Below are 144179 nucleotides of genomic sequence, written 5' to 3' on the forward strand. Positions count from 1 at the left end.
TTCAGATAGTTACAGGTGGGGAGGGTAGCAAGCAAGGATGGTGGACGGAGGTAGTCAACTGAGAGCAGATACATTTTGGGGGGATCCTAAGGCGGGAATGGGAAAGAGTGAATTTCAACGGAAAAGGAAAATAGGGAAGGAGGAAGAAAGTTGGAAGGGTAGAACTAGGACGAATAGCAGGTAGAGAGTTGGGGGGAGGGGTGGTTTAGCTATGATGGGAAGAGGAAATTAGAGTGAGAATCTGAAGGGGTTAGAGTAAAATAACCTGGAAGGGTTTCTAATTCCATCTGTATTAGGGTGATCATTTTACACAGTGAGGCAATTTCAGCCGAACTGACCCATTTGGAAACCGATACAATTATGTTACTCTCTGTTAATGTTGCCGTGGTTGTAAAATTTGCATTGGGCCTGATCCTTTTTTTTTGGAAGCTGGAGTTTTCTTCCCTGTGAGCTGAATTAATCTGTCGAGATATCAGAAATATGCATTGATGGTACTGTTGTAACTCAATCCCTTGAAAAGGTTGCAGCTATACGTGATGGTCAGAAGGTTGTTAATGATGCATTTACACATTTTATGATAAATTGAGTAGATTACTATTGAGTTCCTGTGATTCGCTTCACCTAATAAGGGTTCAAATGCTTGATTGCAATATAAGCTATTTGATAAATCGGTTTGCCTACGTATTCCTGGAGGTTTCATCATGTAATCTCCCGTTTTCAAATACCAGCACAGACAACTAAAGTTCCCCTTCTCCACTATTTTCACAATTAATCAATAAAATTAAATCCTATTTTTCAAAGCAGCTGTGATTTTATGCCCAGTAGTAGAACTGTTCAGGAGATTAATGTTTCATTCTAGTGATTGGCAATGCATCTGGTGAGCAATTTGGGTTTGAATATCTGATGGTTGGAATAAGACAAAAGCTGACTTTTCTGAGTCCAAATTAGTTTGAAGGTGAACACATCTGGTAATAAAATACTGGAATCAAGTCATACTTTTTAATCCTTAAATCAGAGAGAATTGTAGTACTCCAGTGAAGTGCTGTAAGCCCCAGTAATCTGTAGTTTTAACTGGTCAAATTTGAGCAGATCACCTGAAGGATCACTTGAGATTCTGTCAGCTTTGGACAATACAGTATTGAGTATAAATAGTACTTATCATGGGCATTCTCCTAAAATACCCTGATGTTGTGTATCATCCCCTACTAGGAAAGCCCCCAGAATATCCCATGAAAATAATCCCTTTAAAAATCCTTTGTATCAACAACTTCTGTGTGACATGTGACAAAACATAATTTTGGCTCAACTCTCAGAAGGTAGATGTTATGAAGTTTGACAACACTAATGTCAGAGGCAGAGATATAAAAGGAAGGACAGAATGAAAGACATTGAGAGACAGGGAGAAACTGAATGCAAAATAGAGATGAGAGACAATAAGAAATAGAGAGGCTGTGACAAGAAAACAGAAAAGAACAAACTCAGAAAGAACAAACAGAATGAGAGATAGGCAGTGAAATACAGAGTGACAGAAAGTGAGATAGAAAAGACAAAACGAAGGAGAAAAGAAACAAAAGTAAAGAAAAAACAGTAGTTAAGAAATTTTTTTTTTCTTGGATGAGAGCCAGCATCCGTTGCCCATCCTAATTGCCCTTGAGATAGACAGAATGATAATTGTGGTCTCAAAGGGCATGGACCTAACGAGGGAGTCACAGAGGGAATGGACTTTGCAGAATGCAGATAGGGCTGAGGAGGGAAACATATCTCTGGTGGTGGGGTCTGATTGTAGGTGGCGGAAATGGTGGAGGTAAATGCTCTGTATCTGGAGATTAGTTGGGTGGAAGGTGAGGACCGTGTTGGGGGGGGGGGTTCTACCCTTGTAGCGATTGGAGGGGTGGGGTTCAAGGGCAGAGGTGCAGGAAGTGGAGGAGAGACGCTGGAGGGTGTGGTTGATCACATGGGAGGTGAAATTCCAGTCCTTGAAATTAGAGGCCATCTAGGATGTCCTGGTATGGAATTGCTCCTCCTGGGAGCAGATACAGCAGAGGCGGAGGAATTGAAAGTAAGGGATCATGTTTTTACAGGAGGGGTATGGGAAGAAGTGTAGTCATGGTAGCTGTAGGAGTTGGTGGGTTTGAAATAGATGTCCATGTCAAATCAGTTGCTGGAAATAAAGACGGAGAGGTCCAGGATGGAGAAGATGTCAGAGATAGTCCATGTGAACTTAAGGTCAGGGTGAAAGGTGTTTTGAAGTTGATGAACTGTTCGACCTTTATTGACATTGGGAAATATTTAGCAAATGTCGATCTGTACTGTCCCACAGAAAAGTGCAAGTACTGAATCCAATCACTTAGGCCAAATGTGTTCTGTCTGTTCTTGGAATATTCTTACCTATTCAACCTGACACCTTAATCGATTTAAAACACTTTGAGCCAATCTTAACTCCATAAATCTGTTTCTCGAACTGTTAAATACAACTGTATTGAAAAGTGGATCCAAAAGTGCCTCGCAGCCTTCAGTAACCTGTCACAATTTTCCTGGGAATGTTTTCCTCTCCCATTCTAATGGTGGTGTAGGAGAAAAATACATCATTTGATTCATATCTTTGCTTCAATTCTAATCTTGGTGACCTTGTTTGAGAACCTCTCCATTGATTGACTGTGCTCACCAAATCTTCGTATTAGATCACAGGAAAATGGCTATAAATGGTTATACAAACTGTAGACAGACTCTTTGCTGAAGATAACTGCTGCTTATTTCATTGTCTTGAACACAGGCTGAGAGCAAGGAGGGTCAGCCGGTTCGATCCTTCATTCCCATGAAATGATTTAGGAAGAGGCAAAAATCAGGCTTAAATATGTGTAATCTCAGAATGAATTTCCAAAAGGTAGCAAGATTTCACCAATATGCATTTCTTCTCTGCAGCCTGTATCACAGAAAGGGATGAGAGAAGCAATGTTGTAGAAATATTACCAGTTCGCACATGATGCTGACTTAACAGAAAAAAGGAACAAGAAGAGGCCATATAACCCTTTGAGCCTGCTCTATCATTCAACCTAATAATGACTGGTCCTCTGTCCTAATGTCATATTCTTGTATTCCCCCCATAAGTATCTTGTTATTATATCCTTAATAGTAGAATCCAGTATTTTCCCTGCTTCCTCACTTCTTTTTTAAGTGGAGTTATATTTGCCATTCACAAATCTGTCAAGACTGTTGCAAAATCTACTGAATTTTGGAATATGACAACCAGTGCATCCACTATTTCCATGACCACCTCCTTGTTGATTATCACACGCCAAGGATTTATCAGCTTTCAGTCCCACTCATTTCTCAAGCCCTTTCAGTTCTTATTTCCAAACAGACCCTTGCTTTCCTATGCAGTTCTAGAAAATTATGTGTGTCTTTTGTGAAGACAGAATTCAAGTAGTTCATCAATTGCTCTGCCATTTCTCATAATTTGGAAACATATCATCATGTCTTCATTGGCATTATTTCAACGGCTTGGAATTCCCTATCTTAAAGGATTGTCAAAGCATGTTTACCAGACAACTTGCAGGGATAAGGAGAATTGCTACCTCTTCAGGGCAATTATAGGTGAGCCTTGCCAGGATTGTCCACACCTTAAAAAATAAAAACAAGTTTTCCCTGTGTTATCCTTATACACAAACGATGAGTGATACCAGTTCGACTGGGACAATACATCCATCCTGGGACAGGCTAAACAAAGGCACGCACGGGAAATCTTCGAGCCCTGGCATTCAAACTGAAACATCGGAGCATCGGAGGCTGAGGGGTGACCTTACTGAGATTTATAAAATCATGAGGGGCATGAGTAGGATAAATAGACAAGGTATTTTCCCTGAGGTGGGGGAGTCCAGAACTAAAGGGCATGGGTTTAAGGTTGGGGAGGGGAGATATAAAAGGGACCTAAGGGGCAACTTTTTCATGCAAAGGGTGTTGCGTGTATGGAATGAGCTGCCAGAGGTGGAGGCATTTAAAAGGCATCTGGGTGGGTATATGAAGAGGAAAGGTTTAGAGGATATGGGCCAAGTGCTGACAAATGGGGCTAGATTAGGTTTGGATATCTGGTCGGTGTGGATGCGTTGGACTGAAGGGTCTGTTTCTGTGCTGTACATCTGTATGACTATGTCTATGACTCTTACGTTCATCTGTATTTATTGGTGCTGGTTAAGAGAGGAACGTTGACCAAGATACTGGGAGAATATTTATTCAAGAAGACTGTGAGATCTAATATCCACCTAAACCATTAATGCATGCACATAACGTTACTTCTAATATTGTGGTACATTCAGGTTGTAAGTTTGCTCACTGAGATGGAAGATTTGTTCTCAGATGTTTCATCACCGTGCTAGGTAACATCATCCGTGAGGCTCTGTTGAAGCACTGGTGTTCTGTCCCACTTTCTATTTATGTGTCTTGGTCTGTTAAGGTGGGAATGATCACTTCCTGTCATTTTTCTGAGAGGATGGTAAATAGGTGAAGGGGTAAATGTAGGGGAATGGGTCTGGGTGGGTTGCACTTCGGCGGGTTGGTGCGGACTTGTTGGGTCGAAGGACCTGTTTCCACACTGTAAGTAATCTAGGTGTAAGTAATCTAGGGATCTAAATCAATATGTTTGTTCATAGAGTTCCAGTTTGAATGCCAGGGCTCGAAGATTTCCCATGCGTGCCTTTGTTTAGCCTGTCTCAGGATGGATGTATTGTCCCAGTCGAACTGGTATCACTCATCGTTTGTGTATAAGGATAACACACATGTCTTGCTCATGTCTTTTGGTGGCTAGTTGGTGCTTATGTATCCTGATCACTAGTCTCCTGCCAGTCTGTCCGACGTAATGTTTATTGCAGTCTTTGCAGGGTATTTCTATATGACGTTCATTCTGCTGGTTTGTTGGTACAGGGTCCTTTAGATTCATCAAGAGCTGTTTAAGTGTGATGGTAGGTTGGTGGGCTATCATGATGCCAAGGGGCCAGAATAGTCTGGTCGCCATCTCTGATATGTCTTTAATCGATGGCAAGATGGCTAGAGTCTCTGGGTGTGTTGTGTGTTCTTGTTTACGTTTGTTGTGTAAGAATTGGCGGACTGAGCTTATTGGGTACCCGTTATTCTTGAAGATGTGTAGGTGTTTTTCCTTGACATCTCGTAGTGCTGCAGTTTGTTGTGACTTGTTTAAATAATGTGCTGATGCAGCTCTGTTTGTGGGTGTTGCGATGCTTGCTCCTATAGTTGAGTATCTGGTCTGTGTGTGTCACTTTCCTGTAGACACTGGTCTGCAGCTCTCCGTTGTTTTTTCATTCTACTGTGACATCTAGGAAGGGGAGTCTGTTATTGTTCTCTTCCTCTTTTGTGAACTTTAGACCAGTAGTGATGTTGTTTATGTGTTTGTTTCTTCGGTTCCGTTTCGTGTCATCCACATAGCGGATCCAAAGTTTGGGCTGGATCATGGGGAGGCCTGCCATTCCAACCTCTGCATAACTGCTTCTGCCAAGAATCCTGATATTGGTGATCCCATACAAGAAAGCGACACACACAGACAAGATACTCAACTGCAGGAGCAACCATCCCAACACCCACAAATGAAGCTGCATCAGGACACTATTTAAATAAGGTGCAACACACTGCTGCCCCCAGGAACTACAAGATGCCGAAGAAAAACACCTATACAACATATTCAAGACCAATGGTACCTGATGAGCACAGTCTGCTGATCCTTACACAACAAACTTAAGCAAGAAGACACAATGCACCCATTGACTCTAGCCACCTTGCCATAGATTAAAGACATCTCGGAGATGACGACCAGACTATTCCAGCCCCTTGACATGATGGTAGCCCACAAACTTACCAACACACTGAAACAGCACTTGATGAATCTAAAGGACCCTGTACCAACAACCAACAGAATGAATGTCATATAGAAAATACCAGTAAACATTACATTGGACAAGTTGGTAGGAAACTAGCCACCAGAATTCACAAGCACCAACTAGTCACTAAAAGACATGACCAACTATCATGGTATCCTTACACACAAACGACAAGGGACATTAGTTTGACTGGGACTATACATCCATCCTGGGACAGTCTAAACAAAGACACACATGGGAATTCCTAGAGCCCTGGCATTCAAACCAGAACTCCACCACAAACACATCGATTTGAACCCCATTTACCAACCTCTCAGAAAAAGAACCGGAACTGATATTACTCACCACAACAAACTAAGACACACAAATAGAAAGTGGGACAGAACACCAGCACTTCAATGGAAGCTCACTGATGCTACCTAGCATGGTGATGAAATGTCTGAGAACAAATCTTCCAGCTCAGCGAGCAAACTTACAACCTGAACCACAACCTGAGCTAAAAATGTTCACAAAAATCACAAACTGTGGTACATTGCAATGCCAACCTAGAATGTGTGTTAAAGCTCTGAAGCAGGTCTTGAATCCACAACCCTACTGACGCAGACATGAGCTGACTGCAGCTGGTCCGGAGCAGATGTACATAAACGACTATTAATAGATTGTCTTTCAGATTGTGGGATGTTTACCTGATTATTGACATTACTCTCATTTTTGCTGCCTGAGGCATTCTCATCCACATCGATTAAAATTAGAAATTTTGGATAGGTGGTTCTCACTTTCTCAATTAATGGTCACAACACCATTGGCAGCTGAAGTCTAGATTTGCAAAATGAACTTCAGGTTGATGAGGATCTATCCTAATGGGGACTGATGGAGGGAACGGAGTTGTGGGGAGTGGAATCTGCAAATTGACAAAATGCAATCTGAATGTCATAAATTCTAAGTTGGAATAATTGATTGTTGTACTGTCTGCTTTCTTTTTAACCATTTGTCTGAATTAGATGCAAGTACACAATTTATTTCTGATTACTCAAATTTTTCCCCATTAGCCATTCCCATTCCAGCCCGTATACAACAATTGGATGCATGAATAATTTCCTGATTAATCTCCACATCCATCCCTGCGAATGTGAGCACATCTAAAGTTCTGTTGCCCATATACAATAGCAAAATAATGCAGGTGCTGGGAATCTGAAACGAGAATAGATAAAACTGGAAATACTCAGTAGGCGCCAACTGTGGAGAGAAAAACAATGTTAATATTGCCAATTAAGTCAACTTTTCATCAGAACTGCTTTTATTTTCTGTTGAAATGTCATCAGGACCTGAAATGTTAACTCTTCATTGATGCTGCCTGCCCCGCAGAATATAGCCAGCAATTTATTAATTAATTCTTCATATAAGTTAAATTATATCCTTATATCCTAGCTTGCACCAATTTTGTTCAACCATTTTTTCTATGCTCGCCATTCTACATTATGGCCTCATTATCCCTGATTTCTGAAACATCGCCTAGTAGTATGACATTAAATGTTGTTCTCTTACATATTGCTGATTTTCTTTGCCCTGTCAATAGTAGTCCTGCCATCAGCTGCCTAACTGCTAAGCTCTCCTTCCCTTAATCTGGACACCACCTATCTTCTAAGACAGTCCTTAAGAAGCTTTTAACTATCAGCCTTAGTATATCCTCCTTTGGTGTTTTTTGACCACAAATGTGCCCTTGAAGCATTGCAGACATTTTTACTATGTTAAAGGCACTACATAAATATAAATTGTTGTTGGTCTACCTATGAATCATCTCCCTCCTAAATGCAGTAGCTCATGCATCTCTATTGTACTTTGTTCATTTGTGATATGAATTTTATGACAGTTACATTACTGGCAATAGATTAATCACCATGTTCTTCCAACCATAAAATATAATCACCAGAGGAAAAAGTGAATGGATTTTATGTGCGGCTACAGATGATAGCCTTTCTTAATCAGGAACCCATAAGGGCCTTGCTCATAGAATCTTCCAAATTGAAGCACAGAAGAGACTAATGGGCCCAAGTGTGAGTTCAAATACACAAATATAAAGGGCAATGATTACTATGTTAGCAGCAAAAAAACTTGTCTTTTCAAAAAGATGATTACATTTCGGAAAAATCCTAAAATACATTGGGAAAAAAATTAACTGAATCTTCCAAGGAATCCTCAGCTCTGCACTAAGTGTGAGGTTAACAGTGACCAAAAGGGAATATCATCTCTGTGTTGTATTTTCATCATTTCTTTTCTTAAAAGTCAGGAGTAACTCATCCTGGGAGTACCACATCAATTTATCCATTCCAAAGGTTAATCGTCAAGGGTTTTGCCCTGGTTCAAGTCCTGTCTACTCCAGGGGTGTGTAATAACATTTTTGAACAGGTTGGTTAGAGAACAACGACAAAGAGTAGATTGAGGCAGAAAAGGAAAAGGCAAGATAAAGCAAGAAATATAGATTTTAAGGCTGTCATGGTACAGTGACAGTATCCCGACTTCTGGGCCAGGAGGCCTGGGATTAAGTCCCATCTGCTCTAGAGATACATCATAACACCTTTGAACAGGCTGATTGGCAAATATTTAGAACTATTTGGGTTCTATTGCCAAAATATTTCCTGATTGATTTTGGACTTATACAGTGAATGGTTTGTCAAACAAACCTGCAACTAAATCAATGGATTTGGGTCTTGACATAAACCAGGTGGACATTGAACACACACCAGACTATGAGCCTGAAAATAGCAGAAAGAACAGCTGTCACGGTATTGTGGTAAACTGAGGGCATCCTATACTTTATTAAGGGTGTGTCAGGAATATACCTTAGTAGCATTGTTTGTAGGGTTCCAAGGACCTAGAGGGAACATTGGGAAAATATGGATGTGAGAGAAACACAACCATGCAAGTTGCATGCTTGCACATCACTTAGTTTCACTAGACTCTAGTCTCCAGGTCATTCTGCTGCTCCATATGGTTTCCAGGATTGGTATTCAGCTTAAGCCCCCTTCTGTCAGTTTGGCCATATCTAGGCTTCATTTCCTGACTCTGATTGGGGGCTACAGGTCTGTCACTTATGATCAGCATCTTTAATGGATTTTGAAGGATACAGTTTCGAAGTCCTTCACTCTTGTTTGAACTTCAAAGAATATTAGGGCATATATGGCAGGTAACCCCTCTTGCAGGAATAGGTAATGAGATTCCCATTCTATCACTATTAAATAATATCAGCAAATTAAAGAGAGAGTCTTACCTGCATTTTCTTCTGTATGGCAAGGAATGTATTTGTTCTGTTAACTAATCTGCCTGTTCCTATCTCTAATTCTCTCAGCAGACACATCCTACTTCATCTTTACAACCTATTCCAGTCCTATTTCTCTCCAAACATACCACAACTCTGATTTGTTTTGATACTGGCTCTTGAGCATCCATAAATCCCTTTCATCCCAGTATTGACAACAATGCTTCAATCACATAGGCCTAACTCTGCAGGGACCCTTCCCCGAGGCATCAGCACTGTCCTTTCTAAAAAACTTTCCTGAAGTGGATGAACTTAATTGGGTAGTGTCCCTATTACAGAGGTTGTATGTAGCGAGTGGAATAAGACAGCCGAAAAGACTGGAAGATTCTATTTTGCTTCTTGTTTCTTGGCTTCTTAAAATACTGCCGTCCGTAGGAATAATATTTGTATGGCAGAATTTTGTTTCCACAAGACATGCTACAAAATTCTGCCGTACCTCAGAAAGAGGTAAATCTGAAATTCAAAAGGAAACAGATAAGATTCACTTATCTATTCATCTGTCCCTCCATATTTATGCATTCTGGCCATCCTTGAAACAATATCATAAAAACAAATTATCTAGCCATTAATGTATTGTTGCTTGTAGGATATTGGTTTGCAAATTTGCTTTCACTTTTTTCACATAATAATTGTGTCTGCATTAAAGTACCTGATTGGCTGTAAAAGCTATTTGGGATACTTTAGGTTGTGACAAATGGTATACAAATACAAGCATTTTTGTCATCAATTTCAACCATTTAAAAAAAAACTTTTCAGCAATGAGGTGAATGATCAATTTGTGTTTTGGGGTTGTTGGGCAACTGGAAGAATGTTGCACAGGACCTTTTCTTACTTTCATTCAATAAATGGGGAATGGGCAGCAGCACATAAAACCCATTCACTGTTTCCTCTGGTGATTATATTTTATGGTTGGGAGAACATGGTGATTAATCTATTGCCAGTAATGTAACTGTCATAAAATTCATATTACAAATGAACAAAGTTCAATCAAGGTGACCGAACTACTGCCTTTAGAATGGAATTGCTCATTCCTCCTTGTCCTTGGGGAAATGGTGGCAGTTTTCTGGAACTGCTGCAGTCCATGTGGTGTAGGTACACTCACAGCACTATTAGGGAGATACAGGACTTTTGAAGCAGCAACAGTGAAAGAGGGCAATTAAGTTCCATGTCAAAATGGTGTGTGGCTTGGAGGGGAATCTTCTGCCCTCGTCCCTCTAGATAGTACACATTGTGGGTTAGAAGATGCTATTAAAGGAGCCTTAGTGAGTTAATACAAGTGGACTTTGTAGATGGTATGCACTGCTGCCACATGTACATCTAATGTGGATGGAGTGAATATTTAAGGTAGTGAATGGGGTGCCAATCACATAAGATGTTTTGTCCTAGATGGTGTTGAACTTCTGGGAGTGTTCTTTGAACAGCACCCACCCACCTTCATACAGATTCAGCTGTCCAAAACAACTATCTTTCACTTGTGAAAACCTGTAAACCTATAATATAAATAGTCACTTGATTTGTTTATAGCTAATTCTCTTATTTAAACTTAAAAATATCAGCTTAGAATATATGATCTTGAAAGAGACTTTCCAGGGCTGTTGGAAAATGGAAGGGCTGTGGGACTATTTAGAAGGGCTAGTATAGATATAATAGGCCAAGTGGCCAACACTAGTGCTGTATGAGATTGTAGAGAAAAGCCATTAAATCCATAGAGGTTCTCTTCTTCCAATAAATGGTATTAGATTCACCTACCAATCCTTGAACTGTTAAAAACAATCTTTAAAACAGGACATTTTCAAAACATGATATTATCATAGAATCCCTACAGTTCAGGTGGAGGCCATTTACCCATCGAGTCGGCACCTACTCTCCAAACAGCATCCCACCCAGACCCAGTCCCTACCCTATTTCCATAATCCCATGTTTATCATGGCAAATCCATCAAACCTGCACATCCCTGAATCCTGTAGGACAGTTTAGAAGGTGATCCACCTAACCTACACTTCTCTGGACTGTGGGAGGAAACCAGAACACCTGGAGGGAAGACTATGCAGACACTGAGAGTATGTGCAAACTCTACACAGTCACCCATAGTTGTAATCAAACCCAGATCCCTGCCACTGTGAGGCAGCAGTGTTAATCACTGTGCCACCATGCTGCCGCAGTACACAGGTGATATTGATAATATGAACAATTTTAAATAGAACAGTTGCAATGACTTTGTACATAAGAAATTTGACTTTGCCTTTCGATCTGTACTCAAATTACCAAATATCTTTTGTTGAAGATGTTGTTCCTTTACTAACTGCTTGGAATGCAGAATTGCTCTTTAAAAGGGAAATGAGGTATAGAGCACTAAAACTCTCGGAAATGCCTCCAGGTCTTGTGCTAACCATAAATGGAAATTGTTTGGGATTATACAAACATAAAATCCTCAAATTCTCATTTTGTTTGTATATACGGAAGCTGCCAGCCCAGAAAGCTGTCCTAACAGCTAAGCCAAATGTGAAAAGTATCCTGCATCAGCATCTGGCTCTTTGACAATAATTCAAGTCAGGGCTAGTTTGCAAAACTTATTTATTAGCCCTCATCCAGTTTTAATTCTTCTCTCCTTCAGAAGACATTATTCCTATTTGGGGTACTGTTCCACTAGCATTAGTCACCCTATAATACTTAAGTTATTTACGATATGAGTCTACTCACTGTGTGGCATCATGGCATTGCTCTACAGGGAATATCACAACGTATGTCTGCATTTTATCAAGAAACCATCAAGCCAACATTCCCATCATAACTGAAACTCTGACTTCACCAATATAGACTCTTACCACCACTGCTCAGAGCAGTGGGGATCAGACAGAGGAACATATGAACAGGAGGAGACCATTCAACCCTGCAAGCCAATTCTGCTATTCAACTATAGTTGATCTGTAACTTTACTGCATTTAAATAAATAAATGGTCCTGTATCCCATAGAACCCTTCCACATCAAAAGTCTGTTTTACAATTTCCAATTTAAAATAACACAGCTTAGAAACAAGCCCTTTGGCCCACCATATCTATTCTGAGCAACAAACTTCAAATCTATTCACCTAATCCCACTTACCTGCAGTAGATCCACAGCCTCTAAAACCTTGGTATTTTAAGTACTCATCCAGATGCTTCTTAAATGCTGCGAGTGGAACTGCATTTACCACCTTTTCAAGCAGAACAATCCAGATTTCTACCACCCTCTGGGTGGAAAAAGAGTTCTCCACTCGAATCCAACTATTACAGCCCTTAAATTATGCCCTCTGGTCTTGGACATGGATGCCATGGGGTATACATTCTCACAATCTACTCTGTCTATGCTTCTCATTATTTTGCATACCCCTCAGTCTGTTCTGCTTCAAGGACAACAAATCCAGTCTATCCAGACTCTCCTCATAATGGAGATGTTTCATCCTAGGCAACATTCTGGTGAATCTCTTCTCCAGTGTAATCATGTCCCTCCAATTGTCTGGCAACCAGAACTGCACACACTATTCCATCTGTGGCCAAACCAAAGTTGCAACACTTTCTTTGCTCCTATATTCTACACCCGGCTAATGAAGGTAAGCATTCCATATGGATCTTCACCATCCTGTCTACCTGTGCTGACACCTTCTGGTATCTATGAATTTGTACACCAAGGTCCCTTTGTTCCTCATGTTATGAAGTTGAAGGTGTATTCTTGAAGAGTGAGTGAATACTGTTCTGAACTGAGAGATTACAAGTACCTGTGTGTATGACTAGATGGCAGTCCCAAAGTGTACTGGAAAATTGAAAATTGAAAATATGTAACATTTGGTTGTGAAATGGATACCTGAGTTGGTTGCTGTTTTGACAACAATTTGAATTTAGCCAAGCATTTTAAATTATGCCCCAGGATACCAAAACCCAATCGAGTTTGAATTTATTGTTTTGCCAACATCAAACCAATGAGATGATCCAATGCTGGAGGCATAAAAATGCAGGCATTTTGAAAATTGGAGAGAGAGCAACTGTCATCAAGAGAGATGTAAGAAATTAGGAAACACTCTCTATAAAAGGTACCTTTTCATATGAAACACATTTGCAGTAAAAAGAAAGACGATTACCCAGGAAAATCTTCTGCCAGAAGAAGACAGACACCAAAGACCACAGCAGCTGTATGGTTTTGAAATTAAGTTGATGTAATTTTAATAAGTGTCCAATTGGAACAGCATATTGTTATAGAGTTGGAGGCAAATTAGAAACAGTGTAGAGAAAGGGGGGCTTAGAATTGTGAATTGTTGTTGTTTAATGTTCACTTTTAGAATTAAAAAATAAATTGATATTATTTTCTTTAAATAGTGGAATCTGGGAGTTTTCTGTCACTCATATTTTAACAGATTTCGAGGCAAGGTGAGCTTTTCTGGGTATTTGGTTTAAGTAACACAGGGATTCACCTCCGTGTCGTAATAGTTTGAGGGCTCATCAGAGATTTGGATGGATTTGGACAGGTTTAGTCAGATCCAGTCTGAGGTTTGGATAGATTTGGGGTACAAAAAGTCCCAGCAGATTTAAACACTTCCTGATTAGCTTCCTAGATCTTCAAAAAAACTAGGTGAAAAAAAATCTGTTTCGTTTTGTTTACTTGTGGTTGGCTAAATTAAAAGTGAGGGAACTGGCTCTTAAGATTGCTGAAGATGTTCTGGGGTTTGAAGATGCTTCCCTAATTTGCCAAGGAAGTTTAGAAAGACAGAGGAAGAGCATACATTTAGAATTAGCAAATACATTAGAATTGGGTTTAACCAGGACCAAAGGAAAGCTGAACTTGTAATGGAGTTGATCAAGCACTTAGGTGTATCAGAGAAACAGACAAGTGCAGTAGAGTTAGAAAAACTTAAATTACAATGGAGGCAAATGGAGTTAGAAAATGAAGAAGAGGAAAGAGAAGGTTCTTAGCTGAGCAGAAAGAGAAAGAAGGAGAAAAGGAGAGAGAATTTGAACTTCAGAAGTTGCAAATTAGTTAGCAAAGTCAACAGGATAGAGATAAAGAGTGAAGCTAGTGATGTACACAAATATGTTAAAACATTGCCACATTTTGATGAGAAAATGTTGAAGCCTTCCTTATTTCATTTGAAAAATTGGCGAGGCAGATGGAGTGGTCAGAGAATTTGTGGGTAATGCTAGTTCAGACTAAGCGATAGGCAGAGCTAGTGAGATATTTTGCAGTGCTGTCAGATGAGGAGGTCAAAAGATTATGCAGATGTCAAACAGGCGATTTTGAGTGTTTATGAATTGGTACCAGAAGCGTATATATAGCTGTTCAGAGACAAAGAAGGAACCAGGTCAAACTTATGTTGAGTTCGAAAGAATTAAACATAGTAATTTTGATAGCTGGGTGTGGGGTCTTAAAAATAAATAAGATCTAAGAGGCTCTAAGGCACATTATTCTGCTGGAGGAGTTTAAAAACTCACTTCTAGAGATTATAGGAATTCAAGTGGATGAACAGAAAGTTCAAGAAATGAGAAGAGCAGCAGAGATGGCAGATGAATATGCATTGGTGCAGAAGACAACATTTAGCTTCCGGCAAGAATTTTCATCCTGTTAGGGATAGAAATTGGGAGAAGGGGAGATCCTACACTACAAAACAAAGAGTAGGATACACTGGGAATAGTTTACCACAGATGGAAAAGGAAGCCCAAGAGAGTAGAAAGGTGGTGTAAGGCCTCAGGTATTTTCACTGTAATGGAGTGGGACACATAAAATTACAGTGCCGATGGTTTAAGAAGGGCTCTGCCAGAAGGTGGGACACATAGGATCACAGTGCTGGTCACTGAAGAAAGGCAGTGTGGGAAAAGATATGGTAAAAGAGGCTAAGCCAATGGCATTAGTGAAAGGAGTAAAGGAAACCCCAAGAAAAGTTGAGGAGCTGTGCAGGAGAGTGCACAACCTAGGCAAGGGCTGGGTATTAAGTTAGTACCTCATCTGTATAAAGACTTGCCTCTGTGGGTAAAGTTTACTCAGGAAGAACAGGGGGAGAAGGGAAAGAAGTTACAATTTTGAGAGATATGGGATCTAATTAGTCTCTAATAGTCTGAGATGAACGTATTTGCACTCTTTCTGACATGTTACCCGAGAGAGTGATAATTTGTGGAACAGATGGACAGAAATTTAGCGTTCCCGTTGTAAGACCAGGTTGGAGAGCCAAATCAAGACTGGGGAAGTAACATAGGGAGTGATTGACAGTGCCACTTTCAGGAATACAGTTTGTTCTTGGGAACAATTTTGCAGGATCCAAGATGGGAGTCACGCCTCTTGTTGTGGAGAAGCCAAAGAAAGACCAGGGAACTGAGGAGTTTAAAGAAAAATATCCTGGAATTTTTCCCAACTGTGTAATAACAAAATCCCACTGTCATAAGTCACAGCAGAAGCAAAAACTAAAGAGAAAGACAAAGGAGTTGAGGTTCAGTTGGCAGACACCCTGTTTGATGTAATGGTGCAGGAAAAACCTGAACACGCAGAAGTGTTTAGTCTTGAAAGGCTAATGGACTTACAACAGAAAGACAAGACAATAAAAGATACACATATTGATGCATACTCAGAAATGAATCATAATATATATGCCTGAGGGTTATTATCTTAAATGTAGAATCCTAAGATGAAAATGGAGACCATGGCAGGTTAGTGCAGATGAGAAGTGGGCAGAAGTGCACCAGATTGTGTTGCCGGTAGCATACAGACAGGAAGTGTTATGGATAGCACATGGATTACCAGTAGGAGGTCATCTGGGTGTGAGGAAGACTCAGGCTAAGGTATAAAAGCACTTCTATTGGCCTGGACTGCACAAGGATGTGGTTAAATTTTGCTGAACATGTCATACATGCCAGATGGTAGGTAAGCCACAGGCTGTAATAAAACCAGCACCTTTCTTGCCAATTCAAAGAATCTTTCACGTGGGTTATGATTGATTGTTTAGGTCCCCTCCCTAAATCCAAAAGTGGGAACCAGTACTTGTTAACCACAATGGACGTGTCTACCAGATTTCCAGAAGCAATTCCATTACAGAGTATTAAGACAAAAAGGATGGTAGAGGAGTTAGTGTCTTTCTTCATGAGGTATGCGCTACCCAGTGAGATTCAGTCACACCAAGGGTCTAATTTTACTGCTAGGCTGTTTAAGAAAGTCACGGATAACTTAGTTATACAGCACTTTAAATCAGGTGTGTGCCATCTTGAATCCCAGGGAGCTTTGGAAAAGTGGCATCGGACCCTGAAGACCATGTTAAGAGTGTACTGTCAGGATTATCCGAATGACTGGGGTAATGGTATCCAATTTGTATTGTTTGCCATGAGAGATACCTCAAATGAATCTTATTATAGATTTTTCTAAATATAAATATGCAACATTTGACTATGAAATGGTTACCTGAGTTGGTTGCTGTTTTGACAACAATTCGAATTTAACCAATCATTTTAAATTATGCCCCAGGAAACTAAAACCCAATCGAGTTTTAATTTAAAATTTTGCCAACATTAAACCAATGAGACGATCCGATGTCGGGGATATAAAAATGCAGGAATTTTGAAAATTGGAAAGAGAGCAACTGCCATTGAAGGATACCCAAGAAGTTAGGGAACATTCTCTATCAAAGGTACCTTTTCATATGAAACACATTCGCAGTAAAAAGAAAGAAGATGACCCAGGGAAATCTTCAGCTGGAAGAATACAGACACCAAAGACCACAGCAGCTGTGTGATTTTGAAATTAAGTTGATGCAACTTTAACAAGTGCCTTATTGGAACAGCATATTGTTACAGAGTTGTAGGCAAATACGAAGCAGTGTACAGAAAGGGGAGCTTATAGTTGTGAATAGTTGTTGTTTAATGTTCACTTTCAGAGATTTAAAAAATTGATAATATTTTCTTTAAATAGCGGAATTTGGGAGTTCTCTGTCACTCATATTTTAACAGATTTTGAGGCAAATTGAGCTTTTCTGGGTGTTTGGTTTAAGTAGCAGAGGGGTTCACGTCTGTGTCAATACACTCAATACTCCTTAGGGACTCCTTATTCAGTATAAATATCCTTCCCTTATTAGACCTCTCAAAATACATCACCTCACACTTATCAGAACTAAATCCCATCTGCCATTGCTTTGTCCAATTTGCTAGCTGTTCATTATCAGACTGTGGGCTGAGACCATCTTCATATCAACAACACCACCAATTTTCATGTTAACTGCAAGCTTACAAATCAAACCCTCTACATTCACATCCAAATTGTTAATGTACATAACATACAGCAAGGGTCCCAACACTGATCCCAGTGGTGCGCTGCTAGTGACAGGCTTCCAATTACAAAACCAATCCTCCACCATCAACTTTTAGCCTACTATTTGCAAGACAAGTTTGGATCCAGTTTGTCAATGTACCTTGGATCTATTGAGTTGTTACCTATTGGATCAACCTTCACAGGTGACCTTGTCAAAGGCTTTACTGGAGTCCACGTAAACCACATCAACTGCACTACCATCACCAATATATTTAGCCACATTTTCAAAAAATATATAATTAAATTAGAAATGATCTTCCTCTAACAAATCTGCATTGACAATCCCTGCCTAAGTGTTGATTAGTCCTATCCCTGATAAAGTTTTCCAATAATGTCCATACCACTGACATCAGGCTAACTGGTCAATAATTACCTGGCCTTTACCTGCTGCTGTTCTTGAATAAAAGAACCACAATAGTTATCCTCTCTTCATCTGCCACATCACCTGTGACCAGTGAAGTATATCTGGCTGGGTCGAGCAATCTCCTCCCTTATCTCTCATAGCAGCCGAGGATACATCTCATCAGGCGCTGTGGATTTATGCACTTGTATGCACATTAAAACTTCTAATACCTCCTCCCTATTAATCTTAATGCGTTCTAGAAACTCACCAGCCCAGCTGATATCCCTGGCTACAATGCCTTTGTTCACTGTGAATACAGATGAGAAGTATTCATTTAAGACCTGACCCATCTGAATATCCAAGCACCATTCATTTGCTCAGCCACTTAATGGAGAATATCCATTTCATTAAAGTACTGTAGGAGACTTACAATCATGGACCTGTCCTGCAGATAACTCAGCACCTTTACAACAGAAGTGAAACCTAGGAGATTAAAAGTCTATTTAGTGCTGATTTACTTTCCGAGAACTCTCAGATATGCTAGCCTCCAGTCTACTGCTACTTAATTTGTCAACTACTTTAGAATAATTGGATTCCTCTTCTCATTGTTACCCTCCTGTACTGAAGGAGATGAAAGAGAGTTTATTACTTCTCTAATGTGACTTCAGGTTATAGCTCAGTCAGATTTTGAAGCATTGTAATGGTATTTGATACCACAAAGCCAAGGGGTTGTCACTCTTTAGTATCCAAAGTTGCATCAATGCATAGTTAAAATTCATCTGTCAAATCATTTTGAAAAGCTGTTACAGAAGTCACTGATGTCATTTACCAGAAATCTTCAGACTCCTGCTAACTTCTGCTTGCATTTCTGGACAGAGAAAAACAGAATCCAATAAACTATGATCATCAAGGCAAAGTAAAACCTCACCAAGGTTAGAGTGCAGGATAAAGGGAGAGAGAAGGTAATGTGAGTCAGTCTGTGATCCAGGACCATCTGAGATGGGTACAGCTGAGAACAGAAGTGAGTCAAACAGTCAGGGCAGGCGGGGACAAGGTAGGACTAATAAATTAAACTGCATTTATTTCAATGCAAGGACCCTAACAGGGAAGGCAGATGAACTCAGGGCATGGTTAAGAACATGGGATGAGCAGGACTGGCAGCTTAATGTTCCAGGATACAAATGCTACAGGAAGGATAGAAAGGGAGGCAAGAAAGGAGGGAGAGTGGCGTTTTTGATAGGGGATAGCATTTCAGCTGTGCTGAGGGAGGATATTCCTGGAAATACATCAGGGAAGTTATTTGGGTGGAAATGAGAAATAAGAAAGGGATGATCACCTTATTGGGATTGTATTATAGACCCCCTAATAGTCAAAGGGAAATTGAGAAACAAACCTGCAAGGAGATCTCAGCTATCTGTAAGAATAATAGGGTAGTTATGGTAGGGGATTTTAACTTTCCAAACATCGACTGGGACTCCATAATGTTAAAGGTTTAGATGGAGAGGAATTTTTTAAGTGTGTACAAGACAATTTTCTGATTCAGTATGTGGATGTACCTACTAGAGAAAGTGCAAAACCTGACCTACTCTTGGGAAATAAGGCTGGGCAGGTGACTGAGGTGTCAGTGGGGGAGCACTTTGGGGCCAGCGACCATAATTCTATTCGTTTTAAAATAGTGATGAAAAAGGATAGACCAGATCTAAAAGTTGAAGTTCTAAATTGGAGAAAGGCCAATTTTGATGTTATTAGGCAAGAACTTTCGAAAGCTGATTGGAGGCAGATGTTCGCAAGTAAAGGGACGGCTGGAAAATGGGAAGCCTTCAGAAATGAGATAACAAGAATCCAGAGAAAGTATATTCCTGTCAGGGTGAAAGGGAAAGCTGGTAACTATAGGGAATGCTGGATGACTAAAGAAATTGAGCGTTTGGTTAAGAAAAAGAAGGAAGCATATGTCAGGTATAGACAGGATAGATCGAGTGAATCCTTAGAAGAGTATAAATAAAGTAGGAGTATACTTAAGAGGGAAATCAGGAGGGCAAAACGGGGACATGAGATAGCTTTGGCAAATAGAATTAAGGAGAATCCAAAGGGTTTTTACAAAATATTAAGGACAAAAGGGTAACTAGGGAGAGAATAGGGCCCCTCAAAGATCAGCAAGGCGGCCTTTGTGTAGAGCCACAGAAAATGGGGGAGATATTAAATGAATATTTTGCATCAGTATTTACTGTGGAAAAGGATATGGAAGATATAGACTGTGGGGACATAGATGGTGACATCTTGCAAAATGTCGAGATTACAGAGGAGGAAATGCTGGATGTCTTGAAACGGTTAAAGGTGGATAAATCCCCAGGACCCGATCAGGTGTTCCCGAGAACTCTGTGGGGAGCTAGAGAAGTGATTGCTGGGCCTCTTGCTGAGATATTTGTATCATCGATAGTCACAGGTGAGGTGTCGGCAGACTGGAGGTTGGCAAACGTGGTGCCACTGTTTAAGAAGGGCAGTGAGGACAAGCCAGGGAACTATAGACCAGTGAGCCTGACCTCAGTGGTGGGCAAATTGTTGGAGGGAATCCTGAAAGACAGGATGTACATGTATTTAGAAAGGCAAGGACTGATTCAGGATAGTCAATATGGCTTCGTGCATGGGAAATCACGTCTCACAAACTTGATTGAGTTTTCTGAAGAGGTAACAAAGAGGATTGATGAGGGCAGAGCAGATGATGTGATCTATATGGACATCAGTAAGGCGTTCGACAAGGTTCCCCATGGGAGACTGATTAGCAAGCTTAGATATCATGGAATACAGGGAGAACTAGCCTTTTGGATACAGAACTGGCTCAGAGGTAGAAGACAGAGGGTGGTGGTGGAGGGTTGTTTTTCAGACTGGAGGCCTGTGACCAGTGGAGTGCCACAAGGATCGGTGCTGGGCCCTCTACTTTTTGTCATTTACATAAATGATTTGGGTGCGAGCATAAGAGGTACAGTTAGTAAATTTGCTGATGACACCAAAATTGGAGATGTAGTGGACAGCGAAGAGGGTTACCTCAGATTACAACAGGATCTGGACCAGATGGGCCAATGAGCTGAGAAGTGGCAGATGGAGTTTAATTCCGATAAATGCGAAGTGCTGCATTTTGGGAAAGCAAATCTTAGCAGGACTTATACACTTAATGGTAAGGTCCTAGGGAGTATTGCTGAACAAAGAGACCTTGGAATGCAGGTTCATAGCTCCTTGAAAGTGGAGTCGCAGGTAGATAGAATAGTGAAGGTGTTTGGTATGCTTTCCTTTATTGGTCAGAGTATTGAGTACAGGAGTTGAGAGGTCCTGTTGCAGCTCTCCAGGACATTGGTTAGGCCACTGTTGGAATATTGCATGCAGTTCTGGTCTCCTTCCTATCGGAAAGATGTTGTGAAACTTGAAAGGGTTCAGAAAAGATTTACAAGGATGTTGCCAGCGTTGGAGGATATGAGCTACAGGGAGAGGCTGAACAGGCTGGGGCTGTTCTTCCTGGAGCGTCGGAAGCTGAGGGGTGACCTTATAGAGGTTTACAAAATTATGAGGGACATGGCTAGGATAAATAGACAAAGTCTTTTCCCTGGGGTTGGGGAGTCCAGAACTAGAGGGCATAGGTTTAGGATGAGAGGAGAAAGATAAAAAAAGAGACCGAAGGGGCAACTTTTTCACGAGGGTGGTACGTGTATGGAATGAGCTGCCAGAGGATGTGGTGGAGGCTGGTACAATTGCAACATTTAAGAGGCATCTGGGTGGATATATGAATAGGAAGGGTTTGGAGGGATATGGGCCAGGTACTGGCAGGTGGGACTAGATTGGGTTGGGATATCTGGTCGGCATGGACAGGCTGGACTGAAGGGTCTGTTTCCATGCTGTACATCTCTATGACTCTATCTGTTACTCCTACCACAGAAGATGTCCCATGTTTCCACAATATTTTCCAGCTGCTATGTTGTTGCTTACTTTTGGATCCCTACAGGATACATTTTGACCCAGTTGTGCATCATCCACAAATTTGGAAATATTACATTTCGTTGCCACATCCAAATCATTGACAAATGTATCTATTGAGAGCAGCTCAGGCCAAGTACTTGTGATACTCTTCAAGTTACAGTCCACCAATGCAAGAATGACCTGTTTATTCCTACTTTCTGTCAGTACCCACTTAATCAGTATAATAGCCTCCACTCAATGTGTTTTAATTTTGCTGATCAACATCATGTAGGAGGCTTCAACAAAAGCCTGAAAATCCACCAACACCCCTTTATCAATTCCATTAATGATATCCTCACAAACTTCAATATGTTCATCAAACCCAATTTCCCATTCATAAATCCCTGATGACGATTCCCATTTGGATCATTGTTATCCAAGCGTCCATTTATCACATCCTTTGTGATGGATTCTAGCATTTTTCCTACTATTGATGTAAGGTTAATAGGTCTGTAGTTCCCGGATTGCTCGCTTGTCCGTTCTTAAAATAGTGAGGTGACGTATGCTATCTTCAAATCTGCAGGCATCAGTCCATGAAAGTTTTGAAGACAATCATCACTGCATCCACTCACTCCATACCTACTTCTTACCACATTGTAGAATGTAAAATATTAAGGCCCAGGGACTAATCAATCTTTTGTCCTCTTGATATCTCAAACATAACCTTCTCACTAATTTCCTTCAATTCCTCATTCTCCTTACTTCCTTAGATCTCTAATTCTAGATGATATCTCTCTCAGGGCATGGTTGGATGGGACCACGGGATATCATAGCAATTACAGAAGCATGGCTCAGGCATGGACAGGACTGGGAGTTTAATGTTCCAGGGTATAGATGCTGTAAGAAGAATAGAAAGGGGGTTTGGGTGGGGGGGGGGGGGGCGGGAGGTGGAGAGAAGGAGGAAGAGAGTGGTGTTTCTGATTAGGGATAACATTACAGCTGTACGCATGGAGGAAATTGCTGGGAATTCATCCATGGAGATTATCTGGGTGGAACTGAGAAATAAGAAAGGGATGATCACCTTATTGGGATTGCACTATAGGCCCCCAATCGTCAGATGGAAACAGAGAAGCAAATTTGTAAGGAGATCTCAGTTATCTGTAAGAATAATAGGGTAGTTATGGTAGGGGATTTAACTTTCCAAGCAGACTGAGACTGCCATAATGTTAAGGGATTGGATGGAGAGGAATTTGTTGTGTGTATCCAAGGAAAATTTTCTGATTCAATATGTGGATGTACCTCCTAGAGAAGGTGCAAAACTTGACCTACTTTTGGGAAATAAGGTAGGGTAGGTGACGGAGGTGTCAGTGTGGGAGCACTTTGCAGTTAGTAATCATAATTCTAATTGTTTCAAAATAGTGAAGGAAAAAGGATAGGCTGGATTGAAAGGTTAAAGTTCTAAATTGGAGGAAGGCTAATTTTGATGGTAGTAGGCAAGGTTTTTCAAAAATTGACTGGGTGTGGATATTCACTGGTAAAGGAAAGGCTGGGCAGTGGGAAAGCTTCAAAAATTAGATAACCAGTGTCAAGAGATTTATGTTCCTGTTAGGATGAAAGGAAAGCCTGGAAGGTGTAGGGAATGCTGAATGATTAGATTGGGGTTTTGGTCAATAAAAAGAAGGAAGCATGTGTCGTGTAGACAAAAATGATCGAATGAATCCCTACAAGAGTATAAAGGCAGTAGCAGTATACTTAAGAGAGAAATCAGGAGGGCAAAAAGGGGAGAGGATAGTTTTGACAAATAGAGTTAAGGAGAATCCAGATGGATTCAACAAATACATTAAGGACAAAAGGGTAACTAGGAAGAGAATAGGGTCCCTTAAAGATCAGCAAGGCCACCTACGTATGAAACCGCGGCAGATGGAGGAGATACTGAGTATTTTACATCAGTGTTTACAGTGGAGAAGGATATGGAAGATAGAGAACTTGGGAAAATACTGTAAATAGCAACATCTTGCTATTGGACTTCAGTGAGTTGTTTGACAAGGCTCCGCATTTTAGATTGGTTAGCAAGGTTAGATTACATGGGATATAGGGAGACCTAGCCATTTGGATACAGAACTAGCTTGAAAGTTTAAGAGAGAAGGTGGTGGTGGAGCGTTGCTTTTCAGCCTGGATAGACAAGCAGGATGCTGGAAAATCACAGCAAGCCAGGCAGCATCAGAAGGTGGAGAAGTTGACATTTCGGGTGTAACCCCTCTTCAGGGCTGGGGCTGGGTGTAGGGGGAGCTGCAGATAAAGGGGGTGGGGGCGCAGGGTGGTGAGGTGGGGAATAGGTGAAGACATGGAGAGGGTACGACCTAGTTGGTCGATGGTAGGTATGATTTCAGTAGGTGGCTGAGAGGAATAGAAGGCAGGGGGAGAGGCTGGGGAGGTTATTTGAAATTGGAGAACTCAATGTTGAGTCCTCCAGGCTGTAGGCTGCCCAAGCAGAAGAGGAGGTGTTGTTCCTCCAATTTGTGGTTTGATTCATTATGGCAATGGAGGACTGCAGGCCTATGACCAGCAGTGTGCCACAATGACCAGTGCTAGTTCCATGGCTTTTCATCATTTATATAAATGATTTGGATGTGAACATTGGAGGTATGGTTACTAAGTTTGCAGATGACACCAAAATTGGTGGTGTAGTGGACAGCTAAAGTCGTTACCTCAGAGTATAATAAGACCTTGATCAGATGGACTGCGGAGTGGTAGATGGAGTCTAATTTAGATAAATGTAAGGTGCTGCATTTTGGAAAGGTAAATCAGGGCAAAACTTACACACTTATTGGTAAGTTCCTGGGGAACCTTGGAGTGCAGATTCACAGTTCTTTGAAAGTAGAATCGCAGGTAGATAGGATAGTGAAGAAAGCAATTGGTACACTTGCCTTTATTGGTCAGTACAGAGTATAGGAGTTGGAGTCATGTTGAGGCTGTACAGGACATTCCTGTACAGGAATTAAAACAGAATACTGAATTTAATTCTGTTATAGGAAGGATGTTGTGAGACTTGAGAGGGTTCAGAAAAGATTTACAAGAGGTTGCCAAGGTTGGAGGGTTTGAGCTACAGGGAGAGGCTGGTGCAATCTTTCCCTGGAGCACCAAGAGATGACCTTATATAGAAGTTCATAAAATCACAAGGGACATAGATAGGGTGGATAGCCAAGGTCTTTTTCCCAGGGTAGCAGGGTCCAAAACTAGACAGCGTAAGTTTAAGGTGGGGAAGATTTAAAAGGCACCTAAGGGCCAACATTTTCACGCTGAGGGCAGTGCGTGTATGGAATGATCTGCCAGAGGAAGTGATGGAGGCTGGTACAGTTACAACATTTAAAAGGCATCTGGATGGGTATATGAATAGGAAGGGTTTCTATGGATATTAACCAAGTGCTGGCAAATGGGACAAGATTAATTTGGGATATATGATCAGCATGGGTGGGTTAGACTGAACATGTTTCCATGTTGTACAGCTCTATGACTCTACCTCAATGAAGACTAAGTAATTATTTAGATATTCTGCTATTTTGGGCCTATGATCAGAACATATTAGTTTAAGATGAGGAGTAAGTGGTTTAGATGGGATCTGAGAAAAAATGTTTTCACCTAGAGAGCGGTAGAAATGCAATGTACTGCTTGAGCGTGTGGCGAAGGCAAGTAATCTCATAATATTGAGGAAGCATCTGGATGAGTAGTTAAAATGCCAGTAGGCTATGGACCAAATGCAGATAAATGGGATTAGTGTAGTTTGGTGTTTGTAGGTTGACATAGATGTGGTGGACCAAAGAGCCTGTTTCAATGACATATGGTTCTATGACACATTTGTTTCGGTCTGATTTTTTTTTCATGTACCTGTAGAAGCTTTTATGGTCCCTTTTTGCTTTTTCTTGATAGTTTACATTAACATTTTCCCATTTCTTTAATTGTTCTTTCATTCACTTTTACTGAACTCTAAAATCCTTATTTTCAGTTTTATTTCTATTTGTGTAAATTTTATAAGTTCTTCCTTTTAATCTTACACAATCAAAAACGCCCTTTCTTAGCCACACTTGACTGACATTTTAGGGTTTTACTTCCTTGAAGGAATAGATAGTTGTTGTAAACTATAATAATTCTTTAAAGACTATTCATAGCTATATACTGTCACACATATCATCGTTCCAAAGCTCTTCAACTCCTCCCTTTCAGCTCAGTCACCCATGGTACCACAGACTTTGGTCTGGAACAATTCCGATGAGTCACTGCCTCACCAATATCCACCATGCAAAACATGTCTACACTGCAGGCCAGTTCTCTTAAACAATGTGGCAGTCACCCATTCCCCCTCTGCCTGTATGCTCTTAAACTATGATGTGACCAAAACATGCTTTCCTTGTAGCTCTCTGCCTATCGATGTACTCCCGTTACTGCACAAGTTCTGAAACACAGAGCTCAAAGTTGTGCAGTTTGTAACACTTCCTACAAATAGGACACATGCATCTGTTACTTTCCACATACTGTATGTTCCACTTAGCTGAGCTGATCTACCATAGCATATATTAAAAATCTATGTTGGAATTTTAATATACAGAATAGCAAATCAGCTTTTTCACCTGTCCCAAAATAAGAATCAACTACTGGAGGTTGAAAAAGAAAGGAGCACCTCTTTCTTGTCACCACCAAAACTCCCACATTACCCAAATCAGGATTCACTGAAGTTCAAAGCAGTCCTATGGAGGCCTCTTATGATGCTTCATAAAAGAAAACAATTTAATTCAAGCTTTGGAAACTAGTTTTAACCTCTCACCTCAAACAGCTGCACATGCCCTCAATTTGTACATTCTTGTTTTCAGGTTCAAATGAAAAGAATTAATTTAATAGTTAATAAAATTCACTGATTAAGTTAAGGAAAAGCTGGACTTTAGTTAAGCATTAACCCATAAAACTCTCATTCTCACCTGCTCGCAGAGCTGACCAAAACAGGGAAATTTAAGTTCAACAGAAAATGGTTCTAATAATCCCTGAGAAGTTTAAGGGTCATCTTAGCCTCAGCGTTGAGACATATTAACACATGCCTCCACTGCTAACGTACATGGGGAAGGAAAGAGATAACAAGCAAACTCAATTGGAATAATACCCAAGTTGTTTAATTAAAACAAAATTAGTATTAGCAAATACATTTAAAACATTTTTCATAACCCAGTGATATCAAAGTGCTTCGCAGCCAAATAATTACTTTAAAAGTGCAATTACTATAGGAAATGAAGAGAAAAAGTTTAGTAAAAAATATTTTTTTGTATATCTTCATAACTGTTACAGATGGTTTCAAAATATTATTGATGTTTCCAAACAAAAGCGTATTTTCTAACATAACTCAGGAGCTTCATAGTATGACCTAAAACAAGAATTCTATAGGTACCAAAAGTTCAGGGACAAGAACTGAAGGCATTCCAAGGGGACATGACTTACCCTTCAAATAAGTGGAAGGTATCAAGTAGTAAACAAACAGTTTGATTTGGACAATATGCTGCAGGCTGGAAATAAGAATGACTAAAGTAGATGAAACTGGGCAGTTTTGAGACCAGGTGATATTTAATTCAAGCTTCGCCTGCATCTGTTGAGAAAGGAAATTGAAGGCTAAAGTGATATTAATGACACTTGTTTGTTTTTAAATTGCTGCAGGAAGTCTCTAAAGGAAATCAACATTTTAAAATGTGGGGACTTTGACACAATGTGGGACAGAGATTCTTGATGGTCCAATTAGATGTGGACTCTGGATGGAATAAATTTAAAGGACTGAATGGCCTTTATTCATTCAGTATTTTTGTTGTATAATCTGATAAATAGGAAGGTGATGTTGACAATCCAGTGGGATCTCTAAAACCAAGTGAAAAGAATAGATTTACAGATCTGAACCAAAACATTCAAGTGGAGGATCTGTGAACTAAACCAGGCAAAATGTCTACTGCAGTAAAAAGTTCAAATATCAAGAGACTCAATTAAAATGTTACAGAGCCCAATTCATGAAGATAGACTCTCCAATCATAGAGAAGCCTAGACAAACCTGTGTTCATTCAGTATTGATGAAACAAATAAAGGAATTGATAGAAATTAGTTCAAGAGGAAATGGATATATCTTGGAAAGTTAAAATCACAGAATATGGTGAAATTAATCAAACAGTAAATCGACATTTGACCTCATTCCTGAAAGTGCTAGTATTTTTAAAGTGACACATTCTTCACGTAAGTGATTTTTGCTGAAAAACTTCCTTTTGTTTGCAGATGGACTACAGAATGATATCACTCATTTCATCAAACGCTTCACACAGTAAACATTTCCTCCACCCTCCCAAAGCAACAAGTTGATCCTCTAAATAAAGATAATGCCCCAGTAACAATAGCAGTAACAATTGTACGTAAAACCAAGTGGTCCTGACTAGTGCACCTATCATGTAACCATGTTATTTATCCTTGTGGGATCACCAATACAGGATCTGTCCTGCAAACCACAGTATACAATGAGCATGGCCTAGAGGCAAACAGTCTATCCTTTTGTATACCTCAAGGCTTCAAAATTTGACAAGCATGTGCGTATTACATTAACAAAGCATGTTATATAACAGAATTTACTTTATGAATGCTAAGTAGTTATATTTTCAGTGCATGATATATATAAAATGTAAAAGGGTTCTTTATGGTTTGATTTTGTATCAGGTGACTTGCTGGTCAGTACTGACCCCACATCCAGTTATTCTAAATAATTCGGCTGAAACAGCAGCATGAGAGACAGAAGCCAGCAGCTTCAAACTTTTTGATTCCATTTGCAAGAGATAAAACAAGAGAGGGAGATGCTTGCCTCCATTAAATGGAGGTGATGGTGGTGGTGGTGGTGGTGGTGTGTCACTTCTTCAGCTTCTTGCTCACTTGGTCGATTGCTTCTTTGATTCTGTTCAAAGACAAAGTGATTACAACAGCTCATTGACCAAGACAAAACACAGAAGAGATATCTAAAAGTAATATTTATTCTGCAGAAAATGCTGGACTTGCTTAGCAAATCTGGCAGCATCTGTGGAGAAGAGATTCAGAGTTAATGCTTCAGATTGATGAACTTTCAGAGTTTTTTTTAGATTAGACTTAGTGTGGAAACAGGCCCTTCAGCCCAACAAGTCCACACCGACCCGAAGAAGCGCAACCCACCCATACCCCTACATTTACCCCTTACCTAACACTATGGGCAATTTAGCTTGGCCAATTCACCTGACCCGCACATCTTTGGACTGTGGGAGGAAACCGGAGCACCCGGAGGAAACCCACGCAGACACGGGGAGAACGTGCAAACTCCACACAGTCAGTCGCCTGAGTCGAGAATTGAACCCGGGTCTACAGGCGCTGTGAGGCAGCAGTGCTAACCACTGTGCCACCGTGCCGCCCTTTAGTTCTGACTAAAGATTATTGAACTGAAATATTTACTCAGTTTCTCTCTCTACAGACGCTGCTTTAACTGCTACTCTAGTACTTGCTCTTTTATTTCAGGTTTCTGTGTAATTTGGCTTTTGGTTTATTCTGTAAGTGGGTGTACCACTGAAGTCCAGATAGGGATGAACTTTGACAACAAATCAGATAATTTGATGGACCTGGTACTTTGAGACAAATGATTCAGTGAGCCACCAATTTTCAAAAAGCTTTATCAGATTCAAGCTGATAACTTCTGCACTTCTCAATGCCTTAAATTTGTTGTGCAAATCCTATACAGCATTTTGTAGTGACATCTGGTAATATTTCAACAATTAATACACTGACAGGATTTGCAATTTGGCCAGCCAGAATCAACAACTAAAAAGAGGTGTTAACTTTGGGGACAACTGGCCATGCTTAGGTTTCCCTGCTTGACGGCCAAGTTTGTCATTTGTTATACTCAAAGTTGATAGCTTGTTTCCCAGTTTCTGGGTAAGTAAATAATTTTGCAATAACTGAGGTAATAGATTTTCATTCAACAGGGATATTATTGTCAGAATTGGAAATATCTGCACTTAGCACTTGTCACGATTACACCTTCTCGGCATTTATACAATTGAATTTACCCCATTTATTTTAGGAGAAAAGCTTCAGGACAATTTAATTGTATAAACTTTATATGGAATACACTGCACAGCAACAGGCATTTCACTAATCTATATGTAAATCTGAGATAAATACAGAAAATACTGGAGTAGCCGATAGTGTGTCATCTGTGGTGACAGAATCTAGTCAATGTATCAGAGTCAATGCACCTTCATCAGGACCCTGAAAGGTCATTAATCTGAAGGGTTAGCTCTGAATCTCTCTTCACAGATGTTTATTATCTACATGAGTCTCCTTTCATTTCTCTTGAAAACAAGAAGCTGCCTTAGTTTTTCAGCTTTGCCTTTGGTTCCTTTTGCTCTCATGTGATCCTCAGTTTGTTTTTGAAAGTACCTAAGTTATTTGCCTCAACCACAGTTGTCTTAAGAAAATTAGCATTCCAATCACTGACTGAAGTTTCTAATTTTTCAATTGGATTCATTAGTAACCATCAAGTGATTGTTACATTTATCCTTCTAGTCTATTCATAATTTTAGAAAACATGATCAAGTCTCCTCTTTTCTTAGGAAAAAAGCTCAAACCTGTTATCTTTGTCACAGTTATGATCATTTAGTTCTGGTGCCACTCTTGTACATCTTTTTATCATAAGGAAACCAGGAAAATTAAAGTACCCAAAGTGTGGCCCAACCAGGGTCTGATACAAATTTAGCATAACTTCACTATTTCATTCATCCATCTCAGACACTGAAACAGTCCTTATTTTTGTTTTTAAGAAAGAATTTAACATCACCTCTTAGCATTCAATGACATTACCATTTCTGAATCTCCCAGTATCAACATACTGGGAATTACAATTGACCAGAAACTGAGTTAGACTGGCAATATAAATACGACTAACCATATAAACATATGAATCCCACACAACTAACTTGGCTTCTGACTCCTATTCACCAATAACAAGGCATAAATCAGGAGTGTGATGGAATACTGACCACTTTCCTGGATAAGAGCAGCTCCAACAACATTCAAGAAGCTTGACATGATCCATTATAAAGCAGCCCACTTGATTGGCACCACATCCACAAATATAGGATTAAAGACAGGATTCTTGGCAGTGTGGAGGAACAGAGGGATCTGGGTGTGCAAGTACATAGATCCCTCAAAGTTGCTACCCAAGTAGATAGGGTTGTTAAGAAAGCATATGGTGTTTTGGCTTTCATTAATAGGGGGACTGAGTTTAAGAGCCACGAGGTTTTGCTGCAACTCTACAAGTCCCTGGTGAGACCACACTTGGAATATTGTGTACAGTTCTGGTCGCCCTACTACAGGAAAGATAGAGGCTTTGGAGAGGGTGCAAAGAAGGTTTGCCAGGATGCTGCCTGGATTGGAGGGCTTGCCTTATGAAGAAAGGTTGAATAAGCTCAGACTTTTCTCTCTGGACAGGAGGAGGAAGAGAGGAGACCTGATCGAGGTGTACAACATAATGAGAGGAATAGACAGAGTCAACAACCAGAGACTTTTCCCCAGGGCAAGATGGACTGGTACGAGAAGTCATAGTTTGAAGATATTAGGAGGAAGGTATAAAGGAGATGTCAGAGGTAGGTTCTTTATGCAGAGAGTTGTGAATGCATGGAATGCGTTGCCAGCTGTGGTGGTGGAAGCAGAGTCACTGGGGACATTTAAGTGACTGCCGGACATGGATAGCAGTGAGTTGAGGGGTGTGTATGTTAAGTTACTAAATTTTACATTAGGATTAAATCTTGGCACAACATCGTGGGCCAAAGGGTTTGTTCTGTGCTGTACTTTTCTATGTTTTAAACATTCTCCTCCTCCACCTCAGATGCTCAGTCTCACACTGTGTACAATCTACATGATGAACTACAGAAATACTCCATGGCTCCTTAGATATCATCTTCCAAACACACAAATCTACCATCTAGGAGGGCAAGGGCAATAGGTACATGGGGCCATCACCACCTGCAAGGTCCCCTCTAAGTTACAATCATCCAGACTTAGAAATATATAGTCATTCCTTCAGTGATACTTGGAAACCACACACCACCCCACTGGTATTACAGGTCTACCTACTGCAAATTAACTGCTGTAGTTCAAGAACACAGCTCACTATCATCTTCTGAAAGGTGACCTTATAGAGGGCTATAAAATCATAAGAGGCATGGACAGGCCCAAGGTCTTTGTTCTAGGGTCGGAGGTCCAAAACTAGAGATCATGGGTTTAAAGTGAGTCGGGAAAGATTTAAAAATGACCTCTTGGGGATCATCTTCATGCAGAGGATGGTAGTGTATGGAACAAACTGCCAGAGGAAATGATGGAGGTGGGTACAATTACAGCATTCAAAAGGCATCTGGATGAGTATACGAATAGGAAGGGTTTAGAGGGATACAGGGCGAATGCTGGCAAATAGGACTTGGTCAGATTGGGATATCCGGTCGGCGTGAATGAGTTGGACTGAAGGATCTGTTTCTGTGCTGTATGACTATGATTCTATGGCAAATAGGACAGTGATAAAACAATGGCTCATCCAGCAATGGCTCCACATCCCACTAATGAATTTTTAAAAATCTCTGAAGGTATATTTGAGTTTTGTTGACATTTTAATTGTTTTGCTGACCTGCGATGCTGCTTTAATCATTTATTTACATTTATCCATTGATCTTTTTGCTTTTCTACATCTTTTTCTATATCTTGCTTTGTATTTTATGAGGTGTAATTTATATTTCTCTTTGCCAACTAAAATATTACCTTATTTATGTTTAAATTTATTTGTCACTAATCGTCCACTCTATTTTCACCCTTCTTTTTGTATTATGTTGCATTGTTTCTCAATATTTCTTAACATCAGATCTTTCACTAGACATGGTGGGCGGCACGGTGGCACAGTGGTTAGCACTGCTGCCTCACAGCGCCTGAAGACCCGGGTTCAATTCCCGACTCAGGCAACTGACTGTGTGGAGTTTGCATGTTCTCCCCGTGTCTGCGTGGGTTTCCTCCGGGTGCTCCGGTTTCCTCCCACAGTCCAAAGATGTGTGGGTCAGGTGAATTGGCCATGCTAAATTGCCCGTAGTGTTAGGTAAGGGGTAATGTAGGGGTATGGGTGGGTTTCGCTTCGGCGGGTCGGTGTGGACTTGTTGGGCCGAAGGGCCTGTTTCCACACTGTAAGTCTAATCTAATCTAAGTCTAATCTAATCTTAACTTAATATCCAAGTATGCAGTTGTTGAGTAATACTGTACCGTGTCAGTGGGACCCGCTCTTCGCATAAATTGACAAAGGCACTCAGCTGGTGACGAGCATATTCATACTGCAACAACAGAACCACAGATAAACAATTCTACATGGTATCAACATTAGTTACAATAATGAGATGCTCTAAAATGATAAAGGAATTGAATACAAAAACAGAAATTGCTGCAAAAACTCAACAGGACTGGCAGCATCTGTGGGAAGAAAGCAGAGTTAATGTTTTGAGTCTGGTGACTCTTCATCAGAACTGTTAGCAGCTAGGAAAGGTGGTACTTATGCTGAAATTAAAGTTGGGGGGCCAAGAGAAGAGGCCAAGCAATACATCTTATTTTACGCTTGAAAACCCTGCAGCCTCTAGGACTCAACATTGAGTTCAATAAGTTGAGAGATTGATTCCATCCTTCCATATTTTCTTTTACTTACTCCACACCTGATCCTGTTATAACATGGGTTGCTTTTAGCACAGTCACCTATTCACATTTACTCCTAGGCCCATTATCACATTATATGGGTTGTATTCAGTACAGCTTACATAGTATCTCCTACTTTTAGTTCTTATTATCGCTTATCTTTTCTTCTATCTTGGCCTGCTATCCATAATCTCCTGGTTAACCTATCCCTTTCATATCTCTCTCTGGACTCCAACCCTCCATATCCCCCACCCAACTTCAGTATCAATGCCACTTTTTCCTAGCCGTCATCAGTTCTGATGAAGAGTCACCAGACTGGAAACATTAAGTCTGCCTTCTTCCCACAGATGCTGAGAGACCTGCTGAGTTTCACCAGCAATGTGTTTTTGTTTCAGATCTCCAACATTTACAGTTCTTTGTTTTACTTTAATGAATTGAGTAAATGGTAAACTTTGTACTTTTTTTGCTAACTATTTCCATTTACAAAACCCTTGTAAACAAAAAAAAAAATTTTCCAAACCAAATTGGAATGATAAACATAGATGCACCAACAGGCAAAAAGGAGAGAAACTGGAAGGCTGTTTATAGGATTCCATGGAGATCAGCATTCAATTCTTTGTCTTTCGTGGAATGCATCGATGATTTGGACTTAAATGTGATGGAATGACGAAGAGGTTTGCATGATACAAACTTTAGCCCTGTGATTGATAGTGATTCTGTTGACTGTATGGAGAGATCAATAGATTGATCATTTGGGAAGAAAAGTGATAAATTTAAATCAGTCTTGAGAAGAATTAAGTAATACATTTGAAGACAGCAAGACACAGGATAGGATTTCGGACAGAAATGCAGACTCATTGATCCCTTAGAAAAGCAGAAAAGATAAGTAATATGATTAAGGCAACATACAATTGACTTGCATTTTGTCTTTGTTGATAAAGGGAAAGTTATGCTTTGGATGGTATGAAACACAAGGTAAATAACGTGGAACTCAGTACTGACCAGAATAGTCTGCATTTAATGCCATACTTTATTAAGCTAACTGATCTCAGAGGGTTAGAGAAAGAAAAAATTCGATTTGAGTGCACTCTCCTACTCTTGGTCCAGTGACCCTGATTTAAAAGTGAATTTGAAGAAAAGGGGGACCAGAGAGGCAAGCAACAAAATTAACTAAAAAGAAAATCATACAAAAATACAGATCCCAACAACTGGCAAAAACAGAAGGAACAAAGGGTGAAAAAAAATAGTAAGAAAGAGCTACAAAAAGATAGTACAAAGAAATTAAGAGATTCAAAAATCTCAATATTTTAATAATTCAATGGATAACAATAAGGAAATAGCACACTGTTCAATAATTACTTTGTGTCAATGTTTACAGGAGAGGAATTAGTCAGCTGGCCAAATTAATTGTTAATGAGTAAGGGACAGGGACTCAACAAAATTGACCTAAAAAGAAAATAATGGCAGGAAATGGTAACAAATCCTCACGGCCAAATGGCTTCTCTCTCAGGTGTTATGATTAGAACACACAGAAGGTTATTAATCTGAAAACTTAACCCCATTTTTCTCTCCCCTCAGATGGTTCCTGTTGAGTTTTTCCAGCATTGTCAATATTTTGCTTTTAAATAATCCCTCAAAGTGCTACTGATTTAGGAGACACACCTACAGACTGGAAACTGCACATGATACTCCAAAGAGTATCCACAGTCCAGATAGACAGCTCATTAAAATGTCAACAGCAGAAAATAATCAAGTAGGCTAGACTACTTGTCCTTCTGTATCGAGGAATGAAATACAAAAAAAGGAGATGCCATGCTTCAGCTATACAAAAACCTGGTTAGAAGACACTGGTAGTTCAGTGAGCAGTTCTGGCTACCATACCTTATTAGGATACAGTAGCCTTGGAAGAAGTGGAATGTAGATTTACCAGAATGATTCTAAAATGGTGGACTGAGAGTAGCAGATGCTCAAGGAAGAAAACAGCACAGGAACAGGCCATTTGACCCTCCAAGCTCGCATTGGCACACCCTGTCCTTCCATTCTAAAGATATCTTCATTTACAGGATCAGCATCCCTCTATTCCCTTCCTATTCGTGAATTTGCCAAGACGTTTCCGGAATGCTGCTATTGTGTCTGCTTCCACCACCTGCTCTGGCAGCGTGTTCCAAACACTCACCATTCTTTGTGGGAAAACTTGCTTTGCACATCTTTTTTAACACCCCCCCAGCACCTCCCCCCAACCCCCAAGCCCACACTCTGGTCCTGTGTCCCTACTAATTGACCCTTGCACTCTGGGAAAAAGCCTCATACTTTCCACTTTATCCATGCTATTAACAATCTTATCAACTTCTTTCAGGTCACCCCTCAGATCCTTCTGTGTTCCAGTGAAAACAAACCCAGTCTATCCAACCTTTCTTCATAGCTAAAATTTCCCATGCCAGGCAACATCCAGATAAACTGTTTCTGTATCATCTCCAAAGCATCCACATCCTTCTGGTAGTGTGGTGACCAGAAATGTGTGCAATATTCCAAGTGTGGCCTAACTAAAGTTCCATAAAGTTGCAGCATAACTTGCTTATCCTTACATACAATGCCATTTCCAATGAAGGCAAGCATGCCATAGGCCTTTTTGTGACCTTACTGCCACCTTCAGTGATCTGTGGACCAGCACATCCAGATCCCTCTACATATCAACACTCCCAAGGGTTCTGCCATTCACTGCATAATTTCCATCTGTACCTGACATTCCAAAATGCATCATCTCACATTTGTTTGGATTAAACTCCAACTGCGATTTTTCTGCCCATGTCTCCAATTGATCCATATCCTGCTGTATCCTCTGACAATTCTCCTCACTGTTTGCAACTCCATCAATCTTTGTATCATCCATAAACATACTAATTAGACCAGTCACATTTTCCCAAATCATTTATGTAGGCTATGAACAGCAGAGGTCCCAGCACTGATCCCTATGGAACACCAGTAGTCGCAACTCTCCATTCTGGAAAGCATGCTTCCACTGCTACCCTCTGTCTCCTTTGATGAAACCTGTTCTGTATCAATCTTACCAGCTCACCTAATGCCATGTTACTTTACCTTTTGTACCAGTCTGCTACGAGGGACATTGTCAAAGTCTTTACCGAAATCCATGCAGACAACATCAATCTCTTTTCCCTCAATCATTTTCATTACCACCTCAAAAAAAAACTCAATCAAGTTAGTGAGACGTGACCTCGTCCAAACAAAACCTTGCCGTCCCTTGCTAATAAATCCATTTGCTTCTAAATGCGCCTAGGTCTTGTCCCTGAGAATCTTTTCCAATAATTTCCCTGCCACTGACATGAGGCTCACAATCCTGTAATTTCCTGGATTATCCCTGCTACCCTTCTTAAACAATAGGATAACATTGGCTATTCTCCAGTCCTGTGGGACCTCACCTGTGGCTAAAGAGGATATAAAGGTGTCTGTCAACGCTTCAGCAATGTGTTCTCTTGCCTCCCTCAATATTCTGGGATAGATCCCATCGGGACCCAGGAACTTATCTTGAATCATAGAAATCCGACAGTGTGGAAACAGATCACTTGGCCCAACAAATCCACACCGACCCTCCAAAGAGTAACCCACCCAAACCCATTCCCCTATCCTATTGCTCAAGATTTACTCCTGATTAATGGTCCTATCTTATACATCCCTGAACACGGTGGGCAATTTAGCATGGCCAATTCACCTCAACTGCACATCTTTGCATTATGGGAGGAAACTGGAGCACCCAGAGGAAACCCACGCTGACCCAGGGAGAATGTGCAAATTCTACACAGACTGTCGTCCAATGCTGGAATCGAATCCAGGTCAGAGGCAGCTGTGTTAACCACTGAACTACATTAATATTTTTTAAGACACACAACACTTTCTTTTTAAAAGAAACTTGATGCTCCTGAGATTCAGACTTATTTCTAGATTTAGAACATTAAACACAGAACGTTACAGCGCAGTACAGGCCCTTCAGTCCTTGATGTTGCGCCGACCTTAGAAATTAATCTGATGCCCATCTAACCTACACCATTCAATTATTACCCGCATATCTGTCCAATGCCCATTTAAATACTCTTAACGTCGGCAAGTCTACTACTGTTGCATGTAGGCCATTCCACACCCCTACTATTTTGAGTAAACAAACTACCCCTAATATCTGTCCTAAATCTATCACCCCTCAATTTAAAGCTATGTCCCCTTATGTTAGCCTTCACCATCCAAGGAAAAAGGCTCTCACTGTCCACTCTATCTAACCCCCTGATTACCTTTATGTCTCGATTAAGTCACCTCTCAACCACCTTCTCTCCAATGAAAACTGCCTCAGTGCCCTTATAAGACCTTCTTTCCATACCAGGCAACATCCTAGTAAATCTCCTCTGAATCCTTTCCAAAGCTTCCACATCGTCCCTATAATGCGGTGACCAGAACTGTCCATAATATTTCAGGAGCAGCCTTACCAGTGTCTTGTACAGCTGAATTATGACCTTGTGGCTCCGAAACTCAATCCCCCTACCAATAAACGGCAATGTGCCTTCTTAACGATCCTATCAACCTGGGTGGCAACTTTGAGGGATTTATGCACCTGGACACAGATCTCTGTTCATCTACACTGCCAAGACTTTTACCATTAGCCCAGTACTTTGCATTCCTGTTACTTCATCCGAAGTGAACTACCTCCATTTGCCACCTCTCAGCCCAGCTCTGCATCTATGTCCCTCTGTAACCCACAATATCCTTTGGCACTATCCACAACTCTTCCTACCATCTTCTACGTCCACCTCCAGATCAATTATAAAAATGAGTAACAGCAGTAGCCCCAAACAAATCCTTGCAGCATACCACTGGTAACTGAGCTCCAGGCTGAACGTTTCCCATCAACCACTGTCTTCTTTCATCTAGCCAATTTCTGATTCAAACTGCTAAATCACCTTCAATCCCAAAACTTCAGTTTGTGCAATAGCCTACCATGTGGAACCTTATCAAGTACCTTACTGAAGTCCACGTACATCATATCAACCACCCGAACTTCATCCACCTATTTTGTCACCTTCTCGAAGAACTCAGTAAGGTTAGCGAGGCATGACCTAACCGTCATTTATCTCTAATCAAATTATTCCTTTCCAGATGATTATAAATCCTCTCTTATTACCGTTGCCAACATTTGTAACATCGATAGTCACAGGTGAGGTGCCGGAAGACTGGAGGTTGGCTGATGTGGTGCCACTGTTTAAAAAAGGTGGTAATCACAAGCCAGAGAACTACAGACCGGTGAGCCTGACTTCGGTGGTGGACAAGTTGTTGGAGGGAATCCTGAAGGACTGGATGTACATGTATTTGGAAAGACAAGGACTGATTAGAGATAGTCAACATGGCTGTATGGGTAGGAAATCATATCTCACAAACTTGATTGAGTTTTTTGAAGGAGTAACAAAGAGGATTGATGAGGGCAGAGTGGTGGATGTGATCTATATGAACTTCAGTAAGGCATTCGACAACTTTCCTCATGGGAGACTGGTTAGCAAGGTTAGATCTCATGAAATACAGGGAGAACTAGCCATTTGGATATAGAACTGGCTCAAAGGTAGAAGACAAGAGGGTGGTGGTGGAGGGTTGTTTTTCAGACTGGAGCCCTGTGACCAGTAGAGTGCCACAAGGACCAATGCTGGGTCCTCTACTTTTCATGATTTATATAAATGATTTGGACGTGAGCATAAGAGGTATAGTTAGTAGGTTTGAGATGACACCAAAATTGGAGGTGCAGCAGACAGCGAAGGAGGTTGCCTCAGAATACAACGGGATCTTGATCAGATGGGCCAATGGGCTGAGAAGTGGCAGATGGAGTTTAATTTAGATAAACGTGAGGTGCTGCACTTTGGGAAAGCAAATCTTAGCAGGACTTATACACTTAATGGTAAGGTCCTGGGGAGTGTTGCTGAACAAAGAGACTTTGGAGTGCAGATTCATAGCTCCTTGAAAGTGGAGTCGCAGGTAGATAGGATAGTGAAGGTGGTGTTTGGTATATTTTTCTTTATTGGTCAGAGTATTGAGTACAGGAGTCGGGAGGTCATGTTGCAGCTGTATAGGACATTGGTTAGGGCACTGTTGGAATATTAAGTGCAATTCTGGTTTTCTTCCTATCGGAAAGATGTTGTGAAACTTGAAAGGTTCAGAAAAGACTGTCAAGGACATTGCCAGGGTACCAACTCATACTGCAAGTTCACCCATCTTACTCTGGATGCTCCTGGCATTGAAGTACACACATTTTAAACCAACTTGATTGCCGGTGCTCTCTCCCGATCTTGTAAATCTATCCCTGATCTCACTACCCTGAACCTCCTGTACATTGTAACTACAATTCAGGTTCCCATCCCCTTGCTGCATTAGTTTAAAGACATTTCTTTTAGATTTCTTACAGGTTTTAAAAGAAATGTTTACAGGGATATGGACCAAGCACAGGCAGGTAGCACTAGTTTAGGATTATGGTTGGCATGGACTGGTTAAACCAAAATGAGGCAAAATTATTTCTGCTCATTGGGGAACATAGGACCATGGAGCAAGGTCAAAAAAGAAAAGCCAACTTTTACAGGTGTGAAATTAAGACATACATCTACACTCAAAATATGGTAGAACTTTGGAACTGGTAATTGCTGAGTCAATTGTTGATTTTAAATTTGTTCAGGGATATGGAGCAATGGTGGTCAAATGGAGTTAAGCCACAGATCAGTCTAGATCTTACTAAGTGACTGAACAGACTTGAGGGACTCATGACTGTGTTCTATTCGCAGGTTGGTTTTCTTCTGGTCAGTCACTAAATTCCAGTGACACCGCATACCTCCTGCTTGTGCCAGTCAAAGCACTCAACTCGGAAATATTCCACTGCAGCATGATAGTTTTCCTTCTCCGTGAGGTGCTGTTTAGTTGCAAGGATACGTTCAGCTTGTTCCTCAGAGTCTGCAGCCAGTTTAACGATCTCCTGTACTGTCTGGCGGATCAATTCCCTTGTCTGTAATGTAATAAATTTGTTAGTTACACCTCAACCACCTCAGAAGGGATTGACTGTGACTAAATCTACCATTTTACTCTCCTTTCAACCAAAACAACCATGTAAACTGCTGAGGGCTCAGGGGATTGTCTGGTGTTAGCAACTTCATACTGCAAAGTAGGTCGGCATCAACAACCCACAGCCAGGTAGTTCCCAGTTCTATCACTACCCAATCCGTCACCAAATAATAATATTCAGTCACTTGTTGCAAAGAGAGTAAATGAGTACCAGAAGGGGAAGATCCCACTTGTTCAGTTACCTCAAGGAGCTTGTCCAATTCTTTCTGAAGCTTCGCTGTCTCCTCAGGGTTCTTGGCAGCTTTGATCCGATTCTGAAGGATAGCAACAGGCACATCACACTGTGCCAAAGCCTCCATTCTGGCAATTGACACACTGGATATCCACCAGAACCTGTGGGACAATCAATCAATCACTAGATGACCCTCAACTTCCACAAGATGATATAGGGCTCACCAATCCAAGAGGAAAGCCCAAGGAGTCTCAACAATTATCCAGCCGGCTTTTGAACATGATGGTAATTAAGACAAGATACTCAATGCAAAGACCCTAATCAGAACTGGGTCAAAGGGTAGCAGAGATTAACTTGTAACCTTTTGTAATTTTCAATGTCTATAGTAGAATTTTGTCATATTAAATAGTTTTTTTAAAGAAAAAGATTGTGAATACATTGAATATAACTTGGAACCAGGCTTAGTCACTGGCTCCCACACTGTGCACACAGGCTAGTGAGAACATTGACAATGCTTAAAGAAAGGGGTGGATTTATGCAGAATCTCCCTCAACCTCAGTATATTTCAAAGTATTTTAGAATTCAGTAAGTATTTTTTGAAGTGTAGTTTTTGTTGTGGGAAACAGCAGGCAATTTGCACACAGATAATCAACAGCAAACTCTTTTGGTGATGATGATTTACGGATAAATATTAATGGGGACACAAGATGCCACTGGTAAGGCTGGAAAGCACCACTTCAAACAGATACTAATGCACAGATGTTGAACTGATTAAGTGAAATATTCTGACACTTTGGGATCTGGCTGGTGACCAGAGAAAAAAGCAAAATTGAAGGCTGAACATTTACAGATTGTAACTACAGATCACCAAAGAAAATATTTAAAATTATGACAATGTGTGACAATCATGCAATGGGCAGCACAGTGGTTAGCACTGCTGCCTCACAGCACCAGTTCCCACCTCAGGCAACTGCCTGTGTGGAGATTGCACATTCTCCCCGTGTCTGCGTGGGTTTCCTCCAGGTGCTCCGGTTTCCTCCCACAGTCCAAAAATGTGCAGGTCAAGTGAAGAGGTAAGTGTAGGGGAATGGTTGCGCTTCAGCAGTTCGGTGTGGACTTGTTGGGCTGAAGAGCTTGTTTCCACACTAAGTAATCTAATCTAATCTCATATGTCTAAACACAAAATAACAGTAAGGTCACAGGCATAATGTTACTATCTCTAAAGGGAGAATTCAAACCACGATCCCTCTGAGGATGAGTCACTGGACTTAAAACAATTCTGATTTCTTTCCATAGATGCTGCCACACCTGTTGAGCTTTTCCAGCAACTTCTGTTTTTCTTGTCCTTGATCCCTTTGTCTCTGTTAGAAACCAGACACCCACCACTTCATCATATGTCATCACTAGGATATCAGTCAAATGTCACAGTGAATGTGAAATGGGAACATTGCTATTCAATCCTGTCTGTCCCATTTGAATTCTACTGATCACTAGCAGCATCAATATAGCTAAATCAGACAATCATTTAACTTTATGTAAAGTATCTCAACAGTTTGTTTACTTAGCATTTTTGAACTCAAATATATATCGCACTGTGTAGTTGACTTTAATACATAGGTGCTAAGAGGATGTCTTCCCTTTATGGAAGAGTCAAGGACCAAAGGTCATAATCCTAGAGTAAGAGTCCATTCATTTAAGGCAGCGATGAGAAGGAATGATAGAATTCCTACAGTATCAAAACAGGCTATTTGACCCAACAAGTCCACACCGACCGTCTGAAGAGTATCCCACCCAGACCCATTCCCCTACCCTATTACTCAAGAGATTTTCCATGACTAATGCACCTAACCTACAAATCCCTGAACATTACGGACAATTTAGCATGGCCAATTCACCTGACCTGTAATCATTAAGATTGTGGAGGAATCACAGCCACCCAAGGCTGGAATCAAAGCCAGGTTCCTGGCACTGACAGGCAACAGTGCTAACCACTGAGCCATCATGCTTCCCCATGGAATTATCTATCACAGTGGGCTGAGGGAGTGCCATTCTATATACTGAAAGTGTGATAGGCAAGTTTTTAATCAGTAAAAGAATCATGATTTATAAGGTAATGGTAGGAAGGTTCAGTCGAGGATTCTCAGATCAGCTCTGATCTGTCTGAATGACGGGCCGAATGGCCTGCTTCAGCTTAAGGCACTGTCTTTCAGGAACGTAGACAGGCAGGATTCTGGAAGAACACAGCAAGCCAGGCAGCACCAGGTGGAGAAGTCGACGTTTTGAGTGTAACCCTTTGGATTTCAGCATCTATAGTTTTTTTTGGTCTATAACCAAGTCTTTCACTGATAGTAAGGGGCGCCACGTCGAGTCATAATTTTAAAACCAAGCTTGATAAATGCTCTATAGACTAAAGGTATCCGGGCATCTGAGGTAAAGGTAGTTTCAGTATGCGAAGTTAAATCGCAGATCAGCCACTGAGTGCAGGCAGGGAGTAACCTTCCTGTTCCCATCTTGTGCAGCAATGTTCCAAACTCCACCCTCCACACTCAGGCAAATCCTTTTATATTATCCAACCTGAAAGTCCACCTTACCTCTGGATAAACAATCTACTTTCAGCTTCTGTAATTTTGCAAACTCACGCAACCAAAGGGAAGTTGCAGGCTCCGGTGAAACTCTCTATACTCCACCTTCCCAGGACAGCAGCCCGTGACAAACAGGTGACCATCCCAAACCCACAATGCACCACGCACAAGGCGGAGATAGACCACTTTACCCGTGACGTCATCGTGCGGGGCGGTCGCCGCCATTTTCGATCCCATGACTGTTCCGGGGTCTTCAATAAGAGAACATACCATCACTGAAGTGGATGTGGAATCCAAATATATTGACTTATTTACGAATAATTGTAACTACAAAATGTTGCATTTTAGATGTGCACCATATGTAATAATTTTTACGTAACAAGACCTATTTTTATATGAGCAATTCCATTATTGAAATGAAAAATAGGATACTTTGTGAAATATTTCACTTTTACTTTTATTTAAGTCAACAAACCATGATAAACCATATTGAAGTTCTCACCAAGTCAATTTCGAGTAGAAAGGTTGACATAAAAATAGCGACAGGAATGTGTTTGGAAGTTGTTAAATACGGACACAGGTTCCTTTTAGTTCAAATTAAAACACATCAACTAAATTTAAAGAAGGCAGTAAATCCAAATAATGGAACAGATTCACAGCATCATAGGATCTCTACAGTGTGGACAAAGGCCATTCAGCCAATTCACATCAACCCTTCAAAAAGCATCCCATCCAGACCCAAACCCCTTACCCTATCCCTGCATCTCCCATGATTAATCCACGAACCTGCACATTTTCAGACTGTGTGAGGAATGCCACACAGACATGAGATAATGTAAACTCCACATGGACAGTCACCCAAGGGTGGAATTGAACCCCAGTCCCTGGCAGTTTGAGGCAGCAGTGCCAACTACTGAGCTACTATGCCATCTCAAATCATGAATGACTAAAATGTGTAGAATGATTCTATTAAGCTATAAACAATGTTGGGATGAGGTGGGTTGCAGTTAAACCTGTATTTATCCACACTGGAAGTAATAACAAAATTTACATGGTCATGGCAATTGGACAGGTTAACTACTATCAGCAGGAAGAGAACTTGAAAATGACTACTTCAAAGCCACAATTTGCCAAGTGGCAGGTATGCATCAATACCTTCCCTGCTATTGGGAAAATACCAATAGAGACAAGTTCGAGAAAGACACGATGCCTTCCTTCCCATCCAACCTCATTTTAAGCTTCCCCACTTCCTACCTGCCAACCCAATCCAATTCCAATTCTATGGGAGAAACAACACCTAATGGAATTAGGCTTTAGTTTCTGATAGTTTGTTGGTCTAGGACTGCCCTCTTGGAAATGTGAAATAAGGAGCACCTCCACTGTGCAACCTCCCCCCCCCCCCCCCCCCCCAAACCATACCTGTACCCCATTAACTGCACACTTATTCAGTGGCACGGTGAGCATGTAGGATTCAAGTCCTACCTGTTCCAGAGGTATGTCACTAACATAGCTGAACAGGTTAATTAAAGATACCAATAATGGCCTGGTGATGTCCAAAACTCTCACGGAAATGGAGGAGTAGCTGACAAAAAAGCACTTAAACTCTGAGTCATCCTGAGGCAGTGAGGAAAACCTCAGTTCCACTTGTTTTCCACATTTTCTAAATGTTCTCCTTTATTACATTTAGCCTAATTTTTTTGTGTTGACTGGTAATATGGCCTGTGCCATCTTTGAGGCATAGTTTCCCAAAGATTGAAAGCCAGTCTATTATACTTCGTTAATTCAACCATTGTCTCTTTAATTGGGTTGTATGATCCATGACTTTTTCATTATCTGAGAAATAGCTAATGTTCTTCAGTGGTTTTTGAGTTGCTGATAAAAGTTTATGAGCCTGATCTGCAAAATGGTTTCCACATAAACTGAAAAAAAAGTTTTTGTTGTCAAAAAATCCTGATATAACCTCTTCATAACCCTTTAACCCATTACTAATTTAAAAATCTGTTTCTTTCTTCCTTAAATTTATTTGTTATCCATTCACAGGGTAGAGAATGGCATAGATTCAGAACCATTTGAGATATGTAATTCCTCCCTATCTGTTTTATATTTGCTAAACCTTAGTCTAAAGCCATGATTTCTCATTCTAGATTGCTTCAGAAAGGGAAACATCCACTCTACGCTGACATTGTCAAGATCTTTTAATATCTTATACACCCCAATTAGATCTCCTCTTACTTTTTTAACTCGAGCAAGTATAGTCCCAGATTGCCTCATGAGACTAACCTTTCACCTCTGGAATTAATGTAGTGAACATTCACTGAACTGCCTCCACTGCAATTTCATGCTTCCTCAAATAAGGGGACCAAACCTGTGGACGTTACTCCAGATGCATTCTCACCAATGCTTAAAACAATTGCAACAACATTTCTCTACTTTCATACGCTATTCCTTTAGCAAGGTGGGCTCTTCCTTCCATCCAGAAATGTTAAAACACCAAATGAGGGGGATCCAAGATGGCGGCGACCCAGCAAGACTGAGTCCACAGTGCTCTACCCAAAACTTGGGAAAAGTGGGCTATCCACCCCCACCACACTCACTAAACCATTTATAATAGTTGTTAACCTTAAATAGTTACCTATTAGTACATTTAAATAGTCTAATACTAGCTGGAAAATGAGTAAAGGGAAGGGAACAGGCGGCTCTAAGAAAGCAGGGACCCCTCCGCCACCCTCTCCCTCTTCAGCTGCAACAAAGGTGTCTTCAGCTACTTCAGGAGATTTACCAATGAAGATGAGCTTTGAGGAGATGTTTGCCAGGTGGGAGGCGAAGATTGATGCTTTTATCGATGAGTCTCGGCAGAGCAGAGAAGCACTATCAGCCGAGCTGCAGAAGCAGGGCAGAGACATTCAGGAATTGGAGTGCCGAGTCAGAGAGGTGGAGTCGAAGGCCGCAGCCTCAGAGACTGGGATAAAATCAACAGCCGACCACATCCGTTTTCTCGAGAATCGAGTCCAGAACCTAGAAAACCACATTGATGACCTTGAAAATCGATGTCGTAGAAAAAATATTCGGTTGTTGGGCCTGCCCGAGCAGGAAGAGGGAGGTCAGCTGACAGCATTCTTAGAGCATTGGCTGCCACAACTTTTAAATCTGCATAATGGATCAGGCCAGGTAAGGGTAGAATGGGCCTACCGGGTCACAGTACGTGGGCCCGGCTCAACCCAGCGCCCACGCCCGGTCCTGTTCCAGCTGCAGAGCTATAGGGAGAGGCAGATGCTCCTGGAAGCCTCAAGAAATCTGGGAAAAGATCCCCAAGCTATGACCCACAAAGGATCCAGGATCATGCTGTTCCAGGACTTCTCCCCAGCTTTGGTCCGAAAGAGGAAGGCATTCGATGAGGCGAAGAAGCGTTTAAGGGACTTAAATATCCAGTACTCCTTACGATATCCAGCGACGCTACGCCTTAGCCACGAAGGATCCATATATAACTTCGGATCACCAGAGAAGGCTAAGGAATTCTTGGACTCTCTTAAATAAACTGTAAGAGATTGTGGACGTTGGTCTGCCTTTCCCATTATTTTGGTTTACATCCCTTCAACTTTTCTTATCTTTCCCCCTATGTGTGTATGTGTATATATATATATATATATATAGGGGTGTTTGGTTAATGTTGATGGGGAGAGGTGGTTACCTTATTCTATTTTACTTCTGTTTTTAGGAGCGGGGTTGTTTTTCTTTCCCCTGTTATTTTGTGGTATTATATTTAAGTATTACATGTTGAGATTGTAATCTTATAGTTATATATGGTATTAATATTCCCAAATATATTTAGATGTGGGTGTGGGTGGGGGTGGGGTGTTCACTGTTAACTCTAGCTTTATATTATATTTGAATTCTCCTCATTTTATTGAGGAACACCTGGGTCAAGGGTGGGGCACTGGTTGGAAGAGGGTAAGATGGACTGTGGGAGAGGAAGTGACGCTCCCTGGGAACAAGGGAGAAAATCTCCAATTCGGAATGTTTTATATTTTTTATACTTAGAAAGAGTTTTTTGTTATATTGTTTTGAGTGTATCAGAGAGTCTTTACTTTTGTAAATCTTGTATGTTCCATGCTCGGGATGTTCTAGATAGGGTTTCCCCTCCCGAGGGGTCTCGGATCTGTCCAGATGATTATGGCTGAACAGTCGGTTAAGTGGTGCACCTGGAATGTCAGGGGGAGTAATTCGCCAGTTAAAAGGAAGAAAATATTATCAAATCTTAAGAAGGAGAGAGTTGATATAGCTCTCCTACAGGAGACACACCTGTCGGATAAAGAACACTTAAAATTACGACAGGGCGGATTTGATCAGGCCTTTTTTTCCTCTTTTAATTCAAAAAGCAGGGGAATCGTTATCCTTGTCCGGAAGAACTTCCCTTTGAAAATTCTAAATCAGATAAAAGACGAATCTGGACGATATATTTTGATTAAAGCCCTCATAAATGGAGAGGAATATGGGATCTTAAATGTATACTGCCCCCCGGCACACCCCTTTAAATTCATAACGGAAGCTTTTTCAAAACTGATGGCCTTTGGTGCCCGTCATACAATTATAGGGGGAGACTTTAATTGTATTATGGATCCGGAAAAGACAGGATTCCCAAGAGTGCTGCTGGAGTATCTCCCAGATCTAGACAACTGGCAGACCTGAATAAAGAATTAGGATTGGTAGATGTATGGAGATGTCTCCATCCACAGGGTAGAGATTTTTCTTTCTACTCTAATCCACATAAATGTCACACAAGAATTGATATGTTTTTTGCCCCATCGATTTTTCTAAACTCTATAGCAACCTGTAAAATAGGTACTATAGCAATCTCTGACCATGCCGCTGTATACATGGAAACTAAGGTAAAGAACAATGGGACATCTGCTCGGCATTGGCGTATGGACCCCTTCCTGATAAAAGATAGCAAATTTTTAAAGTACTTCTCCCACGAACTTAAAACTTTTTTAGAAATTAATACTGGTACGGCTAGCAATCCGTCAATGATGTGGGAGTCCATCAAAGCTTATGCACGAGGTTTGATCATCTCCTATTCAGTGACCCAGAGGAAAATGAAGGGAGAGCAACAGCGTCTGCTCGAAGCTCGCCTAAAAGCAGCCGAAACAGCATACGCTGATAGACCTTCCATCACAAAATTGCAGAGGATTACAGCTCTTAGGACAGCTTTAAACACCGCGCTTACTCAAACGGCTAAAAGGGAAATATTATTTGCGAAACAAAGATTATATGAATATGGCGACAAACCGGGTAGATACTTAGCATTTCTTGCAAAGAAAAAGAAAGCCCCTCAAACTATTCCGACCATCAAGGAAAGTACAGGTACCCTGACTCATGATCATAAAAAGATCAATGCGACCTTTAAAGAATTTTATTCTGAACTATATAGATCGCAGGATTGTGAAGATAGGATTAGGAGGATGCAGTCATTTTTAAAAAATTTGACCTTCCCGGGCCTGACTCCGGAACAGGTGTCGGCCCTAAATACCCCTTTAACAGTCCAAGAAATACTTGAGGCAATTAGGCAACTTCAGAGCGGAACAGCACCGGGCCCGGATGGTTTTCAAGCTGAATTCTATAAAGAATTTACAGGAATATTGGTTGACCCACTTATGGATATGTATAATTTTGCGCATAGTCAGGTCTGTCTCCCGCCCACGCTGAAAGAAGCAAATATTTCTCTTATCCTCAAAAAAGGAAAAGACCCAGAAGATTGTGCATCTTACAGACCAATATCCTTACTAAATGTAGACTTTAAAATTCTCTCAAAAATGTTAGCACTAAGACTAGAAAGGGTACTGCCATATATTATAAAGGAGGACCAGACGGGATTTATTAAGGGCCGCAGATCATCCAATAATATCAGAAGGGTCTTGAATATGATCCAAGCCTGTCATCAGGGAAAGATACCAGGAGTAGTAATTTCATTGGATGCGGAAAAGGCATTTGATAGGGTTGAATGGTCATATTTATTTTACACATTGGAAAGGTTTGGCATTGGACAGGTGTTTACCAAATGGGTTTCAACATTGTATAATGACCCCAAAGCAGCTGTTATTACTAACGAGTTAAGATCGGATGGCTTCAGTGTGGGTAGGGGCTGCCGTCAAGGATGTCCTCTCTCACCATTGTTGTTTACACTGATAATCGAACCATTAGCAGAAGCCATCCGGACTGATCCTAATATAACGGCCCCGAGGATTGGTACAGGTAAACACAAAATTACCCTCTATGCAGATGACGTTCTCTTATTCCTCAGTAATCCTTTAATGTCAGTGCCTCGTCTAATTCAAGTTATTAATACATTTAGTGCATTCTCAGGCTATAAAATTAATTTTTCAAAATCGGAAGCCATGCCAATGGGTTGTCTGGCTATGATACCCCACTTAATGGACGGATCCCCTTTTCCCTTCCGTTGGTCCCTGGAGGGCTTCTTATATTTAGGTATTTTTATCATGCCAGTATTTGATCAGCTGTATAGGGCTAATTTTGTACAATTAATGGAAAGGATAAGGCAGGACCTCCAGCGATGGAGAGACCTTCCGATTTCCTGGCTAGGGAGAATAGCATTAATTAAAATGAATGTTCTGCCCCGTCTCTTATATCCTATGAGAATGCTCCCGCTGATGCTGCCAAGGCTAGCCCTACGTAAATTATATGGCTGGTTGGGCTCCTTTATTTGGAACCATAGACGGCCCCTTATTAAGCTGAAGAAGCTACAGCTTCCACAGGCAAGGGGAGGATGGGACTTCCCAGACTTTAGGAAATATCAGTTAAGCTCCCTACTAAGTTACATAGCTGATTGGGTTTCATCTGATCCACAATCAATTTGGCTGGATATCGAAGCCTCCCAAGTAAAATACCCACTTATTAACCTTTTATTTTCAGATAAGAGGAAAATCATTACAGACCACTGTAAAAATCCCATAATATTAAACACAATTAAGGCCTGGAATATAATGCGGCAAAATGAGGGTAACTCACATAAAACATCCCCCCATGCACCAATAGTAGGCGCATGGGGATTCCAACCGGGGATTACAGATGCCACCTTTAAACTCTGGAGATCCAGGGGCATCTCATGCTTAGGGGACCTATTTAAAGATGGGATCCTGATGTCATTTGAGCAGCTGCGTCTGAAATTCGGAATACCTAATGGGGATCTCTTTTGATACTTCCAAGTTCGAGATTATATACAGAGGAAGACTACATTAATAGATAGTCTTTATAAATCAGACAGAGAACGTAATGTCTTACGACCAGCGGGGGCATCCTCCGTCAGTACTATATACCATTTGCTACATGATGGAGTCTCAGGAGACATGGATGACCTGCTTAAAACATGGGAGCAGGACTTGGGGCTAGAAATCTCTGAGGATATATGGAATGACATTTGGGAAAATGCTAGAAGAATTGCTATCTGTAACAGAACTCAGGCTATCCAACTAAAGATACTTCATAGGGCCCATATAGCTCTGGCTCGACTGGCAAAATTTAAGGCAGGAGCATCTCCAATGTGTCCTAAATGCAAAATAGAGGTGGGTACTCTTGTACATTGTCTGTGGACTTGTCAGAAAATCCGCAGATACTGGACTAAAGTGGCAAATACCCTGACAGAAATTTTAGGAACGGAAATTAGGGTGGACCCTGTATCTCTCCTTTTGGGCTTTTCGAACCTCTCATCTCTGGATATGCATGGGAAGAGACTATTTTCTATTCTCTCTTTCTGTGCAAGGAAAAATATTTTGGTGAACTGGGTGGCTGAGGGCCCCCCCTGGACTTTCAAATTGGCACAGATTAATTATGGAATATATCCCCCTTGACTTCCTCACAAATATGGTGCACCGAAAGACTGAATTATTTTATAAAATATGGCAGCCCTTTTTGAATTATATAAATGCGGATATTTCGGCTATCCTAACAAGGGCTTTTATTTAGTGAAGATTTCAGACCGGGCTGCTCCGGGGCCCCTTGGGAGAGGAATCCTGCGCGAATACAGGTTTTATTATATTTGATGTTTATACATTCCGAGCATGTAAGAGACTTAGGTATACACTCTGGTTAGTTATAGGTTAAATTAGTAGAAAGTTGAGTTTTTTTTTCTTTCTTTTTTCGTTACTTTTTTTTCTTTTTTTTGTTTTCTTTCTTTCTCTTTTCTTTGTTAAATTATGACTATTGTATATATGATTTAATTGTACATCAATGTTTGTATTTGAGAGTTTTGTTTATTTTTGTAAATTTGCAAAAATGTTAAATTTCAATAAAAATATCTACAAAAAAACCCACCAAATTAAACTAAGAAGTCATGGATGCAGAAGACTTGAAAGGGAAGCAGCCAGATTCATTGAGGCTAATATAATGCAGTGCTGATGGAGCTTCAATGATCCACTAAGATCTGGAAATTTAAGTGGCAACAAAAATGAGGCTGGGAAGTGAGGCCAGTTTAGACACCAGTGTGCACATCAACCAAGAAGGTTGTGTAGTTCTTCCTGACATTGTCAGATCAAGTGACCAATTGGCTCATTGAGATGCAGTTCTCAAGGATTGATGAGGCAGACACAATGAAAGTGCTTCATTGAGTAGTGCATATCTCATGTGATTGTCATGCTGGAATGGATGAGCAGGGTGTCTTTCTCATAAATCAGTCTCTCTTCATCCTGTAAAAGATAGCACTTCATTTGCAGAGATATTTCGGGCTAATGGAAGTGTGCTGTAGCACTGTTCATGATTCCTTTGGAGGATGGCCTTACCTTCCTGTCTGTACCATGTAGTAACTCCTACTTCTTTGTAAGTTCATTACCTTGTGTGTACTTTTGTTTGTGTCTGAAAAATAAGAGGAGATCTAATTGGGGTGTATAAGATATTAAAAGATCTTGACAATGTCAGCGTAGAGTTGATGTTTCCCTTTCTGGAGCAATCTAGAATGAGAAATCATATTTTGTTAGTTAAAAAAAAACCTTGTTTCCAGTCAAGTAGACTGTGGAATTGCCTCTCTTTCATTTTCAATCTAGTTACTAAAGAAATGAAGTGTGATATCTAGGTGCTACATAAAGCAAATTTTTTTTTAACATTGTAACAGACTGAAGGAGGTTAAACAGGTAGGAAGTTGTAATCTCTCCTTACTTAGTTGTAACATTAAATATGGTGACCAGTGCATCCATTGGCCTTCATGTCTCCTTGATGGGTTAACACTAGCTGCATCTTAATGTGTCCCAAACCCTGCCCTTTCTCTTTAGATATCTCCCAAACAACCTCTTCAGAGGCGTTAAAACATACATCTAGAGTAGGTGGGACTTGAACTTGGGGCTCCTGGCCCAGATGTAGGAACACTTCCCATTGTAGGTTTTCTGCTTCTGAAACATTTGCAGTGCTCTTGGATCAATAATTTATCTACAATTTTCTTTTCAGGTCAGTTCCCTTATGCAAATGTCAGACTGTTTTGCTCTCTTATATTTTAAAACAAGCTAGTATTCAAAGCTTGATTCTCAACTTGCTCACAGTTATAGAGTCATAGAGATGTACAGCATGGAAACAGACCCTTTGGTCCAACTCGTCCATGCTGACCAGATATCCCAGCCCAATCTAGTCCTACCTGCCAGCACCTGGCCCATATCCCTCCAAACGCTTCCTGTTCATATACCCATCCAAATGCCTCTTAAATGTTGCAATTGTACCAGCCTCCACCACATCCTCTGGCAGCTCATTCCATACACATAACACCCTCTGCATGATCAGGTTGCCCCTTAGGTCTCTTTTATATCTTTCCCCTCTCATCCTAAACCTATGCCCTCTAGTTCTGGACTCCCCCACCCCAGGGAAAAGACTTTGTCTATTTATCCTATCCATGCCCCTCATAATTTTGCAACCCTCAGCCCCCGATGCTCCAAGGAAAACAGCCCCAGCCTGTTCAGCTTCTCCCTATAACTGAAATCCTCCAACCCTGACAACATTCTTGGAAATCTTTTCTGAACCCTTTCAAGTTTCACAACACATTTCTGATAGGAAGGAAACCAGAATTGCACGCAATCTTCCAACAGTGGCCTAACCATTGTCCTTTACAGCCGCAACATAACCTCCCAACTCCTGTACTCAATACTCTGACCAATAAAGGAAAGTATACCAAATGCCGCCTTCACTATCCTATCTACCTGCGACTCCACTTTCAAGGAGTTATGAACCTGCACTCCAAGGCCTCTTTGTTCAGCAACACTACCCTAGACCTTACCATTAAGTGTATAAATCCTGCTAAGATGTGCTTTCCCAAAATGCAGCATCTCACATTTATCTGTATTAAACTCTATCTGCCACTTCCCAGCCCATTGGCCCATCTCATCCAGATCCTGTTGTAGTCTGAGGTAACCCTCTTTGCTGTCCACTCCACCTCCAATTTTGGTGTCATCTGCAAACTTACTAACTGTACCTCTTATGCTCGCATCCAAATCATTTATGTAAATGACAAAACGTAGAGGACCTAGCACCGATCCTTGTGGCATTCCACTGGTCACAGGGGTCCAATCTGAAAAACAAGCCTCCACCACCACCCTCTGTCTTCTACCTTTGAGCCAGTTCTGTATCCAAATGGCTAGTTCTCCCTGTATTCCGTGAGATCTAACCTTACTAACCAGTCTCCCATAGGGAACCTTGTCAAACGCCTTACTGAAGTCCATATAGATCACATCCACTGCTCTGCCCTCACCAATCTTCTTTGCTACTTCTTTAAAAAACTCAATCAAGTTTGTGAGACATGATTTCCCATGGACAAAGCCATATTGACTGTCCCTAATCAGTCCTTGCCTTTCTAAATGCAAATAAAAATGAGGAAAACAAAGAAAGAGCAGTGATGGTCTCAACAGAGTACTCTTTGGTGACGGTTGAAATTAATTGTTTGTTTGGAAAGGTACTCTCTGCTGTCCTCATGTTTCATTCCCCTCTTGTCAATGGAGAGTCCACATTGTAAAACAGAGATCATCTCTTCTAATGATTTTGAATCATGAGCAACAGACAGAATTTTGCACTCTCAATAATTTGTGATATCCAAGTTACCCTGCTATAACCTCTGAAGTATATGGAGTGTGAGGACTATAGGCATGACAAATGTCTCATTATAAATCAGCAGTCATTTACAACACTGAGATATATTTGTTCAAAATATTGCAGAATAGATTCTTGCCAATCTTTGATACAAGTATTCATGGATTTGAGCACATTCTTCATATAACATTCGTGCATTTCAAATCCTATTTAGGGCGTGGCACGGTGGCCCGGTGGCCCAGCGGTTAGCACTGCTATCTCACAGCTCCAGAGACCTGGGTTCAATTCCAGCCTTTGGTGTGGAGGTTGCACATTCTCCCTGTGTCTGTGTGGGTTTCCTCCCACAGTGCAATGATGTGCAGGTTAGGTGAATTGGCCATGCTAAATTGCCCATAGAGTTAGGGGCATTAGTCAGGGGTATATTTAGGGAATGGGTTGGCGGGGGGGGGGGGCGAGGTACTGTCTAGAGGGTCAGTGTGGGCTAGTTGGGCTGAAGGGCCTGTTTCCCCACTATAGGGAATCTAATTGAAATGTGTTGTTGCTTGTAGGTACTTGTTCATCAGTGAAGTACAGATCTTTTAAATTTTCAACAAAATTTAAATCTTCTTATTCAGCATTTGCTGTAGGAATTTGTAACAATGTCGCTTGTTTCTTCCATGTTTCCAATTGTAGTGTTAAATCTCATCAATCTCATAGAGTCATTGAGTCATACAGTGTGGAAACAGACCCTTTAGTTTAACTTGTCCATGCCAACCAGTCATCCTAAACTGGCTAGTCCCATTTGTCTGCGTTTAGCCCCTGTCCATCTAAACCTTTCCTATTCATGTACCTGTCCAAATGTCTTTTAAATGTTGTAATTGTACAATCACTGTACTCTTGGTCGCAAATTTGCTATTTTCTTTGAATTCAATAGTCACCAAAAGTCTGTAATTTGTCTCCATTGTGAACTGAAAACACAAGACATAACCTTCAAACTTCTCACAGGCCAAAGAACAGTGGTTGTCCTTTTTACAATGACTGCATACCAATGGACTATTTCACTAAAAGAAATTGATCTACATTTATCATCTCTGATAAATTGGTTAGAGTCATACCTAGTACAAAGTAAGATGGTTGTGGTGTGGAGAGTCAGTCATCTCAGCTCTAGGACATCTCTGCAGGAATCCCTCAGGGTAGTGTTGTAGGCCCAACAATCTTCAGAGCTGAAAATGTTTTGCTGGAAAAGCACAGCAGGTCAGGCAGCATCCAAGGAGCAGGAGAATCGATGTTTTGGGTATGAGCCCGTCTTCAGGAATCTTCAGGAATGAGCCCTGAAGAAGGGCTCATGCCGAAATGTCGATTCTCCTGCTCCTTGGATGCTGCCTGACCTGCTGCGCTTTTCCAACAACACATTTTCAGCTCTGATCTCCAGCATCTGTAATCCTCACTTTCTCCAACAATCTTCAGCTACTTTAGCAATGACCTTCTCTCTGTCAAAAGGTCAGAAGTGGGCATTTTCATCGATGATTGCACAGTGTTCAGCACTACTTGCAACTCCGACCAGAATGTAATGAATGAACTTGCCAAGGTGTCCCACAATACCAAAGCGGTCAAATCGATATGAACACAAGCTGGTACCAAAGCAAAACAGTCCCACTTTATAGAAACAAATTACAATAATCTTAAGGGTTATGGTGAGATGTGGGTAAGTGGAGCTGAGGCCACAAAAAGATTAGCCATGATCTTATTGAATAACGGAGTGGGCTTGAAGGGTCAGATGGCCTACTCCTGCACCAGATGCTTATGTATTTATATGATGTCAGTTACTGGGACAAGACCAGGCTAGATGCTGGTAGTATTCAACAGAATTCATTTGAAAGGATCAAGGAGATGTTAATTTCATTATGATTATAATCCAGAGCTGCCCACAATTGTTGCCAAATTATAATTTCTTGTCCTTCTCCAACTTTTCTGAGTAAACTTTACCCGCAGAGGCAAATTCTTTATAGAGATCAGGTGTGAACTCCATACCCAGCCCCTGCCTAGACTCTGCACTCTCCTGCAGCTCCTTGCCTCTTTTTAGGGTTTCCTTTATACCTTCACTAATGCCACTGGCTTAACTTCTTTTACCACATCTTTTCCCACAGTGCCTTTCTTTAACGACCAGCACTGTGATTTCACGTGCCCCACTTTACCACAGTGGAAACACCTGAGGCCTTTCATCTCCTTTCCATCCTCTTGGGCTTCTTTTTTAACCTGTGATAAACTCTGACCAGTTTCTCTACTCTTTCTTTCATAGTGTAGGATTTCCACTTCTCCCAACTTCTATCCCTCACAGGACAAAATTCTGGCCAGAAGCTTGTCTTATGCACGACGTATTCCTCTGCTAATTCTGTTGCCCTTCTCACTTCCTGAACTTTCTATTCCTACATGTGAATTCTTATCATCTCTGGAAGTAAGTTTTTAAACTCCTGTAGGAGGTCACCAAGGGGTACGAGACTCAGGCTAAGGTACAAAAACATTTTTATTGGCCTGGAATGTACAAGGATGTGATTAATTTTTGCCTTATGTGTCATATATGCCAAATGGTAGATAAGCCACAGTTGGTTATAAAACCAGCACCTTTGTTGCCAGTTTCCACATTTGAAGAACCATTCATGAGGGTTATAAATGAGAGGGTAGGTCCCCTCCTGAGAACTAGAAGAGACAAAGAACTAGAGAAATAGGTATTAGTTACTGCCCCGCAGAGTGAGGAATCAAATTCAAATGGTGTGGATTTTGATGCGCCTCAAAATAGATTAACAAATGAAGAAGTCCTTGAGGATTGGGATAGGTTAGTAAACTATCTGTCTCAGGAGAATAGAACACAGTTGAAAGGTTTGTTACTGCAGTATGAGGGCCCATATAAGGACCAGATGGTGAGGACTAATGCTATTGTACATGAAATAGACATAGGGAATATTGCTCTGATAAAACAACACCCCTTAATCCTTTCAAAGCCAGACACGTTCAGGAGGTGGAGGCCATGCTCAACAAAGATATCATCACACTGAGCCAGAGTGAGTGGTGTTTGCTGATCATCTCAGTTTCCTAGCCAGGTGAGACTCAACGATTTTAGATGGATTATCGGAAGGTCAACGCCGCTACAAAATCAGACTCATATCCAATATCGAGATTGGAGGACTGTATCGAGAAAGTTGGACAAGCCAGCTACATTACCAAGTTGGACTTACTGAGTGCTTATGGGCTGGAACCTTTATCAGAAATGGGGAAAGAAATTTCTGCGTTTGTAACCCCAAATGGGCTATTTCAATTCAAAGTGATGCCCTTTGGAATGAAGAATGCACCCGCCACATTCCAAAGACTCATAAACAGCGTTGTGGCTGGGTTAACAAACTGTACAGATGATAAGAAATAGGATTTATAACCATCTAGAAAAGTTATAAGAGATAGGATTTATAAGGATTTATAACCATCTAGAAAAGAATAATCTGATCAGGGTCAGTCAACACGGTTTTGTGAAGGGTAGGTCGTGCCTAACAAATCTTATTGACTTTTTTGACAAAGTGACCAAACAGGTAGATGACAGTAAACCGGTTGATGTGGGGTAAATGGATTTCAGCAAGGCGTTCGATAAGGTTCCCCACAGTAGGCTATTATACTAAATGCGGAGGAATGGGATTGTGGGAGACATAGCAGTTTGGATCAGTAATTGGCTTGCTGAAAGAAAACAGGGTTGTAGTTGATGGAACATGTTCATCTTGGTGTCCAGTTACTAGCGGCGTACTGCAAGGGTCAGTGTTGGGTCCACTGCTGTTCGTCATTTTTTTAACTGACCTGGATGAGGGGCTTAGAAGGGTGGGTTAGTAAATTTGAGGACGACACTAAGGTCGGTGGAGTTGTGAATAGTGACGAAGGATGTAGTAAGTTGATAGAGACATAGATAGGTTGCAAAGCTAGGCTGAGAGGTGGCAAATGGAGTTTAATGTGGACAAGTGTGAGGTGATACACTTTGACGGAGTAATCGGAATGCAAAGTACTGGGCTAATGGTAAGATTCTTGGGAGTACAGATGAGCAGAGAGATCTCGATGTCTATGTACACAGATCCCTGAAAGTTGCCACCCACATTGACAGGGTTGTTAAGAAGGCATACAGTGTATTGGCCTTTATTAATAGAGGGATTGAGTTCCGGAACCAGGAGGTTATGCTGCAGCTGTACAAAGCTCTGATACAGCCAAACTTGGAGTATTGTGTACAGTTCTGGTCACCGCATTATAAGAAGTATGTGGAAGCTTTGGAAAGGGTGCAGAGGAGATTTACTAGGGTGTTGCCTGGTATGGAAGGAATGTCTTACGAGGAAAGGCTGAGGGCCTTGAGGCTGTTCTCGTTAGAGAGAAGGTTGAGAGGTGACTTAATAGAGACATACAAGATAATCAGAGGGTTAGATAGGGTGGACAGGGAGTTTCTTTTTCCAAGTATGGGAACTTCAAACATGAGGGGACACAACTTTAAGGTGAGGGGAGATAGGTCTAAGACAGATGTCAGAGGTAGTTTCTTTACTCAGAGAGTAGTAAGGGTATGGAATGCTTTGCCTGCAAAAGTAGTAGACTCGCCAAGTTTAAGTGCATTTAAGTCGTCATTGGACAGGCATGGACGTACACGGAATAGTGTAGGTGGGATGGGCTTCAGATTAGTATGACAGGGCGGTGCAACATCGAGGGCCGAAGGGCCTGTACTGTGCTGTAATGTTCTATTATTTGGAGAATGTAGTGATATTTAGTCAGTAATGGAAAGATCACATGGTACAGTTAGCAGAGCCCTTTGAACGATTATAAGAAGCAAAACTGGTAATAAGCTTAAACAAAACTGAATTCGCGAAAGCTGAAGTGGCATTCTTGGGACGTAACATCGGTCATGGAAGTTTGACCCCACAGAAAGCAAAGACGAAGGCCATCAAGGAATTTCCATGACCAACCTCGAAGAAAGACATGTTTTGATTCTTGGGACAAAGCAGATTCTGTTGGAAGTTTGTTTCAAACATCAGCAGTGTAGTGGCACTGTTAACTGATTTGCTTAAGAACACAAAGTTACGTTGGACAGAATAATGCCAGGAGGCATTCAACTATTTGAAAGCAATACTAACCACTATACCAGTTTTGGCTGCACCAAAGTTTTCAAAACCTTTCAACTTTGCTAGTGACATAGGAGTTGGAGCTGTACAGCTACAGAAAGATGAGGATGGGACTGAACTGCCAGTTGGTTACTTTTCCAAGAGACTCAACGTCCACCAGAGGAAGTACTCCACGATCGAAAAAGAACTACTGAGTTTGGTACTGGCCTTACATTTTAATATGTATGTCATGATCAATGTGTCAGAGACGGTTGTGTACACAGATCACAATTCTCTTACATTCTTAGAACACTTTAAAGACAAGAATATGAGACATTTTGTTGTCGTCTTATGATACAGACTTTTAATTTACATATCATACATGATTTGGGTTGTGAGAATGTAATCATTGTTGTAGATTTAACTGATAAATTATAGGTAAGATTGGTATCAATTCAGTATATGCGCGTGAGAAGACATTAGTATGAACTTAGATTAAAGTCACATGCATGTCATGATAATGTGATTAAGGAATAGAGAAAAAAAGAAGCTATCTTTCCATTATGATGGTTCATTCTTTTCTTAAGGAGGGAGGTGTTATGAAGGTGTGGAGGTGTACTATACCTTTAGGAGCGATAAAAAACTAGCAAGGACTGACAAAGTACAGAGAGTCCTGAACAAAGTAAAAATGTAACACTTGGCAAACAAGTAACTGTAGCTGAGTTGCCATGAAACAAAAACAAATTCAAATTCAGCCAATCAGTTTAAATTATGCCCCAATATACCAAAATCCTATCAAATTTGAATTTAGTATTTTGATAATATTAAAACCAATGAAAGATCTGATGTTTTGCGGTGTAAAACCGGATATTGTGAACAGTTAGAAGACAAACTGCCAAGGGCATCCACAAATATAGACTGCCAGTTGAAGAGCTCTCTGAAAGGTACCTGTCTACAAGGAGTTTGTGAAGCAGAACATCGAAGCTGACCTAGAGAAAAATCAAGCCCTCCATTTCTTCCTCTCATGCTGTCCCAAACGGTACCCTCCCACTGACACCCTCATCTGTCTGGGTGAACCGATCCTCACCCTCAACAACTTTTCCTTCCAATCCCTTCACTTCCTCCAAACCACAGGCACCCACATAGGACCCAGCTATGCCTGCCTATTTGTCGGATATGTGGAACAGTCCATCTTTCGCAGTTACACCGGCACCAGCCCACACCTGTTCCTCCGCTACATCATTGACTGTATCGGCGCCATCTTGTGCTAACCACAGATATATATTACAAGCCCACTGACTCCCACAGCTACCTAGACTACACCTCCTCCCACCCGACCTCCTGTAAAAATGCCACCCCTTATTCCCAATTCCTCTGCCTCCAACACGTCTATTCCCAGAATGACCAATTCCACCCCAGAAAGTTTCAGATGGCCTCCTTTTTCACGATTGCAACTTCCTGTCCCACGTGATTGACAATGCCCTCCAGCGCATCTCCTCCACCATGCACCACCACCCTTGAATCCCACCCCTCCCAACGCAACAAGGACAGAACCTCCCGGTCCTCACCTTCCACTCCACCAACCTCCGTATACAACGCATCATCCTCCGCCACTTCCATCACCTCCAAATGGACCCCACCACCAGATATATTTCCCTCCCTACCCCTAGCAGCATTCCGAAAAGACCATTCCCTCCGTGATTCCCTCATCAGGTCCGCACTCCCCACCAGCCCACACCTCACTCCTAGCACATTTCCCTGCCACCGCAGAAAGGTCAAAACCTGGACCCACACCACTCCCCTCACCTCCATTCAAGGCCCCAAGGCATTCTTCCACATCCGTGAGAAATTCAGCCACACCTCTCCCAATGTCATATACTGCATCCATTGCACCTGGTGTGGTCTCCTCTACATCGGGGAGACAGATTGCCTTCTTGCGGATTGTTTCAGAGAACATCGCTGGGATGTCCGCACCCACTAACCCCACCACCCCTTGGCTGAACACTTCAACTCACTCTCCCACTCTGTCAAGGACATGCAGGTCATGGGCCTCCTCCACCACCAAACAATTACCACCGATACCTGGAGGAGGAACGCCTCATATTCCACCTTGGGACCCTGTAACCACAAGGATGAATGTGGATTTCAACTGCTTCCTCATTTCCCCTCCCCCCCTACAAATCCCAGTCCCAAGCCTCCAACTCCGCACCAGCCTCTCGACCCGTCCATCAATACCCCCTCTGATCTATCACCTTCTCCCTCACCTTCATCCACCTATTGCTTTCCCAGCTACTTGCTCCCAACCCCAACCCCCTTCTATTTATCTCTTAGCCCCGCCCCACAAGCCTCATTCCTGATTAAGGGCTTATGCCTGAAACGTCAATTCTCCTGCTCCTCGGATGCTGCCTTTTCCAGCACCACACTCTCAACTCTGATCTCCAGCATCTGCAGTCTTCACTTTCTCCTAGAGAAAAATCTACAAGTGAAAAATCTACAAAGCAGAATCAACAAAGCTGACTGGTTTTTTTGAAACGTCTTTTTTTTTGTAAATCTTAATCAGGACTTTTCTTTTGGACTAGTATGTAGAGTAGGAAGTATGGGAAAGGAATTGTAAATAGTTGTTGGTTTTATTATTCTCACTTGAATTTAAAGAATGAAATTGTTAATTTTACTTTAAATAGTGACCTCTGGGATAGTTCTTTGCCTCTCAAATTTTAACAGATTACGACATGAGGTGAACATTTTCTGTGTGGGTAGTTTAAATTAGCAGAGGCGTTTACCCAGTGTTGTAAAATTATACTCCATCAAATGTTAGTCTTGATGTCAAAGGTTGTCACTCACATCTCACGGTCTAAATGGGCAACTTTGAAGTGCTAAATGTAGACTTGCTTCCAACTGCTATCATTGCTTTTTTCAACAGAAATTTGTTTATACTTTCCTTAATGTTTCCCACCCTATTCTTTATCATCTGGTCTGTTATTTCAGTCTCATCTCCAAGATCTTTCAGTATGGACTTCATGATGGTTTGAAGCCATTCCTGGTTATACTCCTTGCTTTGAGAGTGTAACTCATTTATCTGTGTTTCAACCCGGAGTAACAAATCTTCATCTTCTATGATTTTAGTGACAATCTTCAGATGCTGTTGCATCTCTTTGATTTGTTGAATGTTCTTCAGTCCATCGTCACTGAATTCATTTACACACAAACTGAAAATGGGAAGACAATTATAATTAGCAAAAACGTTAACCATTCATAAATCCTCACAAAATGTGTGATGATCAGAAATATCAGAAAGAACTGTATAGAGGAACAAAGAAAATCAGAGAAGGAGTAGGTCATTGGATCTCTGAGCCTGCCCAACTATTCAACTAGATCATCGATGAATTTTGACCTCAATGTCATTTTCCCATTCTACAATGCTCAAAATATATGTCAAAACTGTGGAATTTGTCATGATACCACTAAAGATTTCTGGGACAATTTAATCACTGGGGCAACCTAAAGTGCCTTCTGCTGGGATTAAGCTTTTCAGCAGAAACACAGAAACTAGGTGCAGGAGTTTGGCCTTTTCAGCCTCCATCGCCATTCAACATAATCATGCAATCTCAATATCCCATTTTCGCTTTCTCTCCATACCCCTTGATCCCTTTAGGCACAAGTGCCACATCCAGTTCCCTCTTAAATATATCTAACTGGACCCAACAGCTTCTGGTGGGAGACAATTCCACAGGTTCACAACTGAGTGAAGAAATTCTTACACATCTTAGCCCTGAATGGCTTACCCCTTATTCTTAGACTGTGACCCCTAGTTCTGGACTTTCCCAAAATCAGGAACATTCTTCCCACATGTAGCCTCTTCTGTGCCATTGGGATTTTATATATTTCTATGTGATTCCCCATCATTCTTCTAAATTCCAGTGAGGACAAGCCCATTCGATTCAGTTTATCCCCATATGTCAGTCCTGCCATCCTGGGAGTCAGTCTGATGAACCTTCGCTGGACTCCCTCAAATGTCCTTCCTCAGACTGGGAGGCCAAAACTGCACACAATGCTCAAGGTGTGCCCTCACCACGGCCCTGCATAACTGCAGCAAGACATCCTTACTCAAATCCTCTCGCTATGAGGGCCAGCATAACATTAGCTTTCTTCACTGCTTGCTGCACCTGTACAATTGCTGAAATTCATAATGTGTTCTTTAAATGTTTGCCATTTCCTATCCACCGTCAACCATTTAAGTATCCTTGGTGAGTTCATCCTAGACAATGCACACCTCATACCATCAAAATTAGCTTTAAGTTCGGGTCCTACTTTGAGATTTAGTGGTGTCACTCTCTATCGTAATGAAAAATTCTACCATACTTTGGTCATGCTTCCCCAGAGGATCTTGCACCCAATGTTGCTAATCAATCCTCTCTCATTACACAATGCCTGGTCTAAGAAGCTTCAAATTTTGTTGTGATGGGGGGTTGCTGTGTTAGGCAGGCTGCAAAGAAAAGAAAACAGCTTTAAATATGTCAAAGCAATATTTAGATAACCGGCAACCAGAAAAACTTGAAATCACAGGCAGCTTGATTGCTCAGAGGTTAGCACTGCTGCCTCACAGCACCAGGGATCAGGTTCAATCCCATCCTCAGGTGACTGTGTGTGGAGTCTGCACAATCTCTGTCTGCATGGGTTTTCTCCGTGTTCTCTGGTTTCCCCTCCACAACCCAAAGATGGATTGGCCATGAGAAGCGCAGGGTCAGGGTAGGATTTTCTTGAGAAGGGCAGTGTGGATTACATAGGCCATATTGGCCTGTTTCCAGGCTGTAGGAATTCTATGATTCACTGAGGCAATGAATTTCTCACAAATAAATGAGGAATCTCTCATTTAAGTGTGCAAAAGGTACGAATCTACTGAATGGGGAAAAACGTAGTGGATGTTAATGTAAGCAAAGCAGTGTCAATTGTTAAGTTTAAATCTGAGGCTAAGATCTGATAAAAGGGGCAGAAACTGCCTGCTTAAAATGTTCCATAATTAACAACTCTCAATGAAGATTTATCACAAAAGCAAAATAAAAGTCCATCACTGACATCGTTATTGTCCTACTTTGGATTTTGGTTTCTCAATTTATTTTTCCCAATGCTCATGTCCACAACATTTCCTCTTTGTTAAAATCTAAAATTCCTGTCCTAGACTAATATTTTTCATTATCTAAGTGAATATCAAATTTTATCACGTTATGATCACTGTGATTTAGAGGTTTCTTTACGATAAGTTTATTGATCAATTCTGTCTCATTACAAAATTCCAAGTCTAGAATAGCCTACATGCTGATCTACTACAGAATATATTATCCTAAAGCTGGTTGGAGTCAAGTTCCCAATATACTTGCGTTATTTATCCTGCTTTTATTATCCCAAACCCACCCACTGCTTCTTTTTAAAAATTCCTTCAAGGTTTTTGATCTGTTCTACAAGGTTGCTTTATCTCCTTTCTTAGTTGGTATTAGTATTACGCCTTCAATTCAGGGAACTTGCGAGCAGCTCACAGTGAGAGTGTGCTTGCTTTCCATGATTTTATAATAAACACTGTATTTCCTTCCTATTCCAGTCTTGAAAAAAAAATCCTCTGACAACAGATTAAGTACTCCTACACAATGGTACAGAAAAGATAAACTTTCTTTGTGAAAGTATTTGGCACTAACCACTGATAAATAATCCAGACACTTTAGGGTGGAGAGTGAGGTCAAATGTTTGTGGGGGGAGGGATAAGATAGTAGGCTAGTATTTGCATTATGTTTCCAACAGTTTGCGTTCATTCACCATTCCAACTAAACTGAGTCAGAAATGATGCATATGCATACATTTGTTTGTTACTTTACAAAGAAATTACATAAAATATTTACATTCATGTGCCAGCACACATGCTACATACTTACTAGAGCTTCTCAAGAGTTGTATTGTAACTCAGGTAATCAACCAAGTTTTTTATACCTTCATCTGTAATCTTATTATCATACAAACGAAGAGATTTGAGCCTTTGGTTTCTTGTCAAAGCTTTCCAAAAAAATTGAGCTCCTCTGGCTCCAAAACAGTTTGTGCCACATCTAAATGAAACAAGAAATTCAGAGACAGAAATGACAATGATCAGATTTTTTTAACTAAACTTGAACAAATTCTTTTTAAAAAAATGATATGATTTAAGTACTTACGATAATGTCTCAATTCTGCATTTTGGGTCTTGAAGAATGTCACTCAAAATCTCTGCTGACTTCTCAGTCAGTTTGTTGGAGCTTACACTGTAATATAAGGTAGTAAAGACACTCAGTTTTGAATACTTGCCAAATAAGGATCATAGAATCATAGTCATAGAGATGTACAGCATGGAAACAGACCCTTCGGTCCAACTCGTCCATGTCGACCAGCTATCCCAACCCAATCTAGTCCCACCTGCCAGCACATGGCACATATCCCTCCAAACCCTTCCTATTCAGATACCCATCCAAATGCCTCTTAAATGTTGCAATTGCACCAGCCTCCACCACTTCCTCTGGCATCTCATTCCATACATGTACCACCCTCTGTGTGAAAGTGTTGTCCCTTAGATCTCTTTTATATCTTTCCCCTCTCATCCTAAACTTGAGCCTGCTAGTTCTGGACTTCCCCACCCCAGGGAAAAGACTTTGTCTATTTATCCTATCCATGCCCCTCATGATTTTATAAACCTCTATAAGGTCACCCCTCAACCTCAGACGCTCCAGAGAAAACAGCCCCAGCCTGTTCAGTCTCTCCCTATAGCTAAAATCATCCAACCCTGGCAACATCCTTGTAAATCTTTTCTGAACCCTTTCAAGTTTCACAACATCTTTCCGATAGGAAGGAGACTAGAATTGCACGCAATATTCCAACAGTGGCCTCACCAATGTCCTGTACATTTGCAATATGACATCCCAATTCCTGTACTCAATACTCTGACCAATAAAAGAAAACATACCAAATGCCTTCTTCATTATCCTGTCTACCTGCGACTCCATTTTCAAGGACCTGTGAACCTACACTCCAAGGTCTCTTTGTTCAGCAACACTCCCTAGGACCTTACCATTAAGTGTATTAGTCCTGCTAAGATTTGCTTTCACAAAATGCAGCACCTCGCATTTATCTGAATTAAACTCCATCTGCCACTTCTCAGCCCCTTGGCCCATCTGGTCCAGATCCTGTTACAATCAGAGGTAACCTTCTTCGCTGTCCACTACACCTTCAATTTGGTGTGATCTGCAAACTTACTAACTGTATCTCTAATGCTCACATCCAAATCATTTTTGTGAAAGACAAAAATTATTGGACCCAGTACTGATCCTTGTGGCACTCCACTGGTCACAGGCCTCCAGTCTGAAAAACAACCCTCCACCACCACCCTCTGTCTTCGACCTTTGAGCCAGCTCTGTATCCAAATGGCTAGTTCTCGCTATATTCCATGAGATCTAACCTTGCTAATTAGTCTCCATGGGGAACCTTGTCGAATGCCTTACTGAAATCCATATAAATCACATCTACCACTCTGCCCTCATCAATCCTCTTTGTCACTTATTCAAAAATCTCAATCAAGTTTGTGAGACATGATTTCCAATGCACAAAGCCATGTTGACTATCCCTAATCAGTCCTTGCCTTTCCAAATACATGTATATCCTGTCCCTCAGGATTCCCTCCAAGAACTTGCCCACCGCGGAAGTCAGGCTCTCTAGTCTATAGTTCTCTAGCTGGTCTTTACTACCCTTCTTAAACAGTGGCACTACATTAGCCAACACCTGTCTTCCGGCACTTCACCTGTGACTATTGATGATACAAATATCTCAGCAAGAGATCTGTATCTTCCCACAGAATTCTAGGATACACCTGATCAGGTCCTGGGGATTTATCCACCTTTATGTGTTCCAAGACATCCAGCACTTCCTCCTCTGTAATATGGGCATTTGCAAGGTGTCACCATCTATTTCCCTACATTCTATATCTTCCATATCCTTTTCCACGTAAATACTTATGCAAAATACTCGTTTAGTATTTCCCCCATTTTCTGTGTTTCCACACAAAGGCCGCCTTGCTGATCTTTGAGGGGCCCTATTCTCCCCCTAGTTATCCTTTTGTCCTTAATGTATTTGTAAAAACCCTTTGGACTCTCCTTAATTCTATTTGCCAAAACTATCTCATGTCCCCTTTATCATCTGACTGAAAAGAAGATATTAAGAAGAGCAGCACTGTTAGGGAAACAAGCTTCTGGCCAATGACAAATAAGGAAAATTTTTGTATTAGGTATTATTAGGTAAATTTGATCTAGCAATGGTTTTAAATAGTTTAATTTTTAAGAGATTCTTTGTTACTGTCTTGGAGTGCCGAACACACAAAAATGTCTTGATTCAACCATCCTTTCAATAACGAGCTTCGCTATCTGTAGGTCCATTTGGCACTGGTCAGCATGTAACACTTCAAGGTCATGACGGAAAGGAGACAGTGGATTCTGTGATGGTTCTGTGAGCAGACTGTTAAAGTCATTTTGCAGGTTTCCTTAATTACCCTGATGTACTTATCTAAGGGATGATCTGTCTGGTTAGCACAGAATACAATACTTTTCACTGTATCTCAGTATACATGACAATAATAAATAAAATCAAGACACAAGCACCAAAGTGCGGAATGACTGGGTGTTAGAAAGGCACACTACGTCAGGCCCTTTATACACATCCAATGTCTCTGAGTCTCTCAAGGGAAGTGTGGTGATGAAGACATTGTCATTCACCTTCTGTGGAATGTGCCTTTTCAAAGAAGGCCTGGGAAGGTGTCAGTGATGCAATACTCTGTGCCCTACAGATTATCCCCAGGGACATACACTGAGATAACCATCAAACAAAGAACTGCAGATGTTGGACATCTGAAATGGTTTCAGTGGAAACCACTCTTTGGTCTGCCAGAACCTTGTTGGTCCTCTATTGTATAGTTGTCCACAACTGTGGATTACAGACTGGCACATTCTAAGGTCAGGACCACGTGCTCAGGGACACATTAAAGCTTGAGGCAGCTGCCCAAGAAAACGCACTGGGGATAGTTTCACCATTTAAAAACAGTCAGCCATAGTGCACCAAAGGGCTGGTAAATTATGGAATCATCAGGCTGTATGCATGTCATTGAATTCATCGAGTGAATGTCATTGCATTGTCATGAGATTCCTAAGAATACAACATGCTCTATGGAGAAAAATTGAAAGTGCTATTGCAATTTCCAGAATACCTGATTTGAAATGTTTATCAAGTACTTTTACACGTTTTACGAATAAAGTACATTTTTGGACAAAATATCTGTAACAACAGAGGAAGCAAAAATGGAAATTGCTGGCAAAACTCTGTGGGTCTGGCAGCATTTGTGAGAAGAAAGCAGAATTAACGTTTTGAGTCCATTGACTCTTCATTAGGGCACAGGAAGGTTGTTTTGATATGAAAATAAACAAAGACATAAATCTCAGTTTCTAAAGTGATGTAATTGTTAGGCATCTTCAAAACAATAGATATTTGACCTCAAGCTCCTGACCCCACCAGAGGTAAGAAAAAAAGAAATTATATGTATTTATATGACACTTTCATGGACTCAGGATTCTCCAAAACATTTCCAAGCTGATGTAATACATTTCCAGTATAGTCACTGCCATTTTATAGATAAACATATCAGTCAATTTGTGCCCAGTGAGTTCACACAGATCATAATCAACAGCAAAACAATTTAGATCTACGAAGCAAAGAATTCCAATAAGCTTCAGAGTGACATCACAGAACAAAATATAATTCTGAGTGGCATTAGATCAGATGAACAAAATCAATTCCAACTTGGATTTAAGTCTTTGGGAACTGGTCACTGTCCAGTTCTTCAGTTTGACTCGGAACACAGAAACACTGGTATGTGGAAACTACCAGTTCTGCTGAGACAAAAAAAAATGATTTCAAGAGAGATTTCTAGCTTCTGGTTTGTCTTCTTTACTGATTCATGATGATAAAACAGAAGTATGAGACCAGAAAGGGAACCAATAGTATCAAGGTCACTTAATCCTTTCAAAGCCTATTTGTCCCAGTAATTAAGGCAATCAAACAAAAGCTGAAATTGCTGAGAAACTCAACAGGTCTGGCAACATCTGTGAAGAGGAAGTAGAGTTAACATTTTGAGTCCAATGACCCTTCTTCAGTACAAGGGAGCAAATTCTATACCATTGCACATTTACAGCTGGAAGTTGGAGCAATAATTTGGGATGCTGAAGAAACCAGATTTAGATGAGTCTGGATATCTCGAAGTGTTGAGGGGTTGGGCCGGAATGGAGAGGTAGGTAACAGCAGGGCCTTGGAAACAATGAGAATGTTAAAATCAACTCAGAAGGGTGCGGCCATTTAGATGAGAGGAAGCAGAGGGTCACCTTTGTGCTCTAGATGATTCTGGAAGGGTAAGCAATTTTGGCAGAAAAGATTACGATCTAACAATCAGTGACTAAATCAGGTGTCTGCCACATCCTTTCAAACCAAGCTCTGTTGTTGATGCAGCAACTATTGGCACCACAATCTACAATTCTTTCACATGAAATTTGGAAACTTGATAAAGTCAACACCCTGACTAACTTACAATCCTGAGAGAAAGTGAGGACTGCAGGTGCTAGAGATCAGAGTCGAAGAGTGTGGTGCTGGGACAGCAGAGAGACTGCTCCTAACTGCCTGTGCTTCTCCAGCACCACAATCTTCGACTTAGAATCCTGAGAGTTGAGTTGTGACCAATTTCCAGCTTGATTTCCAATTGTTTAAATGATCAGAATATAGCTGTCATCAATTTGAGTTTTGCCAACAAGAAAGTTGATGGACTGGAGGAGTCATACATCTTCATCCTTGGTTTCACAAACCATTGCTTAATATGACTGTATTTCCATTTCATCTTTTTTAAACTATTATCTCTGCAGAATGATTGGTTCCTGTGTGTTTAAGAGGTTTTTTTTGTGATTGAAAAGGGACATTCTTCTAATTCTGGATTAGTGCTTATATATTAGCTTATATATATATATATTCTTGCTTTTAAGCAGCCCATGAGAAGCCTCATGAAATTGTACAGCATCTCTGTGTGTTCAGCCTTAAATGATCTCAAGTAGTATTGGCTTTTTTGATTCTGTGGTATTCTCCCAAAACACCAAAGATCCAGACATTTGACCACTGCCACTTTTGTTAAGGAAGGGCTTTGTGTTGGAATAATGGAATATTTTCATTTACTGAAGAAGTATAGTGCAAAATTGCTTTAATTCTGAATAATGGTGCAAAGGGAAAAAATTGCTGTTTTGTTGATTGAATTTAAATGTTCATATGTTTATTTGTGTGATTCATGACTTGGGGCTTAATTAACTGTACATTCGTCCTGTCATGATTATAGCAAATACATATTTAAGTTTATGTGAGACTTACAGCAGACCTTGCCATCAATGTATTTTACAGCAAACTAACCAAACAGTAAGGCAAACAAAGTGAATTTAGAAATACTTTTTAAAAAGAATCTCTGAAATATAGCAGAAAAACCTATAGCAAAGAAATCCAATCACATATTGCAGTGTACGTTTCAGGCATAATTGATAGGGTATTGTACAAATTATCTCCACGTGGAACGTGACACAATGCAGGCATTAAATTTGATCAGGGCAGAACGGAAGCAGAAATGCATGACAAAGGGAAACACAGCGAAAGATGGTACAGGGCAAAGCACCCAAATGCAAAATTTTATTCCTTGCAGATTGTAAACCTGTTGCTTTAAATTCTTATGAATGATATTACTCACAGAACAGTTTTGCATTTGAATAGCACATCCTTGAGCTGTTTTATTCCATCATCCGCTATAGTACAGAGTCTTAAATCCAATTCTTCCACAGCAGAATGACGGAGACAGTAACATAACACAGAAAGGTCTAGTGAGCTCAGAGAAATGTTGAAAAAATCTACATGCTTGAAGTGAGGAGATACCTCTGTTGTTATAGTTGAATCATGCAATTCAAAAAGACAATGCATTAAATTCAGCAGCTTGGACTTTTTGCAACTTCGTTCAAGACATTCTTTGAACCAAGTCACGAGAGCTCTGGCTGTAGAATGAGCGAGTGAAGCGTTACAGTCCCACAACTTGCCACCTCTTCTTGCTTTTAAGGAGCCCATGAGAAGCCTCGTGAAATTGTACAGCATCTCTGTGTGTTCAGCCTTAAATGATCTCAAATAGTATTGGCTTTTTTGATACTGTGGTGTTCTCCCAAAACACCAAAGATCCAGACATTTGACCAACTCTTCAGCGTCATCTTTCAGTGAAGTTGCACAATACAAAGCTGCAAAATATTCCTTTAGCATGACATGGCAGAACTCAAGGATTCTTTGGCCTTTAGACTCTTTTTCCAAGAAAAGATTTGAAAAATACTTTGAAAGAACATCTGGATCTATTCCATAGCGATACATATCACCTATTTTTATTTCAAGTTTCCCTGACAGCAACTTGTTGAAGGACAGTTCCCCCAATTTCAGGATAGTATCTTGGAGCAATTTCTCTTTCTGTTCAGTCCCAGCGTTTTCAATAATGATCACTGACTTGTCAGATGTCCTGCAGTGAACCAGGCTATAAAGGAACAGCAAGAGTACTTTACTGTGTGTTATTGACACATCTGCAATCACAGCGGGTCTGCCGTTACATCTTTCCAAAATATTGCACAGGATATAGCTGTTGAGGGGATTTGACATCAGGCAGTTGATGGTCTCATATTTAATCACGTGTTCATACATTCCTGCTGCGCGTTGTGTTTCCTGAAAGAATATTTCACAATATCCTCTTAACTGATCATTGGTAAACCCAGAGATAATAAGGATGCAATCAAAATACTTCTTGTGAGATTCAAGCTGCTCAGTATTCCATCGGGAGGTAACCCATACCTGTGCTGTTGAAAGGAGATCTCCTGCAATGAGTCTGTAAACAAGAGTATTTACTTCAGCCTCAGTGTCTATGTTAAAATCGCCATCCAGTGGATTACATTGCAACTGATTGCTGAATTCATCCAGTCCATCCAAAATGAATAACACATCCTCAGGGTTATGAAGAAGTTCTGTTAGGACTGATGACAATGACTCAAACTGCTTCTTAAGCAGTTTGCGTAGAGTCGTCTTTCTTTCAATTCCATTGAAGTCACAGCATCTGAAAACAATGATGCACCTTGGTTGACTTAGCTGAGATTCTGCCCACTCTTGCTGGATGCTGGCTATAGCCCAGCTTTTCCCCACTCCTTTGTCACCGATCAACAGGACTCGGTTTGAAGGGTAGTTTGCTTTCTGCGGCAATGACAGTAGCTGTGCAACTTTCACTCCTGACACAAAATCTGGAGCAAGACCTGTGATCTGTTTCATGGGAGAGGTGATATTGATTGTTCTGTCAAGTAAGCTGTAGGCTTTGGCTTTCCCATGTGACATTTTGTAAAATTCTGTTCGATTTTTCAAAATGTCCTTTTTGTAACCTTTAATGACATCTGGAAGGAAGTGATTGAAATTCTCAATACACAAAGTGGGAAGGAACAGTTTCATTCAGAAACAAGCGCCAAGCATTCAGTCACATATTCAGCTTTCATAAATGTCCACCTCCCTTTACTTCAAATTCTAAACATTTAGAGCATTAATATGTTCATTTTCAGCACTTAATATCTGGGGCAGGATTTTAATGGCTAAGTGGGAGCAGGAACTCAGATGGAAGAACCCATCGTTTCCCAAACCCTATTGTCTGTTTAGAAATTGGATTCTCATTTCGTTTGCAGTTAGTCATTTTCCTGAAAGATAAAATATGTCAGGGTGCTATACCTGTCTTGATATGGTTCCCTGTCATCTGTCAGTAACACTGGAACCAGAAATTTTCAACACAGAAGTTCACTAACTCTTCTGGCAGAAAATAAGACCCTTGTGGGCAACATGTGGCTCGTATATCTACTCTACGGCCTCCAGTAGACAGTTTACTCCAACGCCAAAGATCAACACCTCCCCTTTTGCATGACATAGACAATTTGGGCACTCAGTGCTCTATGTCATTAATACCTTGCTATTCAACATGGCAAGATCACCACAGTTTCAAAGCCTCAAAGTTGAGTCCTAGTTTCTGTCTGGCAGCAGTCACGGAAGATGCCAGAACACAAAAATCTGATGTTAAACTGGTGCAATGTTTAAGCTTCACATTGGTATGCTTTAATAAGCAGGTTTGGAAGAGCATTCCAAACAATTTTTTTTGAAAGGGAGCTTGAAAACCAAGTCAGACTTTTCACTGGAGTAGCGTCGGAAGGAACATTCACGTAACATTATCACAGTTTTTAAGTTCTACCTCCTTCCCTATTCATCTGAAGTAAAGGGAGGTGGACATTTATGAAAGCTGAATATGAGACTGAATGATTCTGAAGGCATTACAGAAATGGTTTCATAATGAAGTAAACCTGGTAGGTTACTGGTCTTTTCATATGTTTCCAAAGCATTTACATAGTTTTAATCTATACTTTTTATCTCCTTTAGTATATAGAGATAATGGAACCAATATTCCAAATTTGTTTAATCAGTAAAATTCTATTCTTTCCTGGCTAATTTGCTAAAACAAATGTTATCACAGTCCTCTGAAGATTACATTGGTTTTTTGGTAGAAATGCATCAAATTGTTAACAAGAATACCAGATTTATTTTGTAGTTGACTGTAGTGCCATCATATATGTTAGAACCTAATGAGAACACAAAACAGAACTCAGTTCATTACCTTCTACAGCCTCTTCCAGTAAAGGCACATCTGAAAAAAAAGAATAAGCTTGAGTTAATGTCTGTTTCTTAAGGGCGATATCATTTACTGTCAATATCTGTTAGATTCACCAAGTTACTGGGCGGGTTTTCTATATGGGCATTGGGACTCCACAGTTGGGGCCAAAAGGGTGTCACAAGCCAGCACTCTTGGGGGGCCATTCACCCAGCTGTGATTTTCCCAGTGGTGGCCAATTGATAACTATAGGATAGATTTGCTTTCCAATTCGAAACAACAGATTGACTCTTGCAGCTGCATGGCCTGAAAGAGACCTCCACTATAGAAGATGGGATGGCGTTGGGAAAACGTCATGTCGGCCAGCAGTGACTCTTGCCTGTCTGTGAACTCTCAGTCACTGGGGGAGGGCTAAACCTTCAGGCCACTCCAGTATATGTGAAGTTCAATCCTGAGCAGAATTCAATGTAATGACAACAATTTGATAACCCTGTCCATAAATCAAACTCTATCAAACTGAATCTCACTTTTTTTTTGGCTGATTGTAAGTTGCGTCGAGTTTTTTAAAGAGGGTTTTTCACCATGCGGCCTAGTGAGATTTCTTGCCTGATCTTGCCAAACTTGCTTTATCAATGATTCACCCCATCTATGGGGCACCTGTCATATTGATTCTGGCTCTATCTTACAAGAGGTCATTCCTGGAACAACTCAGCATTGACTATATGTTTGCCAAAGGGCTAGGGCATCCCGGGTGATGATGCTATGTTAGAAAGGCCAATGCGCACCTGAGTGAGGGCTAGCATTCTCATGCTGCCCTTCTCTGTTATGGGTACAATTTGAACATGTTGGAGAAGGGTAGATGCTGCTGCAATTCTTTGATAAAGACCTGGAAGTCCTGGTGGATGAATGGTACAAAGTCAGGGGCATCCTCTTCCTGAAGACGAGTAGGGGGAGTCACAACACCAGACCTTGGCATCCTGGTCTGAGGTTGCCACCTTGGTCAGTGCAGTCTTGACAGTGCAGATGAACAGCCTGCAGTAACGCAAAGTCAATGATCTTCTCTGCTCTGCTAAAGTAAATGTCACACCTTGATACTTCACAATCACTCTCTCTCCTAATGTACCCATCTTCCACCAAGGCTCAAGCTCTAATGCTCTCATAACTGTGTGCCTCATTTTCCTCATTTACTCTTATTCCTGCCCCATCTCCCATGCTTCTAATCCTGCAGAGTTTCTAAATTATCTATGCATTCCCTTGGAAAACCTCAGCAACTTAAACCCCCACCCCCCACCTCACCACCACCACCCCACACCAGCACGAACAGCACTGCCATCCATTTTCAGCTCACTCAATCCCTCCCTTTGTCTCCAGACAGGCATCAATAAGCCCATAGGAGTAGTGAGCTCCACAACATTAGATCCTGAGGTGCCGTGAAAGTGAGATCTGTCTTTTGCAGAAGACTCAGATCACTCCTGCATTTTTATGGTAAAGTATATTTTTGAAATTAAAATAAACATTCATTTCCTGCCAACTGAGTACAGAACATTCTTCATTCCAAACCCTCTCACAATAGCCCTGAAGTCTATCTCATTCATTGTTCACTCTTTCTAACCAGTCGCAGCGACATGTTGTCTGTCTTTTGTTTTGCAGCACAATGTTCACCACCTCCATGGAGAAACGGCTGGGTCAGCCAGAAGCCACCTGAAAACACTGACACCTCAGTGAGAATGTCAGACACAGAAAGTGGAACATTTGCTGGCGAGCACCTCACTGTGACAGCTGGCTGAGGATGAAATTGCTCAAGCCTCTGGCATTCGGAAGCCTGCAGGAGACCAAGTGCCTGCTTAGCCCCAGGTAGGAGGGGACCTTTTGGTGTTGACAATCAGGGACATCATCCACATGCACAAGCAGCAACGGAATTGGCAGCAAGGCATGTGGGAGACAATAGCCATCAATGCCCAAAAGCCTTAGGAGTGCAGCTATGCAGGAGATTGTCTGGCTGCCTCCGGATAGTCTCACTGGAGAGCCAGGTCCAGCACCCTCCGAGTTTGCTGGAGAGGTGTACTCACTTGGATTCCAGTCACTGGCCCTCAAAACTGAAGGTGTGGTGACAGGGGGATGGGGAACCTATCCCCATCCTCAAAAGGAAACAGGGCAGTGCCAGGAGGCACCCAACTGGAGGAGAAACCGCACACACAAGCACCTCAGAATCTCCTCCCAGATTACTCCAGAAGTGGTTGGACCCTCCACCTCCACCCTGCCTGCACACCCTTTGACCCTTGGAAGTTAAAGCTAGGAAAAGAGTCCTCTTGCCCTTGGCAAGAGAAGTCTGGGAAAGCATCTCTGGGCCATCCAGACACAAACGCCTCAGGACATCCTGACCAAATCACTGAGCTCCACTGCCAAGCAGAGTACCTCCACCCCTCCTGCAGAATCAGCAATTACACCGAGATGTAAAGACATGGATAGAAAGATGAAACCTATTCAGGGCACTTTGCTGGCACAGGTGACATTGAACATGTGTGTAAAGTGTCACATTTGTATCATTTTCCTTGTTTTGACACCACATCTGTTTAGCCCTGAATATAACTATGCCAGCAGAAGGACTAACTTCATATTTACACAGGATACACCATGGACCAATATCTGTATTGAGAGTCTGCTGCAGTAATCAGAGGTAGGATGAACCAAGTGTATAGAGAAGAATGGACTTTGTTGATTCCATTACCCCTCGTTCTTAAACATCCCTATTCATTGCCTGGCCATTTTGTGAATGGTTGTTAGGTGAGATCCCGGCAGGGAGGAGTGCAGCATACAAGGAGCTAATGCACTAGGGGCCTCCTTCACAGGCTCAGACACTGATCCCACCCAGTGCAGTTGCAGCCATATTCTTTCCCATTGTGTACTTCCAATTTTCCCTAACAATGGAAGGAGATGGCAGGGTTGATGGTGTTCAGGATCCCAACTGTCTGCTCCCTCTCACAAGACAGACTGCATCCTTCTTCCTTTGTTTATTTAACTCTTCTTCATTTAACTTTTGAATCAAATCCATTTCTTCTTTCTCCGGCTGCGGTGATGGAGAGAGATTGCAGAGAACTGTTGAGTGGTGGTCATGTCCATTCCTACTTGCCATAGCAGTTGCAGCTTGAGGGGCTGTTCCAGCGTCAATGAATTGGGGTCCGCTCATTTCCTTCGGTGTTTTGGTGAGATCTGCAATGGTGGGCGAGTTAACGATCTCTTGGTCTTCGGGAATTGATTTGGACGGTCTATCACTTCTTGAGACAGATCCCGGTCCTCAACAGTTGGGACATCCTCCTAGCTATGGCAGTGGCTGGAATGTCAGCAGCAATGAGGCAGCTTTGGCAGAGATGACATCTGGTGGAGGGGGACTGCTTCAGCTGCTTCCCCCTTGGTGTTGTGACCTCAGGGAGAGCTTTGGTGGCTGCAGAGTGTGACAGTATCCTGTAGCACTTAAGAAATAAATAAACCATGTGTGGAACAAAAAATTAGATTTGTCCTAACTTTGTATGATTTATTTCTTTTTGTAATTTACGTAATTAAAATTGCACCAATTTATGTCACCTTATATATATTTCACTGTATTTTCATAAATATATGTAACATGGCAGGGTGGCTCAGTGGTTAGCCCTGCTGCCTCATAGTGCCAGGGACACAGGTTTGATTGTAGCCTTGGGTGACTGTCTGTATGAAATTTTCACATCTCCCCATGTCTGCGTGGGTTTCCTCCAGGTGCCCTGGTTTCCTCCCACAGTCCAAAGATGTGCAGATTAAGTGAATTGGCCTTGCTAAATTGCCCATAGTGTGCTGAGATGTGTAGGTTAAGTGCATCAGTCATGGAAAATGCAAGGTTTTAGAGTAGTAGGATGGATCTGAGTGGGATACTGTTGGGGGTTGGTGTGGACTTGTTGAGTTGAATGGCCTGTTGCCACACTGTAGGGATTCTATGGTAATACATTACTATTACTATGCGTCGAAGAAATCCTGAACATTCAGATCCTGTTTCAGATAGCCCTTCCTATGGAATGCTCTTTACATCTCCTCAGGCCTCTGCCTAAGTGTTTACAGTACTGTACATAGATATACCAGCTCGCCAGCCCCTGCATTGTGAGGTGACCGTGCCTGGTGTGGTTATTAACTGTCCTGTTGAAACCAGTGGGCTCCTGTCTGTGGTTGAACGCTTGGACTCCTGCCACATGATTACATTCACTTCCATGATTTACCATATCTCAATTAACCAACCTCATAATCATCGTTCCCTTTCCCCTTAAGCTTGCAACCCTCAATCCTGAACAGTAGGATCCTGTCATATTCCTACAGCAGCTGCACCTTCCTCCATCTCTTTTCCCTTAATCTCTGAGGATGGACCCAACAGACTGAGCACAGCCACTCCCTTAGGCGACATAACGAGATGCCAGCCAAGAAGTGCCCAGACCGTGACACATTCCTGTACATCTTTCTAGCGAACCCCTACCCAAAAAACAAAACTGATTGCAACGGAGCCACAGGTCTGACTGGGATTTCCTGCTCTGCATGGACCCTCTGAACAACTCAACCCTGATCGGATGCCTGACTGTAAATTGGCATCAGAGCATGCCCTCACTGACTGTGGCAGGATTCCTGATTGACAGGTACCTCCATGAACTTTAGTGAGGATAAGCTACCGGCTTGCTGCACATGCAGTGTGTTTAGTGCGTAATAGGCTGGCACATACTGCAGATATGACATTGATGTAGCTGCCCTACAGCAAGATGTACATCCCTAGATTGAGGACTGCTGACCAACAAAGTAAGCTGCTTGGTTGTCTAACTGTGTTAAAAGGAATGGCAAGGTAAGGCAAGGCAGGGATACTGCAAGGCTGCAGATAACAGCTAAAATGTAGGCACTGAGAAAACAAGAAAGCAGCCCTAGGACACAGCTTGGTCCAATCTGTGAGCTGGTGCCTATGCCTAAGTAAAACGTGTCCTTGCAGCAGAATTTCATTGCTCATTGCCATTGTACCTGGCAATGCAAGTCTGTGCTTGCAAAGTGGCCTGTGAGTGCATTGGAGAGATGCCAAGATAGTTACTAGGAGTTCATAAATGTCAGATGGCAATGTCCGTGGATGAGGTGTGCGTGCAGCCCATGGCTGTGGATCGTGTTCTGGGATGCTGTTTGGCGCTGAGCAATATGGAAGCTTCTCACAGCCAAGCAGCAGGCTGAAGTCGCCAGACATGGGCTCTGACTTCACACTGAGATGTCTTCTTGCCTAACTTGTTCAGCACATTTGTAAAGATAGGATGTGAATATTAATGAGGCAAGTTGCAGCTATAATCCCCCTGAAATGATAACTTGCTGCTGCCTAGTGGGAAATTCACCTCATCACACGGTATCAATGCAACAGATTTCTCCCTGCATTGAGATAGCCCTCACTAGACCTCCCACCCAATTCTGCCACAGATCTTGCTATTGTTCATGTCACTCAGGTTCCACCCAAATTTGAGATTACAAAGAATATGTGGAGTACTGACTCTGTGATGTTTATTGGGCAACAGTTTACTGTTCAGTGAATGTGAAGCCATTTACATTACCAATTGAACAATACTAATTCCCTTGAATTCCCAATAACAATTCCCTTGAATCTTGAGACAAGTCAATCCCTGACTCTTGACTACAGAGATTTTAAAAATATGAAGTCCCAGTTCTGTTTCCTATTTGGAAAATCTAACCTCAGAATTTATTAATGTTGGCCCAAGCAATCTTCTTCAGTGAAGATATGCCTTGTAATAAAAAGCCTAAGAAATCCTTACATTAAGTTAACAAATCATATCACAACACATGCATCAATAGAACTCAATCATTTCCCACATCCTGTGGGAAATTCTCATTTTTTTAAAATCCATAAGTATATCAGTCTGTGTCCCATATCTTAACATTGTTTCTAAAGTTCAACCTTAGGATTAAAAAAAAGAGTAAATTCACTTGTGTCAAGAAACTGTAGCCTTAAATATTAAAACAAATTACATCAAATTTTGTAACTGTCATAGAAGGTTCTTTCAAAGTATCAAACTTCAGTTACTATATGCAAATCGCTTGACGCGTGTTTAATTTTTTGGAACACTTTACTCACTCTCGTTGGAAATTTGTTGCTTCTTCTTTTGCATTTCCGAATATCCAACTCTAAATCCAATTAAAACAATCAGTGCTCCAATTATGAATCCAACTGTATAAATTGCTCTTTGTTTGTGCAAAACTGCGGTATCGTCATTTCCAATGATCGGTGGCTTATCTAGGATATTTAGAAGTAAAAAATTATGGTTTAATCACTCCATTAACAGCTGAGATACAATGTTCACTCTTCTTCCCATGAAATGAGCTATCTTAACTAGCATGTTCAGGTGTTAATTATCCTCTGATGTGATCACAGTGACCAGAGCGAACTATACTGTAAATGGAAGAGCCTTGGGAAAAGTTGATGAGCAGAGAGATCTGGAAGTTCAGGTCCATTGTACTCTGAAAGTGGTTGCACAGGTGGATAGAGTGGTCAAGAAGGCATATGGTATGCTTGCCTTCATCAGAAGGAGTACTGAGTATAAGAGCTGGCAGGTCATGTTAAAATTGTACAAGACTTTAGTTTGGCCACATTTAGAATACTGTGTACAGCTCTGGTCACCACATTGCCAAAAGGATGTGGACTCTTTGGAGAGAGTGCAGAGAAGGTTTATGAGGATGTTGCCTGGTATGGAAGGTGCTAGCTATGAAGAGAGGTTGACTAGGTTAGGATTACTTTCATTAGAAAAAAGGAGATTGAGGGGGGACCTGACTGAGGCATACAACGTAATGAAAGGTATAGACAGGGTGGATAGAGATAAGCTTTTTCCCAGGGTGAGGGATTCAATAACGAGAGGTCACACTTTCAAGGTGAGTTGTGAAAAGTTTAAGGGGGCTATGTACGGCAAGTACTCTACACAGAGGGTGGTAGGTGCCTGGAACACGTTGCCTGCAGAGGTAGTAGAGGCAGGCATGGTAGATTCATTTGAGGTGCAGCTGGACAGATGCATGAGTAGGTGGGGAGCAGAGACATACAGATGCTTCGGAATTGGGCGACAGGTTTAGACAGTGGATTTAGATTGCCTCAGGCTTAGAGGGCTAAAGGGCCTGTTCCTGGGCTGTAAATTTTCTTTGTTCTTTGTTCTTAAGCCGAAATGCCAGTTCAGCTGTGTTTAGAGCAGAATGTCATCTTAGTAAAAGAACAATTTAGAACAGCTTTTCAGAAGCTTGTAAAAGGGTTAACTGACATTAAAAATGCCTACAGTGCTCACTGGGGAGACTTGTTCTAATACCATCCCCCCAACAATTTACTTGGAAGTAAACAAAGTGTTGTTATGGATTTGAAACACTGTTTAAATGGATACTCTTGACTTCATCTCAATTTGCTGCTGCAACTGAGAAGCTGCTACTGAAACAAATTGTAAGACTTTCTTAGACACTGAACTCTTCAATAACTTTACAGCAACACTTATTCAAAGAATTCTCTGAGGAGTTCGCCTAAAAAAGGGAGTTAAGTGCTCTGACACTCTTCTTGGAGTCAGCAGCAGAAAGGGAGTACCTGGTCAAGGCAAGCTTGTTAGTGATTCCCATTCGTTTTGGACAAGGAATGGGAGAAGGACATGACACTACGCCATGGCACTGCCTACTGCAGGAGAGAGGGACGGGACGAAAGGAAGATCAATTGGTGCCTGTCCCTTTTGGTTCGGTGCTTTTCTCCTTCTCTGGACATCGTCCAACCTCAAGTGCTGTATGCAAGAACTGTGCACACTTTATTCCATGCTTTGGCCCTTGTTATAACATGCTAATATGCATCTACCAGGCAGAGGCCTGCACTGTAAGTGATTTAGAGGAGTCCACAAAATCTTCTCCACTGAAATTAAGTACTAAATATGAATAAATCTTCTTTATTGCCTCCAGACAAATTAAATTATGATTATCAGTAATTAGGACCAAAACTTGCACTAAACCCAGACTCCAGACAGTCGTGCCATATTTCCCAAGCACCGATTTAGCTTCTGTTTTCAGCTTTTGCCTAAATAAACAACTAAATTTTTTTCACTACTTAATAGTTAAATTATTAGAATATAGAGTCGTTAAAAAGTACCAGATGCCAATTTAAGGTCTACAGTTTGCATCTGAATGTAATGATATTTCAGTAAGATCTATATACTTCAGTTAACCATATGGTGGCATTAGGCTATGATTTATTTTTATTCATTAATTTATGCTATGGCCATTTCTGCTACATTCTGTCTGTCTGAAATGTGTTTTATCCTAAAATATCTAACAGCCATTTGAGTATAATATTTCATAAGTATAGGTAATGCCATTCAGTTTACATTATATAATAATCTTGAATGCCTGTGGGTGCTAGACTTTAAATTGTATTTGAGACCTTAGAATCTCCTCTTTTTCAAATAAATCTAATGAAATCCTTAATGTTTCCTCAATTAATTATTAGTAAATGTGTGACCACCGGCTCAGAAGCTTCACTGAACAGCAAACTGGAGCATAAAATGTCTGGGAGTTAGCAGGATGACTGGGGGGTCTGATTTTTCCCTCAAATTCAATCACCAAAAGAAAGGGATAAAGGGTCAGGAAGATTGCAACACTGGCTCTGTGTTCATGTTCTTGCTTGGGATTGCTGGATTTCCACTGAGATTATGGGATTTCTTGTACCAAGGGACATGTTAATAACTAGCAATTTCATCTCATCCTCCTCCACCAATATCAGAAGATTGAAAAGAAATGGGTCTCAACTAATACCCTGTCTCTGTCTGCAGGGTGGGAGGCAACAACGTCCTGGAAGCTGGGACAAAGCAGGTCCCTCTATCTCCCAGATGGTAGCACAAGGATCAGAGGCAGAGGTCATCCAAACTGATCTGGACATCAAGAAATTCTTGAATATGACAACCTTCCATCATGCCTGTCAGATTTGAGCTTTTAGGTTCATTAGCTTCCAAGTGTCAGGCTTATGCCTGCTGTCCATTAAGTCTTGTTAATAAGCTGACTAAAAAAAAGCAGTTTCAGGTGAAGTTGGGCAGAACACTTCAAACCTAAAGGTATTCTCAGACTAAAGAAAGTTGGGGGCTCAAGACAAATTATTTAAGTGAACAGGATAATTGATAATTAAACGGTTTACTCAAACTGATGTGTAGTTCATCTTCTACACAGCACACAAGTGACTGAATATATGATCTAACTGTCCTACAATTAACAAGCTCCATTCTCATGAATCTCCCTGAAACATTTAAATATGTGAAAGATTTGTAATAATTTCCAGGTGATTATTCTCTGCCTGGGCACAATTCTCTCAACAAGTTTTGCATGTACTTTTCTTTACAAGCTTACCATATAATTTCAGTTCCACCAAATTTTCAATGTAGCCTTTTCCATCCTCCTGAATCACAAAGCAGGTGTAGTTCCCCATGTCTGATGTGGTTGCTTCTTTCAATCTGAGTGAAGCATTTCCATTGGGGAAGTTTTCGGGAAATAGTTCAGTCCGTCCTCTGAATGCTGGGTCCTGATACTCTGGATGGTTCTTCTCATTGTAGTAGCTATGAACCACAATTAAACTGACTGTCTGCTGCCAGGTAATGACAAGTTGCTGCAGACTAAAGTTGGATGCAACAGTAAAAGTGCAGGGCAGTAAGATGTCTTCACCTAAGACGCCGGAGATCTGGATAAAGGATCCATCACCTAATGAAAATATTGAACATACAATATACAAATAAGGATGAAACAAGAAGTGGTCATTTGCCCCATTCAGAACATCCATTCCATGTAATGGATTCTGCCCAATCTATTGAAATTCCCAAAAGGAACCAATCTACAAGATAAAGGTGTAAAAGTCTCCCTTTCCCACAGAAGTCAAATCTTATCTTCCAATCTGCCATTACAACCCTGCCTAAATGTAAAATCATGATTACTCAACTGGAGTATCTGGAGCAACAATATTTGGATTGTGATGTAATTGGTCAATATGGACAGTTTCAAATTCTATTTCAGGATTTGAGTGCATGACTGCCACTTCAGTGTGTTACTGAATAAAATGCTACCATTTGGATATTAAACTAAGGCCCTATGTATTTAGTCTTGGAAAGGATGCAAAGCCTGTATTCAGCAGTTAGAAAGGTTCAAAGGAATGATTTTGAAATAGCGTATATCACCTGGAAATAAACTAAGTCAAGAAGGGTTCAGAGATGGATTGCAGTCATCATGATGTGGCAGTTCTCACCAGACTGCTGTTTCTTCAGATAGAAAATGGACCAAGAAAGGAGAACCACCCCAACACTTCACCTGGAGAGAGCAGAATGCTTCCATCACGCCTTCCTGAGGTCAATAGGTTCTGTGCCAAGTGTCCATTTGTTCACTGGTATTGGAGAACTGCCTTCCCCTGTCACAGATTGTAAACTTTTCCTGCCTATTTAGCTAAGCACTATATCTAAACTGTTTTCTTTATAAATGTAATAAACCACCTTAAAATTATTTACAAATAGTCAAACCTACTTTAAGGATGTATGACTGCTGAATCCCAAATGTTACATATATGGCTTGTGTTTTCTTACTATTCACAAAGGCTAATGTATTTGTCTACACAGGAGCGGTGATTGTCCTTTAAAACTTATTATTTTCAGCATTTAGGATTTCTGAAAAGAAGTGACATATTGCTATTTAATGCAAATTGTTTTCCCTCGGCTTGTGCTTAACTTTTTAACTTATTGCCCCATTGTTCATGTGCCATTAATACTGCTTTCCTTTCAAAGAAAAGAATCACAAATGGCACTAACTATTTTTCTGCTTGTCTATTGCAGTTTGATCCAAAACAAATTCCCACTGACATCAATTTTTCTGCAGGCTTACTAATTTCATATCTGTCTTCCTTAGATTCTCATTCACTGTATATGTCAGTGTGGTGTAAACTCGGTCATTTATATGTAATACCATTTATTCTACGTTTGGGATTTTGGTTTTGAGTAACCAGCCTGTGGGTTTTCTGTGTGTCTGAAATTAATAATTAACTTAAGTATTTCCGAAGCCATAGTGATTTGTTTGTTAGTGAGTCAGTTTTTGAAGCCAAACTTTTTGTACACCATTAATAAAAGTTTGATTATTTTTGGCTTGTTTTGGACTCACCAACATAAGTAATGGAGTTTCAACATTTGTTAGAGACTTTTGAAACTTGTTTGTTTAAGCTTAAGGGGAAAACCATAGCTTTTGACAGGCAGCTATTTGTTCTTAGTTTTCTTTGACTGAGGAAGTCCTGCAAAGTCCTCGAATGGATATACAGCCCAAGAGGCAAGGACAGGACATAGGGAACTCAGTATCCTTATAGAATGAAGAGCAATGTTATCACAGACCAGAATGTTGGGATAAAACCCTGAAGTGGTTATATTCAAATTAAGGTGGATAATATTTCCAAGAAGAAACTATCCACAGTTCAAGTCAGTAAGTTGAAGTCACAGCAAATTAAACCTATCATGGTGTTAGATACAGGGGTTTTAATGTATGTATTTCATGAGTATTGTAAAAACAAAAGCTGTTTTATTTTATTTTCAATTTATAAAGTGCATTTTGGGATTTATGAGATTACACTCTTACAAAGCATTTAAAGATCTTTAAATGTGTGTTACGGTTAGATGATTTGGTTTCTTCATTTTTATCTTTGTTTCCTTTGTTCGTAAACTTTTGGTTTATTGTTAAAACAAGATCTGCAGCATTGTGTTTCAGCTAGAGATCACTTGTTAAAACCAAAACTAAACATGATCCAGAGAGAATTAACCAGACAGTCAATTACACGCGAGAAACTCCTGAAAAAAAGACAAGGCACTTACCTAAAAAAAGCTTCTGAAGGAACAGAAGTGACCACAATGTGATGCACAGTGGACTCTCCATTGCCTGAAAACTAAACATCCAATGGAATGAAATGAGTCATTAAATATTTTTCCAAACAGCTATTCAAGGTTAGTGGCAATTGTGTATCCAGAGTGACTGATGATTAAAACAAAAGGTGAGAGGTGCTTCACTGGCACCTTAAGTTAAAAGAATCATTCAGCCTCACTACTTATTAGCTCCAACCAACCTGACCCTCCTTTTTTCTTGAGTTAAGATCATTTCTCTCTGCTGTCTTCATTCATCCTTTAGCATCAAGAATACTCCATCATCCTATTAATCCCTCTCATACAAGTACGCTGGAATACTTAGGTCCTAATCTTGATCACTTTGCAATTACATCTTTGTAATAATTATTGGATTAAGCCAATTAATTTATGTTATTAATGTGTCCAATTTGTTGTAAATCCTTTACACGTTTACATAAAGTGCCTTAAGCTTTGACTTTTTCTGTTTTTTCTGACTTCACCTTATACACGAATACAATTTTAACTTCATTTCTCTTTGTCACTTCCTGAACCACTCTCCTTATTTTTACTTAAAACAGTGCACAACCCTAGAGAACTTTAAAGAACATTTCCCTTTCTGCTTTGAATTTGTCCATTTCTGAATCTTCCTACCTGGCCTTCATTATTTTAAAGTGCATTCTCCAGCCCTATTTGTTAAGATTTGCCAGAATTCCAATCCCAACTTGGTTCAAGTGGAGCCTATCGCAAAGGAACAGCTCCCTCTTCCTATGTGCCAATGATCCATGAAGCAAAATCCTTGCTGCCACACCACTCTCACAACAATGCACCTGACATTATAATCTGTTTATTCCAGTGTTAAGTGGGATGTGGGTTTCAGTGGCAAACCAGAGATTATATTTTTAAGGTTCTGCTTCTTCAGGTGAATTGGCCATGCTAAATCGCCCATAGTATTAGGTAAGGGGTAAATGTAGGGGTATGGGTGGGTTGCGCTTCAGTGGGTTGGTGTGGACTTAGTTGGGCCGAAGGGCCTGTTTCCACACTGTAAGTAATCTAATCTAATTTGAATCCTAACTTCTCAAACTCTCTCAGCATAATATCATTTTTCATCCTTGCAATGTCATTGTTTCCTACATGGACCAGGACAACTGGATCATTGTCTTCAAGTTCCTCTTTAACCATGAGATGATGTCTTTAATCCTGCCAACAGAATCTCTGGAACTCTAGATCTTGATTGTAAATCAAAGAGTATCAATTTCCCAAGTTACAGTGTCCCCAATCACACCATATTTTTTTATCCCTCCCAACCTCGTTTGAATGTGATTGTGTCATCATGCTACAGTCAGTTTCCATTCACATGAAACTGTTGTTCTTATTCACACAGCAAGTAACTTGCACCTGTTCATCAAAGTGAATGGCTACACGTCTTCCACTAATGTATCCCATACCAGTCTGACTTGCAATCGCATCCTCCTACCCCTGACCATGAACCAACCCTAAAGGTTCACTTAATCGAAGGAACACAACTGTCTCTAGTAACAAATTGTCCAGGTAAATTCCTCACTCACTGATACTCTGCAACATTTGCAGGTCAGACTCCAGCTCAAGAATTCTGAGTTGAAGGCCTGTGAGCTAAGCACATGGTGCAGATATGAACATCTAAGATCGCAGTGATCTCTGCCAACTCCAACATGCTGCAGTACAGCATACCCCCAACTCTGTCACATCTGTCTGGCTGCATCCAATTTTAGGATCAAAGAAAACTATTCTTTTTAGCTCTTTCATTTGACTCTCAGTTTGCGTTCTTTTCAATTATAAAAATAAACTCACCAACTAGTCATCCATCATCGCAATATGATTCACTCCAGGGATCTCCAATTATAGACCACCGCTCTTAAAATAAGACTTCTGTTGTTTTGTCATGTTTCACTGATCCTTGAAGTACTTTGGAGAGTCCTTTGTGATAGTTTAGATCATGCACATAAAAACAGTCCGTGGTTTTCGAAAGGCTAGTTTCACTTGGCATAATGACAGTGGCTTAAAAAGCTCTAAGTGCCTGCAAACTTGAACAAGCAGAAGATTCGTTTTAATGTCTCTGAAATGTTTATAGTTCTCTGCTTTGAAACATCTAATATTCCAGGAGAGTAATGAAAGTGGGATTACTATTGGATTGTTTCAGCTACAAGAACCCATACAGAAGCAATGCTCACTGAGCAGTTTAGAGATTTGTTTTCAACAGGAGAGGGAACTGGAGAATTCCCGTCACTCCCCAACCTTCCAGGACCCGGGTCCCGATTTTCTGGAGTTCAGTTGTCGTGAGCTACTATCATCATTTGGGAGAAAGTGAGGACTGCAGATGCTGGAGATCAGAGTCGAGAGTGTGATGCTGGAAAAGCACAGCAGGTCAGGCAGCATCTGAGGAGCAGGGGAGTCGATGTTTAGGGCATTAGCCCCTCATCAGGATGCTGCAGAGCTGCTCCAGTAATTTATACTTTCGTTTCTCATTTACAGCCTGCGCAGTTGTTTTCTGATCATGTGGTCACCTGGCAACAACGAAACCAATCGATGGAGCAATCAAAACACGAAGTGGGAAGTAAATTTTGTTTCTGTACCTGATCCCCAAAATGAGAGAGAGAAAAACGCGCCTTACGATCCGGGAGAAAAGTTCGCGATCTATTCTGGCACTATTTGATCGATTACTGTTGACGCCGTGAACTTGTGAAAGTGAAACTGACTTGTTTAACTTCGGAATAAACATTCAGCGAGTGACAAAATTCATCGAAGCAAAAAGTAACAACGCTTTTTCCCCAAATTACCTAAACCGCTTCCCCTTCCGAATTCCTGTTTAATTCAGACAATTTCAGCCTTAATATATTCTCAATTTCTCAGATATCGCGTTTCCTTCACATCATTTACAAATATTGAAATGCACTTATCTGAGTGACAAGGCTTACAATTGGTTAAAGTGCTGGATAATAGGATTGGAGTAGTAGGTGATTGTTTATGACCAATGCTCACCCGATGGGCTGAAGGGCCTTCTTCCTCGTCTGTAGACCTGGGAGATTCTGTTCCAGGAACTGGGGGCGGCCAGTTACAGATAAACAACAAAAACGTCACGCACGATGTCAGAGTACTTCTAGTGTAAATGTGATCGGTAACTACTGATACTGAGAACTCAACTTCCGTGTTGTGGCAGATCCAACTGAGACTCGCAAGTAGAATCTGGATCAGTGATGCTGGAAGAGCACAGCAGTTCAGGCAGCATCCAACGAGCAGCGAAATCGATGTTTTGGGCAAAAGCCCTTCATCAGGAATAAAGGCAGAGAGCTGGAAGCATGGAGAGATAAGCTAGAGGAGGGTGGGGGTGGGGAGAGAGTAGCATAGAGTACAATGGGTGAGTGGGGAAGGAGAGAAAGGTGATAGATCAGGGAGGAGGGGGTGGAGTGGATAGGTGGAAAAGGAGCTAGGCAGGTTGGACCAGTCCGGACAAGTCATGGTGACAGTGCTGAGCTGGAAGTTTGAAACTAGGATGAGGTGGGGGAAGGGGAAATGAGGAAGCTGTTAAAGTCCACATTGATGCCCTGGGGTTGAAGTGTTCCGAGGTGGAAGATGAGGCGTTCTTCCTCCAGGCGTCTGGTGGTGAGGGAGCGGCGGTGAAGGAGGCCCAGGACCTCCATGTCCTCAGCAGAGTGGGAGGGGGAGTTGAAATGTTGGGCCACGGGGCGGTGTGGTTGATTGGTGCGGATATTTCGGAGATGTTCCCTAAAGCGTTCTGCTAGGAGGCGCCCAGTCTCCCCAATGTAGAGGAGACCGCATCGGGAGCAACGGATACAATAAATGATATTAGTGGATGTGCAGGTAAAACTTTGATGGATGTGGAAGGCTCCTTTAGGGCCTTGGATAGAGGTGAGGGAGGAGGTATGGGCACAGGTTTTACAATTCCTGCGGTGGCAGGGGAAAATGTCAGGATGGGAGGGTGGGTCGTAGGGGGGCATGGACCTGACCATCTCGTCCAGATCCCGCACCTCCGCCCTCAGACCACACTCCTCCAACCGTAACAAGGACGGAATGCCCCTGGTGCTCACCTTCCACCCTACCAACCTTCGCATAAACCAAATCATCCGCGGACATTTCCGCCACCTCCAAAAACACCCAACCCCCAGGGATATATTTCCCTCCCCACCCCTTTCCACCTTCCGCAAAGACCGTTCCCTTTGTGACTACCTGGTCAGGTCCATGCCCCCCTACGACCCACCCTCCCATCCTGGCACTTTCCCCTGCCACCACAAGAACTGTAAAACCTGTGCCCATACCTCCTCCCTCACCTCTATCCAAGGCCCTTAAGGAGCCTTCCACATCCATCAAAGTTTTACCTGCACATCCACTAATATCATTTATTGTATCCGTTGCTCCCGATGCGGTCTCCTCTACATTGGGGAGACTGGGCGCCTCCTAGCAGAACGCTTTAGGGAACATCTCCGAGATACCCTCACCAATCAACCACACCGCCCCATGGCCCAACATTTCAACTCCCCCTCCCACTCTGCCAAGGACATAGAGGTCCTGGGCCTCCTTCACCGTCGCTCCCTCACCACCAGACGCCTGGAGGAAGAACGCCTCATCTTCCACCTCGGAACACTTCAACCCCAGGGCATCAATGTGGACTTCAACAGCTTCCTGATTTCCCCTTCCCCCACCTCATTCTACTTTCAAACTTCCAGCTCAGCACTGTCACCATGACTTGTCCGGATTGGTCCAACCTGCCTAGCTCGTTTTCCACCTATCCACTCCACCCTCTCCTCCCTGATCTATCACCTTCCTCTCCTCCCCCACTCACCCATTGTACTCTATGCTACTCTCTCCCCACCCCCACCCCCCTCTAGCTTATCTCTCCACGCTTCCAGCTCACTGCCTTTATTCCTGATGAAGGGCTTTTGCCCGAAACATCAATTTCGCTGCTCATTGGATGCTGCCTGAACTGCTGTGCTCTTCCAGCACCACTGATCCAGAATCTGGTTTCCAGCATCTGCAGTCATTGTTTTTACCTCACGAGTGGAATGTTTGATCCCGATGGGTCCCCGAGGCCGACATCCTTTCCAAGGGACATTTCCCTAGAGACGCCAAGGCAAGCCTCCTGCCAGTATCAGGCTGCCATTGGAGGGTCCGCAAGGCCACTTGCCCAGAATTGGAAAGTTAAAGGTGTTCTGTACAAGCCCACATTTTCATCACTTGTGCCCCTATTAGGACTCTGTGTACATTTCTAACCACTTTATCCTGCCACTTTCAATGCTTTATGCACATACACACGCAGGATCTTCCACTCCTGCACCCTCACTAAAATTGTATACTTTATTGTTTTACTATTAAATGAGTGTCTTTATGCGTTGTATAAGATGTTTGGTTCTAAAAGGGTTAATGCTGCAGAGTGCATTAAGCTCTAGCAAATATGATGATATCCGGAGGACAGAGATTGGGAAACAGCTCTGAATCTGGAAGAAGACAGATCCAATCTCCTGGTAATTTTAGGAACCATGTCTATCATCCAATGTAACTTGTTTGTAAATTGCCAACATGTAATAAAATACATTGTTGAAGAAAAGAGTCTCTTCTATTTACCCTACCCAGTGGTTTTCCTCTCATCCCACTAGACAAAGCAGGTCCTATCATTCCTAAGTCTACCAGGCCAAGAATCCAGTGAGCACATACAACACAATGAGCCATGGTGTATGATTCATCATACAACATGTTGCCAGCAGGGGGCAATACATCATGTTATAACATGGTGAGCGCTGTTGCAAATTTGAACAATACAAAGAGTAGATAGCACTCTGGATCCAGTGATGTCAGAAGAATGTGAGAGAGTAACTCGTGTAGATATCAGTAGCTGAAAGAGTTGAACTGTCATCTGCAGAACAGAAAAATTCAACAAGGCAAAATCTAGTCAATGCTGAAAGCATTTCACTCTTGGTATGAAAAGTACAGCGGCAAGTGTATAATATATGTGAGAATAAGGCCATTCAGCCTATTGAGTCTGCTCTGCCATTCAATCATGGCTGATACTGCAACTATTCTACCTTCTACCGTAACCCAACCGCAAGCAGTGCGGAGGGAGGTCGGAGATGGCAGCGGCCAGTGTGGAGTCTGATTCAGATTCTGACAGTGTGAAGGAGCAGTCACACCTCAAAGAGGCTACATGGAATGTCAGCAACACCAGTTCCCACAAAATAATAGGCAGTGAGCGCTATGTTTGTAAGATTTACCAAGTTTCATTCTTTGCTGAAATCAAAACAAATTTCTGGAGAGATTGGCAGCATCAGGGGAGACAAAAATGAGTTTTCAACTGAATCTTTAACTCAGAATTCTCACCACAAATGCTACCAGTTTCTCCAGCAAGTTCTGTTTTTGTTTCAGATGTTTAGCATCACAGTTCTTTGTTTTACCCGTCTATTCTAAGTTCAATCTGTTCTATGCATTGCACTGGGAGAAATCAACTCAATTCCACTCTAGGGAATGAAAACAAAAAATGCTGAGCAGTTTTGATAGTATCCAAGAAGATAAGAACAGAGTTAACATTTCAGGTTAATTATGTTCTTCTGCATCATAGAAATTTTATTTCTGCGAAGGATTATGTTAGTGACAAGTGACCTAAGGAAGGTGTTAGGACGGACCCGTAGGGTCTCGTCTCCACGTGTTCTTTGGAAGGAGAGATCACACCGGCTAGAGTTTGGAGCAAAAACACCGTTTATTACAGAATCAAGACTGGCAAGCTATACAACGAATTCAAGAGCATGCAATTCGTTGGAGAAGGCGTTCTGTCTTCCTCTACGGACCTGGAGCAGTTATACTTCGCGCTTCCTCGAGTTCCCGGTCAGGTTCCCCTCGTTCGGTTCTCTCATTGGTCGGTTCACCTGTCTGTGAAGGGATTAGTGTCTCTATTGGCTGCCCCGAGATACCTGTCCAGCTCCTGCTGTGCTGAACAATGGGTAGACATCCTGGGTTCAGCAGTTTCCAATCTTGTAATTTAAAAGTTTATTGTTTGGAAGGGTTTCCTCATTGCTATGCGTCTGGCTGTCTGGGCGTTCACAATAGTTCTCCATAGTTGAATATACAGGTATTATCATTTAACACAGGACCCGAATGAGTTTGACATCAGCGGAGGCATTAGCAAGTACTTTATCAATCAAGTGTAGTATTGGTGCGATTTACACTATCTGATAGTTACCGGTTTCCTTTATTAACAATGAGATTGTAACAGGATGATCTGAAACTGACGGACATGTTCTAATCCCCAAGGAATGTGGCCTGCAGTGGTTGGGTTTACTTTACATGGCTGTGTTTTAGCTGGTACCTGACAGTGTCTGCTTTAATAATGGTGCTCCCCTCCCTAGCCCCAATGTAGGTACCTCGATAGCAGATTATCCCCAACAAAGGCAATCCAATTTAAGACCACTGCAAAAACAAACTTATTGGTTTTAACTAAGTACAGAGCTAACAGGGAGGAGAGCAAAGTTGTAAGGTCAGGGGGAAGGAGGAATTAAATGATAATGCAATGCGCAAAGCAAAAGGAGATGATGGGACACAAGTAAAATAACAAATTACTTATCTGCACTGAGTCATTGTTATTTGCAACAGTTGCAGTCTGAGAAAATAAAAATGCTAGTTATTATTTGAAATTGGGTGAATTCAATGTTGGACCTGGGAGGCTATAAAGAGCTTAATCAAAAAAGAAGAGATGTTCTGTTCACAATTGCAGAATTGTTACAGAACCATCAGAGGCCATTTGGCATATAATGTCAGCACTAGCAGTCTGAACAAGTATTTCCTTAGCTGACATTCTCCTGCATTCACCCTGTAACTTTGCATGTTCTTTTTTGGGGAAAATAATCTCTAACTCCCTTTGCTGAAATTGGAAGGTTTGAGCTACAGGGAGAGGCTGAATACACTGGGTCTTTTTTTCCTGGAGTGTTAGAGGCTAAGGGGTGACCTTATAGAGGTTAATGAAATCATGATGGGCATGGATACTGTGAATAGCCAAGGTCTTTTTTCCCAGGGTAGGTGAGTTTAAAACCAGACAGCATAGGTTTAAGGTGAGGGGAAAGATTTAAAAAGAGTCTGAGGGGCAACTTTTTCATGCAGAGGGTGGAGCGAGTTAGGGACAAGCTGCCAGTGGTGGTGGAGGCAGCTACAATTGCAACATTTAAAAGGCACTTGGATGTGTACATGAACAGCAAGAGTTTAGAAAGATATGTGCCAAATGCCAGCAAATGTGACGAGATCAGTTTAGGATATCTGGTCGGCATGAATGAGTTGGACTGAAGCGTCTGTTTCCATGCTGTACAAATCTGACTCTGCTTTGAACTTGCCTCCACAACACACTTAGGCATTTCAGACCTTAACCACTTGTTTCACGAAAGAGTTTTTCCTATTGCTTTTGTTTCTTTTGCCAATTGCTTTAAACCTGTGATCTCTTGCTGTCAATCTTTTCACAAGTGGGAATTGTTTCTCTTTATAATATTTGCTCCATCCACACCCCTTATAATTTTGAATACCTCTTTCAGATCCCTTAGCTTTCCCTTTCCCAAGAAATACTGTAATAACATCACCAATCTGGCTGCATAACTGAAGTCCCTCATCCTAGAGCCATTATCCTGAATATTTTCAGCACTCTCTAGTGCCTTCACATTTTCCTAAAGTGTGGCACCCAGTTTTGGACGTAGTGCTCCAGCTGAGCTTGAACAAATGCCCTATAGGCGTTCGCCATAATCTCATTGCTTTCATACTCTATGTCCCTATTAATAAAGCCTAGAAAGGATTCTGTATGCTTTACTAACTGCTCTGTTAACCTGAGCTTCCATTGTGCCTCTATAACACAGTTGGAGGTCAAGTCTGCAGTGATTGCCCAAAGTCAAAACCAGGATATATTGAGAAGGTGATGATGCACATATTGGGGGTCCACTGTGTTAAGTCTAAGTCTATGTGAAGTACAGTTGAAGATAGGTGGTCACATGAGAACAACTCCTGGAATGCGTGAAACCAAACTTGACAACCCTGAATTATAGGAAACAGCGGTTATGTATCATTGACTTTTGTTTCAATGAAATTTCTCTCTCATTTTCTTTAAAGAAGCAAACCAAAGGGTCATGTTGTGGCTGTCCAGGACATTGGTTAGTCCACTGTTGGAATATTGCATGCAATTCTGGTCTCCTTCCTATCGGAAAGATGTTGTGAAACTTGAAAGGGTTCAGAAAAGATTTATAAGGATGTTCCCAGGGTTGGAGGATTTGAGCTATAGGGAGAGACTGGACAGACTGGCGCTGTTTTCCCTGGAGCATCAGAGGCTGAGGGGTGACCTTATAGAGGTTTACAAAATTATGAGGGGCATGGATAGGGTAAAGAGACAAAGTCTGGGGTAGGGGAGTCCAGAACTAGAGGATATAGGTTTAGGGTGAGAGGGGAAAGATATAAAAGAGACCTAAGGGGCAACTTTTTCACACAGAGGGTTGTATGTGTATGGAATGAGTTGCCAGAGGAAGTGATGAAGGCTGGTACAATGCAACATCTAAGAGGCATTTGGATGGGTATATGAATTGGAAGGGTTTGGAGGGATATGGGCTGGGTGGTGGCAGGTGGGACTAGATTGGGTTGGGATATCTGGTCAGTCTGGATGGGTTGGACCGAAGGGTCTGTTTCCATGTTTTACATCCCTATGACTCTATGACTCTATGATCTCTATGAGTGCTGATGGTAGAGTTGGCAAAGTGTTTGGTTGGGCTGGAGGGTGCAGGATGGACACCTCCCCCATTCCCCAAATAAAATCCTTGCTGGAAGATTGTTGTGTTTTTCCAGCCCCATGCCTCTCGACTCTGATCTTCAGCATCTGTGGTCCTCACTTTCTCCTAGATGACTTTTCCTGCCTGTATATCACTTGAGGTCCTTAAGTGGGCATTAATCAGCCTGATCACATTGCCGCTGGTATTCAATGATAGGTTGGCACTCATAAAGACTCTGGTTGTGGGAGGGGGATAGAAATCTCTTATTCAAAGCCACTCACCCAGTAATGGGACGAGAATGCCCACTGAAAGTCAGAAACCCATTCTTTCCTCTGACCCTCTTCCCTATATTGGTGATCATCTCCCAAGATCTCCGGTGAAGGGCCAATGTCGTTCTGGCAGACTCCACCCCTGGTGACACTACTGCTGGTAATGGAGAGCAGCCTGTTTCTGATTGGTCAGCAGTTCCCGGGGGTTGAGATTTCTGCATTACTGGGGAAAGCACAATAATTAGGTGCTCCTAGAGTTACGGTGGCAAGGTTATGATTATCAACTAGCATCTTAATTAACTCAGGATTTATACAGATCAAGTCATGTGGGTGAATAAATTTTGGTGTCTGATGTTGGACTCTCACCACCCTCAGTAAACACCACCCATACAGTCATCACAGAAAAGGAACAAAACATTCTGCAACAAGTCCATAATCAAGTGTGTCAATCCATTCTCTGCTCCATCCCCGAAGTTTGACTCAATTAAAGCAAAGAGAAAGTGAGGACTGCAGATGCTGGAGATCGGAGCTGAAAAATGTATTGCTGGAAAAGCGCATCAGGTCAGGCAGCATCCAAGGAGCAGGAGAGTCGACGTTTCGGGCATTCCTGAAGAAGGGCTCATGCCCAAAATGTCGACTCTCCTGCTCCTTGGATGCTGCCTGACCTGCTGCACTTTTCCAGCAACATATTTTCAGCTCTCAGTTAAAGCAATAAAAGGAAATGAACATCAACAATAAGAATCTTTATGTGAGGCACATAAGGTTTTCAAACCAGAGATTCCAGAGGGTTCCATGGTGACTACAGATTTTTGTCGAAATTCAATATTCTGGACTTGAAGTAAAGCCTGTGCATTAATTTGCCCTTGTAAGAAGCTGGATCTGTACATATTGACTTTTTAAAGCATTCAATGATTTTCTAAGTGACTTTTTTTATGTTTCTTTAATAATAGATTCCTGACATTCCTGTTGACTGACATCAGGCTAACTGGCCTGTTTCCTCTCTCCTTACTTTCTTAAGACTACAAGACACAGGAGCAGGGATTCGGCCAAACACCCCATTGTGTCTGCACTGCCATTCAATCCAGTTGATAGGTTTCTCATACCCATTCTCTTGCCTTGATCCCCTTAACAATCTCCTTCTTAAATATATTCAATGACCTGGCCTCCACAGCCTTCTGTGGCAATGAATTCCAAAGATTCACCATTCTCTGGCTGAAGAAATTTCTCCTCATCCTAATTTCTCCTGCTAATAGAAACATCTTCCCAACATCCAAGGCTTTCAGTATTCTGTAAGTTTCAATTAAATTCCCCCAATCCTTCTAAATTCCATCGAGTGTAGACCCAAATTCCTCAAATGTTCCTCTTATGTTAAGACTTTCATTCCTTGGATCATCCTCGTGAACTTCCTCTAGAACCATACCAGGGCCAGCACATCCTTTCTGAGATATGGGATCCAAAATTACTCACAATATTCTAAATGTGGTCTGACCAGAGTTTTACATAATCTCAGAAGTACATTTCTGCTTTTATATTCCAGTCCTCTCAAAAGAAATGCCAGCATTGTATTTGCCTCCCTAACCATTGACTCAACCTGACAAATCTGTTAAAGTTTTTTGAGGAAGTTAACCTTCAGCGAATCATGGACTAGAAGTACCAGGTCCATTTGCACTTCAGATTTCTGACGTTTCTCCTCATGCATCTGTTCTCCCTACCAAAGTACATTACTTCACACTTTCCACATTGTACTCCATCTGCTACTTCATTACCCACTCTTCAAACCTGTCAAAATCTTGCTGCAGTCTCCCCTCCTCCTCAATGTTACCTGTCCCTCTACCTGTATTTATATCATCTGCAAACTTAGCCAGAATACCCTCAGTTCCATCATCTAAATAATTAATGTATAAAGTGAAAAGTTGTGATCCCAACACTCGTCCTTGTGGAACACCACTAGTCACCGGCTGCCATCCTGAGAAAGACCTTTTTATCCCCACTCTCTGCTTCCTGCCAGACACATTCTGATGAAGAGCTTATGCCTGAAATGTTGACTCTCCTGCTCCTCGGATGCTGCCTGCCCTGCTGTACTTTTCCAGTGCCAGATTTTTCAATTCTGATCTCCAGCAAGCGCAATCCTCGCTTTCTCCCACTTCGTGCCAGGCAGTCAATCTTCTATCCATGCTAGTAACTTGTCTCTAATACCAAGGGCTGTTATCTGACTCAGCAGCCTCCAGTGCAGCACCTTGTCAAAGGCCTTCTGGAAGTCAGGTAGATAGCATCCATTGCCTCTTATTGGTCTAACCTGCTCGATACATCCTCAAAGAATTCTAACAGATTTGTCAGGCATGACCTGTCCTTGATGAAACCATGCTGACTTTGCCCTTTTTTTACCATGCACTCCCATGTATTCAGAGCTCTCATCCTTCACAAAGGACTCCAAAATCTTACCAATGACCGAGGTCAGGCTAGTCAACATGTAATTCCCAGTCTTTTGCCTTGCTCCCTTCTTAAACAGGGGTGTTACGTTAGCGATTTTCCAGTCCTCAGGGACTCTCCTTGACTCCAGTGATTCCTGAAAGCTCACCACTTAAGCTCCACTACCTCTCCAGCTACTGCCTTCAGAACTCCGGGGTGTCGTCCATCTCGTCCAAGTATTTATTCACTTCAGTTTTTCCAGTACCTTCTCCCTGGTGGTGGCCACCACATTCACCCCTGCCCCTGACTCTCTTGAAGTTTTAGGATGTTACTTGTGTCTTTCACTATGAAGACTGATGCAAAGTATTCGTTTAGTTACTCAGCCATCTCTTTGTTCCCCATTACTATTTCTCCAGCATCATTTTTCAGTGGCCCAATGTCCTCTTTTGCTCTTTATATATCTAAAGAAACTCTTGTAGCTTACCTCATATTTAATCTTCCCTTCCTTACTTCTTTTTCAGTTGTTCTCTATCGGTTTTTGTAGACTTCCCATTCCCCTGGCCCCCTTCAGGCACTCTACCTGTATTCCTGATGAAGGGGTTTTGCCCGAAACGTCGATTTTACTGCTCCTCAGATGCTGCCTGAACTGCTGTGCTTTTCCAGCACCACTCTACTCCAGAATCTGGTTTCCAGCATCTGCAGTCATTGTTTTTACCTGGCTTCCTACTGCCCTTGGCCGCATTATATGCTTTTTCTTTTGCTTCTATGCTGTCCCTGACTGTTCTTGAATAATACAGGATGAGCAGAAATGTTCTCTAATTTGTCATGCTGAGTTAAAATATGGACTCTTACTGTTCAACTGATTTTAATACCTGAGACTTTTGTGGATTAAAATGGAGAAAAAAACACTGATTTAGGATAACCACAGCATTCGCCTGACAGGTCAAGCCAAATTCATTAACTGAACCTGAGATATGAAGTGGAGGTGCTGGCGTGGACAATGGCAGAAGTCGTACCACGTCAAGTTATAGTCCAACAGGTTTATTTGAAATCACAAGCTTTCGGAGCACTGCTGGAACCTGTTGGGACTATAACCTGGTGTCGTGTGATTTCTGACTCAATCTGAGATAAACAAGGACAGTCTGAGGCAAGATTAGCATTTTATTAAAAGGCACTGAAACTCAGTTCAGCGTGAAGATCCCTTGTCTCTTTTTCATTTGATTCTGTATATTACCAACAGCATCACTAGGTGGCGGAACAACCACACGTTGGAATACAAATGTTTGGCACAACTCCTGAGCGTCAGTTCACTGAGGTCAACAGTGGAATTGGCTTGTGTGTGTGTGTGTGTGTGTGTAGTTTATTAAACGTGCAGCACACTGTTGTATTCTATCCCCTCCAAAGGTTACAGAATTTTTGGTGTATGAGACCTACAGGTATCCTAGCAATAGAACTGAGTAAAGTACTGCCAAAGCATCCGTGGAAGAATTGCCCATGAAACGAATTAGAGTCTGAGGCAGGATCAGAAAGAGCCCTTTAGTTCCTCACCTGTTTCCCCACTTTCTGATGCCGGACTTGGGAATATGCAAGTGGGTTGTATTTTAGGCAAACAATTATTGGGCAGGGCAGAGAAGGAAAAGAATTGAAAAATTCTCTCCATGCCTGTCCCCGTCAGCTTTGTGAAAAACAGTGCCTGGTGATAAAGCAAATTGGAGAAATATCAATTCACTGAGATCCCAAGGCTATTTACAGGTGAGGATTCTAGATATTTATTAATCAACCCTGAGCTCAGTTTAAAAATCTAACACCTTAAGGACTATAAGGTCTTTTAAAAAATACTGCACATTCTTGACTTTCCTTTTGTAACGAAGACACTCTCCTTTTTAAAGGAGTGTGTGGTTATTTGATGTTGTCTTTTATTGTTTTCCTCAGTGTTAATAAATAAAAAAAGCTTCTTGCTTTCACTCAAGAAAACCTTCTTAATTGAGAAAGCACAATGCTTTAATTTAAGTGTGATAGAGCTGCATGCTAAACGTTAAAAACTTGACTGACTAAAAGAGGGAATCTGACTCACCCCCGTTCACCTGGTAATAACAAGTTGAATATAGAGAATGTCAAAGCCATTGTTTCCTAGCCTTCAACTCTGTCTCTCTGACAACTGCCTGGATTTGAACCAGATTTTCTGCAATGTTGGTGCTATATTTGTCTGAGAAGAAACTCTGACCATAAATTCATTGCTAAGACGACTTACTCCTGCCTCTGCAACTTAGCCAGATTCTACCAGGCCTCAGCTCGTTTGCTTTCAAAATTCTTATCCATCCCTTTAGTTTCTAAACTAATTGTCAGTCTACTACAGAAACCCATTCCTCTGGGAGTCCTGGGGATGGATCTTTCAATATGCCCACCACCCCCCTCCATTTATGAGGGGTGGGAGGAAGGGGCATATAAAATTGATGAATAACCCAACAACTTCTGGTCTACCCTGAGCCTCTCCCTATAAAACAATAGATAGGATGGCATATTATTGACAGCCTACCTGGCATTTTGAGAATATAGTTAATGGATAATATCACTTATTAACAAGGCAATTAGCCCAAATATTATTCTGCCTATTTCATAACAGTGTATGGGAATGGGTGCACCATTTTTTGTAACCCAACTAGTTAAAGGACAGGAAGGAGGTGATGTATATTCTGTGGGAAATGACCCGTCTGCATTGGGACTACCTTGTAATTCCTAAATATGTTCCTTCTGGACCTCAACCCAAAAGCCTCCAATGTCCACATTGCCCAAACCCTTCCAACCTTAAAAACCCTGGACTTATGTCAATTGGACATCAATGCTCTTTCCTGTAGATCTGTTTGCGGTCCTTGCAGCAGTTGTCACTGAGATCTAGCATTGCTGGAGTCACTAGAGTTACCTGCCAATCGGATTAACCAGCAGCTCTTCAAAGTAGGATATTCTCTCACTAAGGGTGGAAACCCCAACTTTACCTTCTTAAGGCTGCCAGCAATTTGTTATTGCTGGAGGGTGGGATTGTTGAGCATTGCACTGCAGCACCCACTTACCTGCCAAGTGGGTGAGCACTATGCCCTCCAGTAAAATTTAGCCCCTGGAGTAGAATAACTTCCTTCTGCAATATAAATTTTCTATGTTTCCGAAGAAACTGATTGTAATGCCCACTTCATCTGTGCCCTTAAAAGAAATTTGATATGGCGCCTTTCACGGTGCAGAATGTTCCTAAGCACTTTACAGCCCTGAAGACCACTCACTGCTATCACTCTGACAAGTGTCTTAATATCAAAATAAACAGTGGAAAGTTTGATTTACTATCCAATTGAAAGTAGCTCGTCAACCTTTCTGATCAAGATGTGCATGAGAACAGTTGCATTGTGTACTAACAACAAGACGCACTGCAGAAGATCACCAAAACTCCTTCGACAGCACTTTCCAAACCCATGACCACTACTGCATAGAAGAGCAAGGGTAGCAGACACATGGGAATACCACGGCCTGTAAGTTCCACTCTAGGCTACTCACCGTTCTGACTTGGAAATATGTTACTGTTTCTTAACTGGCTCTGGAAAATCCTGGAATTCTTTCCCTAATAGTATTGTGGGTCTATCTACAGCACATAGACTTCAGTGATTCAAGAACACAGCTCACCACCATCTTCTGAAGGGCAACTATAGGGATAGGCAATAAATGCTGGTCAGCCAGTGATGCCCACAGGCATGAGTGATTAAAAAGAGAGCTTTCCTTTTGAGTTGAGAACCCGATATTGTTATTAAATGTGAATTTCTACCCATACTGTCAAGAACAGCAAACTTAAATTGATCTTTGTTGAATAGGCCAATTATTGGCCAGAGGATGGCACTCTCAAGAAGCTGTTATGCTCCCAATACCACAAGGGGCCTGCAGCCTGATTGCTTGTTAATTAATGTAAGAAGGTACTTGCTGTTTGCTGCAGATAGTCGTTCTGCCACCAATGTGGGTTTCCTGAAAATGGTTTGGAGTTGGGACTGTGCCAGGAAACTGGCCAGTGGTGTGAAATGATATCTCCTGCTTGGCTTAGTTTCTGTGCCCTCATCAGGCAAAACCCCTGTTTTAAATCTGCTATGTCAAAAATTTTAATCATACTTTTCAAATTTGCAAAAGAAACAGCTGAACATTAACCAACTAAAATGTAAATACAAGCTCTTCCTCCGGATGCCGTAAACAAATACACTGCATGTTGAGAACAAATTTGCTGACCACATTCTGAATACAATGCATACGCACAAATATAGATGTAGTCATTTGGTCTTACAGAACTTGAGCCCTGCTGGAAAGAGATACATTTTGAACAAACTTTTTCTCTTGCACTCATCAGGACAATTCACAAGAATACCAATCTCAGAGGAAAAACCAATTGTGTGAAGAGAGTGCTGATTGGTTGGCAAGTAGACTCTGATTGGTAGAGGCATTGCCAAAGAGAATGCATGCTTTTGTAGGAAATACTTATATATATGTGGGCACAGTGGTTAGCACTGCTGCCTCACAGCGCCTGAGACCCGGGTTCAATTCCCGACTCAGGCGACTGACTGTGTGGAGTTTGCACGTTCTCCCCGTGTCTGCGTGGGTTTCCTCCGGGTGCTCCGGTTTCCTCCCACAGTCCAAAGATGTGCGGGTCAGGTGAATTGGCCACGGTAAATTGCCTGTAGTGTTAGGTAAGGGGTAAATGTAGGGGTATGGGTGGGTTGCGCTTCGGCGAGTCAGTGTGGACTTGTTGGGCCGAAGGGCCTGTTTCCACACTGTAAGTAATCTAATCTAATCTAATCTAAATATAATTTATATATATATATATATATATAGTACATACATAGCATGAAAACACAGAACTGGTGGAGAAGGTACAAAAAAATACAACACACAAAAGCAAGTGGAGCATGTAGATAGCACATAATGTATCCCGAAAAGAGATGACATTACACAAAGCATAAAGGCATGTATACATTAATGTACAAATATAACACACAGCTAACTGTCCAACTTCAAGCTAGAATTTCAAGTGAAATAAACTGAAAGAGTGATCATGATCAAATATTTTTAAATAATTTTATTTGTTCAACTGATTTGTTTGTTGCTAGCTAGGCCAGCAGTTATTTGGAGGTTTGGAGCTGCCTTTTTGAACTGCTGCAGTCCTTCTGGTGGAGGTATGAATCTGAGTCAAACCTTGTGACTCTGAAGAAACAGCGATAGAGTTCTCAGTCAGGATAGTGGAGGGAAACTTGGAATCGGTGTAAGGCTTTCCTGTTTCATCTTTGTATGCCAGGAGCAAAGCCTTTGCCTTATTTATGTTAAATTCTGGTCACTGTTATAACTGGTTTACTTTAAACAAGGTAGCCAATGATCCATGCCAGTACTTTTTGGGTGTCCTATTCACCAGAATTTCAGTGAAGCACTGAACTGTAGACAATCTCCTCTTCCTTTTGTTTGAATGTCTGCTGCAAGTTTTCCAATTGCAGTTCTGCATAACATATATTATTCCTGCTGCTCTCCTCCTGAAAAATGGGAAAGATATTAATTTGTATTTACATTTTCTGTTCTTAATTTTCTGAGCGTCTATCACTCATATCAACTGCACACTTTAAAAATCGGGACCTGTTACTCTTTTTATCTCAATTTATCTCTTACCTTTTGGACTTTGTTGCTCGTCACCTGAATTTCTCATAAAATAAACTGAGCCAAGCAGACAAAGGTGTGATTTCAATTTGTTAATTTTAAAAAATGGTTTGACATATTAACAATGATTTCAGTGAGCAAATGGCTTATATTGTAACAACTGTGACATTCAAAATTAATACCATCAAACTAATCTGGGTTAGGTCTTATCATATAGCTTCAGTTCCCAATTCGTCAGTCATTGCAAAGATCTATGACTAGAAATGTTCACATTCTTGCGACCTATATTATTCTTTCATGTATTGATTGTGTTCTTTCAGTATCAGCTCCTGCCAGCAAACGCCTGGTGTCAGTTCCTTCTGGTCATTTGCTGAAACTTATTCCTATTGTTTTCCTGGTTGGGCTCCGATCCTCCACCCTCCTTAACTCATCAAAAACTTGGCTATCTGCCATTGGCTTGGGACAGCATAGTGGTACAATGGTTAATACTGCTGCCTCAAAGCACCAGGTTCAATTCCACCCTTGGGAGGCTGTGTAGAGTTTGCATATTCTCCCCGTGTCTGCTTGAGTTTCCTCTTGGTGTTCCAGTTCTCTCCCACAGTTCAAAGATGTGCAGCTTACCTGGGTTGGCCATGCTAAATTGCCCACAGTGTCCAGGGATGTTCAGGCTGTGTGGGTTAGTCATGGGAACTGCAGAGTTACAGGGATTGAGTAGGGAGGTGGGTGGGTGGAGGTGGGCTGCTTTTTGGAGGGTTGGTGTGGACTCAATGAACTGAATATCCTGTTTCCACAATGTAGGGATTGTATGAATCTATGCTGTGTTCTGCCAAGTCATTCTGCTTTATCTGGTCTGGTTGGATATGAACAAACTTTTGTTAAATATGTTTAATAGGTAGTTGCAGAAGAATCCTGAATAAGGCCAGGTTTTAGGACCCTAAATTATGTGTCCATATTGTAAAAATTAAATTTACATTTATGATGCTATCTTGTCTACAGCGCAATCTTCGATTACTTGCATGATTTCCTTTTCTTCCTTGAGTTCCTTTTCTTCCTATATAAAATAAAAATTATGACATAGAAGAATATAATTGTATGTAGTTAGGTGCATTGATGCTTAATCATATGTTTCTTTTCTTACTTTAATTGTACTCATTTTCTTGATTTGATTTCTTCACGTATAACAAAACAAAAATGAGAAATATAAACAATATTAAAGCAGAAATGGCTCCGGACACCAGGCAAAAACCAAAGGGAAAGATTTACAATAAAGCACGTACAAATGTGCATGAGAAGAATATCTATTTGCTTAATATAATCAGTTAAATTTGGTTACAAATTGTGACAACAAAGGTTAATGTTAGCAAAAAGGAACCTGGAAAGAAATACATATGATTTATTAATCTAATTCATAACAGAATGATGTAAACACAAATGAAAAGTGTTTTGAATTATTAGTTGAGGACCATTGCTAGTACAATTAACTCTGAAACATTGAACATTTAATTGTGACATCTAAAAGTCTGATTTGTAATAAGCATTTCATTAAGAAAGTGGAGGGACAAGCCTGGGAGTCATTGGAGATGGAACACGCTGTGTCCATCAATGCTCTGGATGCCTTTAGGGAGAGGTGGGTACCACAGAGGATACAGTACTTTATTTCTGCCTCCAACTCCATTTTGATTTAATCCCCCCCTATCTCCTAACATCATCACCGTTCCCCCCTCCCTCCCATTTTAATGACAACATTGCCCTTAACAGTCTTTGCTTGTTAAAATTCAATTGGCCACATGGGTGTTTTCCTACTGTTGGAAAAAATGAATAATAAAGTATAAACACAATGGTGTCTTCTTACTATGACACTGGGGAAAAATTGTACACAGCCACAGTGGATTTGGGGAAAAATATAAACATTAGTGCTGGCCCTCTTGGGTGCAGTGGTATTGTGGCAGTTTTTGAAAAACAAAAAAGAAATAATTGAGAAAGGAAGTGAAGGTGGTGAGTGGGTCTTGTAGTGCAGAGGTCTTGTTGCTACCCCTGGACTAGTACCTGGGTTCAAGTCCCACCAACTCCAGAGGTGGTGTAATAACATCTCTGAACAGCTTGTTTAGAAAAATAGGATAATTTTTTTTAAAGTGGAGGGGTCAGTCTTGTTGTGTGTGATTTTTAATTTTGTGGCACAGAAGTAGAGTCCCTGCCCCAATGTCATAATGGCCCAACAGACCCATTAAAATGTTTAGTTAAGAAAGTACAATTAGCACCTGTCTAGGTCAGCAGATTGTTATTAGATTAGATTACTTACAGTGTGGAAACAGGCCCTTCGGCCCAACAAGTCCACACCGACCCACCGAAGCGCAACCCACCCATAACCCTACGTTTACCCCTTACCTAACACTACGGGCAATTTAGCATGGCCAATTCACCTGACCCGCACATCTCTGGACTGTGGGAGGAAACCGGAGCACCCGGAGGAAACCCAAGCAGACACGGGGAGAACATGCAAACTCCACACAGTCACCTGAGTTGGGAATTGAACCCGGGTCTCAGGCGTTGTGAGGCAGCAGTGCTAACCACTGTGCCACCGTGCCGCCAACTATTTGTCAATGAAAGGAAAGGAATGTTGGTGATTTTGCTGCTTGTGAAACTAACTGAAAGTAAAGAAAGAGTGACTTATTAAAGAAGTTGACTTTCGGGCCCTGTTTCACTGGTTGACTCAATGATCAGCCAGAAAGTCTCCCCTTGCACAAGCAACTGGATCATTGAAGCAAGTAGATTGTTTAACTGCAGTATCAAAAAAAATCTTGGGTCCTTAACCTCTTTCACAACCTGAGATTAGATTAGATTAGATTACTTACAGTGTGGAAACAGGCCCTTCGGCCCAACAAGTCCACACCGACCCGCCGAAGCGCAACCCACCCAGACCTATTCCCCTACATTTACCCCTTAAGATGCTTCTTATGTGCAGTATATCTTTCCACCTTGCAAAGAGGCTTTTTGTTTTGTAAAGACTGCTGGTGCACACCGTCCACCTCAACTCCTACATCAGCTGCACGGATACCTTGGCTTGAGAACCCCAGTCAAGAGCTCTCTTCATGGGACACTCCCACTTTCCATCAGAGACCTGAAGGGTATTGAATACAGCAGTCCTGCATAACCACAGATTGCAGTGGTTCACGGACTAACAGCCTTAACGGTTTATTTTGTGGCACTGGGGAGTTAATGGACTACATTTATGTTGATTGTGGACTTTTGCACCCCTTCTTTAATTATTTGTGAAACATTTTGTTTTGGTTTTGATTACGCTTCTGATTTTTGGACACCTGGTATGGAGGAGTGTAGGCAGATTGGAGGGCTTTCTTGTGGGTCTGTTCTTGGGCTTGGCCGGGCTGGCTATACCATATTCAGGCAGCAGGCTATGGAGGGAGTCATCTCTGCTAACTGTCTGCTCTTCTTCTACAGTTACATTTATAGAGTCGTAGAGTCAGAGAGCCCTACAGCATGAAGATAGGCCCTTTGGCCCAAACTGATCCATGCCGACCAAAATGTTCATCCACGCTAACTCCGTTTCCCTGCACTTGCTTCATATCCTTCTAATCTCTTCCTATCCATGTATTTGTCTAAATGCCTTTTAAATGTTGTTAATGCACCCACCTCAACCACTTCTGCTGGCAGCTTATTCCATATGTGAACCAACCTCAGTGTAAAAAAGTTGCCCCTCAGGGTCCCTTTTGTTTTTATTTCCCATCTAACCTTAAACTGATGCCCTCTAGTCCTTGAGTTCCCAATCCTGGGAAAAAGACGGAGTGCTTTCATGCCTGTCATGTTCTTGTCCATCTCTATAAGATCCATCCTCAGTCTCCTACGTTTTAAAGACAAAAGTTCTAGATTACTGGTGCTGGAAGAGCACAGCAGTCCAGGCAGCATCCAAAGTGCAGCGAAATCAACATTTTGGGCAAAAGCCCTTCATCAGGAATAAAGGCAGTGAGCCTGAAGCGTGGAGAGATAAGCTAGAGGAGGGTGGGGGTGGGGAGAAAGTAGCATAGAGTACAATGGGTGAGTGGGGGAGGGGATGAAGGTGAAAGGTCAGGGAGGAGAGGGTGGAGTGGATAGGTGGAAAAGGAGCTAGGCAGGTTGGACAAGTCCAAAAAGTCATGGGGACAGTGCTGAGCTGAAGGTTTGGAACTAGGGTGAAGTGGGGGAAGGGGAAATGAGGAAACTGTTGAAGTCCACATTGAGGCCCTGGAGTAGAAGTGTTCCGAGGCGGAAGATAAGGAGTTCTTCCTCCAGGCGTCTGGTGGTGAGGGAGCAGCGGTGAAGGAGGTCCAGGACCTCCATGTCCTCGGCAGAGTGGGAGGGGGAGTTAAAATGTTGGGCCACGAGGCGGTGTGGTTGATTGGTGCATGTGTCCCGGAGATGTTCCCTAAAGCGCTCTGCTAGGAGGCGCCCAGTCTCCCCAGTGTAGAGGAGACCGCATCGGGAGCAACGGATACAATAAATGATATTAGTGGATGTGCAGGTAAAATTTTGATGGATGTGGAAGGCTCCTTTAGGGCCTTGGATGGAGGTGAGGGAGGAGGTATGGGCACAGGTTTTACAGTTCCTGCAGTGGCAGGGGAAAGTGCCAGGATGGGAGGTGGGTTGTAGGGGAGCGTGGACCTGACCAGGTAGTCACGAAGGGAACGGTCTTTGCGGAAGGTGGAAAGGGGTGGGGAGGGAAATATATCCCAGGTGGTGGGGGGTTTTTGTAGGTGGTGGAAATGTCGGCTGATGATTTGGTTTATGTGAAGGTTTGTAGGGTGGAAGGTGAGCACCAGGGGCATTCTGTCCTTGTTATGGTTGGAGGGGTGGGGTCTGAGGGCGGAGGTGCGTTGTGGATGTGGACGAGATGCGTTGGAGGGCATCTTTAACCACATGGGAAGGGAAATTGCGGTCTCTAAAGAAGGAGGCCATCTGGTGTGTTCTATGGTGGAACTGGTCCTCCTGGGAGGACAAAAGTTCTAGCTTGTTCAACCTCTCCCTATAACTTGAATCCAGGCAACATCTTTGTAAATTTCTTCTGCACCCTTTCCAGTGTAATAACATCCTTCCTATAACAAGGTGACCAAAACTGAACATAATACTCAAAGTGCGACCTCACCAATGTCCTGTATAACTGCAACATAACTCCCCAACTTCTATATTCAATGACCTGACTGATGAAGACCAGTGTGCCAAAAGCCTTCTTCACTGTACTGTCTACCTGTGACACCACTTTCAGAGAACTCCAAGAATCCTCTGTTCCAGCAGATCCCTTAAGGCCTTACCATTTACAGTGAAACTCCTACCTTGATTTGATTTTCCAAAATGCAAAAACTCCATTTGCCATTTCTCAGCCCACTTCCCCAGCTGATCAAGATCCTGCTGCAATTTCTGATAACCTTCCTCACTGTCCACAATACCACCTATTTTAGTGTCATTAGCAAACTTACTAATCATGCTTTGTACATTCTCATGCAAATCATTGATATAGATAACAAACAGCAATGGGACCAGTACCAACCTTTGAGGCATTCCACTAGTCTCAGGCCTCCAGTCTGATAAACATCTTTCCATTACCCTTTGCTTCCTACCATCAAGCCAATTTTGTATCCAGTTTGCCAGGTCATCTTGGATCCCATGTAATCTAACCTTCCAGAATAGTCTACCATGTGGATCATAATCAAAGGCTTTACTGAAATCTATGTAGACTATGTCCACCACCCTATACTCCTCAACCTTCCTGGTCACCTGTGGCTAATGATAATGCAAAAATATCAGCCAAGGCCATCGCAATTTCTTCTCTAAGCTCTTGCAGCGTTCTTGGATATATTTGTGCCTGAGTGTCATTGGAGAAGGAGCATGTGATGTCTTTAGAGAGAGGTTAGCACTATTGGGGATATAGTACTTTATTTCCCCTTCCAACTCCATTTTGATTTAGTTCCTTCCTGTTCTCCCTAATCCTCCTTCCTCTCTCATTTGGTGGTTTGTATTGTCCATGAGGGGCTTTGCTTGTAAATGCTCAATGAGTTGCATGGGTGTTTTTACAGGTGATGGTTGCTAGTTTAAAAGTAAGGCAAAACAAAAAGTCACAGTGATTCTAGTGGTAGGAAGATACTCCGTTATGTGTGATAACACTTCGGGGTAGAAAACAAAGTCTTATCCTCATTGTTTAGCAGACCTGCCAACTTCAGTGTGCTTGTGACCTGCCCGTACAGGGAACCCCTAAACCACAAGCAGAAGAAGCATTGAATTGAACTTACATACTAATTCAGGGAGTTAGCGATACCACTGTCCAAACAGTTGCTGACTCAAAATACTTAAGTCAGAGAGATGTACAGCGACGGAAACAGACCCTTCAGTCCAACTCATCCATGCCGACTAGACTTTCCAACCTAATCTAGTCCCACTTGCCAGTACCTGGCCCATATCCCTCCAAATCCTTCCCATTCATATACACATCCAGATGCCTTTTAAATGTTGCAAGTGCACCAGCCTCCATCACTTCCTCTGGCAGCTTATTCTATACAATCACCACCCTCTGCGTGAAAAAGGTGCCTCTTAGGTCTCTTTTATATCTTTCCCCTCTCACCCTAAACCTATGCCCTCTAGTTCTGGTTCTGGTCTCCCCCTCCCCAGGGAAAAGACTTTGTCTATATGTCCTATCCATGCCCCTCATGATTTTATAAACCTCTAGAAGGTCACCCCTCAGCCTCCAAAACTCCAGGAGAAACAGGCTCAGCCTATTCAACCCCTCCCTAAAGCTCAAACCATCCAACCCTGGCATCATCCTTATAAATCTTTTCTAAACCCTTTCAAGTTTCACAACATCCTTCTGATAGGAAGGAGACCAGAATTGCATGCAATATTCCAAAAGTGGTCTAACCAACGTCCTGTACAGCTGCAATATGACCTCCCAACACCTATAGTCAATACTCTGACCAATAAAGAAAAGCATAATTGCCAACTGTTAGTTTTATTTAAATATTCTTATAATGGTCATGATAACCACGTTTAAACGAGCTCCTATTAATATTTTTCAAACAAAATATATGTGCTGCTTATGGACACATTGTAATCTGGTTTTGTTACCTCCAGGTCCAAATAAGGATCATAGATGATAGCTTTATGCTCATGATCGGATATTATTAAATTAAATCATGTAAAATCTTGATGTATTGGTGTTTAGCACAACTGGTACAGTCTTTATATCATGGGAAAGTAGCATAATACAGAGGTATTCCTTTCACATCAAGTATAAATCATAAATAGAATCGAAGTCAGTGATTTTTAAAAAGCTGTTTAGAATTAAACATTCAGAGAAATGTCAGATGAAGACAATAGCAATCATCATACATAATCTGTAATCGCAGCTATTATTGTTCAAAATGAAAGTAACCCATGAGCAGTGGTATTTTTTTGACTGGAGAAATAATTCATGTCATGATCACTCCTTGATAAATATTTAATATGGCATATAACAATAAGATCTTTAAAAAGTACACGAGGTGACCACGTTCCTAAATAAGTGATGAATGAATGAACATTGTACCCAATCAGTGAGACATCATTTACAAGTGGATTTAGAGACAGTGGCTTGGAATCAGAAAGGTGGAATCAAAATCAAATCCACATATAAGCTTAATTATGAACAGAGTTTGTCGAAAATCTGTTCTCTTAGAAAAAAGGCAATTGAGCAACTGGTACAATGCAAGACTTTGAACAACTAAATGGATTGCATATGGTGATTGTAATCAGTGATTTTGTACAAAAGACAGAGATACACCTAACCAGGGAGATGCAAAACTTGGAGTATATTATTAGTAATTATGATAATATTTTATATCTCCAGTCAATTGAGTGAATAAAATAAATCTAATGGGATGCTGGTAGATAGCTGATTCCAGGGGAAGGGGGAGTAAGAATTGCGGTTGCACGATCAGTGTTTGAAAACAGATTAAGTTCCTCATGGAGTAAACTGCAGTATTTTATTTGCTGGAGAACCACTTACCATGTATGTATTTGATGAGAAAAAGCACAAGAAAAATAGTACAAGCTATTCCACCACAAATGGAAAGTAAAATGAATGGCAGCATCCAAAGATGTCCATTATGATCTGTAAAATATGAGTGTGTATGAGTTATGCAGACAACCTGTTAAAACTCAAATTGAATACATTTAGATCAAGCAAAGAACTCAGATGCTGGGAGTCTGAAACAAACAGACAAATTGCTGGAGAAATTCAGCAAGTCTGGGAGTATCTATGGAGAGAAAACAGAGATAACATTTCAAGTCCAGTGACCCTTCTTCAGAACTGAGTCTGGAAACTGAAGGGGTTTGGTTAGATCAGTTGACTGGACAGCTGATTTAGGATACAGAGTAACACAAACAGCATTGGTTCAATTCCTGGTCCAGCTAAGGTTTCTATGAAGGACTCTCCTCTTCCCATCCAGGTTGCTTGAGGTATGCCGACCCTCAGACTAAACCACCACCAATCATCTCTCTCTCATGAGAGAACAACCCTATGATCTAGTAGAATTATGGCAAATTTACCTTAGAGGTGTAAATATGATGAAGAAAGGCAAAGGCTTTTCAACCCCAGTATTGATCCCTGTGGCAAGTTCCCTTCTTAAAATTACTCCTTTACTCCACCTCTCTGTCTTCCGATAGTTTGCCAATTCTCTATCCTTGGTAATATTCTGGCCCCAAAACTGTACGCCATCTATTTCACCCACAGCAAATGAAACAACTTTTCCACCACATATTAAAAGAAAAATAACACAGATACACATTCTGAAGAGGTTGATAATGTTACATCTTACCTTCATCTCTTTGGTGTACATGAATGAGGATGGTGTGGTTTGTCCGGAATTGTGAAGCAGGATGCTGAATTATACAAGTGAATTCGTTTGAGTTATTGCAGTTTTCAGTGGAGATGTTCACAATGGCTATGTAGTTGTACATTCCATCAGGGTTGGAGATCTGGCTTTCATTGGTGAGCTGGTTGATGAGGCAGGTTGTATGAAACATCATTATGATTGGTTTTGGATAAAAATCGTGTGCTGAACAGTTGATTATAGCTGAAGGTGAAGAAACTGTTTCTTTAGAAGATATAAATAGCCGAAGAGAAGGAGGAGCTAGTTATAAAAAGGAGGGCAGAGAATAGATTAATAATAGAATCAGATTAATATTGGCTCAATGTGCAATTGAACCATTCAGACTTCAAAGCTATTAAAACTATGTAAACAGATATCTTGAACAGATACCTAAATTTAAGGAAGGGATGTTTTTAGTAATAAATCACATGTTAAGTGGTACCAACTATTTACATATTTCCCTTTTTGCTCACTCTCCAGTTTTGTTTTAGTCTTTCACCAGAATGGCAATTGCACTTCTCACATGAAATCTTTCCCTTCTTCCGGATTTTACGTTCCTCTTGGTCCATCCACTCTATTCCCATCCTATCTGCTTTGCTGGTTCAGATCTGTTAGACTTGTCATTATTTGTTACTATTTTCAGCCTGACCCCTATTCTAGCATCGGATGCGAATTGCTCAATTTTCTATTTGCTCACTCACTCACAGTTCCACCAGGCTCTCCAGTCCCTGCCCCATTAACACTATGTTGTCCCTCCAATAACTCCCGGCGCCTCGCTGATTTGTCTTCTTCCCGTCTCTTATCAGTTTTTGTCCATTCTTTCCTCCCATTGCCTGAATTGAATAAGCAAGGCATGCACCACTCACGAGAGCACTAACAATATCACCACCACCAACCGAATCATGTCAGCTACATTGGATTCCCAACAATTCTGACTTGAGTGGATTCTTCCCAACCCTGTAGACACGGATTCAGGAAGTTCTCACGAAAGGGCGACTCCCCAGTTCATGTCGGATTAATTTAGCAGGAACGGTGTCAAATGGACACTGTGACTCGCACGGCATCGACTGGTACAACAGCAAATGCCCACTTGAAGTCAAGTTGGTGATGCCACTGGGGTGGTCCAAGGACTCCTCTCCTACTCTTATTAGAGCGTCAGATGGTTGAGGTTAGAAGAGTGCCTGGTAATTATTCAGTTCAACAAAGACTTAACACACTTGTTAAGAGCGCGACAGGCACAATGTGTAGAGTTCCCTGCAGATACTTTAATTTCATGGTTAATTATGAAATTTTATTGACACTAAGGAAAATCATTGCTGTTCTCCGCCCCTCTCCAATGTTTTGCAAAAGGAAATTAGCTTCTTTCAATGATATACCACGCTGAAAAGGTCAAACAAAACTCTGCGGCTGCAAGAAATTTGTTGAAGAATTATACTTAAAATGTTAACTTGTCCCTTCTTCTGCAGATGTGCTCACTGACATGCTGCCTGTTTCCAGTGTTTCCGAAAAGTTAATAGGCTTAACTCATAAATCAAGAAATGTCACTTAATTATTGTTAAGTGCAATGTTTACCGTGTGCTTTTTATTTTAAAGAGAGAATTGAGGTGAAACCTACGGCGGAATTGTCAACTTATATACAATTATTAAAAGAAAAAGGGCAGCGGCGTGTCATGGCTGTCTTTACAAAGCCGAGAACAAACTGAATGCTACTAGGATGTGTATATTGGATGGATTGGCCATGCTACATTGCCCCGTAATGCCCAGGGAGGTGCAGGCTGGTTGGATTAGCCATGGGAAATGTGGAGTTACAGGGATTGAGTGGGTCTGGGTGGGATGATCTTCGGAGGGTCGGCGTGGACTCCCTGAAACCTGGACAGATTCTATGATTCTACGGCGGACTGTAGAATCACCAAACCAGAACCAAATTGAAGGGTTGGGAACTTCTAAACCTTCAAGAAGTCAACAAATCTTTGCTTCAATATTATATGCATGGAAGGAAAGTTGTGTTTTTTGATCAGTAATGGGAAAATTTGTTAATACTGTCAGAGTTTTCCTCATTATTTCATTTGCATTAATCCTGCTAACGAATTGGGAGAAGTATGATCCACTTTAGAGTAGAATAAATGGAATTTGAACCTATATATTACGATTTGATGCTGATACAAGTCCGTATCCCAGCATTTTTATCCCAAAGATTGGTGAATAATTGTCTCTCCTCCACTTCCCCACGACAAACGAGCAAATTATTGTGACGGAAATGTACAATAGCTTTCTAAGTTTGCACCGTTGGCGTTTATTTTTGTTACTTTCTTTCTTGACTCATTTTCCTAATATTATTTTCCCTTCATCATTTCTGAAAATGCATCCCCCGTTGCTGATGTACAGCGCCTGAGATTCTCTCCAGCACTTCTCCTGTGAATACTCTTCATGTTTGACCTTGGAAAGTCAAAGTCACAAAGCTGTTCTGGCGATGAGGATTCTTCCGCCTTCCATCATTGTTATTAATGGACATTTCCATCTGGAATTCTTACAATGCATTGAGAGAGAGAACCTTACAAACCCTGGCGTTCTGGGGTCAAGTGTAACAATTCTACCATCATGCTGGCTAACATTAGCTAACTGCACAGAGTGGCGATTAAACTTGAAGCGTCCCATCTTTATGACTTATTCATTGCTGCTAAAGTTTTCACCAGTATTCCAAGGCATATTAAGAATTCGATTGTAAAATAGTTACCTGTTACACTCAGCATCGTTCCTTTGCCAGTTCTTTTACCACTTGGCGGAGGCGCGGTCTGAAACATCTCACAGTGGTAGCGTCCTGTGTCACTGATTTGAACATCAGTAATCCTTAAGGTGAATGCTTTCTTATGGAAATTATGCATTGCAAAATATCGATAATGGGTCACTTGAGATACTCTGGTCGATAGGTTGGCAATGATCTTTGGAGGCGCTTGGTTATTATTGCGAAAACTCCACCATGCTTCGAATCTTTGTAGGTTAGGTACTGAATGGAAACAATCTAACGAGATCAAGCCTCCCTTTTCGACGGAAAGATGCGCAAGCTGTTGTAAATCTCGCTGTCCATCTTGAGAAAAGTTAAATGTATGTATTATTAGCAATGAATGTGAATATATGAAAAGCCTGGGCTACAGTTATAGGGCTAGTTAACTCACTTAATCCCTTTGTTCAAATAGAGATTTTTTTTCTGTATTCACAGTAATGTGTCTTATGTTTCTTATGCAAAATATTAAATATATTTTCAATCTTGTTCGGCCATAATTTTGAAGATTCTCCGACAGGGGTTTAAAAATAAACCAGAGAAATTTAATACATTGTGTTAAAAAGTCAGAGACGGTCACAAAGTTCCTGAATGTGTGTGATTATAAGAACATCACTGGTAATGAAATATATGGGAAATGGTCAAATAAGCAGATCTATTTACAAAATAAACTTATGTAGAATAAAATAATATAGAATGGAGGATATTATTGTCTGTAACCACCTTACTAACTGAAAACATTATGTCATGTTACAACAAAAATGTTATAATGATACAAAACAACACTGTATGAAAAGTGAATTGAGGAACATCAACTCACGAGCGGCACATGAACAAGTGATTTAAACACCAGTGAATCAAATGGGTACAAAATTTGTTTTGGAAAGTTTAAGTACGTTTCCACAGATTTTAGTTACACTTATCAGCGTAGAGGCGGTTTGGTATGCTGCACAATTAAATCAAACAATGGCAATTAAAACCGGGTGGGAGTTCCTTTAGACATCAGTAAAAACAAAGTTTACATATATTTGTAAATATATTAAATGCAGCTGATATAGGCAAAATTGTAAAGTTCCTATTTTAGTTTGAAAAGCAGTGGTAACTACAAACTCAGTGGAGAAATAATTAAATTATAGAGAATTGACTCATATCATGACTGGCAATGTTACTTTTCACGATAAATGTCACAGCTATAGTTTTCTGCAACTCTAACTTCAAGTTTAATGCCCACCCAATTACAAACAGCGCTTCAGTTCGATAAGTACCTGTAAATGTTAACAGCAGCTGTAGAAAAGTGTAGAAAATTTTCATTTCGCACATTGGTCAAGTTACTAGGCAGAGATCACCAGTCAAACTGACTGCATCATGTAAAAGCCTTAACAACGCTAACCCAGTTCAGTCTATTTCGTGAACAGCATGTGGTAGCCAAAGGGTGTGGAACAATGGATGAAGGCACATGGACAAAACAGTAGGTGGCAGAGCATTGTGGGTGCAAATCCTGTACTGCTAGATCACTGGCTTATCGACAGCTGTGACTGCAGGAAGAGTTCCATATATGAGATTTCTATGTTGTAATTAACCACCAGACCAATTTGACTTGGAATTTCATCATTACTGTGTAGAGATTAAGCCTTCTGAAAATTCTAGAGTAGCTAAGCTGAAGCAATATTTTTTGAGGAAACTGCATAATTAGATTAGATTAGATTCGATTCTCTACAGTGTGGAAACAGGCCCTTTGGCCCAACGAGTCCACACCGACCCTCCAAAGAGTAACCCACCCAGACCCATTCCCCAACTAATGCACCTATCAATATGGACAAATTAGCATGGCCAATTCACCTGACCTGCACATCTTTGGACTGTGGGAGGAAGCCGGAGCAAACCCGCACAGATACGGGGAGAATGTGCAAACTCCACACAGATAGTCACCCGGGGCTTGATTCAAACCCTGATCCCTGGCGCTGTGAGGCAGCGGTACTAACCACTGAGCCAACGTGCTGTCCTAGCAGTCACATATTTCTATGCAGTTTGTTAAATATAAATATAACAATTTAACATATCATTTCATGCAGAGTTTCCGAGGCTTTATCTCTACCAGTTTGTGGGTTGATCTATATGTGGTCTATTTTCTTATGTATACAATTTTTCCTGTATTATATTTCTATAATCCCAATTCATCCATCCATTTATCTAGAAGTCAACGAGTTGCACTGTTAATTTGTACACCATGCAGCACCCAGATAATGTTAATTCATTCATCCAGTTATCTAACTGTAAGCTAGCAGCAGTACTTTATTTCTTTATTTTTTCATGGGGTGTGGATATTACTGGCAAAGCCAACATTTCTTGCCCAATAAACCTTGAACTGTGTGCTTTGCTTAGCCATTTCAAAGGCAGATAGGAGTCATCCATGTTGCTGTAGGTTAGGAGTAACAAGTAGGTCAGGCCAGGTAAGGATGACAGATTTCCTTCACAAAAGGACTTTAGTGAACTAGATGGGTTTTTACAACATTTGAAAATAGTTTAGAATCACCATCCCTGACATTCAGTTCCAGACTTTATAATTGAATTTATATTTGATCTGTTGCTTTTGTGGGATTTGAACCCTTTTGCTTACCATGCCATTTCACACAGTTGAACATCCAGGCTGCTTGCCTTGCTGGTCAGCAGTCCTCGTCAAGGGGGCATATATCTTGTTGTATGGCACTGTGCTGTGCCAATCTCATACCTGTACAATATGCCAGCAGCCTATGTAGCAACACTCTGTATGTGCATCAAGCAGGCACCATATCTCAAACTGCAAGGGGAAAATCCCTCACCAAAGTCCATGGATGTCTCTGACAGTCAGGAGTCTCACAAAAGTGTCAAGGACAACCTTTGATGCCAATCTATCAGATAGGCCACAGTCAAGGTGGTTTTGGTCAGGGGCTCTGTGCCTCTGCCTCTGAAGTGGGTCATTGTCAGTCCTACGGCTCCTTACTGACCATTCGGGGAAAAGGGGAATGATAGGGCTAACATGGTCAGGAGATATCTAGATATCAACCAAAGGTTAATGCACTTCTCAAGTTGGACTGTTCAATTATGCCACTCAAGGCCCACAGAAAGTAAGAGGAAAGGGGGGATAAAGCAGGGGGCAGTGGGGGCAGACTGCTACCACAGGAAGGAGTTTTGAGAACTTTTCCTTGGAATTGGGGCAACAGACCAGAGGGAAAGGGTGGTGATAACTGTGGAGGGGGCTAATAGTATTTGAAGTGACAACACAGTAAAGTTTGGATGAAAATGGGGTGCTGCAGGAAGGAGGGAGGTTTGTCCACAGTGAGGAACTTCAATGAGGGTGGCAGCAATGTATGACCACATTTGGCATGGTCACCTCTTGTGCTAGGTGCTGGGGATGGTGGAGAGCTGCAGACCCATATAGACAGGTTGGGTGGGGTCCTGAGGAGATGTGAAGCCTATGGAGTTCACAGAAAAGCTACCAGGAAGGGATGTTTCAGGCTTCACTGAGTGGGGGTGTGTGTAGGAGCAGGCTTTCTGATGCAAGTAAATTCTGTCCCTAAGAGTGTTGTCCAATAATTTCCCTCCCACTGATATAAGGCTCACCAACCTATGATTTCCTGGATTATCCTTGTTACCCTCATAAGCAAAAGAATAATTCTCCAGTGTTCCTGGAACTCGTTTATAATGATTTGGCCGCAGTCATCCCCTCCCTTAATATCCTGGGATAGATCCAATCAGGTCTTGGGGACTTATCTGATTTCATGTTTTGCAAACACCTGTTTCCTCCTTAATTTTCACATGCTGTAGAATATCAATAACCCCCTCTCTAATTTTACCATCATCCATGTTCTTCTCCTTGGTGAAAACTGATTCAAAGTATTTATAAAAAACCTCACTCACTTTCTGTGATTCCATGCACAAGCTCTCTCCTTTCCCATGAGTGGATCCAGCCTTTCCTTAGCTTGCCCCTTGCTCCTAATATATGTATAAAATGTCTTCTGATTCTCCCTAATTCTCTCCTCCCTCTGACCTATCACCTTCTCCCTCATCTTCATTCACCAATCACTTTCCCAGCTATCTCCCCCCAACCCCACCCCCTCTCCCATTTATCTCTCAGTGGACCCACAAGCCTCATTCCTGATGAAGGGTTTATGCCCAAAACATTGATTTTCTTGCTCCTCGGATGCTGCCTGACCTGCTGTACATTTTCAGCACCACACTGTCGACCTTGATATCAAACAGGAGGACACTTTATACATGTTTGGCCCCGTCTAGGCACATGAAAGATATGATTTTGCCAGAGTGGATAGGGAACAGATACTCTTAGATACATCTGTACCAAAGCAGTAAGAGACATTCAAGAAGGCAATAGGGAGAATAGAGTGCTGACAGGTAAAGATAAAGGGTGGGATTGACAAATCCAACAAATCCTGGATATAAAGCGACATACAGGATATGACAAAGACAAAAAAAGGACTCTTTTGGCAGATATGAAAAGCACAAAACAGTAGAAGCTCTAGAAGAGCAAAGGGATCTTAAAAAAGAAATTAGGAATACAAAAAGGGGGCATGAAAGGAAAATAGCAAGTAAAATAAAGGAGAATTCTAAGTTATTTTAAAGTACATTAAAGGTAAAAGGCTACCTAGAGATAACTAAAGAGTTGGGCCCATTATGGACTACATGGTAATCCATGTGTGGACGCAGAGGATGTAGGTAGGGTATTAAATTAGTATTTTGTGTTGATGTTCACTAGTGAGAGTGATGATGTGGGTATTGAAATCAGGGAGAAGGACTGCAATGTGATGAAAGACATTACTCGACAGAGAGGTGGTTCTTAGTGATCTGCCAAGGATAAAAGTAGATAAATATCCAGGGCCAGATGAAATATATTCCAAGTAAGGGATAAAATAGCAGGGACATCAGCAATATTTTTTGGTTTGTCTCTGGCCACAGGAGAGGTGCCAGAGGACTAAAGGACAGACAATGCAATACCATTATTCAAGAAGGAAGAGGTAAATCAGGAAACTACAGGTCAGTCAGTTTCACTTAGTGGTGGGGAAACTATTGGAAGCAATTCTGAAGGGCAGAATTAATCTGTACTTGGAGGCAGAAATTAATCAAGAACAATCTGCATGGTTTTGTTAAAGGAAGGTTATGTCTGACCAACTTGACTAAATTTTTCAAAGAGGTGACCAGGTGTGTAGATGAGAGCAATGCATTTGATGTAGTCTATTTGGATTCCAGCAAAGTTAAGAGCCCATGGGATCCAAGGAAATTTGGCTAATTGAATCCAGAATTGCCTGAGTGGCAGGAAGCACAAGGTGATGGTCAGGAAATGTTTTTGTGACTGGAAGTCTGCATTCTGTGGGGCTTTGCAGGGATCACTGCTGCTTGTGGCACATATACATTTCTTAGACTTGAATGCAGGAGGCAAATCAGTAAATTCATGGATAATACAGAAGTTGGTGGAGTGGTAAACATTGAGAATAGCTTTAGATTATAAGAGGATATGGACAGGCTGGTCAGATGGGCTGATCGATGGTAAATAGAATATAATCCATATAAGTGGAAGGTCATGTATTTCGGCAAGTTAGACAAGGGAGAACATGGTGAGTAGTAGGACCCTGGAAAGCACCAAGGGACCTTGGTGTGCGTGTCCACCAACACCTTTAAAGTAGGAGGACTGGCAGATAAAATGGTTAGGAAGGCATATGGAAGTTTTGCATTTAGTAGTTGAAGCAGAGAGTTTAAGAGCAGGGAGGTGCTTGAACTGCTGGGTATATTGAACTATGAAATGTTGGTTAGGCCATGGGTGGAATATTGTGTGCAGTTCTGGAATCAACATTATAGGATGGATGTAATTGCACTGGTGAGGGTGCAGAGGAGATTTACTAGGATGTTGCCTGGGCTGAAGAGTTTTAGTTATGAAGAGAGATTGGATAGACTGGAACAGAGAAGATTCATGGGGTCTTGACTGAGATGCATAAAATTAGGAGGGGCATAGGTAGGCTGGATAGAAAGAAGTCATTCACCTTGGTGGAGGGATCAATAACCTGGGGCACAGATTTAAGATAAGGGACAGGAAGTTTAGAAGGGATGTAAGGAAAGATATTTTCACCCAGAAGGTGGTGGGAATCTAGAATTCACTGCCTGTATGGATGGTAAAGACAGAAATCCTCAAAACATTTAAGAAGTATTTGAATGTGCACTTTTGATGCCAAAGGTCTATAAGGCTATAGGCTCAGTGCCAGAAAATTAGATTAGGAAAGTTAAGTGGTTGTCCTTAATCAGCTAAAACTTGATGGGCTGAATGGCCTTTTTCTGTGCTGTAAACCTCTATGAAATATCCTGAAGTTTTCATGTGGTGCAGGAAGTGCATGCAAGAGATTTCAACTGCCCATCCATTATCTATGAAGAAAGGGTGTCAATTATCATAACATTACAATCCTTTTTTTACTCTTTTGTGGGAAGTCGGTGTAGCTGGGCTAACAAGCATTTATTGCCCGTCCCTGGTTGCCCTTGAGAAGTTGTTGGTGATCTGCCATCTTGAACCGCTTTAGTCCACCTGCTGTGGATTGACCCACAATGCATGAGGGAGGGAATTCCAGGACTTTGACCCAGCAACAGTGAAGGAACACTGATATATTTCAAAGTCAGGATGGTGAGTGGCTTGGAGGAGATCTTGCAGGTGGGGGTGTTCCCATGTTTCTGCTTTTGCTATGCATGCAAGAATGATACAATTGATTTCCTCCTTTTGCATGATGTAGGAGAAAAGAGAACAATTGAGTGATAACAGACAAGCAAAGTTGCAGATAGTTTCTAATCAACATGTTTATATGATATAACATGTCTCTGGAGCAGGTGGAACTTGAATCCAGGCCTCTTTGCTCAGAGACAGGGATACTAACACTGTACTACAAAAGCCCTTCCAAATTAGATTGCTACATAAGATCAGTTCCTTTGAACCCTGGTCCAATTTCATTAGGGAGGGTTGTGGGATATATTGTAATTTGATCTGAATTAAACTATAGGTCAAATCAGTCCTTATTATGTATTTACAATGCTCACTTCAAGTTTGCTGCACTTCTATCCCATGGCAAGGATACTATGAAAACCAACAGGACAACCGTCCTCATACCCACCTCACAGGCCATTTTGCAACTTTGTCAGTATTAACTCTGTGAATTAGGGAACTGGGTGCAGCTGCTCTATTACATGCCCACAGATTTCATTTTACGTCTCTACTTTGAGTTACTTCTCACATATTTCCTTTATCAACATCAACATCTTGCAATTATTAAGCAACTTTAATGCAGTCACTTGTTCCAACGCTCCTTCTTTAGTCAGCAGAATTTCCATTATGCAGATATGGAAATTCCACCCAAGAAAATGTTAACATTTATTTCTGTTTTTGGACAGGAACATTTTTCAGCAAAAGTAAATAGTCAATTGTTCTTTTCTTTTGACTATTATTTACATGTGCTTGCATTTTTATTCAATGAATAAATATTTTTAAACCAAAGAGAAAGAGAATGTCACACCAATGTATTCAGTTTGGCATTTGATATAATGTGTGAATACTATACATCCATCCTGCAGCAAAGCAATTTTAAAAGCATATTGAACCATGTGCTAGTTCTTAACACTTAGTTGCTACAGGAAACAGGGGACTTATGCAGAATGACAATGGAATAAGACAGCAACAGATGTTTTAAAAACCTTTTAATGTGGTGTTACCATTATTACAGTACATATGTACTGTAATAATGGTAACACCACATTAAAAGGTATGTACTGTAATCCGGACAAGTGCGAGATGATACATTTTGGATGATGCAATTCCAGAATGAACTATACAGTAAATGGAAACGTTCTGGGGAAAATTAATGTACAGAGAGATCTGGGTGTTCAGATCCATTGTCTCATGAAGGCAGCAACACAGGTCAGTAGAGTGGTCAAGAAGGCATACGGCATGCTTTCCTTCATCAGACAGGGTATTGAGTACAAGAGTTGGCAGGTCATGTCACAATTGTACAAGACTTTGGTTCGGCCACCTTTGGAATATTGCGTACGGTTCTGGTTGCCACATGACCAAAAAGATGTGGATGCTTTGGAGAAGGTGCAGAGGAAGTTCACCAGGATGTTGCCTGGTATGGAGGGTGTTAGCTATGACGAGAGGTTGAGTAGGCTAAGATTATTTTCATTGAAAAAAAGGTAGTTGAGGGGGGACCTGATTGAGGCCTACAAAATCATGAGCGGTGTAGACAGGGTGGATCGCAAGAAACTTTTTTCCCAGAGTGGAGGACTCAGTTACTAGGGGTCATGAGTTCAAAGTGAGAGGGGAAAACTTGAGGAAAATATCTGGGGCACAGTGGCTCAGTAGTTAGCACTGCTGCCTCACAGCGCCAGGGACCCAGGTTCAATTCCACCCTTGGGTGACTGTCTGTGTGGAGTTTGCTCATTCTCCCTGTGTCTACGTGGATTTCCTCCGGGTGCTCCAGTTTCGTCCCACAGTCCAAAAATGTGCAGGATAGGTGAATTGGCCATGCTAAATTGCCCATAGAGTTAGGTGCATTAGTCAGGGGTAAACATGGGAACTGGGTCTGGGTGGGTTACTCTTCGGAAGGTCAGTGTGGACCTGTTGGGCCAAAGGGCCTGTTTCCACACTGTAGGGAATCTAATCTAATACTTTACGCAGAGGGTGGTGGGTGCCTGGAATACATTGCCAGTGGAGGTGGTGGGGCAGGAATGATAGCATCATTTAAGATGTATTGAGACAGATACATGAATGGAGCAAAGGAATACAGATCCTTAGGAAATAGATGGCAGATTTAGATCGAGGTTACGGACCGGTGTAGGCTTGGAGAGCCTAAGGGTCTGTTCCTGCGTTGTAATGTTCTTTGTTCTACATTCTGGTACAGGTCTCTGACGGAGACACACACACATGGCATTGGGACTAAGATGTACTGTCTTAAACAAACGATGCACAGAGCATTGGGGTGCCATTGTGCAATACATTTAGTTTACAGAGCACTTTTAGAGATGAGAACATAGTATTAGGATTTTACTGCAGTTGAGTGAAAGATGGACATGGTGTTACAATGCTGCTTCATATTTTAAACATTTGGAGCAGTTAATTTTTGAAAAGTTGTAAAAATTGATTTATTTCAAGTCTTGTGGAAATTTGCAGAGCTGTTTCTTTAAAAGAGTTTGTTGAATATTCACCATGGACATTGGAGATTCTATTTATACAAGTCTTCTCAGAAATCTCATGACTGGTAATAACTACTTGCGTTGCTGCAGAACCAATGCTGGGGCTGTATCAACAGTGACTAGGTTGGAGAAGTGTATTTTATCTGGATAGTTGGAGGGAAACCTGGAAAGAGCAAGCTGAGTTGGTGGAAAACTTGCTAAGAAAAATTTGCCCAGCTGATCTCTCATTTCTGAAAAGTGAACTCTCTTGTTGAGATCAACAAGCTAATAATTCTTTTGAAAGAGTAAAAAAGATCTCCATATTGTATTTCCCGAGCAAGCTATGTCTGCAAGACTTCAGAGACAATTGTGCAAGTTTAGTGAATTGGCCACATGTGCCAGGACATCAGGGCAATGGATGGTGGAACATCTTACACTTTATCTTTTTGCCTTCAAGAGTAATCCATTAGCATTTCTTCTCCCCCAGAAAGCCAATCAATGTCCACAGAGAAATCAGACTTTTTCTCTTTTCCTGCAAAGTTTGTGTGTTTTTCTGTGGGAGGTTTTGGCAGTAATTAGAAGGATATTTATACTTCTCTATCTCTGATTGTGTATGTTAACAAATTATTCCATCATCATTGAATAAGTCTTGTTTTGATAACAAACCAATATTTGTATTTATTAACAAACTTGGATGATGGATCTTGTTGTTTAAACCCTGTTAATGATAGGATATTAAATTGGTCATCTTGATAACTTGAACGGTATTTTATTTTATAAGTGACCCATTGAGTCACTTATTGAGGACAAGGGTGACAGTGCATTCCTTCACCCTCAGTTATAACTTAAGAGTGGAGGCTCACAGGGAGATACACATGAAAGACATCATTTAAATAGGTCAGGTACGTTTTGGCACCGCCCTTTTGGCGCTGATCATTTGGCCGTGCCATTTTGGCTATAAACTGTTTTGGCGCTCATAACTTTGGTGCTGAGCTGTTTTGGCGCCAATTCAGAATTTTAAAAAAGTCTTGTTTGGTTAAAGAAGAGAGGATGACTAATGACCCGATGTAATTTCCTCAACTAGCAAGAGTTGATAGTCAAAGCTGTAATGACCCGCTGTAGATTCAAATCTTGTTTTGTAATCATTTTCTCATTTAACAATTGTTAATAGTCATCTACTGCCTTGATGATATTTAAGCCCTTCTGTCTTCACATTAGAAAGCTGTAATACAATTTTCTTTCTTTTTTCTTGTAGAGCCCATACCAGAAATGGCTGAAAACATTCTAAGCAAGAGAGACAAATCAAAATTTTCACACGATGGTTATCTATATGTATTGGTGCCAAAACAGCTCAGTGCCAAAGCAATGAGCGCCAAAACAGTTTAGAGCCAAAACGACGGGGCCAAATGATCGGCGCCAAAAGGGCGGCGCCAAATAGTCCCAATCCGCAATTAAATACAAGTGGGGTACTAATAATTATAAAAGGATAAAGGGAAATACATTGGTTTTCTTGTGCATTATTATATTAAAATAATGTTCGCATTTGCTAAGGCTTTTCTGAGTAGGGAAAAGTTATGCCTGAATAACTTGCAAAGAACCACCATGTGTAGGCTATTTGAATTAGCTGGTAAGTTAGGGTTAGATTTACAATCATTCTTCAAGTTTAATGAACAACAATACTACCTTGATGTTGAGTCAATTAAGTTGATGACAACAGAGTTGAAGATTAACACTCGAACAGGAAAGAGAATTAGAAATGATAAAGCTTGAACTTGAAATAGAAGAAGAGGAAACAATATTTCAGAGAGAGGAAAAAGAAAAATGGAGAGCATTTAAGAAGTTAGAGCTGGAATTTAAAATGAAGGTAAAAATTCAAACAAAGAATACCAGCTTAAAAGTCTGGAGCTTAAAAAAATGGACATGGAACTGGAAGCAACAAAGGATTTCTTATAGATGGCAGAGTTGTCCCTGATAGTCAGATAATATTCAATCATAGTTAAAGCATGATTTGGAGATGCCGGTGTTGGACTGGGGCGTGCAAAGTTAAAAATCACACAACACCAGGTTATAGTCCAACAGGTTTAATTGGAAGCACACTAGCTTTCTGGGCATCGCTCCTTCTTCAAGTGGTTGTGGAGGACACAATTGTAAGGTTACAGAATTTATAGCAAAAATTTATAGTGTGATGTAACTGAAATTATACATTGAAAACTACTTTGATTGTCTGTTGAGTCTTTCATCTGTTTGAATACCATGATAGTTTCACTTCTTTCATGTGTAAATCACAAAACCTGGGTGTACAACTTTAGCCATAATGAGAATGTAGGAGAATCCCCTTATATAAATCCACATCCTTATCACTTAGGTCTGGATAAACAGACCTAGGGTGAAAGCAGGCATCTAATACATTTTGGAATTATTTTTAATTGAACCCAATCAAAAGAGCTGGAGATCTCTAGTAGTATAAGAAACCAAGCTTGTTGGTTCAGCTAGACTCCACATTGACCACAAAAAAGTCAATGCAGTAACAAATGTAGACTTGTAACCAAGTCCTTGCTTTGAAGACATATTGATAGAGTTGGCAGTGCCAAGTTTCTTAGCAAAATTTGTTAAAAGAGTTCAATCGGTTCAGATATAACACAATAGTTCTGTTCTCGTGTGATCTCAAGTTATAAGAAAATCATGCAATAGCCAAACCATTTAGACTAATGGGGTCAGAGTTGCATTATAGCCAATACACGTCAGGAAGGTTTACTTTCTTCAAATAACAGTCTAAGTACTTTGATCATGTTTAAGTCAATTCATGTTGAAGAAACACATGTTATGCAGAATTGACTGTATTGGCAAGTTCCTGTAATGGTCAGAGATAAAGATATATCGATCTTTATGATAGCAGATGGTCTTTCTATGCCAAGGGATGCTGTTTGGACTAAAATTGTTCTAACACCTTTCCATAGACTAATGAATCAAGAAGCAGCCAGTGTTCATAATTATGTAATTTATGTTGAAGAATCATATAATCCCTACAGTGTGGAAGCAGGCCATTTGGCCTATTGAGTCCACAATCAGCACTCTGAAAAGCATCCTACCAGGATCCATCTCCCTATCCAATCCCCATAGCCCTGAATTTCCCATGGCTTATTGACCTATCTTCTACATCTGTGGACATTATGAGCAATTTAGCATGGCCAATCCACCTAACCTGTTCATCTTTAGATTGTGAGAGGAAACTCAAGCACCGGGAGAAAACTCATGTAGACACGGGTAGAATGTGCAAATTCCACACAGACAGTCACCCAAGACTGGAATCAAACCTAGGCCTCTGGTGCTGTGAGGCAGTAATGCTAACCACTGAGCCACTGTACCAGCCTTTGATAATGTACTGGTGTGCAGCAATATTTTGCAGGACGAATTAGATCAACTGAAAAGTTTGCTTAGGAACTTTCATTCAGCTGTGTTTGTGTTAAACCTAGCCAAAATTTGCAAGGCATGAGTAATCTACCCACAGCATACAGTAGGGCCGTAACAAATGCTGCCAAGAACAGCAAAACTACTAGTGTTAATGGATTTCCCTACATCTAAAATGAAAGTGAGATAATGAGTCATTTGGGATTATTTTACATCTTATTTATTTTTTATTTTATGTTATGACCCATGGAGTAATGAAACTAGAGTGACAATGCTATCTTCAAGCCTTAGTTGTAACAATGGCGATTGTTAAGAGTGTGAGGTATCAGTTTTGTTTTTGTCTTCAGGGCCATCACACACACACACACACACTATATGTCATAGGATATCCATGAAGGTGTTTCATCAGAAGATTTCATTCCTTCAAAGAATACACCAAAGGAAAGAGGATGGAGGTAATCAACTCGGTTGCAAGTGGATTTATATTACAAGCAATTATGAAGAAGTCACCTATGGAGAGGCAGATTATATGCCTGCCATAGTAAAGTAGTCTGTGAAGCAGCAAGAGGTAGATATGAAGTTGAAATCACAGTAAGGTATGTGTAAATGAGCTAATATACGTGAATGTTAAATATGAGTCCTGAATGCAGTTGAGTCCTGCTTGATCTCTGAATTTTAGGTTGTAGTGTATTTAATAGTGCATTGAGCAATGAAAAGCACATAATATGAGATGTGATCATCAGTTAAGATAGACAACAGTACCTCCTCCAAGATAATTCTCAACACTACCGTCCCGCAAGGATGTGTACTCAGTCCCCTACTGTACACCCTGTGCACTCATGACTATGAGGCCAAATTTCATCCAAATGCTGCTGGTGATACCACTGTTGTAGGCTGGATAACAAACAATGATGAGACACAATATAGGAAGGAGGTAAAATGTTTGATGTTGTGGTGGAAAAATAACGATCTCTTTCTCAATGTCGGCAAAACAAAAGAGCTGATCAATGACTACTGGAAGAAAGGAGGGTGACACGCCCCTGTCTACATCAATGGAGCTGAAATGGAAAGGGTTGAGAGCATCAAAGTACTTGGGAATGATGATAACAAGCAATATGTCCTGGACCACCCATGTAGATGTGACGGTCAAAAGGCAAAACAACACCTCTCTTCGTGAGGAGGCTAAGGAATCCAGCATATTCATAAGGACTCTCACCAAAATCTATAGACACACCACAGAAAGCATTCTACCTGGGTGCATCGTGGCTTGGTATGGCAACTGCTGTGCCCAGCATAGTAAAAAAATTATAGAAAGTTGTGAACACAGCTCAGATCATCATGCAAGCCAACCTCCCATCCATTGACTCCATCTATATTTCTTATTGTTGTGGAAAAGCAGCCAACATCATCATCATCAGAGATCCCTCTCACACCAGTTACAATGCCTTTCAACATCTTCCATCAAAAGAAGATACAAAAGATTAAACACACACACCAATAGGTTCAAGGACAGTCTCTTCCCTGTTGTTATTAGATTGCTGAGTGGACCTCTCAAGTTTCAAATCTAATTTTGATCTTGCTTTTGTACACCTCCTGTATGTCTGTATGTCTCGCTCTGTTCAAACACCCTATGATCTGTGTTCCTGTATGTTATGACCTGCCTGTATTGTTCACAAAAAAAAACTTTACACTGTGCTTAGGTACATGCGACAATAATAAATCCTTTCAAATAAAAACAACTGATGTGAAGATGACAATAATTGAATATGGTATAATAGTAGTCTTTGATTTTCATAACAGTCTGCAATGTGAATCAGAAGGTTGAGGTACTTCTCCAGAGGTCTGAACACATAATTTAAGCTGAAATGGAGTAATGAGGAAGAATGGTACATTTTCTTGGCATCATCAGTTCAATCAGTTAGATCACAGAATCTTAGATCCCAACTGTAAAAGATCCCATGGCATTACTAAAAGAAAAGCAGAGGGTTTCTCACAGTATCTCGGTAAATATTAAAACATCATTTATCATAATTCTAATGATGGAACTTTGCTGGACAATATTAGCTGCTGCTTTTCCCTCTAATACAACAACAGTCACAGTTTAGAGGTACTTTGATTAGATGCGAATCAATTTGGGATATCTTGAAATTGTGAAAAATTCTATAAAGGTGCAAGTTACTTTTTTCTTTAATGCACATTTGAAGAAAATAAATTTAGTGAGTTCAGAAGACAACTATATATATTTTTAGAGAAAGTGTTTAAAGGATTAATGGAATGGTAAAGTCCCAAACCATGAGGGGAATTTATTAGGTAAAATTGTCTTCCCTGTTCCTAACATTGCCAATGCTCCTCACAAACATCTCATTATTTAAATAAGCACTGGGTTAATTAACAATTATTTGATGGAAGTATTCAGATTTTGCTAAGGGTTGCACTGAAATAGGAAATGCATCAAGAAATGTTTTTGTCACCTTGGTCTACCACAGTTGACAAACAATAAATGTTGCACTACAGGAAATCGTCTCACCTAAGGTTGACAAAGTCTCAAGAAATATAGCTCATATCAGATGTGGAAATGTGTGTGCACTTGTAGGTGACCACAGAAGCACGACAGGAAGGATACTCACCCACTTATCCAGCTACTGAACTGCAATGGTGTACGAACTGATCTCAATGGAAAGTTACAAAACAAGATACTTTTAAGAAGGTCATTATACCTGACAAGCACATAAGCATGTAAAATAGAACAGATATCTAGCCCACTGCTTTCCTGTCAACCCCCGAGCTGCCCTCATAATACGGACAGTTTGTAAACATCAGCCAGTCACCCACTCCTAGATCTATTAAGGACCTTAACTAGGTCAATGGGCTGTTTCTGCCACTACTATGTGAATACAGAACAATGGAGGCCTTGGAAAATGGGGGAATTGCCCTGTGTATCCAGGTTGCCATACTCCACCCCTTTTCTCAAGATTCCCCAGACCTTCCCTAACCAAACTACCTGGCAGTCACCTATGCTTCTGGCATCCATGATCTACTCTTCAGGACTGCTAGCAGATATGGCTCCACTCATTACTGGGTTCAGGTTCTGCTGGGCCTATTCAGCTATTGTCCAATCTCATTGTCCAGCAGCTCTCAAGGCAGTCTTCCTTTCCCTGAGGGACAAAGCTCTACCAGCTTGTTAAGGTCACACCCAAAGTATTATCACTGTGTGGTAGTCCTTTTCTCAAATCCATCAGCTAAGACCAACCCTTTGACCTGGGGGAGGTGGGGAGCAACATGTTCCACCCCTCCCATATAATTCATCCTGAGGGTCTCAAGTCCTTGGATTGCAAGATCCTTTACATAGACTGTATAGTTGTGCAATCTGAGAGTGAAGAGAAGTAAAATGTAGCAAGATTAGTTCAATGTACAGGAGAGGGATCTGCAGTTTTCTCTCTTCCTTATACATTAATATTTTTATAGACAAAGAAATACAAAATGGCCTTTTCAAAGATATTGTAATTAATAGATCTCCTGTTTCAGACCAGTTCCCTTTAATAATGTGAATAGACATTGTCCAACTTGTAGCATCAGAAAGTAAATATCTACTGTGCAGCTTATACTGAAGTTCATTTATTGTGTCAAGCCTTCAGTGAAATTCATTCATATAACACCATGCTTAGTTGAACGGTGCAGGCCTACCTTGCTTCCCCAGGTTAATTCTCCATTAATAATCAGCTGTATCTTCTGTTTGTGTCAGGAAAACCGAGAATTGACACCGTCCTAAGTTATGTGGTTGATACAATGCTAGAATTGCAAATTTGAATAACACAGGTCTAGGCACTGCCTATCTTGTTAATTCCTGAAAGAAATGTAAAATCAAAAAATAAACTTTGCAATAGCATTATTTAAAAGGCCAGGCCCCTGAATACAGGTGAGTAACAATTATGGAACTTCTATTGTCAAGTTCCCGAATGTAATTTGGAGTAGATATTTTGGTCCACTTCCCAGAGACTGTGGCTGCGTTCTTACAACATATAGCAAAGTTGACCAATCCACAGAAAGGCCACAATAGGTATGGATGCAAGAGTGATGGTGTCACTAGGTCTGTAGCAAGATGGAAGAAAAATTATGAAGCCACCCTCTACCAAGTTGGAGTTGGAATCGTCCATGTTTCTTGACAGTAATAGATTGTCCATCAGGTCAGTCAATGCATTCAGACCTCTGCTCATTCAGAACATGCCACTCAGTTTTCAGCTGAGTCCTCAGCAGCAGTATTGTCTCCCAGATTGCATTTGTCAAGTGCTAGCAAATGAATAACCTTTACCACTGACTAGCTCATTGATATGCTGTTCCCACTTCCATGCTAGCCTCTAAGAAAGAGTAATAGCAGTGTCTGATCTTATGGCTGCAAAGAATAGATCAAGTATCAGGTCCTTTTCATCACTAGTGTTGCTCTTTTCCTTCCTCTTTTGGTTCTGAGATTGTGCAGGCAGCACATCTTGGATATCTGAAAGAAGAAATGTAGAAGGTGAATGTTGTTAGAAGGGAATGGGATTGGAGAAGGAAGCAAGAGGTCTGTGGTTGCACCATCAGCGTCTTGCTGAATACGCCAGACAGCAAAATGAGGGTATACTGGAGTTCTGAAGAGGAATAAGCAATGCCAATCACCTTAATGTTTCCTCCTGTAACTAGTCGCCTGATGAAGAGATCAAACAGACTCTGTAAGGCTCCTCCAGTTCTGCTCTGGGCCCTTTTATTGAGTATTGTCTTACTTTGTATGAGAGATCGCAGAATGTCCATGGTTAAAATGCACATTTTTGGAAAATATGCCAGACAAAGCTGAATGTCTTGAATTGTAAAGAGCCAGTGAGAGGTGGTATCAAGCAAGCAGCAACTATAAATGTGTAAGGATGAGGTGGACTATCTGGATGTTTGGAAAGAAACTTGAATGTTAGGGAATAGCTAAGTAATGAGGCATAGAACATTGAGGATCATTAAATATATTGTGTTGCACAAGGTAGGAGATGTCATGTGAAAATGTATTCACTGATCTTGACCAGTCAGAGGAATACATTGGATTATTGTGACATTGCTGCCAGGGCCTTCGGTTTGGATTTTGTGAGATTGTGTAGTCATATCTTTCAAGATGGCAATTTGATCAAGCTGTTAAAGTAAAAGCATATGGGACTGACTTGATTAATAGAGCACAGAGTGAAAGTGCAGAAAGTAATAGTAAATCTTTACAAATGACTGGTTAGAACACGGCCGGGGCACTATTTTCCATTCTGGACAATGTCCCTTAGAAAGGATATCAAGCTAAAGTAGGCAAAGCACATTCAGCACAAGATGTCAGGGATGAGAATTCAGTTATGTGGAGACTCAGGAAAAAGTGGGATTGTTTCCTTTGGTACAAAGGCAGTTATGGAAGGTTTAATAATGATATTCAAATGATGAGGGGTTTTGGTTGATTGTGTAAGGAGAAACTTTTTTCCACTAACAGGGCATTGCTAATCTCAGCTCACAGCTTAAAGATAATTGGAAACAGAAAAAGGAAATGACAAAGAGTTTATTTTAAACTTAAGTAACAATGATCGGGTATATCCTGCCTGAAAAGGTGGCAGAAGCACATAGTGTCTGCAGTGGAAGTATCTGCTTTGTGCCCATGATTTTCATTATTTGTGCAGCTTAGATTCTTTAAGTTTAATATTTTCTTTAACTTTTCATTAAGTTTGGATGCAATGTAGTTTATTCTGAAATTATGGTTTTATAACTAAGGAAAAGAAGGACCAATTGGCTATGATGGATAGGTAAAATGTATTAAAGATTTGACAGTAGTCTGACAATAATTAGTATTTAAGGAAGTATCATATAGTCTGTACTCTACAACAAGTATTCGTCTACAATCCAAAATCTCAACAGGAGAGGATCAATTGAGGCTAACAAAAGAAGTTAAGCATTGTATTCGATCGTATGAAATGGCTTAAAATTGCCAGAAGGAAAAAGAAAGCCTAAGGATTGTAAGGTACTTGGAATTCAGAAAAACATAACAAAAATATAGGAAGAAGACAATAGAAATGAAAGTTAGTGAGAAATGTAAGGGCGGAGTCTAGGTAGAAAGAAACAAAGACTAGTAAGGACAACTGTGTTTTCATTACAGGCAGAGACCATCCTCTATAAACAGGATGGTCTATACCTGAACCTGAGGGGCACCAGTATCCTTGGGGGGAGGTTTGCTAGTGCTCTTTGGTGGGGTTTAAACTAACTCTGCAGGGACATGGGATCCTAGACTGTGCAGGACCTGGAGTGTAGGGAGGTTAGGAACATGGCATCAATCTCGAAGGAGGGTGCCTATAAACAGGAAAGTGGCTTGAAGTGTGTATACTTCAATGCAAGAAGTATATGAAATAAGGAAGGTGAACTTGCAGCATGAGTTGGTACCTGGGATTTCGATGTTGTGGCTATTACGGAGACATGGGTAGAACAGGGACAGGATTGGCTGTTGCAGGTTCCAGGGTTTAAATGTTTTAGTAGGGTCAGAGGTGGGGGTAAAAGAGGGGGAGGTGAGGCATTGGTTGTCAAAGATAATATTACAGTGGTGGAAAGGACAATGGATGAAGACTCGCCATCTGAGGTAGTTTGGGCTGAGGTTAGAAATAGAAAAGGTGAGGTCACCCTGTTAGGAGTTTTCTACAGGCCTCCTAATAGTCCTAGAGGCATAGAAGAAAGGATTGCGAGAATGATTCAGGAGAAGAGTGAAAGTAATAGCGTGGTTGTTATGGGGGACTTTAACTTTCCAGATATTGACTGGGAAAGCTATAGCTCGAGTACGTTAGATGGGTCGGTGTTTATCAAATGTGTGCAGGAGGGTTTCCTGACACAATATGTAGACAGGCCAACAAGAGGTGAGGCCATTCTGGATTTAGTTCTGGGTAACGAACCAGGCCAGGTGTTAGAATTGGAGGTAGGTGAGCACTTTGGGGACAGTGACCACAATTCGGTGACTTTTACTCTAGTGATGGAGAGGGATAAGTGTGCACTGCAGGGCAAGAGTTATAGCTGGGGGCAGGGAAATTATGATGCGGTGAGGCATGACTTAGGATGCGTGGCTTGGAAAAGTAGGCTTCAAGGGAAGGGCGCAATCGATATACGGAGCTTGTTCAAGGAGCAACTATTGAGTGTCCTTGATAAGTATGTACCTATCAGGCAGGGAGGAAAGGGTCGTGTGAGAGAGCTGTGGTTTAATAAGGAATTGGAATCCCTTGTTAAAGGGAAGAGGGCGGCCTATGTAAAGATGAGGTGTGAAGGTTCAATTGGGGCGATTGAGAGTTATAAGGTAGCCAGGAAGGATCTAAAGAGAGATCTAAGAGCAGCAAAGAGGGGACATGAAAAGTCCTTGGTTGGTAGGATTAGGGAAAACCCAAAGGCTTTCTATAGATATGCCAGGAATACAAGATTGACTAGGGTAGGAATAGGTCCAGTTAAGGATAATAGTGGGAAGTTGCGTGTGGAGGCTGAAGAGATTGGGGAGACACTGAATGAATATTTTACGTCAGTATTCACTTAGGAACAGGACATTGTCGCCGATGTGAATTTTGAGTCACAATTAATTAGAATGGATAGCTTTGAGGTATGTAGGGAGGAGGTGTTGGAAATTCTGGAAAGGGTGAAAATAGATAAGTCCCCTGGGCCTGATGGCATTTATCCTAGGATTCTCTGGGAAGCAAGGGAGGAGATTGCAGAGCCATTGGCCTTGATTTTTATGTCCTCGTTGTCTACAGGAATATGCCAGACGACTGGAGGATAGCAAATGTGGTTCCCTTGTTCAAGAAGGGGAGTAGGGATAACCCTAGAAACTATAGGCCCGTGAGTCTCACTTCTGTTGTGGGAAAAGTCTTAGAGAGAATTGTAAGGGATAGGATTTATGAACATCTGGATAGGGATAATCTGATCAAGGATAGTCAGCATGGTTTTGTGAAGGACAGGTCATGCCTCACAAACCTTATTGAATTCTTTGAGAAGGTGACTAAGGAAGTGGACGAGGGTAAAGCGGTAGATGTGGTATATATGGATTTTAGTAAGGCATTTGATAAGGTTCCCCATGGTAGGCTGTTGCAAAAAATACGGAGATATGGCATTGAGGGTGAGTTGGAGGTTTGGATTAGGAATTGGCTGGCTGGAAGAAGACAGAGGATAGTAGTTGATGGTAAAGGTTCATCTTGGAGTGCAGTTACTAACGGTGTTCCGCAAGGATCTGTTTTGGGACCATTGCTGTTTGTCATTTTTATAAATGACCTGGAGGAGGGGCTAGAAGATTGGGTAAGCAAGTTTGCGGATGATATGAAAGTCGGTGGAGTTGTTGACAGTGAGGAAGGATGTGGCAGGTTACAGCGGGATATAGATAAGCTGCAGAGCTGGGCAGAAAGGTGGCAAATGGAGTTCAATGTAGGTAAGTGTGAAGTGATTCACTTTGGTAAGAGTAACAAGAAGATGGGGTACTGGGCTAATGGTCAGATACTTGGTAGTGTGGATGAGCAGAGGGATTTTGGTGTCCATGTACACAGATCTCTGAAAGTTGCCACCCAGATAAATAGTGCTATGAAGAAGGCATAGGGCGTATTGGCTTTTATTGGTAGAGGAATTGAGTTCCGGAGTCCTGAGGTCATGTTGCAGTTATATAAGACTCTGGTGCGGCTGCATCTGGAGTATTGTGTGCAGTTTTGGTCACCATACTATAGGAAGGATGTGGAGGCACTGGAATGGTGCAGGGGAGGTTTACCAGGATATTGCCTGGTATGGTAGGAAGATCGTTTGAGGAAAGGCTGAGGCACTTGGGGCTGTTTTCATTGGAGAAAAGAAGGTTTAGGGGTGACTTGATAGAGGTGTACAAGATGATTAGGGGTTTAGATATGGTTGACCATGAGAATCTTTTTCCACGTATGGAGTCAGCTATTACGAGGGGACATAGCTTTAAATTAAGGGGTGGTAGGAATAGGACAGATGTTAGGGGTAGATTCTTTACTCAGCGAGTCGTGAGTTCAAGGAATGCCCTGCCAGTAGCAGTGCTGGACTCTCCCTCTTTATGGGCACTTAAACGGGCATTGGATAGGTATATGGAGGATAGTGTAAAAAGTGAGGTCTGCAGATGCTGGAGATCAGAGCTGAAAATGTGTTGCTGGTTAAAGCACAGCAGGTTAGGTAGCATCCTAGGAACAGGAAATTCGACGTTTCGGGCCAGAGCCCTTCATCAGGAATCATGGGCTAGTGTAGGTTAGGTGGGCTTGGATCGGCGCAACATTGAGGGCCAAAGGGCCTGTACTGCGTTGTATTTTTCTATGTTCTATGTTCTAGACAGGAGAATTTATAATGCAACATAGGGAAATGTAGGAATGAAATCAAAGGTCTTGTGAAAATGAGAAACCGAAACCAAATTAGTATTAATAAAGAGGTAGTAATAAATAACATTAATTGGATTGAAGGTTAATTAATCCCTGGACCAAGTTACATCCACCCCAGAATTTTGACAGAGGTGGCTATCGAGATAGTGAATGCAATGGTGGTTACCTTCCAAAATTCCACAGATTCTTTAATCCAGATTGCAAAGTAGCAAATTTAACCCCACTACTTAAGGTAGGAGGGGGAAAGAAAATGGAGAACTATACATCTGTCAGTTTGATGTCAATGGTCTGAAAAATATTAGAATCTATGAAAAGGATAAGATGAATGAAAACTTAGAAAATAATGGTATGATTGGAAAAAGTCAACACAGAACTATGAAAGGAAAATCTTGCTTGACAATCCTGGAGATGATGGAGGATATTACTTGTAGAACAAACCAGAATAGATGAATATAGTGTGTTTGGAACTTCAGAAGACTTTTGATAAGGTCCCACACAGGATATTAGTGGACAAAATTAGAACACATGGGATCAAAGGCAATATACAGATATGGATTATGAATTAGTTACCATTTAGAAAATACAGAGTAGAAATTGTGAGTGAAGTACTGCCAGGACCAGTGCTACATTCACAGCTGTTCATGAACCATATAAGTGACTTGGATATTATGACCAAATATAATATTTTCAAATTTGCTGATGACACAAACTACATGGGAATGGAAGTTGTGAGCAGGATGCAATGAGGCTTCAACAAAACTTGGACAGGCTCAGCAAATTGGCAAGGGCATGGTACATTGAATGTATTTTGAACAAAGTTGACGTTATCCACTTTGATGTGAAAAACTGATTTCTTAACAGTCGGAAGCTGGTAAGTGTTGCTGTCCAAAAAGACCTGGTGTTCATACTCATTGTATACTTTGTGGGATGTGGGCATTGCTGACTGGCCAGCATTTAGTGCCCATCCTTAGTTAGACCATAAGACATAGGAGCGGAAGTAAGGCCATTCGGCCCATCGAGTCCACTCCGCCATTCAAGTTGCCCTGGAGAAAGTGGTGTGAGTTGCCTTCTTGAACTGCTGCAGTTCACCTACTGTGGATTGATTCACCATACCATTAGGGAGAGAATTCCAGGATTTTGACCCATTGACACTTAAGGAATGGCAATATATATCCAAGTCAGGATGGTGAGTGGTTTGGAGGAAAACTTGAAGGTGGTGGTCTTCCCATGTATCCACTGACCTTGTCCTTCTAGATGGAAGCGGTTGTTGGTTTAGAAGATCCTGTCTGAGGATTTTTGGTGAATTTCTGCAGTGTATCTTGTAGATAGTACACACTGCTGCTATTGAGTGTCAGTGGTGCAGGGAGTGGATGCCTGTGGATGTCTTGCCAATCAAGAGGGCTGCATTGTCCTGGATGATGGCAAGTGTCTTGAGCAGTCTTGGACATGTACTCAAGGCAAGTGGGGAGTATTTCAACACTCTCCTGACCCATGCCTTGTGATGGTGGACAGGCTTTGGGGAATTAGGAGGTGAGTTACTCGCTGTAGTATTCCGAGCCTCTGCCCTGTACTTGTAGCCACTGAGTTTATGTGGTGAGTCCAGTTGAGCTTCTGGTCAATGATAACCCACATGGTGTTGATAGTGGAGGATTCAATGATGGTAATGCCATTGAATGTCAAAGGACGGTAGTTAGATTATCTCTTATCGGTGATGATTATTGCCTAACATTTATGTGGCACAAATGTTACTTGCCACGATCAACCCAAGCCTGGACATTGTCCAGAACTTGTTGTATTTGAACATGGACTGCTTCAGTATCTGAGGAGTTGTGATCCCCACTTCTGACATTATGATGCAGGGAAGGTCATTGATAAAGCAGCTGAAGATGGTTTAGCCTAAAACACTACCCCAAGGAACTCCTGCAGAGATGACCTGGAGCTGAGATGACTGACCTCCAACAACCATAACCATGTTCCTATGGGCCAGGTATGACTCCAACCACTGGAGAGTTTGTCCCCTGATATTCATTAACTCCAGTTTTTTCTAGGACTCCTTGATGCCACACTAGATCAAATGCAGCCTTGATATCAAGGGATGTCACTGTTACCTCACCTCTAGAATTCAGCTCTTTTGTCCATGCTTGAACCAAGGCTGTAATGAGGTCAGGAGTTGAGTGGCCCTGGCAGAACCCAAACTTGGTGTCACTGAGCAGGTTATTGCTGAGCAGGTGCTGCTTGATAGCACTGTCAATGACACCTCCCGTCTCTTTACTGATGATCAAGAGTAGACTGATGGGGCAGTAATTGGCTGGGTTGGATTTGTCCAGCTTTTTATGGACAGGACATATTTCGGCAATTTTCCACATTGTCAGGTAACTGTACTGGAACAACTTCACTTGGGGAATGGCAAGTTCTGGGGCACAAGTCTTTAATACTATTGCTACAATGTTGTCAGGGCCCATAGCCTTTGCAGTATTCAGTGTCTCCAACTGTTTCTTGCTATCACATGGATTGAATTGGCTGAAGACTTGTATCTGTAATGCTGGGTCCACTCGAGGAAGCCAAGGTGGATCATCCACTCGGCACTTCAGGTTAAAGATTGCTGCAAAAGCTTCAGCCTTATTTTTTGCACTGAAGTGCTCAGCCCTTCCATCATTGAGAATTGGGATATTTGTGGAGTTTCCTCCTCCAGTGAGTTGTTTAATTGTCCACCACCATTCATAAATGGATTTGGCAGGACTGCAGAACTTAGATCTAATCCATTAGTGCTGGGATTGTTTAGCTTTGTCTGTCACTATTATCCCCTCGAGACTGATTACTAAACTTAGTGATCTCAACTAAGCCCCACTCTCTGCAACTGGATTCTCAGTTTCCTGACCCACAGGCCACAATCAGTGAAGATTGGGGACAATATTTCATCCTCATTAACACTCAACACTGGAGCCCCCCAGGGTTGCGTACTAAGTCTCCTATTGTACTCACTGTATGCCCATGACTGCATTGCTAAATACCAGACTTATACCATTTACAAGTTTGCTGATGATATCACCATAGTCAGTTGAATCTCAGATGGCAACGAAACAGACTACAGACAGGAGGTGGAAGACCTGGAAAAATGGAATGAGTAGCAATCAGTGTTCATAATTGTGTAATTTATTTTAAAGAACTGGAACGAGTGGAGAGTGTCAAACTCCTGGGAGTGGTCATCCATAACAAGTTTTCTTGGACTCTTCATGTGGATGCACTGGTTACAAAAGCTCAACAATGTCTCTTCTTCCTCAGGCAGCTGAGGAAATTGGGCATGATGGCAAATACTCTTGCCAACTTTTATAGATGCGCCATCGAGAGCATTCTGTCCAGATGTATCACTACCTGATATAACAACTGTACCAAGACTGGAGACAGTTACAGAGAGTGGTGGACTTGGCCCGACAATCACAAAGGCCAACCTTCCATTTATAGAATCCATTTACAGGCCAGCTGTCAAGGAAAGGTTGCCAGCATTCTCAAAGATCCATCCCACCCTGGCAATGTTTTTCTACAACCTCTACCACTGGGGAGAAGAGTCAGAAGCCTGAACACATGTACCAGTCGGTTTCAAAACAATTTCTACCCTATAGTTCTAAGAATACTGAATGGACTCACAAACTCGTTACATTTGCCTGTACCTTTGTTTTTGTTATTAGTTACTTATCTATGCTACTTAACTCTGTGATCTGCCTGTATTGCTCGCAAGACAAAACTTTTCACCGTTCCTCGGTACACGTGACAATAAATTCAATTCAATCCAATTCACTTGCTGCTCATGCTATTTGGCATGCAAGTAGTCCTGTTTGGTGGCTTCATCAGGTTGACACCTTATCTTCAGATATCCTGGTGCTGCTCCTGGCATGCCCTCCTGTACTGTTCATTGAACCAAGGTTGATCCCCTGGCCTTATCGTAATGAATGAGTGGAGGATATGCCAGCCACAAAGTTGCAGATTGTGTTGCAGTACAATTCTGTTGCTGATGATGGCCTGCAGTACTTCATGGATGCCCAGTCTTGAGTTGCTGGATCTATTTGAAATCTGTCCCATTTAGCACGGTGATAGTGCCACACAACACGATGGAGGCTGTTCTCAATGTGAAGGCAGAACTTCATCTCCACATAGATTGTTCAGTGATCAGTCCTACCAATACTGTCAAGTATAGATACAATTGCAGTTATCAGATTGGTGAGGATGAGATAAAATATGTTTTTCCCTCTTGTTGTTTCCCTCACCATCTGCTGCAGACCCAGTCTAATAGCTTTAGGTATGAAATTAATGGAGCATAGTGCTGTACAGCAACATGTCCTGATGAAGGGCTCTGGCCCGAAACGTCGAATTTCCTGTTCTTTGGATGCTGCCTGACCTGCTGTGCTTTAACCAGCAACACATTTTCAGCTCTTACTAATAGCTTTAGAACCCAAACATCTTGATTCGTAGTACTGCTGCCAAGCCACTCTTGGTGACGGACATTGCAATCCCCCAACCAGAGTACATTTTGTGCCCTTGCCATCCTCAGTTCAACAAGTGTTGATTCATCAGCTCAGGTAGGGTGGTACATGGTAATCAGCAGGAGGGTTCCTTGCCCATGTTTAACCTGAAGCCACAAGACTTCATGAGATACAGAGTCAATGTTGAGGTGTTCCAGGGCAACTCCCTTTTTCCTGTATACCACTCTGCTGCCACCTCTGCCAAACAGTCCTGCTAGTGGGACAGGACATACCCAGGGAGGGTGATGCATGAATGAATATCCTTTATTGTCATGTGCATTCAATATTTACAGTGAAAAGTGTGTGAAGTCGCTTGTACATGAGTGCCATTCACATTAACTTAGAATAGAGAAAAAAATAACTTTAAGGGAATCCAGCTTTCTTTCTCCACTACGATAACATACCACCACTAGAGTCCCTCTCTGGGCATCCCAATTCCCACCATGTCACCATAAGAGTGTCCCACTCTGGGCTGCACCAGCTCACGCCATGTTGCCAAGCGAGAATCCCACTACGGGTTGCACCAGCCTACATCATGTCACCAAAGAGTGTCCCACTCCAGACTGCACCAGTCCACACTATGTCACCAAGACAGTGTCCCGCTCCAGGCTGCACCAACCTACACCATATTGCCAAGACAGTATCCCACTCCGGCTGCACCAGCCCACATATCTCGCCAATAGTGTCCCACTCTTGGCTGAACCAGCTCCTACACATCCCACCAATAGAGTGTCCCACTCTGGGCTGCACCAGCTCCTGCCTAGTCGCCAAGAGAGGATCCCACTCTGGAGAGTTCCCACCAAGCCTCCAAAACAGCCACTCCAGGCTTCCCAACCCACACCATGCCGCTGCAAAAGTGTCCTGCTCCAGGTTTCACCAGCCTATGCTGTGCCGCAGAGAATGTCCTGCTGGTAATGGTGGTGTCTGGGACATTGACTGTAAGGTATGATTCCGTCAAGCTGTTGCAAGTCAACAGGGCTGTTTCTTCCATTGTCTTTTCCAGTGTCCTATCTTGATACCAGGTGATCTGTCTGGTTTCATTTCTTTGAGACTTTGTAATGAGTGGTGCAACTGAATGGCTTGTTGGGCTGTTTCAAAGGGTAATAAGAGTCAATCCCATTCCCGTGAGTCTGGAGTATAGAGCCCTGATAAAGGGTTTATGCCTGAAACATTGATTCTCCTGCTCCTCGGATGCTGCCTGACCTGCTGTGCTTTTCCAGTCTGGAGTCACATGTTGGCCAGACCAGGTTAGGATGCCAGATTTCCTTCCCTGAAAGGCACTAGTGAACTACAAGGGTTTTTCCAAGAATGAGCAATGATTTCATGCTTTTAATTGAATTTGGATTCCACCACCACCTACTGTGACAGAATTTGAACCCGGGTCACCAGAACATTAGCTGAGTTTTCTGGATTAATAGTCTAGCATTAATACCATTGGGCCATCACCTCCCCTAAAAGTTAGCAAGCAGATGTAGCAAGCAATTAGCGCTGAAAATGTGTTGCTGGTTAAAGCGCAGCAGGTCAGGCAGCATCCAAGGAACAGGAAATTCGACGTTTCGGGCAAAAGTCCTTCATCAGGAATGGATGAAGGGCTTTTGCCT

At 41.4% G+C, this 144179-nt stretch overlaps 2 protein-coding genes across 4 annotated transcripts; both read right to left on the reverse strand.

Annotated features, from left to right (window-relative positions):
• Nucleotides 1–26940: 26940 nt before the first annotated feature.
• Nucleotides 26941–43594, reverse strand: LOC132826863 (legumain-like). The gene is made up of 5 exons (XM_060843121.1): nt 43464–43594; nt 40883–41033; nt 40414–40584; nt 33129–33196; nt 26941–28761 (listed from the first exon to the last, which is right to left on the reverse strand). The coding sequence occupies exons 2-5, from the start codon at nt 40997–40999 to the stop codon at nt 28716–28718; spliced, it is 402 nt and encodes a 133-aa protein (XP_060699104.1). The 5' UTR covers nt 41000–41033; nt 43464–43594; the 3' UTR covers nt 26941–28715.
• Nucleotides 43595–59824: 16230 nt separating this feature from the next.
• On the reverse strand, nt 59825–89537 carry LOC132826681 (NACHT, LRR and PYD domains-containing protein 1 homolog). 3 transcript variants are annotated; one of them, XM_060842746.1, is made up of 10 exons: nt 89324–89537; nt 88136–88361; nt 86282–86352; nt 83799–84146; nt 80527–80685; nt 74406–74435; nt 71436–73149; nt 65809–65895; nt 65536–65703; nt 59825–62820 (listed from the first exon to the last, which is right to left on the reverse strand). In XM_060842746.1, the coding sequence occupies exons 2-10, from the start codon at nt 88144–88146 to the stop codon at nt 62466–62468; spliced, it is 2943 nt and encodes a 980-aa protein (XP_060698729.1). In that variant the 5' UTR covers nt 88147–88361; nt 89324–89537; the 3' UTR covers nt 59825–62465. The 3 variants fall into 3 exon arrangements, with proteins under 3 accessions (XP_060698729.1, XP_060698727.1, XP_060698730.1); XM_060842744.1 differs by having other exon boundaries at nt 88136–88368; XM_060842747.1 differs by lacking the exon at nt 89324–89537 and adding an exon at nt 89260–89321.
• Between the last annotated feature and the right edge of the window lie 54642 nt (nt 89538–144179).

The sequence above is a fragment of the Hemiscyllium ocellatum genome, chromosome 23 (genome assembly GCF_020745735.1).
Source record: "Hemiscyllium ocellatum isolate sHemOce1 chromosome 23, sHemOce1.pat.X.cur, whole genome shotgun sequence".
Lineage (NCBI taxonomy): Eukaryota > Metazoa > Chordata > Chondrichthyes > Orectolobiformes > Hemiscylliidae > Hemiscyllium > Hemiscyllium ocellatum.

Coding starts and splice junctions, on each gene's coding strand:
- LOC132826863 (XM_060843121.1), bottom strand. CDS start 40,999: ATGGAGGCTTTGGCACAGTGTGATGTGCCTGTTGCTATCCTTCAGAAT. Junction 33,197..40,413: donor TTGACTGGCACAAGCAGGAG/GTATGCGGTGTC, acceptor CTGTTGTTGCAG/TATGAATATGCTCGTCACCA. Junction 28,762..33,128: donor GAGCGGGTCCCACTGACACG/GTACAGTATTAC, acceptor GTCTTTGAACAG/AATCAAAGAAGCAATCGACC.
- LOC132826681 (XM_060842746.1), bottom strand. Junction 84,147..86,281: donor CCTTCAGAAGCTTTTTTTAG/GTAAGTGCCTTG, acceptor TATTTTCATTAG/GTGATGGATCCTTTATCCAG. Junction 65,896..71,435: donor TTCAAATGCAAAACTGTTCT/GTGAGTAATATC, acceptor CTTATATTACAG/TGTAAGCTCCAACAAACTGA.